The following is a 144,179-nucleotide window of genomic DNA, read 5'->3' on the forward strand; positions in this document are numbered from 1 at the left end:
AAGAAGTTAGACAGCCACAGGGAGTCAAATAACCCTATTAAAAATGGGGTTCAGAGCTAAACAAAGAATTCACAGCTGATGAACATGGAATGGCAGAGAAACACCTAAAGAAATGTTCAACATCTTTAGTCATAAGGGAAATAAAAATCAAAGCAACCCTGAGATTTCACCTCACACCAGTGAGAATGGCTAAGATCAAAATCTCAGGGGACAGCAATTGCTGGCAAGGATGTGGAGAAAGAAGAACACTCCTCCATTGTTGGTGGGATTGCAGACTTGTACAACCCTTCTGGAAATCAGTCTGGAGGTTCCTCAGAAAATTGGACATTGAACTACCTGAGGATCCAGCTATACCTCTCTTGGGGATATACTCAAAAGATGCCCAAACATATAAAAAGACACGTGTTCTACTATTTTCATAGCAGCCTTATTTATACTTTCCAGAAGATCGAAAGAACCCAGATGCCCTTTAACAGAGGAATGGATACAGAAAATGTGGTACATCTACACAATGGAATATTACACAGCTATCAAAAACAATGCCTTCATGAAATTCATAGGCAAATTGATCGAACTGCAAAATATCCTGAGTGACGTAACCCAATCACAGAAAAACACACATGGTATGCACTCATTGATAAGTGTCTATTAACCCAAATGCATGAAATATCCTAGATGCACAGAACACGTGATACTCAAGACGGATGATCAAAATGCGAATGCTTCACTCCTTCTTTAAAAGTGGAACCAGAATACACTTGGCATGGAATAGGAAGGCAAAGATCAAATGAGTGGCAGAAGGAACACCCATTCAGAGCCTGCCCCACATGGGGCCTATACATATACAGTCACCCAATTAGAAAAGATCGATGAAGCAAAGAAATTCAGACTGACAGTTACCACATGTAAATCTCTCCTGAGAGTCACAGTCAGAATACAGCAAATACATAGGTGAATGCCAGCAGCAAACCAATGATCTGAGAAAGGGAACTGCGTTGTAAGAATCAAAAAAAGGACTGGATGACCTTAAAGGGGCTCGAGACCCCATATGAACAACAATACCAACCAACCAGAGCTTCCAGGGAGTAAGCCACTACCCAAAGACTATACATGGACTGACCCTGGACTGTGACCTCATAGGCATCTATGAATATCCTAGTAAGAGCACCAGTGGAAGGGGAAGCCCTTTGTCCTTCTAAGACTGAATCCCCAGTGAACGTGATTGTTGGGGGGCTGGAGGTAATGGGGGGAGGATGGGAAGGGGATCACCCATATAGAATTGGTTATACAATGGACACCTTTACATACTACATCGCCCTAAAGTTAGAAACTACTTCTTGCTTCATTAGTGTATACATGCTGTAAATGTAGAAGGTCAGGCACTGGGCATGCAGAGAAAAGATCTAGGAACATGGGGTGAAATAGATTCTTCTGGACAATCATTTTATTCCCAATTCCATTCCTCTGACATACAATTCAATTTCCTAGGTTTTCTATGTTTTCCACAAGCCAATATTTTTTCTACAGACCTTAATTGAATGAATTTCACATTACATTTTCTTATTTTACATTCCTTGATAGGGGACTTTATAAATATATTCCTGAATGTGTACTCAAAACTTCTGTTTTCCAATTCCAATTTTTTAAATGATTTTTTCAACAAAGGGGACTCAGCTATAGAGTATAATAATTTAAATATTATGTACCTACTTCAAAGAATAAACTCCCTAAACCTTATTTTATCCAAAAATTACCAGAAATCAGTAATGCAAAAAACACCATGGAGTATAGAATGCAGTTCTCTAGTCCCATTAGATATCAGTTCTCACATATCTACCTTCCTGTGTTCCCAGTCCCAGACTTGAGGGTTATGGATGTTCTACCATGATTATTTCTACAGGCCAAACAATATTCAGAAGGATCGGCTGTGAGAGGAATGGCTTTAGGTCCACTAAAACCTCAATACCAATATGTTTATATGAAAAGGAGGGAGTCTATTGGTCATATTCATTTGTGGATTATAAAATCTTGACCTAGTTGTGCAGAATCCATTTTAAAATTGCACCTAACCAGCTGTACGAGCCAACAAATGTATGTTTACTAGCCACGAAAACTAGATAATGTTGATAAAGCTAAGCAATGCATTCTGCAAGGAAGCTGATATAGATCTTCCCTGAGAGACACAGGAAGAACCTGTCAAGCAGAGAAGTGAATGCAAGTGGCAAACCAGTGAACTGAAAACAGACCTCTTGTTGGTATATTTTGAGAAAGAATTAAAGGAGCTGAAGTGGTTTTCAACCCCATAAGAACAACAATGCCAATGAACCAGAGCTTTCTGGGTCTAAACCAATATTCAAAGTCTAAATGGACAGACCTATGGCTCCAACTGGATATGTAGCAAAGGATGGCTTTTTTGTGCATCAACAGGAGAAGCCCTTCATCCTCCCTGGGTTTGACTCCCAGTTCAAGGGAATGTCAAGAAGCAGTAAGGGACATTGTAGAAATGGGGAGAGGGACAGTTTAGGGATCTTATGGGCCGGAAATTGGGGAGGAAATAACATTTGAATTGTAAATATAGAATTATCCAATTGAAAAAAGGAATAAAATTTGCTAAAAAAATAAAAGAAATTAAAGTAAAGAAATCTGCCACCTAATCACACCTACTGATTCAGAAATCTAAAAGGTCACTGTCAAGGAATGGAACTCAGATTATTACTAGTGAAAAGACTGAGATGATGAAGTTTCAACTAGAAACAATTCTATCTCCCAGATATCAATGTCAGACACAAACTGCAAAATAAGACCAATTTTTCCCTAAGTTTCAAACCACAGATGAAAATCACCACGTGATTCAGGTAGTCTCTTTACTCTCCTTAAAACAAACTTAAGCACCTTCTATTGTTGTTGTAAAAATTAATAAAAATAAAAAATAAAAAATAAAAATGAAACAGTAAATGTTTTTCTCTGGTTGGTTTACCCTGCTTGGGTTCCACACCTCAGTGCCCCAGATATCTGCTGGATATCTTGGCAGAAACACAGCCCAGCCACACACTTTCTTACAGTGAGACTCTTACATATAAAAACACACCACACAATAATCTTATTTCCAATTGGTAAGATATAATTGCCCACTTAAACATACAAAGCCCGGTACCATCTATCCCTTGCACCTTATATTTACCAAGTCTCCAGCTTCTCCCACAACGACTCCTTGCTTCTCCTCTCTCTCTCTCTTTCTTTACTCACTCTCCCAAATATATCAACCCTTTCATGCTTTAGTTTCTCTTTCTCTTACAAAGACTCCTAGCTTCTCCCCTCTCTCCATCTCCTGTCAATTCTAACTCTTCTCAGTTCCCCATCCTGTCCCTAAACCGTTCCCTTCTCCTCCTAGCTTCCTTCTCCTCCCCTATCTCCATCTCCTGTCTCTTCTAACACTTCTCAGTTCCCCATCCTATCTCTAAACCATTCCCTTCTCCTCCTTGCTTCCTTCTCCTCCCTTCACACTCCCAACTGTTCCATCCTCTCCCCCTCCTGCTCAGGTTCCACTGGCTCAACTGTCAGCAACTGTTCTCTCTAACCCTATTCTCTGAATCTAATCCCCCTCTTGCTCCTGACATTTCCCTCTGTCCAAATCTCACGCTCTTGCCTTTATTTAACAAATTCAGAGAAAATTTCAAGGCAAACCACAACATTCTATCAATTCTAAAATCAATATGCAACTTAAAACTCAGGGCTTTAGCCCAAAATATATCCATCACTTAAGCTCTCTACCCGGAGCCACAGATTTTTCTTTAACCTTAATAACTTCTACAATATATGTCTGCATTCACTCTGCCTGCTGTTACAGACATTTATCACAACTCTCAACTTGGTGGTAGTGACTAATTTTTCCTTATCTAAGTTCTGAAGCTTTTATGAAAATCCCCCCTGTTTCAGGAAATGTCCCTACACTCTTCTTTCTAAAACCAAATTTTATCACTTTTTAATAATACCTTTAATAATGAAGTACCTTGTGTAGCTAGGATTTAATCCCAAAATTCACTTGGAGCCCACCTTAAAAAGAATATGAGTATCCTGAAAAACTTTCTAAACAACTTTCTTTAAAAAGCAGCTTTAATCTCTTAACTCTCTGAGCTGCCCTTACTTATCACAGAGCAGCGGACCTACAGCCTGTCAGTACAGGCTGCTTCGCTTTTTCATTATTTGAATTCCTGGCCTTAAGTTATCACATGCCTTAACATAGAGCCTGTGTCCTCTTACTTAGAAAATAAAACTTTTCAGTAAACTCTAAGGAATGCTATTGGATTCTTGATCATCACCTTGGTTCATGATCTGTTGTAAAAAGAGAAAAGAAAAAAGTAATGTTGCCTTTTACACCGCTAGCACTGGCACCATATTGTCCCATGATATCTGGTAGATATCTTTGGGAAAACACATCCCCACTCCTTGGCTGCCCAGTGTCTCTTGCTGCCACACACTTTCCTATCCTCAAACCCTCATGTAAAAGAACACACAACACAATAATTTTGACCCAATTAATAAGATATAATTGCCCACTTAAACAAACAAAGCACTTTACCATCTATCCCTTAGGAACATTAATACCAACCTGTAAATACAGAGAGCAGAATCTTGACTTCACCTTCAATGGCTTCTCACCCTCTCCTCTTCCTGTCTCTCCCTTTTCCTCTAGTCTCCTCCTCTCCTTTCAAACATCTCTCCCGCCCATCCATCCTTCTCCTCCAATGACAGGATTCCTTCTATCCTGTTCCTGCCCCTCACATGTACTTTACAAATTCAATGGGAGGTGGTTCTTGTGAAGTCACCTGAGTTCTGAGTACAAGACTAGGCAACTATCCTTGGGCCAGTGGATTTAGCATCAAAATACAGATAACTTCAGGGCAAACCACAACAAGTAGCTTTGATATCCTAGTGAAATCTTTCAAGCCGTTAAAAATTGCAAATGTGAACATGTACTAATTTTCTTCTCCTGCTTGATGGTGAAAAAAGTGGTACCCAACACTGTATGAGACCTAGTATTACATAATACACGTAGAGAAAACAAATTACTCCCAAGGCCAACGTAACTTCATAAGTAAGCAATTTGTTATAAAGTAACAAAGAACATACAAAGTACTTTTTTCAGTTGGTTTCCCTTCACTGTAGGCAGCAATTTGAATTTCTAGAGCAATGGTTAAGTATTGTATTATTTATCATTAAAAGTACCCTCATAAGAATCTTTAAAAAAAAAAAAGAAATCTAAACATCTGTATAAAAACGTCATATCTGCTTTAAATGATCAGAATATACGTCTGTGGTTGGAAATCCTTATTAAATCTTATCAGGAAGCTGAGGGTAAAACTGGGTCAGAAATCAGTCATCAACAGTCCAGCTTCTGTGACAGTCACACCATTACCTGTGCCACCATTGTTTTTGATCCCAGCCTTTCCGAACTTCAAATTGTTCCATATATATATATATATATATATATATATATATATATATATATATATATATATTTTACATCAGAGACAGTAGTGAAAACATCTTAGCCCGCTTCACGAACAATTTTATTTTCCCAAAAGCTTTTTAAGGGTTGTGGTCGTCTCTGACCATTGTACATTTCTTCAGGCAATGATGAAAGCACTGATCTGCCCCAGAGGCAATCCCTAAAAGACCTTGACCACTGTTATTGCCAATACCAATGGTGCTGCCTTGTGAGTGGTGGGAATCTCCATGAGGATTTTCATGCACTTCTTAGATTAAGAGAGATATGAGTGGTATAACCGAGCAACTCTCTGCATGAAGTCCTCGTTGGGTTCATGACTCACCAATGCCCAATGAGACTGTGCTGAAGAGTGGGCCATAACCCAGGAGTTCTAAATCTCTATGCCATTTCTCCTTCTCAGGCCTTGGCCATACTCCATGTAAGAACCAAATTTGAACCATTCTTTTACCATGGATAGAATTTCAAATACTCTACTGATAGTGGGCATCCTTACATTGTCCTTGACTTTAATGGAATTGCTTTATGTTTCTCTCCATTTAGGTTGATGTTGGGTAACGACTTGCAGCTCATTGCTTCTATTATGTTTCTGCATAGGACTGGTATCCCTGCTCGCTCTTATCCTTTTAACATGAAAAGGGTTTCGAATATTTTTGCAAGCCTTTTCAGCATCTAATCAGATTATCATGTGATTTTTTTCTTTTATTTTCATTAGGTAGTGCATTATATTGATGGATTTTCAGAAATTGAACCATCCCTGCCTCCCACTAGAAATTAATAATTGCACAGCATAACCTACAGAAGTGTTCTCATATTCACACACATACTCTAACAGCTCCTCCAAAAAACAAAAACTAAACATGTTAACAAAAAAAGCCATGCACCCTACAGAACATATCTAATACTCACATACACACTCAAACATCCCAATCGAAAAAACAAAAACCAAAAAAATATGCAATCAAAAAAAAAATAACCATGCTTCGACAACATCAAAATAGAATGAACTAAATATCACTTATCATTAATGCCTTTAAGCATTAATGGCCTCTACTCAATAGTAAAAGAACACAGGCTATCACAATGGATTTAAAAACAGGATCTATCCTTCTGTTGCACTCAAGAAACACAATCCAGCAACTGAGATAGACACAACCTCATACAAAGGTGTTTGAAAAGCTTTTCCAAGCAAATAGACACAAGAAACAAGACGGCGTAGATATTCTAACATCCAGCAAATCAGACTTTCAACCAAAAGTAATCAATAGAGTTGGGGAAGGACAATTCATATGCATCAGAAGAAAAATCCACCAAAATGCAATCTCGATTCTAGATGACTATATGCCAAAGACAAAGGCAGCAATATTGCTGAAGCTTAAATATCAAATTGAACCTCACAAATGAGTAGTAGGGAATATCAATGTCCTACTCTTACCAAGGGCAGGCCATTGAGACAGAAATTAAAAAAAAATGATGTAACTAACACGGGGTTCAATTAAGTTGACCTCACTGATATCTACATAATAATTCACCTGAATACAAAAGTAAACACTCTCCTTTCAGTACCTCATGGAACCTTATCCTAAACTGACCATGTTCTCACACTCTAAAAAAGCCACAAGGGATACAGAAAGACTGTGCTAACCATTGTATTTTCTCAGATGACAATGGATTAAAACTGGACTTCAACAATAAGAAAAAGTGTATAAACTCATTGAAATTCAATAACTCGCAACTGAAGAACCATCAGTTCAGAGAAGACATAAAAAAAAGCATTCCTAGAATTCAAAGAAAATGAAGGCACAGCTTCTCCAAACTTAAGGGAAATAAGGAAAGCATTGCTAAGAGGAACATGCATATGCAGCACAACGCGCTTTCATAAAGAAACCAGAGAGAACCAACACTAGCAACTTCCCAGCACACCCTAAGTCTCTAAAATAAAAAGAAGCAAATACATATTAAAGGAGGAGACAGCAAGAAATAATCAGACTCGGGGTGAAAGTGGTACATCAGAAACAAAGAATACAAAGATCAACAAAAAAAAAAAAATAGCTGGTTCCTTGGGAACATCAACAAGACAGACAAACCCTAAGACAGATAATGTACTAGGAGGAGAAATAGCATCCAAATCAGAAATGATCAGGGAGCCACATCCATGGACACTGATGAAAGTCACAAAATCCTTACGTCTCACTTCAGAAACCTGGTGGTTACACAATTTGAAGCTCTGAATGAAATGGATGATTTTGTAGATGGATAACACTGACCACATGTAAACTGAGGTAAGATAAACTATGTAAATAGCTCTACAACACCTAAAGAGACAAAAGAGTAATTAAAAGTTTCCCCACTGAAAGAGCCACAAGGCCAGATTGTTTGAGCACAGAGTCCTACCAGATTTTCAAAGAATTCTCAACATACTCCAAAAAACAGAAACAGGAGGAAAATTGCCAAACTTATTCCTTGACAGCACAGTCACCCTGACACCTAAATCACAAAAGGACTTAACACAGCAAGAATTTCAGACGAACTTCCCTTAAGAACATAGGTGGAAAAAATACTAGGTAAAATTATAGAAAACAAAATCCATGGTCACATGAATATTCCATCCAGTGCCATCTAGTAGGCTTCCTCCTGTAGCTGCAGGAGTGGTTCAGTCTATGAAAATCGATCAAAGTGATTCACCATATAAGCAAACTGAAGTGTAAAAAATTCTGCCCTCAGCATTTCACATTAACTTGTGAGCTACACATGGAGTTAAACTTTGTTTAAGTTGCATATAAACCAATATATATATATATATATATATATATATATATATATATATATATACACCTAGCTATACTACTCCTGGCCTTATAACTGAAAAGACCTCTGCCATACCTCAAGGACATGTGCTCCATAAGTTTCCTTACTGCTTTCTTCATAATAAGAAGGAAATAGAAATAACCCAGATGCCCCTCAACCAAAGAATGGCTACAGAAAATGTGGTTCATTTATAGTATGGAATACTATGCAGCTATGAAAATAAGTACATTGTGAGGATGTAGTCAAGTAGATGGAATGAGAAAGTATTGTTCTGAATGAGGTAATTGAGACACAAAATAACATGTACATATTCACTTAAAAGAAGGTATTAGCCATAAAGTACAGAATTCACAAGCTACGATCTACGGAACCAAAGAAGCTAAACAAGAAGAAAGGCCTAAGAAAATGCTTAAATTTCAGTCAGAAAGATGAATAAAATAATGAGAATAGGCAGATGGAAGGAAAGGATTGGGTGGTGAGAGGATGGGAAGGGAAATGGGGTTTGAGAATCATTTCTTGGGAGAGACGGGCAAGAGGGACAGAGGGCCAAGAGAATAAACTGAAATCAGTGACTGTCCAGGGTGGGTGATATCTGTATTATTTGCCTGCAATCTGGGATGTGTGAGGCTACCCCAGCATCCATGAGGGTGACTTTAGCTGAGATTCGTAGCAGTGGGGATACGGGTACTGAAATGGTCACTTTCCATAGCCACAGAGGACCCAAGGTGGAAGGATAATAACCCAAACACACTCCCAAAATTTTGACCCAGAATTTGTCCTCTCTATAAGAAACACAAGTACAGAGATGGAAGAGGAAATGAGGGAATGGCGACAAGGTAAGTGGCCGGATGTGAGACTTATCCTATGGGCAAACGGCAAACCCTGACATTATTACTGGTCCTTTCTTATGTTTGCAGACAGGAGGGTAGCATTATTGTCCTCTGCAAGACTCAACAGAGCAGCCGACTGACACACGTGCACAGACATACGGCCAAATATTGAATGGAGCTCAGTGAGTCTCACTGAAGGGCTGAGGGAAGTGTAGACAGAGACAGAGGAGCACAATGGTCCTCACGTGGGGTCACTAAACCAGTCACTTGTCTGTGGATCCTGTTCTCCTACCCGGGCTGCGTTTTCAGGACCTGGTGGGAGACGATGAATGTAGTTGAGTAGAGACTTGATGTGCCAGGGGAGAGGGTGAACCCAGAGGGGTCCTCCACTCTCTCAGATAAGAAGGGGAGAGGATAGAAGGAGGGAGTATAAATGGTAGGAGCCTGGAGGAGTGTGGTTCCAAGGCAGCATTCAGAATGCTACCTGGTGAATAGATGCAACCATTCTAGCAAGGGACTCAGGCATGACATCACTGGGAAGGGGGCGGGACATCATGGGTGTGGGACATGACATCATGGTGGTGGGGCATGACATCACGATTATCCATCAGAAGTAATTATCTGGCTAAACATTCATCACGAGTGTCAGCTCCACAGGCTCACTGAAGATCCTAAACCATAGTTGTTAGTGAAGTTATATATAGAAAAACCCAGTCAATATCTTATCTTGTGTCCTTTCACCTGTACCAAATCGTTTGATCTCTTTGTTTGACTCTTGATAACTGTTTTGGAACCTCTTGGAATGTGTTCTGAGTAGGATTAAGTCTGTTTACTCTCTCAGAACAGTTAAATGGTGACACCTGGGAGACTGGCAGAGTTGTCACTGGAATTTTGACTAATAGAAAGAGACTTATAGCAGTCCCACTATAAAAGAGCTTAATAACCATTGATATAATTTTAAGATTTATTGTAGGATCGTTATTAAGACTAAAGAATTCATCTACTTGTCTGTATACTAACACTACGGGACAGTACAACTTCATAGGCCTGCAGAGATGTGCTCCAAAGGTGCTATAACTCAATTATTGTTATATATGTCTAATAATAACAACAGGAATAGCATTTTAATAGCAGGAAACTTTCCCAAAATGAATCCATTACAGCCTTGCTTAATAAGGGTGTACCAGTTGTGGATTATAAAGTAATCCGATGCTGTTCATCTGAGGATGATCACCTGCCAGTTATTAGCTTGTCCAGTCATGGCTCCTGACACTTTCTTCTCAGTCCCACATAGTACCTTCTCCAAAACTGACAATATGATCCATCACAAAACAGGCCTCAACAAATACAAGAAGACTGAATTAATCCCTTGCATCCTATGAGATCACTAAACACTAAGAATGGTCTTCAATAACAACAAGAACAACCAAAGACCCACATATACATGGTAGCTCAGGAATGATTTACTCGAGGAGAACTTGTTCAAGAAAGAAATAAAGAAAAAATTAAAGACACTTTTGAATTTAATGAAAATGAAGCCATAACTTGGGAACACAAAAAAGAAATGCTAAGAGGAAAACTCATAGCTCTGAGAGCCTCCACAAAGAAACAATTGCTATGATCCACTAGCAGTTTGACAGAACACCTGAAATCTCAGAACCAATACAAATCCAAATACACCAAGAGGACTAAACAGCAGGAAATAATCAAACTCCAGACTGAAATCAACCAAGTAGAAACAAAAGGAATTATATAAAGAATCAACAAAACCAGGAGCTGGTTCTTTGAAAAATCCAGAAATAGGCAAATCCTTAGTATTCAAATTAAAAATAACAAAATCAGAATTGAAATAGAGATATAACCATAGAAAATGAGAAAACTCGAAAAATTATCAGATCCTACTATAAAAGCCTATGCTTAAAAAAACGGGAAAGTAAGGAATAAATGGATAATTTTCTATTCAGATACAAGTTACCAAAGTTGAATCAGGATCAGATAAACCATCTAAATACTCCCATAACTCATAAAGTAGTAGAAGCAGTCATTAAGTATCTCCCAACCAAAGATCCTAGGACTGGAAAGGTTTAGTACAGAATTCTCTCAGACCTTCACAGAATACCTAATACCAATATTCTCCAAACTATTCAACAAACTAGAAATAGAAGAAACACTACACAATTCTTTCTCTGATGCCATAGTTATGCTTATAACTAAAGCAAACAAAGACCCATCAAAAAAAGAGAATTTCAGACCAATTTATTCATGAATATCCCTGCAAATATTCTCAGTAAATTTCTTTCAAACCAAATCCAAGAACACATCAAAACAATCATCCATCATGATCAAGTAGGCTGCATCCTGGAGATACTGGGATTGTTTAATATACAGAACCTGATCACTAATCAAACTAATCCCACTATAAAAACAAATTCAAAGAAAAGAAAACAATTAATTATCTCATTAGATGCTGAGAAAGCATTTTACAGTTAAAAGTCTTGGAAATATCTTAAATTCAAGGACCATACTGAAGCACAGTAAAAGCAATATACAGCAAACCAGTAGCCAGCATCAAACTAAATGGAGAGAAATTTAATGCAATCCCACTAAAATCAGGAACTAGACAAGGACACCCACTCTTTCCCTACCTTTTCAATATAGTATTCGAAGTCCTAGCCAGAGTAATTAGACAACAAATGTAGGTAAACAGACTAATATTGCAAATGAAGTATTCAAAATGTCACTATGTGCAGATGATGTGGTAGTATATTTAATTGGCCCCAAAATTTCCACCAGTGAATTTATAAGCCTAATAAACAACTTTAGCAAAGTGGCAGGGTAAAAAATTGATTCAAACAAATCAGTACTCTACTCAAAAAAGAAATAGACTGAGAAAGAAATTACAGAAATGACACACTTGACAATAGTCAAAAAGCATATGAAATACTTCAGTGTGACTCTAACCAAGCAAGTGAAAGATATATATGACAAGAACACATGTCTCTGAAGAATTAAATTGAAGGTCTCAGAAATTAGAAAGATCTCCCATGCTTGTGTATTGACAGGACAAATGTTGTGAAAATGTCCATTTTGCCAAAAGCAATTTACAGATTCAATTCAATCCCCATCAATATTACAAGTGAATTCTTCACAGACATAAAAATGACAGTTTTCCAATTTACTTGGAATAAAATAAATCCCAGGATAGAGAAAACTATTTTCAAAAATAAAAGCATTTTGGGGAAATCACCATCCCTGAGCTCATGTTGTGTTACAGAGCAATGGTGATGAAAAACTCTATTGTATTGGTATTGAGACAGGCAGGTAAATAAATGGAATGGAATTGAAGATGCAGAAATGAACCCACACAGCTATGGCCACTTGGAAATTGATAAAAGATCTAAAACCATTCAGTGGAAAAAACGATAGCATTTTTTAAAAAATTGTGCTGTTTCACCTGAAGGGCAGAATGTAGAAGAATGCAAATTAATCCATTCTTATCTCCTTGTACAAAGTTTAAGTAAATGTGGATTAAAGTCCTCCACATAAAGATCACCAGTGGAACAGGAAGCACTTGGTCCTGGTAAGACTGAAACCCCAGTGAATGTGATTGTTGGGGGAGGGTGTCAATGGAGGGAGGGTGGGGATGGGAACACCCAAAGGGGAGGGGGAGGGCTTAGTGGGATGTTTGCCTGGAAAACTGGAAAGGGAATAACACTGGTAATGTAAATAAGAAATACTCAAGTTAAAAAAATATTTAAAAATAAGACCTCTGAATAAAACCAGATACACTGAAACTAACTGATGAAAAAGCAGGGAAAAGCCTTGAACACTTTAGAATTGGGGAAAATTTCCTGAATACAACACCAAAGTCTTTTGTTCTAAGATCAAAAATTAAAAAATGAAACTTCATAAAATTTCAAAGTTTCTGTAAGGCAAAGGACACTGTCATTACTTCCATACAGCAACTAACATCTTGGGAAAAGATATTTAAAAATCCTATATCCGATGGAGCACTAATCTACAATATATACAAAAAATTCAATAAGCTATCCTTCAGAGAACCAAATAACACTATTTAATAGTGGACTACAGTTCTAAACACAAAAATTCTCAACTGATGAATATTGAATGGCTGAGAAGCACCTAAAGATATTTTCAACATCCTTTGTCCTTGGGGAAAAGCAAATCAAAACAATCCTGAGATTCTACCTCATACCACTCAGAATGGCTAAGATAAAAAAGTCAGGTGACAAAAGAGGCTGGCAAGGATGTGGAGAGAAAGGAACACTCTGTCACTGTTGAAATTGCAAGCTCTTTAAACCACTCTGGAAACCGGCTGGAGGTTCCTCAGAAAATTGAACGTAGTATTTACTACTTGAGGACCCAGCTGTACCATTCGATGGCATATATCCAAAACTTGCTCCAACCTACAACAAGTTCACATACACCACTATGTTTATAACAGCCTTATTTATAAAGGACCGAAGCTGGAAAGAGCCCACATGTCCCTCAAAAGAGAAACAGATAAGGTGGTACATTTACACAATGGTGTGGTACTGAGGTATTAAATAGAATGACTTCAGGCAATTCATAGGCAAATGGATGAAACTAGAAAATATCATCCTGAGTGAAGTAACCCTAACACAAATAAAGGCACATGGCATTCACTCACTGGTAAGGGGGTAATCTCTCGAATTTCTCAGATACTAAGGATGTGACAGGTTCCCTGGACCTAACATTGATGACATTAGCCAACATACACAACAACAGTGATATTGAACCTGAAGACACCACCTGCAGTAGATAGACACGGTCCACAGTGCAAGAATGGGACAAATCACCCATCTCTTATTAAATCACAGTTATCCCTGTCTAGTGGAAATGCAGGGCAAAAATGCAGCAGAGGCTGAAGGAAAGGCCATCCAGAGATCTGCAGACACCAAACTGGACACTGTTGCTGATCTTGAGATCTGCTTGCAAACTGGAGTCTGATATGCCTAACCTCTGAGAGGCTCTGCCAGCACAGCCAACCATTGAACTGAGCCTAGATATCCCAATGGAAGAAGTAGGGGAAGGCCTGAAGGAGCTGAAGGGGATTGTAATTAGAGGTCGAATAACGATATCAATTAAGCAGACACCTCAGAGCTCCCATGGCCCTAACAACCAACCATAGAATGTATATGGTCTGGTACCCTACATATGTAGCTGAGGACTGCCTCATCTCACATCAGTGGAAGGGGAAGCACTTGGCCTTTAGATGCTTGATGTCCCAGAGAAGAGTGATTCTAGAGGGGTGAGGCAAGAATGAGTGGGAGATTTGGGGAGGCACCCTCTTAGAGACAAAGTAGAGGAGTATACTGTGGGGTGGTTTATTAACAGGGACTGGAAAGTGGTTAATATTTGCAATGAAAACAAAAACAATGATTAATAATACTAATAATAAAGGAGTGGCATTTTCCATACATTATTTTACTGCACAGGTTAGCTTGGAACATTTATTGTTGCCTAGATGCATATTTCTTCCTACAGTTTCTGATTTCTTGTTTTCTGAGGAGTGTAGCCTTAGGTCTTTCTCTTCATTCAAAGAAGGCATAACACTTAACTCCTTTCTCCAAGCAAGGGTGATTGTAGATGTGTCTGTAAAAGGCAGGAGCCATTTCTACAATCTATTTGGGGGTCACCAAAAGAATTAATTACAAGCAAAATTTGTAACACGAACAGTATGTGTTCAATAAACTTACTAGTATTGAATGCATCCCAGGATTTCTAGCCAGGCAACTGTGTACGATAACAAGAGACATTTAGAATTTCAATATATCTGACTAGAGAAAATACATTCCATTGAGTAGCATACTCAATATTTCAAAAATATCATCATGGAAATAATATTAAGAGCTTTAGGACAAGAAAAAATAATGAACACCAAGTCACAAGCATCACAGAAACACCTGGAAGTCACATGGAATTCTAATATCAATCACATGCATACTATGCTCTATTCATATCCTATCACATGTTCATTCCCTAACACAGTCCACCAGTGATTTTCTAGTCCCTGCAGTCTCTGAGGAGCAAGGGTCTGGATCAGCTTTTCACATTCGGTTTTGAGGCTCCAAGACACATGACTGCACCACTGATGGCCTCCAGTTTACAGGGAACTACCCTGTTTTAAGAGTCGCTTGACTGCACAGTGTCTTAAGCACTCCTTGCCCTTTCCGTTCATGTTGATCCTTCCAGAATCCCTTGTCTTGGCCCCTGACAGTGTGCACAAGAGCAGATAGCACTCTGGATTCAAAGGAGGAGAGTCGACAGGGATCCTCCCCATTCAGGAAGCTTGGATGATCGACGGCTACTACAAGCAGAATTGACAAGTGAGGCAGCTCCTGACTGGGCCGTGAAGACCTCGCGACTGCCTCGTGCAGACCTCGCGACTTCCCGGTGCAGACCTCACGACCCCCCGTGCAGACCTCGCGACTGCACCATGCAGTCCTCGCTACTGCCCCGTGCTAACTCGAGGACAGGCCCTCTCGAGCTTTGGTTGTTTCCTGAGATCAATGGTCACTCGAGATTTCCCTGCTTTGCCTTCCGGACTTGTCCAAAGTTCTCGGGAGAGAGAGCAATACTCAAATGATACAGCTCAACTGATGTTCCTTACCACTGGGAAGTACATTCACTGCCACTTCACGAGTAGTAGCCCATTTGCCATTTCTTGTTCAATTTCCTAACGACTAAAAGGCCAGATGTGTGGAGAGAGGCCAGTGAGCTTCATCCCGGACTTTACCCTCTGACCATGCATCGCCGATTTCCCAGCCTCCTCGGCCGTTGAAAGCCTTTAGAGTCCCCCAAGATGATTATAACACCGGACTCCAATGGGGGAAGCACTTTAAGGGTTCCCAGTGTTCGCCACCTGAGACCGCCTTCAGTGTCCCCCAACCGGATTATAACTTCCTACACCAGTGTGGGAAGCAATTGAACAGCAGAGACCCGAGCGACTTTGTACCTCCCGGACTACTTAGACGCACTCGGTACAAGTTCAGATGCACAAAACCCTATGAAGACCAGAGATTCAAAAAAACCTGATATTCGTGCTACAGAAAAGCTACGGAAACTCGAAGATCATATGAAGGCTTCAGTCAGTAAGGGGGTCCTAGACCACAGACCGGAACTGACAGAGAAGAAGAAATGGACAGTTCCACTTCCTCTGAGGGTTCCTGAGGGCATGAGTAATTCACTGACCAAGGATAGCAGATCACTGAGTAACCCACTGACCAGGGATACCAGAACATGTGCTTACATCCTGCTACCAGAAATAGTGGCCGCATCTTTAGTGCTCATTCTTGGGAAGATGAAAAAAAAAAGTGGGTTATTTCTACTGGGTTTGAAGAAAATATGGACTTTGACGAGTTGGTAGCCAGAGTGCCTGCAACATCTACAAAACACAGTACTGGAGAGAACACTGAAAGATTCAAAGTAGATCACACTGTGCCTGGGCCACCTTCTGCTGACTCTTCTTTTTTTTTTTTTTTTTTTTTTTTTATTAACTTGAGTATTTCTTATATACATTTCGAGTGTTATTCCCTTTCCCGGTTTCCGGGCAAACATCCCCCTCCCCCGTCCCCTTCCTTATGGGTGTTCCCCTCCCAACCCTCCCACCATTGCCGCCCTCCCCCCATAGACTAGTTCACTGTGGGTTCAGTCTTAGCAGGACCCAGGGCTTCCCCTTCCACTGGTGCTCTTACTAGTGTATTCATTGCTACCTATGGGGTCAGAGTCCAGGGTCAGTCCATGTATAGTCTTTAGGTAGTGGCTTAGTCCCTGGAGGCTCTGGTTGCTTGGCATTGTTGTACTTTTGGGGTCTCGAGCCCCTTCAAGCTCTTCCAGTTCTTTCTGTGATTCCTTCAATAGGGGACCTATTCTCAGTTCAGTGGTTTGCTGCTGGCATTCTCTAGGACCCCGCACGGTCTGTGTTTACCGGAAACTGACTCTTCTACTGACAAACTTGGACAGGTAATTTCCCCACACTTTCCAGGTTCCCAACATCCTTCCCTATCTAGACATGGAGAACTTGATCTCCCATTTTACCCCAAGATATTCCTACCCACCCAAGACTTTGCGGAAATAACCAAATGTTTCCAATGTTCTATAGGGTTATTCCACATTTGCCCAAGTGTCCAAAATTCTTCCCACAGATACTGAACGGAAAATGATACATTCTCCTCTTCCAGAAGGAGTGTTTTTTTTTTCTTCAATCTTTATTAACTTGAGAATTTCTTATTGACATTTCAAATGTTATTTTCTTTCCAGGTTTCCATGTTAACATTTTCCTAGCCCCTCCCACTCCCCTTCTACAGGGGTGTTACTGTCCCATTCTCCCCCACATTACTGCCCTTCTCCCAAAAATGCCATTCACTGGGGGTTCAGTCTTGGGAGGACCAAGGACTCCCCTTCCACTGGTGCCCCTACTAGGCATTCAGTGATTCCTATGATTTTGGAGACCAGGGTCAGTTCATGTAAAGTCTTTGAGTAGTAGCTTATTCTCTGGAAGCTCTGGTTGGTGGGCATGTTATTTCACATGGGGTCTCAAGCCCCTTCAGTTCTTTTAGGCCTTTCTCTGATTCCTTCAACGGGGATCCGTTTCTCAGTTCAGTGGTTTGCTGCTGGCATTTGCCTAAGTATTTACCATTATCTGGCTTTGTGTCTCAGGAGAGATCTACATCCAGTTCCTGTCAGCCTGCCTCTCTTTGCTGCTTCATCCATTTATTTAGTTTGGTGGCTGTATATGTATGGGCCCCAATGACTGTTCCTTCATTCTCTTCTCTAAACATTGACACCCTGTGCCCTACTATGGGTATTCTTGTTCCCCTATTAAAGAAGGAGTGAAGCATCCACATTACAGTCATCCTTCTTGAAATTCCTGTGGTCTGTGCATCTTGGGAAATTAGAGCATTTGGGTTAATATCCGCTTATCATTGACTACATACCATGAGTGTTTTTTCTGTGATTGGGTTACCTCACTCAGGGTGATATTTTCTAGTTCCATCCACTTGCCTATGAATTATATGATGTCATTTTTTGAGAGTTGAGTAGTATTCCTTTGTGTAGATTTATCACATTTTCTGTATCCATTCCTCTCTTGAAGGGCATCTGGGTAATTTCCATCTTCTTCTGTGAATATAGTGGAGCATGAGTCTTTGTTGTATGTTGGAGAATGTTTTGGGTATATGCTCAGGGGAGATATACTTGGGTACATAGATAGTGCAATGCCCAGTTTTCTAAAGAAGCTCACAGAATGATTTTTACCAGTCTGCAATCCCACCAAAAATGGAGGAGTGCTCTTTTTTTTCTCTATATCCTTGCCAGAATCTGCTGTCACCTGAGATTTTTTTTTTGTAGCCATTCAGACTGGTGTGACGTGGAATGTCAGGGTTGTTTTGATTTGCATTTTCTTTATGATTAAACATGTTGAAAATTACTTTTTTCTCCATATTTATTAATTTGGTTATTTTGTTTTTTAACATTTCAATTGTTACTCCCTTTCCCAGTTTCTGGACCAACATCCCCGTATCCCATACACATCCCCTTCTATATACGTGCTAGCTCCCCTTCCTCCCTCATTAGTGCCTCCCAAAACAATCCCATTTAATGGTGAATTCAGTCTTGGCAGGACCAAGGTCTTCCCCTTCCACTCGTGCTCTTCCTAGGATATTCATTGCTACCTATGAAGTTCGAGCCCAGGGTCAGTCCATGTAGAGTTTTTGGGTAGTGGCTTAGTCTATGGAAGCTCTGCTTGGTTGACATTGTTGTTCAGATGGGGTCTCGAGCCCCTTCAAGCTCAACTGATTCCTGATTCCTTCAACAAGTGTCCCGTTTTCAGTTCAGTGGTTTGTTGCTGACATTTGACTGTTTATTTTCTGTATTCTGGCTGTGTCTCTCAAGAGAGATCTACATCTGGATCCTGTCAGCCTTCACTTTTTTGTATCATCTCTTATCTCCTTAGGTTTCTGTATATGTATGGGCCACATGTGTGGGAGACTGTGAATGGGTGTTCCTTCTGTCTCTGTTGTAAACTTTACCTCCCCATCCTCTCCCAAGTGTATTATTGTTCCCCATTTAAAGAAGGAGCAAAGCATCACATTTTGGTCAACCTTCTTAAGTTTCACATGTTCTGTGCATCTAGGGTAATTGGTCTAATACCCACTTATCAATAAGTGCATACCATGTGTGATTTTCTGTGATTGGGTTACTCACTCAGGATGATATTTTCCACTTCCATCCATTTGAATTTCATAAAGTCATTGTTTTTGATAGCTGAGTAATATTACATTGTGTAGATGTACCACATTTTCTGTATCCATTCCTCTGTTGAAGGCATCTGTGTTCTTTCCAGTTCCTGGCTATTATAAATCAGGCTTCTATGAACATAGTGGAGCATGTGTCTTTGTTACATGTTGGGGCATATTTTGGGAATATGCCCAAGAGAGGTATAGCTGGTTCCTCAGGTAGTTAAATGTCCAATTTTCTGAGGAAGCTCTGCACTGATTTCCAGAGTGGTTGTACCAGTCTGCAATCCCACCAACAATGGAGGCCTGTTCCTCTTTCTCCACATCCTTGCCAGCATCTTTTATCATCTGAGTTTACATCTTAGACATTCTGACTGGTGTGCGGTGGAATCACAGTGTTGTTTTGATTTGCATTTGCCTTAAGACTAAAAATGTTGAACATTTCTTTAGGTGTTTCTCTGCCATTTGATATTCTTCAGCTGTGAATTCTTTGTTTTGCTCTGAACCCCATATTTCAATAGGGTTATTTGTCCCCCTTTAGTCTAACTTCATGATTTAGAGTTTGACAATCATTATCCTAAGGATCCTTTGCTACAATTTTTTACTGAGCATCCAGTGATCTTTCCTCAGGTCACTGCCTCAGAGCATTAGATATTTATACAGATGGCTCCAAAACAGGTGTAGGTGCCTACATGTTTGATTCTCAAGAAACAGTATTGATTCAGTACAGTCCAGGAACACCCCAAATCACAGAATATAAAATGGTATTGGAAGTTTTTAAAATATTTCATGATTCTTTTAATTTAATTTCTAATTCTGCTTATGTAGTTTACGCTCACTTGAAATTTCAGGGCCAATTACTTCGACTAATACTGTATGTCAAATTATTTTCGAATTACAAAAATTGATTTGGGTCAGAAAAAATAAGTTTTTCATACAACATATCCGAGCTCATACTAATTCGCCTGGTCCTGTGGACAATAATAACGACTTGGTGGATGCTAGTACTCGTAGAGAATTTATTTTTCATGCAGCTCCAGTTGATCTTACTAGAGAATTGCATCAAAAGATTCATGTTCCTGCCTTTACAAAAGTTTAACATCTCTAGGGCTACAGTTCGTGATGTGGTGTTAGTTGCCAGAATTGTGTTCAATTTCACCACGCTTGTCATGTGGGGATTCACCCTTGTTGTCTGATCCCCCTAAAACTTTGGCAGATGGATGTCACACACATATTTCAATATGGAAATTTAAAATATGCTCATTTTTCTGTTGATACTTGTTCTGGTATTATACATGCTACTCTGGTGACTGGTGAAAAGGCTAGTAATGCCATTAGTCATTGCTTAGACACATGGGTGGCCTGGGAAAGCCTGATAGTGTTAAGACAGACAACGGGTCTGCCTACACAGCAAAGTCCTTTAAGGAATTTTGCCAGACAATGCAGGTTTGTCATACTACAGGATTACCATATACTCCCTAGTGGCAAGGAATTGTGGAAAGAGCACATTGTACCTTAAAAGAGCTTATAAAAAGCAAAAAGGGGGATTTGCCAGGGGCCAAACACCAAAAGAAGAACATTCATTAGCTCTTTTTACTCTAAATTTCTTAATTTTGTCCATGCATGGCTGCTCTGACACGGATTGCCATGCTGCTACTACACCTATGAGTAATGCAGAAGAAAAGTGGAAGGAAGTATTAACTGGTGAATGGTATGGGCCAGATCTTGTGATTTCGAGGTCTAGGGGAGCTGTTTGTCTTTTTCCGCAGAACTAAGAAAATCCAATTTGTACCTGAGCACTTGACTCAAAAATTGCCTTCTGCTCTCCTGAAGATGAGACTACGAACCCTACTATAGCTGGGAATGGTATTTCAGGTTGATTCACTAATCTTGTGGGCTACTGCCAGATCCTGGCCAGTACGCATGCCAGTTCATAGCAATTCATCTGTTTTGCCAAACTTTTCCTCTGCCTCCTGTTTGTGTGATGCTCCCTGTATTTTGCCAAATGGAGAAATGCCCCAATGCTATGCAGCCATTAACTTTTCTCTGTCGCAACCTTATGTTTTATTTAAAGAACTCTTCCCTGCCTTGCATTTGGTTGCGTAGAGCCACATTTCAATATTCAATATAATATAAGCTCTAATGTGAGCAATATACCCATTTGGTATCTGGCCTCCTATTAGTTAATCAAAGGATAGATTTAGTTCAAGGACAAATTGAAGCACCTTACCATATTACGCAGCTGTCCTGCTTTTCTTCCCATAGAGGCTTATGCATTACTCCTTTGCAAGTTAACTTTTCTCACCATTCTCAACAGAGCAAAGAAATCTTGAATTATCTGAAAGGGAACTATTCCATGAAAGCAGAGCAACTATCAAGACAATTGCTGATGTAGATTGCTGACTTAACAGCACTAGGTTGGACCCTATCACAGTTGAAGACTTTACGTCATGGATTGCCAATGCTTTCTCCCTTTATTATGGAGTGGGCTGGTATGTTTGCCTGGGGAGATATTTTCCTCCTTGGATGCAGAGCATGTCTCTAGCTTATTGGCCATTTAAAAAGATAACATGTCAGACAAAAAGCGGTTGTTTACCAGGCTATGATCGTCTTTGAAAATGGTGCTTCTCCCAACATAGGGATGGCCTCTTTATAAGATTAAGTGTTCACCCTAGATCATTTTTGTCATTGTCATGTGGAATCATTGTATCCAGAGATGGGTAAATATCCTCGAGTTCGGTCCAACCTGAGACAGGAGGCCCAGTGGTTGTATGTGAACCCAATGATGGGTAAGTCTGAGTCATCATCAGGAATGATCTAAGACAGGAGCAATGAAAAGAATGATGTTACACCCAGATCTAGACCATTCATATTATTAAACAAAAAAGGGGGAGAAGTGGGGAGCAGCATGGTAAAACAAAGATGGCGCAGACATCCTGTCCCGTGTGGTAGTAAATGACTTATCGAGGATGCATAGGCTTGTCCACTTGCCAGGGCGGCCTTATGATAATGAGGTAATCCAGAGCCCTGCTGTGGTGAACAAAGGTATTTGCATACAGCTCATGCATGGAATTTGCACCTGGCATCAGTTGGATGGGACAGGAATGTGCTAATGAGGGATTCATGCTCTGCCAATCCATGAAGGACAAGTAGCAGAGTAATAGTGGGGTGATCCATGATCCACCAATCCCTGAAGGACAATTAGCATAACCACAGTCTCTTCTCTACATAAGGCGAGCGCTTTTGCCGCTTGAGTTCCCCTTATCAGTAAAGAGGTGATCCCGCAATAAAGGCTGTTAAGAAGAATCCCACTGTGTTGCGTATTCCTTGCCAGCCGAGGTGGAAGTGACACTTCAGAATAAAAGTCTTAGAAAGATCAGGAATTGAAGGCCCATTTCTAAACATAGTGAAAGAAATATACTGTAAACCTCTAGATAACATAAAACTAAATGGGGAGTAACTTGAAGCAGTCTCACTAAAATCAGGGACTAGATAAGGCTGCACCACTTTCTGCCTACTTATTCAAAACAGGACTCCATGTCATAGACAGAGAAACCAGACAACAAAAGGAGGTCAAAAGGATACAATTGGAAGGTTAGATATCAAAATATCACTATATGCAGATGATATGATTGTATACTTAAGTGACACCAAAAGTTCCACCAGAGAACTACTTAATCTGATAAATAACTTCAGCAAAGTGTCAGGGCATAAAATTAACTCAAACATACCAGGAGCCTTCCTATCCTAAATGGATAAACAAGCTGAGAATGAAAATAATGAAATCATACACTTCACAATAGTCCCAAATAATGTAAAATATCTTGTTGTGAGATTTACCAAGCAGGTGAATAATCTGTATAACAAGAAATTCATGTCTCTGAAGAGAGAAATTGAAGAAGAACTCAAAAGATACAATGAGCTTCCATGCCCATGAATTGACAGAATTGATATAGTAAAGATGACCATTTTGCCAAAAGCAATCTACACAATCAATGCAATCCCCGTCAAAATTACAATTCAATTCTTTAATAGAGAGAGAAAGAGCAATTTTTAAAATCATTTGGAATAAGAAAAACCCATGATAGCTAAAACTATCCTCAACAATAAAAGAACTTCTGCGGGAACCACCACCCCTGAACTCCAGCAGTATTACAGAGCAATAGTGATAAAAACTCCATGGTGTTTGTAGAGAAACAGACAGACAGAGAGTGAAAAAGAATTGAAGACCCAGAAATGAACCCACAAACCTTTCACTTGATCTTTGTCAATGGAGATAAATCCATCCAAAGGAAGAAACATAACATTTTCCGAAAAGAGGGCTGGTTGAACTGGAAGTCAGCATGAAGATGAGTGCAAATTATACCATTTTAAGAACATGTACAAAGCTTAAGTACGAGTGAATCAAGGACCTTCACATCAAACCAGATACACTCAAACTAATATGTAGGGAGCGGCTAAAGATGGCTCCGACATCCGGTGATCATTAGTGATAAACAACTACAAGGTGCATGTGTTGACATTTCTCCAGCAGTTATCAGACTGGAGTGATATTCATGTTAATAAGGTACTTCATACTCCACCAATCCCCAGAGAACAAATTTACAACCACAGCCTGTCTTGTATTTAAGTCAGGTGCCTTTGTTCCCCAGGGTCCACCATATCAAGAATGAGGTGTTCCTGCAAAAAAGGCTGTTGAGAAGAATCCAATGGTGTTGTGTCTTCCTTACTGGACGACGTGGGCGCTACAACTTGTACGGGGACCCAAGAAAATTCTCTTTTCTCAAGAGGATTCTGAACTTTTCAGCCTCAGGTCTGTGACGTGAGGAAGTTTCTGGATGGGACGATAAAGCTCCTGAATAAGGGATGATAAAGCTCCCAGAAAAGGGACGATAAGTATCCCGGATAGTGTCGATCAAGTTGTGGTGTATTAGGGACTATAAAATTTCCCTAATGGGAAAATAAGTTTCTCTGGAGTAAGCAGAGACGATGAAAGCCTTGTTTTACAGGCAAAAAGGTGAGTGAAACGTGGCGATGTTTTTTTTTTTCCCCAAATGATCTTCTGTGGGTTGTACTAACACTTTTGCCTTTTACCCTTTTTGTGTGGTGGTGTTGCTACTGTTTGAATTGCCACCATCCAGGCCATGAATACATGTGCTGGGTAGAGACCACTAATGATGAGCTACAAACTGGTGTGTAAGTAAACACTCCAGCTTGCCCTGCTCGTAAATCAATAGTAAATAAGATCGTAGATCATGGGAAACTCACACTCCACCCCCTCCTGTCAGCTATTCAGGAGCTTGTTGGTCAGCGTAAGCTTAAAATCAAAAGGAAAAGAGACAAGGAAACTTGAGGAAGAAATCACTCTTAAATAAAATTTCCCCAGATAAGGCCTCTGGCTAAGGAGTAAGTGTAGTAGAAGGAAATTTAATTTTATGGGCCCTGCTCTAGTAGTGGTGTGTTGGTTGATTCCCAATGTTAATTTTTGAAACATAGTGTTTTATCTGTGCTTTTGTTCCCAGCCCACACAGTAGGGGGGAGCAAAACTAGCTGCGGAGCTGCTACAGTGAACATGGAAACTTCTCAGTCTCACCCAATTTTCCTGGCTCTTCAAGAGCTGTTTGAAAGAAATAGACAGGATAAAAAGAAGCACTATAGAGAGATTTCTTAGTGATTTCGAAGCCATTACTCCTTGGCTAACTCTCTGGGAATCTCATGGTGGACAGCTGAGATAAGCTGGGAAAAGATTTAAATTTTGCTTGGGAGCAAGGAACTATAAAGACAGAGGATGGGCCGGTTTGGCACTTAATGAATACCTGCCTAGAAGATCAGAAATGCTGTTAACAGGCTATAGAAAAGGGACAGGCTGTGTTAGAAATGTTACAGAAAGAACGATCTGAAAAGGCTGAGCATAAGGCGGGGGAAGACTCTAAGTAAAACAAGAACTAGAAAGGAATTTATCCATAACTCAAAGAACAAGGTCAGAAGAAAAAATTCCACTTGCTCCCAATTGAACACCTGACCTTCAACATTTGCTCACAGAAAGAGAGTGCTCATTAAGACAACTTCCTTAAGAGAGTCTGCCTTATCTGCTGGCTTTATTCCAAGAGAGGAGTCAGTCTCCAGCATTAAGTTACTTTTCCCCTTGATCTCCAGCATTAAGTTACTTTTCCCCTTCATCATCATTAACATGGAGAGTGCCTTTGATCCTGTCCCCTCAGCAGCCAGTTTCTGCCCCTATGGTAAAAATGCCCCAGATTTGGGGACAGGGGGTGCCTAAAGTAGTTTCAAAAATGTCTACAGCAGAGTATGAGTAACTTTGTCTTTCTAGACAGAACAGGCTTTGCTCTAAGATGATAAGAGGTGAAAGTCTTGGCATAGGCTCTTCACCTTACTCCAATAAGGGGTTGTACCAAGGTCAAGATTAATGTTTTCTTTTCCATGGGCCTTTAGCCCTCTGAGACAGTTTGATAAAGGGCCACTGTTGAGGTCCTGAAAGTCCCAGGTGAACTGGTTACAATTCTTTTGTCAGTCTTTTGATGAAAAAATCATGTAAAAACATTAAATGACTTTCAAAAGTTACTAGGAAGAATAAATTGAATTTGACCCTATATTAAAATGCCTAAAGTAGATTTACAACCACTCTATGAGATCCTGAAAGGAAATTCTCAGGTTACATCACCCTGTGCTGTAACCAAGGAAGCAAAATTATCCTTGAGAAAAGTAGAAGAAAGACTGGAAAAAGCAATGCTAAGAAGGTAAAAGGAAAAGGAGGTTCTCTTTTTGTGTATACTGAGAACTTTTCGTCAGCCTACAGGAGTGCTATGGCAAAAAGGACAACTACTGTGGATTTATCCCCATATTTCTCCGAATAAAACCCTTGAATATTTTTCCTCTGCTGTCGAACAGCTTGCTATGTTAGGTGTTAAATCTTGTATTCAGCATTTTGTTATTTTGTCCAAGAAAATTATACCATATACTACCACTCAGGTGGAAACATTGTGTGCCCTGATAGATGACTGGGCCATATTATGCTGTAGTTTTGATGGAGAGTTTGAAAATCATTATGCTAAGGATCGTTTGTTACAATTTTTTACTGAACATCCTGTGATCTTTCCTAAATTCGCTGCCTCAGAGCCTTTGTCTGGAGCGTTAGATATTTATAGAGATAGCTCCAAAACAGGTGTAGGTGCCTATATGGTTTATTCTCAAGAACCAGTATTAATTCAGTACAGTCCAGGCACCCCCCAAATTGCAGTATGTAAAATTGTGTTGGAAGTTTTTAAAAGATTTCATGATTCTTTGAATATAATTTTTGATTCTGCTTAAGTAGTTAATGCTCTGCGCTCACTTGAAATTGCAGGGCCAATTATGTCGACTAGTACTGTGGGTCAAATTCTTTTAGTATTACAAAAATTGTTTTGGGCCAGAAAAAATAAGGTTTTCATACAACATATCCGAGCTCATACTAAATTGCCTGGTCCCATGGCCAATAATAACATCCTGATGGATGCTAGTACTCGTAGAGAGTTTATTTTTCATGCTGCTCTGGTTGATCTCGCTAGAGAATTTCATCAAAAGTTTCATGTTCCTGTTTTCACTCTTCAACAAAAATTTAAAATCTCTAGAGCTGCAGCTCGTGATGTTGTATAAAGGTGAGAATTGTGTTCAGTTTCACCTCCTTCCTCATGTGTGAATTAACCCTTGTGGTCTGATCCCGCGAAAATTTTGACAGATGGATGTCACATACATATCTCAATTTGGAAATTTAAAATATGCTCATGTTTCTGTTGATACCTGTTCCCGTATTATACATGCCCCTCTGATGACTGGTGAAAAGGCTCGTAATGCCATTAGTCATTGCTTACAGACATGGGCAGCCTGGGGAAAGCCTGATAGTCTCAATACAGACAACGGTCCTGCCTACACTGTAAACTCCTTTCACACATTTTGCCAGACAGTGCAGGTCAGTCATAGTACTAGATTGCCATACAATCCCCAAGGTCAAAGAATTGTGAAAAGAATAGATCGTACCTTAAAAGAGCTCTTTCAAAAACAAAAAGGGGAAATTGCCAATGGCAGAACATCAAGAGAACAGTTGTCTTTAGCTCTTTTTACTCTAAATTTCTTAATTTTAGATGTGCATGGCCGCTCTGCTGCGGATCGCCATGCTGCTACTAAACCTATGGCTAATGCAGACTTAAAGTGGAAGGATGTTTTAACTGGTGAATGGTGTGGCCCAGACTCGTAATTTTGAGATCTAGGGGCGCTGTTTGTGTTTTTCCACAGAATCAAGACAATCCAATATGGGTGCCTGAATATTTGACTTGCAAACTGCCTCCTGCTATTCGTGAAGATGAGACTACGAACCCTACCATTACTGGTGGAAATGGTAATCCAGGTTGATTCACTCACTCTGTGTGCCATTGCCAGATACTGGCCAGTACTTATCCCAATTCACAGCAATTCTACTGTTTTCCAACTTTTTCTGTACATCCTGTTTGCATGATGTTCCTTGTATAGCGCCAAATGTAGAATTGCCCCAACGGTATACTGCCACTAATAATTCTTTGTTACATACATTATGTTTCACTCTTAAAAATTCCTCCCAGCATTTTATATGGTTGTGAAGGACCACATTGGCCAATTGGTTAGATCCTATGAACAATAGTGCTGTGGGCACTGGAACCATCCTGGCTGCTTTGAGTCAAATTGCCCAAGTAGCTTCTTCAGGCAGTGAAAACACATCAATCAATAATTCTGCTAAGTTGAACATTACAACTTTGATTAGGATACATAATTGTAGTTTTTCATGTATTACTCTTAACAGGTTAACTTTTCTCAGTATTCTAACAGAACAAAGAAATCCCAAATTATCTAAAAGGAAACTGGTCCATGAAAGCAGAGCAATTATCAAGACAATTGCTGATACAGATTCCTGTCCTTAACAATACTAGAATGGAACCCATCACGTTTAGAGATTTCACATCATGGATTACCAATGCTCTCTTTTTTTTAAAGAATGGGCTAGCATTTTTGCCTGGGGAGCCATTGTCCTCTTGGGATGTGGAGTATGTCTATGGCTCTTTTGCAGTTTACAACGAGAACATGACAGACACAAAGCGATTGTTTACCAGGCTATGGTTGCCATTGAAATTGGTGCGTCTCCCAATATATGGCAGGCCTCTTTAAAAAATTAAGAGTTTGCCCTAGACTATATTTTGTCACTGTCATGTGAAGTCATTATATCCAGAGACGGACACCATTCCTCAGGTTCAGACCAACCTAAGACAGGGGCTTGGTGTCGATAGGGTTACACAAGGACAAGTAAGGCCGAGTCCTGGAGAAGAACGACCTAAGACAGAAACAATGACATATACTGATGTGACACCAAGATCTAGACAGTCATTTTAGAAAACAAAAAAGAGGGAGATGTAGGGAGTGGCTAAAGATGGCTCCGACATCTTGTGGTTGTTAGTGATAAACACCTACAATGTGCATGTATAGACATTTCTCCAGCAGTTATCAGACTGGAGTGATATTCACGCTAATAAGGTATTTCATACTCCACCAATCCCCAGAGGACAAATTTACAACCACAGCCTTTCTTGTATTTAGGGGGAGTGCCTTTTTTCCCTCGGGTCCCCCCTCATCAAGAATGAGGTTTTCCTGAAATAAAGGCTGTTGAGAAGAATCCAACGGTGATGTGTCTTCCTTGCTGGTCGAGGTGGGCACTACACTAATAGAAGAAAAGATGGGGAAGAGTCTTCAACACATGGGCACTGGAGAAAGTTTCCTCAAAAAAAACAAAAAAACATGACTTATGCTCTAAGATCAAGAATTGACAAATAGGACCTCATAAAATAGCAAAGTACTGTAAGGCAAAATACATTGTCATTTAGACAAAACTGCAACCAACAGTTTGGGAAAACATTTTTACCAATCCTATATCTGATAGTGGGTAATATCCAAAATATACAAAGATCTTAAGAAGTTAGACTTTAGAAAGCAAAAACAGAATTAAAAATGGGGTACAGTGAGTTACAAAACATTCTCAGATGCAGGTTATCAAATGGCCAAAAAACACTTAAATAAATGTTCAACATCCTTAGTAATCAGGGAAATTCAAATCAAAACAAATCTGAGCGTCTACCTCACACCAATGAGAATGGCTAAGATATAAATCTCAGGTGACAGAAGATGCTGGTGAGGATGTGGAGAATGAGGAACACTCCTCCATTGTTGGTGAGATTTCAGATTTGTACAACCCTTCGGAAAATCACACTGAAGTTTCCTCAGAATATTGGACATTCCATGAATGAGGACGCAGCTACAAATATCCTGAGCATATACCCAAAATATTGTCCAACATACAACCGAGAAATATATTTGTCTGTATTCATAGCAGCCATATTTAAAATAGTTAGAAGCTGGAAAGAACTCAGATGCCCTTCAACAGAAGAATGGATACAGAAATGTGGTACATCTACAAAATGGAATATTACTCAGCTGTAAAAACAATGACTTCATGAAATTCTAGTCATATAAAAGGAACTAGAAAATATCATCCTGAGTGAGGTTACTCAATCACAGAAAAACACACTTGATATGCATTCATTGATAAACAGATATTAGCCAAAAAGCTTGAAATACCCATCATGCCATACACAGACCACATGAAGCTGAAGAAGGATGACCAAAATGCAGATGCTTCACTCCTTCTTTAAAAGGGGAACCAAAATACCCGTGACAGGGGATAAGGAGGCAAAGTTCATAACAGTGACTGAAGGACCTGCCATTCAGAGCCTGACTCACATGTAGCCCATATATGTACAGACACCAAAACTAGTTAAGATGGATGAAGTTAAGAAGTGCAGGCTGACAATGACTGGATATTGATCCCTCCTGAGAGACACAGCCAGAATATGTCAAATACAAAGGAAAATGGAAACAGCAAACCACTGAACCAAGAACCAGAACCCGGTTGGAGGAATTAGAGAAAGGATTGAAAGAGCTGAAGTGATTCGCAACCCCATAATAATAACATTGCCAACCAACCAGAGATACCAGGACCAAACCACAAGAGAAAGACTATACATAGACAGACCCATGGCTCCAACTACATATGTAGCAAAGGATGGCCTTGCTGGGAAAAATGTAATGAGAAACTCTTGTTTCTACCAAGGTAGGACCCCCAGTGTTGGGGAAAATGGGGAAGTGTGGGGAGGCCATGGGTGGGAATGTGAACTCCCTTACAGAAGAGTAGGGGGAAGGGTTAAGGGGCTTATGGACTGAAAACATGGACAGGGAATAACATTTGAAATGTAAACATGAAATCTCCAACAATGAGAGAGAGAGAGAGAGAGAGAGAGAGAGAGAGAGAGAGAGAGAGAGAGGGAGGGAGGAAGAAGAGGAAGAAGAAGAAGAAGAAGAAGAAGAAGAAGAAGAAGAAGAAGAAGAAGAAGAAGAAGAAGAAGAAGAAGAAGAAGAAGAAGAATTTGAAACAGAAATAGAACTAAAGTTCCATTCTTCTCCATTCCCTCTCTTCGTCAGCTGTTGTTTAGGCAGTAGTTTTAGTGAGATGATATAAGTGTAATTTCTGGTGTTACATTGAGACACCATCTCATAGAAAACTTTAGTCTCTTACAATCTTCATGCTCCCTCTTCGGTAATGTTCCTCAGCCTTGAATCATGTGACATTTTGTAGATAGAGTCATTGAGACTGGGCTTGAAATTACTATCCTGCATTTTTTATGGCTGGGATTTTTACTGTGATGTTTGTTCCAGAGACTGTAATTAATTCTGTATATAAGGACACATGGCTTTGATTGTTGTTAGGTATGATACTGGCTTAAGTAAGTAAGGGGCTGTACATTCACCTTTGCACCCACAGCTTCAATAGTCTTATATACATGGCTACATTTCTACTACAAACGATTTTCATTGAACAGGACTTAAACCAAGTTAGAGAGCTGTTGGCTATCACCAAGCTATTTACGCCATTGCACTGCCCTTATGGTTATACTGCATGTTTATCATTGTGTTTTACAGGCATAATGTGAACAATCATTTGAAACGGACAAGACTGATGATTGTAATAACAGGTTATACTAGAAATTTGACCTGTGCCTGGCACATCTTCCAGTATAAGAATATTGATTTTCTGATAGGTAGGGGGATGTAAAAGTTAAATTTTGTTTAACAAAAAAGAGGAAATTAAAATTTTCCTCCTATAGCATGTTTAATTAACTGAAGCAAAATAAAATCTATTTACTTGATGTTGGGGAAATATCATTTAAAATATAATTCTAACTCTTTTTTTTTAATCTATTAGCCATTTCTGAGTTTTTTGCCTTTCTTTGTAGACTGTCACATTTTAAAAACAATTGTCAAAGTTTCCACTACTTGGTTAGATTCTAAGAATGAGAATTGGCACATCTCCCTGGAGTAGGTCAGGCATTGCTCTCCTTTTGGGTATTTAGGCTTTCTTTGTGGGAGAGTCATGGGGATTGTAGTGTCAGAAGAGGCTCAACTCTTCTTTTGAGAATTTTTTTTAACTTGAGTATTTCTTATATACATTTCGAGTGTTATTCCCTTTCCCAATTTCTGGGCAAACATTCCCCTCCCGCCTCTCCTTCCTTATGGGTGTTCCCCTCTCAACCATCCCCCCATTGCCGCCCTCCCAACAACAGTCTAGTTCACTGGGGGTTCAGTCTTAGCAGGACCCACGGCTTCCCCTTCAACTGGTGCTCTCACTAGGATATTCATTGCTACCTATGAGGTCAGAGTCCAGTGTCAGTCCATGTATAGTCTTTAGGTAGTGGCTTTGTCCCTGGAAGCTCTAGTTGCTTGGCATTGTTGTACATATGGGGTCTCAAGCCCTTTCAAGCTCTTCCAGTTCTTTCTCTGATTCCTTCAACGGGTGTCCTATTCTCAGTTCAGTGGTTTGCTGCTGGCATTCGCCTCTGTATTTGCTGAATTCTGGCTGTGTCTCTCAGGAGCGATCTACATCCGGCTCCTGTCAGTCTGCACTTCTTTGCTTCATCCATCTTGTCTAATTGGGTGGCTGTATATGTATGGGCCACATGAGAAGCAGGCTCTGAATGGGTGTACCTTCAGTCTCTGTTTTAATCTTTGCCTCTCTCTTCCCTACCAAGGGTATTCTTTTTCCCCTTTTAAAGAAGGAGTGAAGCATTCACATTTTGACCATCCGTCTTGAGTTTTGTTTGTTCTAGGGATCTAGGGTAATTCAAGCATTTGGGCTAATAGCAACTTATCAATGAGTGCATACCATGTATATCTTTCTGTGATTGGGTTAGCTCACTCAGGATATTTTCCAATTCCAACCATTTTCCTAAGAAATTTCATAAAGTCGTTGTTTTTGATAGCTGAGTAATATTCCATTGTGTAGATGTACCACATTTTCTGTATCCATTCCTCTGTTGAAGGGCATCTGGGCTCTTTCCAGCTTCTGGCTATTATAAATAAGGCTGCGATGAACATAATAGAGCATGTGTCTTTTTATATGTTGGGGCATCTTTTGGTTATATGCCCAAGAGAGGTATAGATGGATCCTTAGGCAGTTCAATGTCCAATTTTCTGAGGAACCTCCAGACTGATTTCCAGAATGGTTGTACCAGTCTGCAATTCCACCAACAATGGAGGAGTGTTCCTCTTTCTCCACATCCTCGCCAGCATCTGCTGTCACCTGAGTTTTGAACTTGGTCATTCTCACTGGTGTGAGGTGAAATCTCAGGGTTGTTTTCATTTGCATTTCCCTTATGACTAAAGATGTTGAACATTTCTTTAGGTGTTTCTCAGCCATTCGGCATTCCTCAGTAGTTAATTGTTTGTTTAGCTCTGAACCCCATTTTTTAATAGGGTTATTTGTCTCCCTGCAGTCTAACTTCATGAGTTCTTTGTATATTTTGGATATATCTGTTGGATATAATTTGGCCATTATCTGTTGTAGGATTGGTAAAGATCTTTTCCCAAACTGTTGGTTGCCATTTTGGCCTAACAACAGTGTCCTTTGCCTTACAGAAGCTTTGCAGTTTTATGAGATCCCATTTGTCGATTCTTGATCTTAGAGCATAAGCCATTGGTGTTATGTTCAGGAAATTTTTTCCAGTGCCCATGTGTTCCAGATGCTTCCCTAGTTTTCTTCTACTAGTTTGAGTGTGTCTGGTTTGATGTGGAGGTCCTTGATCCACTTGGACTTAATCTTTGTACAGGGTGATAAGCATGGATCGATCTGCATTCTTCTATATGTGGATCTCCAGTTGAACGAGCACCATTTGCTGAAAATGCTATCTTTTTTTCCATTGGATGGTTTTGGCTCATTTGTCAAAAATCAAGTGACCATAGGTGTGTGGGTTCATTTCTGGGTCTTCAATTATATTCCATTGGTCTATCTGAATATCTCTGTACCAATACCATGCAGTTTTTAATCACTATTGCTTTGTAATACTGCTTGATATCAGGGATAGTGATTCCCCCTGAAGTCCTTTTATTGTTGAGGATAGCTTTAGCTATCCTGGGTTTTTTGTTATTCCAGATGAATTTTCAAATTGTTCTGTCTAACTCTTTGAAGAATTGGATTGGTATTTTGATGGGGATTGCAATGAATCTGTAGATCGCTTTTGGTAAAATGGCCATTTTGACTATATTAATCCTGCCAATCCATGAGCATGGGAGATCTTTCCATCTTCTGAGGATTTCTTCAATTTCTTTCCTCAGTGTCTTGAAGTTCTTATTGTACAGATCTTTTACTTGCTTGGTTAAAGTCACACCGAGGTACTTTATATTATTTGGGTCTATTATGAAGTGTGTTGTTTCCCTAATTTCTTTCTCGGCTTGTTTCTCTTTTGTGCAGAGGAAGGCTACTGATTTACTTGAGTTAATTTTATACCCAGCCACTTTGCTGAAGTTGTATATCAGCTTTAGTAGTTGTCTGGTGGAACTTTTGTGATCACTTAAATATACTATCATATCATCTGCAAATAGTGATATTTTGACTTCTTCTTTTTGTATCGGAATCCCCTTGACCTCCTTTTGTTGTCTGAACGCTCTGGCTAGAATTTCAAGAACTATATTGAATAAGTAGGGAGAGAGTGGGCAGCCTTGTCTAGTCCCTGATTTTAGTGGGATTGCTTCAAGTTTCTCTCCATTTAGTTTAATATTAGCAACTGGTTTGCTGTATATGGCTTTTACTATGTTTAGGTATGGGCTTTGAATTCCTATTCTTTCTAGGACTTTTATCATGAAGGGGTGTTGAATTTTATCAAATGCTTTCTCAGCATGTAATGAAATGATCATGTTGTTTTGTTCTTTCAGTTTGTTTATATAATTGATCACATTGATGGTTTTTCGTATATTAAACCATCCCTGCAAACCTGGGATGAAGCCTACTTGATCATGGTGGACGATTGTTTTGATGTGCTCTCGGATTCGGTTTGCCAGATATTTATTGAGTTTTTTAGCGTTGATATTCATAAGGGAAATTGGTCTGAAGTTCTCTCTTTGTTGGGTCTTTGTGTGGTTTAGGTATAAGAGTAATTGTGGCTTCGTAGAAGGAATTCGGTAGGGCTCCATCTGTTTCAATTTTGTGGAACAGTTTGGATAATATTGGTATGAGGTCTTCTATGAAGGTTTGATAGAATACTGCACTAAACCCGTCTGGACCTGGGCTCTTTTTGGTTGGGAGACCTTTAATGACTGCTTCTATTTCCTTAGGAGTTATGGGGTTGTTTAACTGGTTTATCTGTTCCTGATTTAACTTCATTACCTGGATTCTGTCTAGGAAATGTCCATTTCCTGTAGATTTTCAAGTTTTGTTGAATATAGGCTTTTATAGTAAGATCTGATGATTTTTTGAATTTCCTCTGAATCTGTTGTTATGTCTTGCTTTTAATTTCTGATTTTGTTAATTTGGACGCACTCTCTGTGTCCTCTCATTAGTCTGGTTAAGGGTTTATCTATCTTGTTGATTTTCTCAAGGAACCAACTTTTGGTTCTGTTGATTCTTTCTATGGTCCTTTTTGTTTCTACTTGGTTGATTAAAGCTCTGAGTTTGATTATTTCCTGCCTTCTACTCCTCCTGGGTGTATTTGCTTCTTTTTGTTCTAGAACTTTTAGGTGTGCTGTCAAGCTGCTGACATATGCTCTTTCCTGTTTCTTTCTGCAGTAACTCAGCGCTATGAGTTTTCCTCTTAGCACAGCTTTCATTGTGTCCCATAAGTTGGGGAATGTTGTACCTTCATTTTCATTAAATTCTAAAGAGTCTTTAATTTCTTTCTTTATTTCTTCCTTGACCAGGTTATCATTGAGTAGAGCATTGTTAAATTTCCACGTATATGTGGGCATTCTTCCCTTATTGTTATTGAATAACATTGGCCGTGTTGGTCCGATAGCACGCATGGGATAATTTCTATCTTTCTGTACCTGTTGAGGCCCGTTTTTTGACCAATTATATGGTCAATTTTAGAGAAAGTACCATGAGGAGCAGAGAAGAAGGTATATCCTTTTCCTTTAGGATAGAATGTTCTATAAATATATGTTAAGTCTATTTGGCTCATGACTTCTCTTAGTCTGTCTACGTCTCTGTTTAATTTCTGTTTCCATGATCTGTCCATTGATGAGAGTGGGGTGTTGAAATCTCCTCTATTATTGTGTGAGATGCAATGTGTGTTTCGAGCTTTAGTAAGATTTATTTTACATATGTATTGCCCTTATATTTGGGGCATAGATATATAAGATTGAGGGTTCATTTGGTGGTTTTTCCTTTGATGAATATGAAGTGTCCTTCCTTATCTTTTTTGATGACTTTTAGTTGAAAATTGATTTTATCTGATATTAGAAAGGCTACTCCAGCTTGCTTCTTCCGACCATTTGCTTGGAAAGTTGTTTTTCAGCCTTTCACTCTGAGGTAGTGTCTGTCTTTCTCTCTGAGGTGTGTTTCCTGTAGGCAGCAGAATGCAGGGTCCTCGTTGTGTATCCAGTTTGTTAATCTATGTCTTTTTATTGGGAAGTTGAGGCCATTGATGTTGAGAGATATTAAGGAATAGTGATTATTGCTTCCTGTTATATTCATATTTGATGTGAGGTTATGTTTGTGTGCTTTCATTCTCTTTGTTTTGTTGCCAAGACGATTAGTTTCTTGCTTCTTCTAGAGTATACCTTGCCTCCTTATGTTGGGTTTTACCATTTATTTTCCTTTGTAGTGCTGGATTTGTAGAATGATATTGTGTAAATTGGTTTTGTCATGGAATATCTTGGTTTCTCTATCTATGTTAATTGATAGTTTTGCAGGATACAGTAACCTGGGCTGGCATTTGTGTTCTCTTAGGGTCTGTATGACATCAGTCCAGGATCGTCTGGCCTTCATGGTTTCTGGCGAAAAGTCTGGTGTGATTCTAATAGGTCTGCCTTTATATGTTACTTCAGCTTTTTCTCTTACTGCTTTTAATATTCTTTTTTTTTGCTTTTGGTGTTTTGACTATTATGTGAAGGGAGGTGTTCCTTTTCTGGTCCAATCTATTTGGAGTTCTGTAGGCTTCTTGTATGCCTTTGGGTATCTCTTTTTTTAGCTTATGGAAGTTTTCTTCTATGATTTTGTTGAAGATATTTACTGGTCCTTTGAACTGGGAGTCTTCACTCTCTTCTATACCTATTATCCTTATGTTTCATCTTCACATTGAGTCCTGGATTTCCTGTATGTTTTGAACCAGTAGCTTTTTCCGCTTTACGTTATCTTTGACAGTTGAGTCAATGATTTCTATGGAATCTTCTGCTCTTGAGATTCTCTCTTCCATCTTTTGTATTCTGTTGGTGAAGCTTGTATCTACAGCTCCTTGTCTCTTCTTTTTGTTTTCTATATCCAGGGTTGTTTCCATGTGTTCTTTCTTGATTGCTTCTATTTCCATTTTTTAATTCCTTCAACTGTTTGATTGCGTTTTCCTGGAATTCTTTCAGGGATTTTTGTGTCTCCTCTCTATGGGCTTCTACTTGTTCTCTAAAGGAGTTCTTCATGTCTTTCTTGAAGTCCTCCAACATCATGATCAAATATGATTTTGAAACTAGATCTTGCTTTTCTGGTGTGTTTGGATATTCCATATTTGTTTTGATGGGAGAATTGGGCTCCGATGTTGCCATGTAGTCTTGGTTTCTGTTGCTTGGGTTCCTGCGCTTGCCTCTCGGCATCAGATTATCTCTAGTGTTACTTTGTTCTGCTATTTCTGACAGTGGCTAGACTGCCCTACAAGCCTGTGTGTCAGGAGTGCTGTAGACCTGTTTCCCTGTTTTCTTTCAGCCTGTTATGGGGACAGAGTGTTCTGCTTTCGGGCGTGTAGTTTTTCCTCTCTACAGGTCTTTAGCTGTTCCAGTGGGCCTGTGTCTTGAGTTCACCAGGCAGGTCTCTTGCAGTAGAGAAGTTGGTTTTACCTGTGGTCCCGAGGCTCAAGTTTGCTCTCGGTGTGCTGCCCACAAGCTTTCTAGGGCGACAGCAACCAGGAAGATCTGTGCCGCCGTTTCTGGGAGCTTCAGTGCACCAGGGTTCCAGATGGCATTTGGTGTTTTCCTCTGGCGTCTGAGATGTGTGTGCAAAGTGCAGTCTCTTCTGGTTTCCCAGGCTTGTCTGCCTCTCTGAAGGTTTAACTCTCCCTCCCACAGGACTTGGGTGCAGAGAACTGTTTATCTGGTCTGTTTCCTTCTAACTCCTTTTAAATGATTAAAAGTCACAGATAGTTGGTAGCTGTCATACTGTGTAATGATTGTGACGATGATATATTCTCTGTTTTATGCAAATGCATAGTAATAATGAAAAAAATTATGTACCAAGTTTCATGCTTTAGGTATCTAATTGCATGTATTCAATTGTATCTAAGATAATATCATATTAGCTAGGTATCAAATGCATAATAATTATGATTAAATTATTAATTATATATTAAAATAAGCATACTAGAGTTACCAAGTGGAAATGGAAAATAAAATAAATTATAATAAACAAAATATATTTATTAAAATCCAAATGATGAAAACATTGTATATATACAAGCACCCTGGAGGTATATGTCACCTTAAAGTTTTATAGTGTGTTCTAGTGAGGTTGCAGAGCAGATAAATTTTCATGCCATGAAAAACCAAGAATCTAAATTTGATACCCACACATATGTTTTGAAGATTTCCATATTTACTACATGACCTGAGCACATAAAAGCTTAAACAGAATATTAGTAATGAGACTAATAAGAACAATAATAAGAAAAAGAAAAAAAAACCCTATGAATATTTTAAAACAATAATATATTGTATTGGCCTTAAAAAAGGAAATTCAACACATTTTCTTAGTAGATTAACTCTTCAAAGAAAAACTAAAAGGCTTTTACTTCATTCTATATGAAAGCAAAAACACATGAGATGGATTGTGTAAAGGAAGAGAGAACTGAAAACTGTAAAATTAATATAGTCATTGCAGAGGAAAGAAAAAGATACTGAACCAAAGTTCTATAAGTAAAAATTTGAAAGATTTACTGCATAATATTGACATATTTAATCTAAAACATCTTAAAAGATAAAGGAAAGAAAACTGGAAAAAATGCCTGAATGTAGTCTCAGCACCGAGAAGGAGGCAAGATGTCTCAAATACAAAGATACACTGAAATACATGAGAAAATGATAAATAGGTTGATTTTATTATGGAATAAGTATTGTAGTATTGGCTTAGTGGTTAAGAGCACTTACTACTCTTTAGAGCAAACTCGTTAAGTTTACAACACCCATGAAGACACTTGCAACCAGCTGTAAAAGCATCTCCAGGGGATCTGATAACTGATCTCCCCAAGTGCCTGTGTTCATGTGCACAAATCTATACATAGACATTCACACATAACAGATCATTAAAATAAAAGAAAAGATTCATAAATATATTTTCTGCACAAATAATAAATAGTAAGCATACGACATATGAAAGCATAATTGATGCAAAGTAGTAAGAATGGAAAAAATCGCAAATAGTATGAAGAGTAAATTAAGGATTAATGCTTACACAGTTCAGTAAGCGAAAACGCTAAACTTCACAATTGAATTGCAATGTAGATGATAAAAAGAAACTAGCATTTGAATTTATGAGTGAAACTATTTTAAAAATTATTTTATTTATTTACATTCCTGCATTGTGCTATGTCCTTCCCACAGTTCCTCATCCCATTCCACCTCTTCCTCCCCTGACTCGAGGAGGATTCTCCCCAGATCCTGCCAGGCACCATAATCCCTGTGGCCTCAAGTTTCTCAAGGATTACGCCAGACCAAGCAGTCCTCTGCTATACATGTGTCACGGCCTCCGATCACCTTAGGTGCCCTGCCTGTTTGGTGGATCAGTGTCTGGGAGATCTCAGCGATTCAGATTAGTTGTGACTGCTTGTCTTCCTATAGAGGATATCCTTCTCTTCAACATGTTCAACCCTTCCACTAATTAAAGAACTGACAGAAGTTAGAGATTGATACCTTTTTAAAATATGTGTACCATTTAATTTTGAATGGTATAGTATGGTTTCTCATATAAAATTGATGGCAATATATATTTATTAGAGTCTTCTGAAATGGAAATTTTGCAGTATTTATACAAGTATTACATTACTTAACAGTCTTGACATCATTCCAACAATGTGTTTTGTAATTTATACAAAATATAATGTAAATAATCACCATTGAGTAGAGGGCCTGAGTCAGTGTACACTCTGTAGCGAACTTTAGTTAATGAAAATGAAAATGATCTGAATGGCACAATTAGATTATTATTTAAACAAATGAGTATTCTACCATTTATTAAATGCATGATATTCCATGAAGAAATTCCCCATGCACATGTATTCAAGATATATTGTTAATTGAAAAACAAATGACAGAATAATGCATTATTTAATGAAACTTCAAAAACAGAATATTTACATATATTCTATAATTTTGTCAATATTGAGTAAACCTGATAAAAGAGCAGGGGATGCAGGAGACAGAACACTGGTAGTTCTAGGGTAATTTGAGCTACACAATGAGACACAATTTTTAAAACAAATAGAGCAGATTTGAAAGAATATCTCCCAAATTTTCTTTGTGGTTACATTTAGAAGTTTTAAGAAAGGAAGTTATTCTTTGACAATTCCATACATGCACAAAACATGAATGTAAGCCCTCTACACTCTCAACCTCATCCTCCCCAACCAACATAATCTCTTTGGACTAAATCCTGATAGCGCGTGAATATCTTTATATTTTCCTTCATGAACCCCTGGATATAACTTGAGCCTTTTTGGTGAACAAGGACATGAAGCTAAACATTTAACCCCTAGTAAGACACCAGTGGCTACATCATCTTTTATTTTCCAGCACTGCCCTTAGTAACTTTGAATAGGAGGGTCAACATAATTTAGGGTCTGTTCAGATAGATGTAATTATTGCGAATTCCTGAGTGTCACAACTGAATATTGCTCAGAAGACAACACCTCACAGAACTCGTTACCTGTTAATTAGCCCTTTAAAGAAGCCAAGCCCTGAACATCACCTTATCTCTCAACCAGAAATGAAAGCATACTTTTCTCCAAGGGACTCTCACTGGGTACACAATTCAATTTTAAGGGTAGACTGCATAAAAAGCACTAAGGGAACTCAAAATTATCTTTGGAGAATCGTTGTCTCATAATCCACCAGGACATTTCCTTCACAATTTCTTTTACCTCTTTTTAATTTGTTTAATTATCTATTAATTGCTACTCTGTATGATTTTGTATATATTGTTTCCTGGTTTTATGTTTCCTTAGAATTATCCAGTATGTGAATGGAAGTCTGGGTCCCTGTGTCTGTACCTGATTCTTGTGCCTTTTATTGGCTCTTTGCTATCTGCTTCTTTTGTTCTACTCCAGTTCATTAACCTTTACCCTAATTTTGTCCCTTAGATGATTTTTTGTTATCTACTGAGAGTCAGAAGGAATGTAGATACAGGTGACAGGAGAGGTATAGAAGAAGGGGGAGAAATAGAGGTTAGAGGAACAGTAAAAAATATATTGCATAAAAAAGTCTATTTTAAAGAAAAGAATTTTAAAAACATACTTTATATGGCCTGTCTGCTCCCTTTTCTCAAAGCCCTAACTAGTTTCATATCAAAAGTTTTAGTCACTTTCCAACTCACAGAAAGTGATTTGTTTACAGCCAATCTGGAACTGCAACTATATGAGTGAAGCTTCTGCACGCTTAAAGTAATGCAGTCTTTAAATTCTTTCAAAGACATCAATCCATTGGGGTATAGTGGGTATTTCACATGATGGATGTTACACATTTTCAATGGGAAGATATACATTTTTGATACTTCAGTTTTCATGAAACTCTTCAAGTTCAAATTAAAAGTTGTATGGGATATAGGTATGTTCCTTCGAAATTTTCACAATTTACCAAATAAAACTAAAATACCATTAATAAATCAGAATATATTGTATCCTAAGCCCATATCAATATGGCAATTAAGAAATAGAAGTAGATGTGAATTATTGGATAAAAGCTGTTTCTGGAGAGGCACTATTTTATTTCTGGCACAATTTCACTTCGTTGGTACATGGGTTAAATCAAACTTCTGTTAATGAAGGTCTTGCTGTAGAAGACCATTCTTTTACTAAGGGACTCTCAAAACCAGTTGTAAAGAGCGCTAGCATTTCAATAAATCATCTGAAGCAATTTTGGCAATGTCTTTATAACACTAAAATGACTGCACAGGAGTTAGTCTTCATCAATATCTCTGCTTCAAAGGGAATACTCCTCATTTCATTGTGTAATAAAATTTCAAATTCAGTTTCATGTAAATTAGATGATGATGGTGATGATGTCATTGTTGTTGTTGTTGTTGGTGGTGATGAAAATGATGAAGAAGAATTCAAAAAAAGAACTTTTGGGACAGAAAACAAAGCCCATACTATTTTCAGTGTTTTTCCTATCTTTAGTGTATATAAGATCGACAGTGAAAAATAATCTATAGTAAGTGCTATGTTGGGAAGGAAGAGGGTTAAGCTCATCAATAGCCGACAAACCAACAGAAGAGGAAGCACATTTTGTCATGAGAAATTTATAACTATTCTACAAAAAATCATTATCATAACCATAGAAATGAATCAATTTAATTTTGTGAGGGAGCAAATTGACTTTCAGAGTTTAACCAATATACATAAAGTTATCATGGACAGAGTGCAATCCATAGCTGTCAGGACAAAAGCCCATGGATTTTAGATCTTGGTCTCCTAGGATTTTTAAAATGAATGACATAATGAAGGCAATGTGCAACCCTGAATGTCTTGCCATATAAGTCACAAAGACACCATACTACATGTTGTGTATCAGGATAGACTTTTTTTCTTCACATGTATTCAGAGTTTCAAAGATTAAAATGGTTGAGGTTAAGAAGAGGGCATTTTTCAGGTTGCATTGACCTCTCCAGTGTGCAGTTTGGTTTTGGTGGATCATTACAGTGTTTAATTTTATTTTATTTGAACAGGTGATAGAATTTATCTGTACAGATTAATGACCCTCAGTTTGATATTTCCATAATGCAGACACCATGCACTGAACTAATGTAACATTGACTTTCCTGCAACTTACCAAAAGTGAGGATACTTTTAGGGGAAAAAAGTGACTTGAGAGGTTACAACAAGTCTTAATAGATTTTCAGAATTTTTTATTTTGGAATTTTTACTTATTCTTCATACATATATACAATGTACCTTGATCACACCTATCCTGAACTTGGTTCTACTCTTTCCAGAACATTCTCATTCCAGTTTCATGTTCTTTATATTTTTTTCTTTTCTTTGTAATCCATTGCTTTACTGAGTACTGCGTGCTGGGATGTTGCCTAATCTTGTCTTAATCATGTGCTGGACTTGTGAATACTAGGGTAGATGCAGTGAGTCCATAGGTCCAATAACTGTGTCATGTCCAGAGGTCACGATTGCATCCTCCCAATCCTCACATTCTTTCTTCTCATTTTCTGCAATGTTTCCCCAGCCGTATGATCAGCTTTCATCTTCTCACAGTCTTAGCAATTATACCAGATACACATATCAGCAGTAATTGTTGCACAGTACACATACACATTTCTCTGACCACAGCTCATGAAAGCTGCAATCTATGGACAAAAACAATAAGAATTGGAAGACAGTTTGACAACATGGTCATTTAGCAAAACAGGAGTAGTAGGATCCTCTCTACAACCATTTGAGACATGGGAAACTTTGACCATGTTTACAACATGAGATCTGACTTCCCTTCTATAGAAGAGGATTCAAAGTCAAACAAACTGTAGTTGTCTACTTTCATAAGATTAAGGCATTTGTCCTCACAGTTCTATTCTTTTCAATTGGGACAATGATATCTAGCTTCATCAATATCCATTCCAATTATGTAATTTTTCTCTTTATCTGTTTACATAAAGTTCTAGTGTCTATATATGTCATTTATCCAATTTTGTAACATGGATATTGTGAACAGTGAGAAGATAAACTCATTTAATAAAGGTATCATAGAAATATATAGGTAGATACTTTCAGGTACATATTCTTTCAGTGGTACTATTGAATCACAAGTGATTTCAGTTTTTAGTTTCTATATCGATTTCTATGGTAGCTATATTAAAATTTAGTCTGAGCATCTGTATTCTAGGGTACATTTTTCCAGCAACACAGTATAAACATTGTCATTTGTATTTATACTTAACCAATGATTTGTGGGTTTAGTATTTTTCCTGTACATTTTGATAATTTTTGTGCTATTATTTTAAGCATTTGTTCTAGTATGTAATATATTTTTGAAGAATAAGTTATTGGGTCTTATTCAATGGATATGATCCCTATGTCAGATAAAGAGTTGGAAAACACCTTCTTTAATGATAAGGTAAATCACATGGTCATTGCACTGAATCTTCTGCTGAGTTTCAAGTGCTGTTCATGCATATATATATATATATATATATATATATATATATATATATATATATATACTAGAAATATCTATGGGAAGTTGAAGGAAAGGAAAACGTAAGACCAAAAATATGTTATATGTTATATATATATATATATATATATATATATATATATATATATATATATATATATATGGAATCTTCTGTTCCTGTATTTGTTCATGATAAAAAGGAATGTTATTAAATGGGAAATAACTTTTCTGTTCACTACTCTAGCTCAATCTTCAATTTTCAGTTATATTTCGTTTGCCTACTATCCTCGTTTGTGGTACATCTATGCCTGCCTTCTGAAGAAAATTGCAGTGCTAGACCCTTATTTATGACCTCTTGTGGTAAGGAAAGAGAAGCTAAACAGCTATCCTAATAGAAGTCCACAAATAGAGATTGGATTTAAACACAGTATTTATCTACAGTGAGACTATAATCTAGGAGATTACTGAAAAAGATGTAGCAAATTTAGTAATTATTTTTTTTAATTTCCATACCAAACGCTGCCCCTCCCTTGTCACTTCCTCACAGAGTCTCTGTCCCACTCCTCTTCTCTCCTAAGATGATGACACACCTAGTTATGGCCCCAACTCTGAAACATCAAATCTCTTCAGAATTAGGCACATCCTCTCCAACTGCAGTTAGACAACGGAACCCTGTCTGGGAACAGATTCCTCGGTCAGGCTACAACTTTCAGGACTTCCCCCACTCAAGTTTTTGCGGAAGCCACATGAAGATTGATCTACATGTCTGCCACATATGCACCAGGGGCCTAGCTACACCCTGTGCATCATCTTTGGTTAGGGCTCAGGCTCTAAGAGTACCCCGGGGACTAAGTTAGTTGACACTGTTGTTCTTCCTGTGCAGTTTCTATTGCCTTTTGGGCCACCAAACTGTCCTCAAGCTCCATCCACTCTTTGGCTGTAGGTGTCTGTATGTGCCTGAGTCTGCTGCTGGGTGGGGTCTCTCAGTACAACATGCGCCTATCTGCGAGTGTAATAGAACAACATTAATAATGCCATGAATTGTTGCTTGACTATGGGATGGATCTCAATTTCACTGGCAAGTCACTCAGTCGCTGATTTTCTTTTAGACTTGACGAATTTTACGTTGAATGCTTTGTGGGTGTACTGGTGTCTTTAACCCTCCACTGGTGGTACTTCCTTGCCACAGGAGTTGACCTCTTCATGTTCCATATCACCAATGTAAGTCACAGCCTGGGAAACCCCCATTGATTCGTGGGTACCTACCCTATCCCAGGACTCTTTCTCACCCTGGATATTTCCCCTACGTCCTCATCACCATAAGTTCAAGATTTCCTTTCCTTCTCATGACTATCTGGCCTTATCTCCTGTCCCTTCCCACACATAATCCATTCTCTTCTCCCTTCCTTCTCCCAACCAGTTCCTTCCCTCAATCTCCCTCCAAGACTATTTTATTCCCCATTCTAAGTGAGAGTCAAGTACCTGCATTTAAGCCTTTCTTCTTGTTTATCCTCTTTGCATCTATGAGGTTTGTGGAGGGTATCCTGAAGTTTATGATAATATGAACTTATAATTGAGCAATTTCAAAAACCCTGCAGAAACATATTTTTATAGTATTATATCAACATTGAAAATTATATTTCAGTATGAGTGAATGTCAAGAGGGGCAAAAATTAAGCAAAAAGCAACTTAAAATATAAATCAAATCACATTTTTTCCAGCTGATATTCTTATAATAATAATACTCTTCTACCATAAATAATTATTACCTCACAGGCGATTTTGTAAATGATACCACAATTGGAAGGTAAGTGATGTTTTTAACAAATAATTATGCAGAGTATGACTAAGATCAAATAAGATAAATATATTATTTTGATATCACTTGCTGGCATTTTACCTCAAACATGATGTATTTTGCATAAAAAATTAAGGTCTTATCCCAGCTCCAAAAAAAGAAAAAAAATTAAGGTATCAGTATTCAATTTTAGTATTTATTTTAACCTAACCTATAAAGTGACAGGTTGCCTTATGTCATGTTTGCAGACATTGAACTTCATCCTCCCTCCCTCAGTTCTTTTTCCACACCGCTTCTATGCCTCTCTCACTTATACTATACTGTCTGCATCATTCTTACTTCTACATTCATATCCCACATGCTCGATATATTCCAAACCACACTGTTTTAACCCCACTTTCTAATCTCATGTGACCCATTCCTGTTTAATAAACTCAAACAACCCACAGCTTCACCTAAATGCAATTACATTAAAATTAAATTGCACATCTAAGACCCTAATACCAAGTTGCTGAATGATCTAGTCACATAGCAAGCTCTCTGAAGGAACTGAAAATAACAAATATTTGCTTTCATTACAGGAATAAAGCAAAGGCCAGCTCACTGCACAATCACTTGATATCATGAAACAATTCTGCCAACACTAAAAAGGGAAATCTCATAAAGAGCCCGGTACCCGAGTCCACAGTTTCTTACCTTCTGTTTCATTGTGCACACTCTGGCCACAATTTCATTACAACCAGGTTGAAACCAAAGGTATTCTCTGCACCAAGGATCCATTTCTATTATATTGTCATATTCAGCCATGTTCAGTTAAATTTAAGCACCGACCACACCAAAGGCCGGGTTTATAAAGTATCAAACAGAAACCTGAGAAGAAATGCTACAAAAATACATTCATAACTAGTAAATAAACAAAAGGTCTTTTACTAGTTTAAACACTGCATCTATCCCTTTACATTGTCTTGAATGTTTCTGGGTATATTCACAAGCCAAGAAAAATGTGTTTAAGTCAAGAAACAACTTGTAAGATTTACTTTTCTCTGTCTATTATATAGACTATAAAGACTAAATTTAGATATCAATGCTTAATAGAAAGCAATCTTACCTGTTGTGTCCTTTCACCTGTTTCTCCAATGTTTCTTTTTTATAATTGAAAAAAATATAGTTAACCCTGTTATTTAATATTTTCCCCGGTCCACTTCAATTTCTACTTCAATTCTGAGTGATAAGTCTAACTGGGATCTGATTACATATATTGGCCACATACGTATTTTTCTTAAAAATCCTGAGGCAATGTTTTATATGCCTGAAAGTATTCTTTTGCGAGAGCATTATTCTGGAAATTTAGTTCATCACTTTACATGGTTTTCTCTGAATGAATTTATTATTTGCTAATTTGTTTTAAATTTTTAGGAGTATTGTGTGTGTGTGTGTTCCTGTGTGTGTGTACATACACACATACATGTATATGTATGCTTGCTAATTCAACTTTAATATGAGCATAGAAATTGCTTGAGTCATATTGATAATTTATGGAGATAGTGTATTTTAGTATATGCTGTACATAAACTTGAAAATACATTATGTATATTTCTTCAAATGCAATGTTTAAATGTGTATATTCGATCTAACCTACTAATTGCAGTTTTAGTATTTTCCAACATTAATTTTATCTTATTAGGTGTCTAGAAAGAAATACATGGAATCATGAATCATCTCTTAACTCCAACTGTAAGTAGACTCAGTGATATATCTTTTTTTTTGTTGTTTTTTTTTTTTCAGGGCTGGGGACCGAACCCAGGGCCTTGAACTTCCTTGGCAAGCGCTCTACCACTGTGCTAAATCCCCAACCCCATGATATATCTTGCTTTTATACATGATTGCTCACATTTGGTTCATTAAGTATATGTTTAATTTGCTCTATGTATATTATAAGTTTGTGCCACATTGTTTATATGTATTCGTTGATAATTTACTTCTGTCAACAAAAAATAAAAATAAATGATTTATATACATTATTTTCAAAATCTAAGATCATTCAGTTTCTTCCATAATCAAATACCATAATGTATAAATATCAGAAACATTTCTTGTTTGTGGCTATTAACAAAAATTATTTGATGTACCATTACTACAAACATATTTGACATTATCCATTGAAGTTTTTTCAAGGAGTTGTCTAACTTTTAATAAAGGGAAGTATAGTAAAATTGTTAGTATCTTTCATTCTCAAATGATATCAGTATTTTTTCAATCTATATTCCTTTAAATTGAAAAATAGATTTTTGTTTATATAACTCATAACAAAAAGGGACATGTTGGCTATAGACAGCAAAAGAGACCAAAGGAAGTTAATGCCAAACTCTAACATTTGTGCCAATATCAGAAATGGGAAATGATTTTTTACTGTATGATTAATTTAATGACAGAAAATGTCATTTTTATTTAATAATTTTCCTATTTTATGTATTTACATTTCAAATGTTATCTCTTTTCCTCCCTCTCCCATAACCCCCACCAGATACATGGCATCGCTGGGGATGTTCCCATTCCCACCAATCCACTTCAACTTCAATGCCCCGGCATTACCCTACATTGGGAAACAAGTCTTCACAGGATTAAGGGCTTTTCCTTTCAACGATGTTAGACAGTGCAATCCTCTGCCACATATGTGGCTGCACTCATGGGTCCCTCAATCTTTACTCACTAGTGGGTGGTTTGATCCCTCAAATTTCTAGTGGGGTCTGGTTGGTTGATATTATTGTTCTTCCTGGGGTTTTGCAAACCCCTTCAGCTCTCTAACAACTCCATTGAACCCCCTTGTTCAGTCCAATGTTTAGCTACAATCATCCTCACCAGTGTCAGTAGGGTTCAGTCAGAGTCTCTCAGGAGACATCCTTATCTGAGTCCTGTCAACAAGGGCATGTTTGCATCAGCAATAGTGACTGGTTTGTGTGACTGCATATGGGACAGATCCCAACAAGAGGCAGTCTCTGGTTTACCCTTTCTTCAGTCCCTGGTTAACTCCTTATCCTTGTATTTCCTACCATGAATATTTTTCCCCTTCTAAGAAGGAATGTAACATCTGCATTTTGGTCCTCTTTCTGCTTGGGCTTCATATGACCTGAGAATTCTTCCTTGTGTATTCCACACTTTTGGGCTGATACACACTTCTAATAAATGTTTACCATTTGCGTTCTTTTGTGACTGGGTTACCTCACACAGAATGATAATTTCTACTTCCATCTTCAGAATTTTATACAAACTTTGTTTTTGATAACTTAGAAGAGCACAGGTGTGTAAATGTACCACATTTCCTTTATCCATTACTATGTGGAGAGACATCTGGTTTCTTTTCAGCTTCTGGCTATTATAAAAAAGAAAGTGCTCTCAACCTGTAGCATCACGTGTCCTTCTTATATGTTGGAGATCTTTTGGGTATATATCCAAGAAGTGGGTTTGTGGTATCCTCAGGTAGTCCTATATCCAACTTTGTGAGAAAACTCCAGACTGATTTCCAGAGTGGTTGTACAAGCTTGCAATCTGACCAAACATGGAGGAGAGTTTGTCTTTCTCCACCTCCTTGCCAGCATCTGTTGTCATCTCATTTTTTTACTTTAGCCATTCTAACTGGAGTGCGTGTAACCTTAGAATTTTGTGATTTGCATTATCCTGATGGCTAAGGATGTTGATATTCCTCAGTAGAGAATTCTGTGTTTAGCGCTATACAGCATTTTTGAAAGGACTATTTGAGTCTTTGTATAGATTGATTTTAGCCCTCTATCAGATGGAAGATTGGTAAAGATCTTTTTGTAATTTGTTGATTGTACCTTTTTCCAAATGCCACAGCCCTAGCCCTACAAGAGCTTTATGAAGTCCCATTTGTAGATTCTTGATCTTGGAGTAAAAGCCATTGGTGTTCTGTACAGGAAACTTACCCACTTTTTCTTCTATTTGTTTAAGATTATATGTCATTTTTTGTGGAGATACTTGATCCACTTCGACTTCTGCTTTGCACAGGGTGATAAGAATTGATAGATTTCCATTCTTCTACATGGTAACCTCCAGTCGAATGAGAAACATTTGTTGAAAATGTTATCTTTCCATTGGATGGTTTTGGTTTATTGTCAAATATCAAGTGTCTATAGTCCATTGATCTACCTCACTGTCTCTGTACCGTTCAGATCAATTTTTATTAATATTCATATTAATATTTCAAATTGGTCTTTCTAACTCTGTGAAGAATTGAGTTGGAATTTTGATGGTGATTGCCTAGAATCTGTTGACTGCTTTTGGCAAGATGGCCATTTTTACAATATTAACCCTACACATGCATGAGCATGGAAATTATTCCATCTTATGAGACCTTCGTCAATGTATTTTTTTCTTCAGAGACTTGAAGTTCCTGTCATACAGAATTTCACTTGCTTGTTTAGAGTAAACCTGAGGTATTTTTTCTTATTTGTGACTATTGGGAAGGCTGTTATTTCCTTAAGTTCCCCTCAAACTGTTTATCCTTGAAGTAGAATGCTATAGATTTGTTTGAGTTAAGTTCACATCCAGCCACTTTGCTGAAGTTGTTTATCAGCTGAAGGAGTTTTCTGGTGGAAATTTTGGGGTCACTAAAATATACAATCACATCATCTAAAAATCGTGATATTTTAGCTTCTGGCTTTCTAAATTTTTCCGTTTTGCCCCGTGTTTTTTTTTTTTTTCTATTTTCTGTGAATAAGACTTCCAGTACCATACTGAAGGAGTAAGTAAAGATTAGGCAACCTTTTCCAGTCCGTGATTTTTGTGGTATTGCTTCAAATTTCTCTCCAGTAAGTTTGATGCTGGCTACTTTTTTTTTTTAATACTTACTATGTTTTCGTATGGCCGTTGAATTCCTGATATTTTCCAAGACTTATAACATGAAGAAATATTTATTTTTTAAATTTTTATCAGCATCTAATAAGATGTTCATTTGCCATCCCCCGGAGGTTTGTTTACATAATTGATTCTTCTATATGCTGACCTCCAGTTGAACCATAATTTCGTGAAAATTCTGTCTTTTTTTCCATTTCGTGGTTTTAGCACCTTTGTCGAAGACAAAGTGACTGTAGGTGTGTGCATTCATTTCTGGATCTTCAGGCTAGGATATCTGGTGAAATTTTCAATTACCATGGATGGAGAAACCAAGACATTCCATGGCAAAGTGAAATGTACACAATATCTTTCCACAAATCCAACCCTACAAATGATAGTAGATGGAAACTTCCAACCCAAGGAGGGAAACTACACCGTAGCAAAAAGTAGCGAAATAATCTTTCAACAAACCCAAAAGATGGTAGCCACACAATAGTAGTTCCCTTTCTAACAACAAAAATAATAGAAAGCAATAGTCCATTTAATTTAATATCTCTTAACATCAATGAACACAATTCCTCAAATAAAAAGACATAAACTAGGAGACTGAATACGTAAAGAGGATCCAAGATTTTGCTGCATACAGGAAATACACCTTAGTGACAAAGAAAGAGTATCTCAGGGTAAAAGCCTGGAGAAAAATTCTAAGCAAATGTCCCCAAGAAACAAGTTGGAGTAGCCTTTCTAATATCGAGTAAAATTGACTTTCAACACAAAGTTATCAAAAATGATAAGGAAGGTAACCATACTTGTCAAAGAAAAATAATGCTAAGATGAACTTTCAATTCTGAACAACTATGTTTCAAATGCAAGGACACCTAAATTCATAAATGAAACATAACTATAGGTCAAAGCAAATATTGCACCACACACAATAAATTGTAGGAGACTTCAACCCCGCACTCTCATCAACGGACAATTTATGGAAACTGAAAGTAAACATATACGGTTAAAATAACAGAATTTATTTTAATAACTTGAAAAATCCAAATGTATTTAACAGAGATTTAGGTAACATTTCATCCTAAAACAAAAGAATATACCTTTTCCTCTTCACCTCATTGTAACTTCTCCAAATTTGACCATAAACTCATTCACATAACAGGCCTCAAAAAATACCAGAATATCGAAGTAATCCTATGCATCCTATCAGATCACCATTGGCTAGGGTTGCTCTTCTATATTTTATTATTTTTGTATTTGTTTAAATTATCAATGATTTATTTGTGAGTTATTTTTGAAACATCACCTTTCTTGAAAATATGTCACTATGCAATAAACCTTGGGTAAACCTAGTGGTAGTCCTTCCATTTTTGCCTCTACAGCAGAAACAGTGAGTGCTCCATTCCAATCTTGGTTTATATAATACATTTTGAGTTAACTCTTTGTGCATACATTGCATTTAATGTTTTCCTCTTTGCATGAATATATATTTGTATTATCTAACCTTACGAATTTGTAGTTTTATAATGAAATTTTTAATTTCATAATTTCTGGCTATAAATTTTGATCTCATTTTGTTTATATTTTTCTCCATTTTAAATGCATTTTCTTTGTGGATACTTTTCCCTCTTTATGTATTTTCGTGCCTTTATGGGATTTTATTTTTGTTTATCAATGGAAAAATGGAATTTATTCACAGCAGCACTTATATATGAAGGAGAACACAAGAGTTAATTAGCTATTTCTATAGGATGGATTACTTATTAAAAATAAGAATCGCTGGGGTTAGGGATTTAGCTCAGTGGTAGAGTGCTTGCCTACCATGCGCAAGGCCCTGGATTCGGTCCCCAGCTCCGAAAAAAAAAAAAGAAAAAAAATTTCTGACACAAAGAACAGTGATGTATTTCAAACTACCCTTCCCCAATTATCCCAGCATTCAATAATGCGCGGTAGTGTGCTGTGCTCTGTGGCTGTGGGAAATAATTTATGGAAGAATAAAACCACATAACACAGAAAATTTAAAGAATCCCATTTCCCCCTACACACAGATATATAATGGGATTATAGGGTTGTCAATTATTGAAGAGATAGTACAGAATTATGTTGCTGCCAGAAAGTGATGGCAAGGAAGGATTTCAAACCATAGTCAACTACATAATTGCGGACATTTGTTCCCAAAATTGTGGGTTGTTCCCCAGGACAATAATAGCTGGACTGAATCCACCTTTTATCTATACAAAATGGGGAAGCATGGCCCTAATGGGAATAATGAAGACAAAAAAAATCACAAAAGCATAAACTAATAGAAGCAAACCATTACCGCAAACTACCACAAACAATTTTATGTTCTAACCAGAAAAGGCATCAAAACTAAAGTCACATTTGTGCACCCTACGTGAAGACAAAAGTGAGTGGGGCATGGTCTTTTTCCCTTTTTTGTTTTTCAAGTACTTTACAGAAACAGGAATCTCATACTGCTTTTTCCATGATTTATTAAAGGTTTTAAGCCCTCATGTATTAAAGTACCATCTGAAAGTATTGATAGCTGCTGCCTAGGTTTTTTTCAAGTTCACAAACTTCTTGGAATAATGTTCCAAAATGTAACTAGGCCCAACCCTGAGCTGTAGAACTATGACAAGACAATAATAACAGATATTTTCAAGGCACAAGCACTATAGTACTATACAATTGAGAACAGTAATCCAAATTAATTCAAATAGCTCAAGAGAGAAGGAAGATACATCTAAAAAAGGGTTAGAAAAGTGGTGAAGAATCAACTCCTTCCTCGTGTATGCCAGCATTCATGGTTCTGCAGTAAGTCCTACGAGGCAGTATCCAAGTAGCAATGAGAGGAAAGAACTCAGGACAAGACAGGGAGATAAACTAGCATGGTGGGAAATGTTAGTGAAAAACTTAGATATGAAAATGTCTTGTAAAATTAAAAAGGGATTTTTTCTTTATTTTCTCATTCCAATCAAAACAGACATCCCTGAATGATTCTCCTCTAAGGCTTCCATAAAAGAGGTAAAACAAAAGCCAACATAAATATTAAACGATTGAAAATGAAACAAAAGAAAAAAAAAAACTTCTGTATGTTTCAGAGCAGGATCACAGGAAAATGAGCTGAATCTGGTCAAGAAGAAACCTAGAGTGGCAAGCAGGAACTAGAATTAAGAGCTGCAAGAAATAGGGAGGGGAGCAGTGACAGGAACATGGCCACGCCTGAGAGATAAGGCTGGGCCCTTTACAGGGGCACAGAATGAGGTAAGAAAATATTTCAAATAAAGCAGCATCTTTCCTTTCTGCTCACCTCAAGTAGCCCATCCTCGAAAAACCCCCATTTAGGGAATACTACAGAAGAGTTGTGGTATGTATGTCACTCACTTCCCATTTCCTTTTAACCCTGTCTCCGAAGTCAGGAAATATGAGCATTTTGTATTTCCAAGAAGAAAAAAACCTCCCCAGGTATAAGGACGTCCTGAGGACCATGTGACAAACTGAAATATGTGAGGGCAGAGAAGGTGGAGACGTCTCATTCCACAGAGCAGAAATGTGACTGCCCAAGTTAAAGGGATAAGGAAACCATATCAGGTAAACCAGGTCTCATAACATTAAACTTATTTATATTATTATTAACTATTCTTAGTTCAAATCCCTTTTCAGCTCAATCCTCATTTTGAATGAAGCTGATTTATCCTGCAATGTGTCTGTACCTTTTTCTCTTCCTAGGATTGGCTTTCATCATGGGAATAATAGATGATTGTGGCAGCATACGTGTTGGTTTTATTCCTATATATCACTTCCTTTACGTACTATATGTGTAGTAACATTTAATGACTTTCATTTGGAGGTATAAATGATTGAGTTAATATATATATGGTTTAAACCTCTATTGACAGTATTTAGAAAATATCAGGTATCCATTCTCTGTAAATAATTGCTTCTCTCATATGATAAGGAAACAATAAAATTTTGTTCTAGACAAAATAATCTCTATAATTTTAATATCTAATGATACAGAAGAACATTAAGATAATGTGGAATATTTAATCAGCTGAACTGCATATCATTTATTTAAGAATAATGAGGATCATTGATATGTTTCTAAATCTAATATAAGAACAAAAACCAAAGCATTAAATAAATAGTGGCAGAAGATCAGGGTCAATTTGTTAAATGTAGCTTACCTTCAGATCCACTGTTTTCTTTTATTTAGTAAAAATTTAAATACTCTTCTTCAGTATTTTTCATCCTGTCATTGACTCTATTTTCAAAGCACTTTCCGATAACTATCATGATTGTTAAATTTAAAACCAAGAATTTTGCATGTGTCAATCACTTTCTGCATTTCCTTATTTGCGGTTTATTCTGTTCCCAATGGCCATGTTCGGTAGAACTCATGAAGAATTTCTGGCTCTTTTAATGAAAATTTTCTGAAAGCATATATTATTCATAGTTGTAAAATGCTGTGCGTATGTTTAATAGTACTGGATATTATAGTTAAAATCATCTGGATTCAGAATTTCTGCATAACACACTAAAATACTAAATATAAAAACTAGAGGGGTTGGTGATTTAGCTCAGTAGTACAGCGCTTGCCTAAAAAGTGCAAGGCCCTGGGTTCGGTCCCCAGCTCCAAAAAAAAAAAAAAAAAAAAAAGAAAAAAAAAAAGAAAAAAGAAAAGAACCAAAAAAAAAAAAAAACTAGAAGAACTAGAATTTATTACATATTTTTTTTCTCTTCTAGGGTTTGTAAATTTACAAAAACTAAGCAAATGACTTCTTTCTGTGAAATTCACATTCATGAGCTATTAAATACTAATCAAACAGCCGTGTCAACCCCCATAAACTTGGATTAAATTCTAATTGCAATCCAAAATGTTTGTAGTAAGTAAATGGGCAAATAACTTGCTGAATATACTAAATAAGCATGTAGTATAATCATAGGTTTGCTCTTTATTAAATAAGAACTCCCAGATATAACTTGGTAAATACAGATAATGAATTAAGTTTTTTCTTATATAACAGCTAATAATGCTCTGAGTAATGGCTTAAATCACAAAACCATGAACAGTAAGTAGAAATGTCTAGTGAGTTACAGGTTCTTTCAAGCATCTTGAAGTAAATCGATCTAAAATAAATTCCTTTAAAATTCTTCTAAACCCACTTATCATGAAATATTTCAAATCAGAGTTAATAATCCCAACACCTTTTCATTTGCTCAGAAAAAAGACATTAGCTTTATTTGATTCCTGCCCTCCCCACCCTCATTCTTCTACCAAAAACATCAATTTCCAACATAGCTCTCTGATATGAATCTTTTTCATTATCACTGACACTACTTCCAGATAGACTTCAAAAACAGCCTTCAAATCATTCTCTGTATCATTTCATAATACATAAGTAACCAGAGTCCCTTCCTATATACATAGTGAGTTAAACAAACTTATTTAAAACTATTCAATTATTTCTAAGATATTTTCCATAAATAAAAATTTATATCTCTTATATTGTTTCTGTAAGCCCATATGCTTTATTTGCCTAAGCTTCAGATTTATTTCGTCCTCTCTTCCATCACTTAATCTATACAACCTTCTTTCACATTTACTTTTTGTATATGTCAAGCTCTTTTTCCTTATATTGACCTTATATTTATTGTAATATTGCCCGAAATATAGTTCAATTATTTTTCATCTTATTTAACTTAACTGTTACTTTCTTAGGACAGTCTCAATGAACTTATTTCTAAAATAGATTCTTGAATTATGTGCATACAATCACCTGCAACACACTGATTTATGCATTCACTTCTTTCTTTTTTCTTATATCTTTATGCAATTTTTATAAAAGAAAGCTCATAATACTTTTTATTCATTCATAATCTATACCACTATTATGGATCCCGGTACATTAATGGAGACTTATTATTTATTACATGATTCAGAAAGTTGTAAAAATAAACTTTATGCTTTTCTTCGTTTTAATGAATATGCATTCCATGCGTTGGTTAAACCATCATGAAGTAATTAAGTGAGTTGATAAATATATTAAAATTCAATTACCTAGATGACATTGTCTAAACATTTTATTTTTCAACGATAGTCTATTTCATATTCAACAGCAATGCTTTGTTGACTGAGCAATTATCTCAGTTAGGAATACATTTGACATGTAAGAATATGATACCTTATTTTAATTCATAGCGCCCATGTAAAAATGTCAGGCGCCACTCATGTGTTGTCCAGTCTCTGAAGATACAAAGGGATGATCATTCCTAGGGGCTCACTGGTCACAGAGTCAAATTTCATTTGTGAGCTGTTCCAGTGAAAGATTAAAAATCAAGAGGACCCAAAACTATGTTTCCAGAGCTGAACCTGTACCTCACCTCTCTGTGCCCAGACACCACCAGGAAATGGCGGGATTTCCAGGAGTACTGACACACTCAAGATCACATTAGAGACTACCACTTCTCAGAGTCCTCAGAACCCAGGAATAGAGGGGCAGTCTGCTACAGGATACTTTTGATTTCTATCTATTCCTTGTAGCTGAACCTGTTCCACAGCTTTGGTACACAAGATGCTTCAGGAAAGACCTAATCTCCATGGAGTGCTGACACACAGGCTTACAGGAGGATCAATCCATTGTCTGAGACAGTAAAACCAGCTAACCCCAGAGATAACGAGATGGCAAGAGGGAAGTATAATAGCCTAAGCAACATAAACCAAGGATACATGACATAATCAGAACTCAGTTCTCACACCAACGCAAGGCTAGGATACCCTCAACAGAACAGAAAAGAAAAAGAAATGTTTGTACTTCAAATCACTTAACATGATGATGTTAAAGGATTTTAAGAAAGACATAAATAACTCCATCAAAGAAATACAGGACAACAGATGTAAAGAGATAGAAGCCCTTGTAGAGGAAACACAAAACTCCCTTAAAGAATTACAGGAGACCATAATCAAACAGGTGGAGGAATTGAACAACCCATCAGGAAAAAAAATATTTAAACAGCAACAACAACAACAACAAAAACACACAAAAAGTGTCACTCTGGATATGGAAAACCTGGGAAAGAAATTAGGATTCAAGAATGCAAGCATCAAACAACAGAACATAAAAGATGAAAAGATTATCAGAGACAGAAGGTACCATAGAAGACATTGACACTACTGTCAAAAAATGCAAAACACAAAAACTCCTAACCTAAAACATCCCAGAAATCTCAGACAAAATGAGTCGATAAAACCTAAGGATTATAGGTATAGAAGAGAATGAAGACTCCCACTTTGAAGGGCCAGTAAATATCTTCAACAAAATTATACTACAAATGTTCCCTAACCTAAAGAAAGAGACAATATATGAGAAGTAAATAGTACTCCAAAAAATTAGACCAGAAAAGAATTTTCTCCCATCATATAATAGTCAAAGTATAAAGTCCACAAATCAAAGAAAAAATATTAAAAGCAGTAAGGCAAAAAGGTCGACTAACATAAAAAGGCAAACCTATCAGAATTCCACCAGACTTTATAAAAGACACAGATCCTGGGCATATATCACACAGATTCTAAAAGAACAAAAATGTCAACACATGCTACAATAAAAACTCTTAACAACATAGATGGAGATATCAAGATATGCCACACAATAGCAAATTTAGAAAATATATTTCCACAAATCCAGTCCTTCAAAAGATAATATATCTAATGTTCCAGAACAAGGAGGGAAACGACACCCCCACACAAAGCCAGAAAATAATCTACTTTGAAAAAACACTAAAGAGTTAAAGGAGATAGCCACAGAAACATAATTTGATATCTAACAAAAAAATTAACAGAAAAAAGCAAATATTGGTCCCAAATAAAACAAAACACCAAAGGACTCAATTCTACATAAAGAGTGTGTGTGTGTGTGTGTGTGTGTGTGTGTGTGTGTGTGTGTATGCATATATATATATATATATATATATATATATATATATATATATATATATATATATATATCCCAGCATTTTGCTGCTTAAACAACACAATCCAATGACAAAGACAAATATATGTTCAGAATGAAAGGTGGGAAAAAAATTTTCCAGCCAATGTTCCCAAGAAAGAACCTGGCGTAACCACTCTAATATCAAATGAAAGAGACTTTCAAGGAAAAGTTATGAAAAATGGTAATGAAGGACATTTCATACTCATCAAATGAAAAATATACCAAGAAAAAATCAATACTGAATAATTATGCTACAAAATGAAGGGCATACTCATTCATCAATTAAACTTTACTAAGCTCAAAGCATACATAATTCCATATACAATACCACACTGTCATAAATGCACAGATCATGGAAAGAGAAACTAAGCAAGGACACAGAGAAACTAACAAGGTATGAACCAAATATTTTTAACAAATACCAATACTACCTTTCATCCTAAAACAAATAATACACCTCCTTGCCATGGGCCAGCCCTAAGATTGATCTTCTTTCTCCTGTTCGTTCTTCTTGAAGAAGCTGAGGATGAAGGGTGTTAGCTGAGGGTAAGACTTTGTCTTACGAGATATGTGGTAAGATTTTGTCTAACAAGATATTTTGGGTTGCTGTATAATAATAAGTTTACTTATCTAAGTTTAAGTTACTAAGTTTCTGTACCTGATTTACTTATCTATGTCCAAGTCACTATGCTGTGCTAGTGTAACTGGTCTGCCTTCTGAGACCAGAAACTGCAGTCTCTGGCACTTACCACCTCATTCTGAAACAGCAGGAGATAAAGTAGAAGATTACTTGCTGGAGCCTTTTCCATTTTGTCCTTATGCTTTTTGCTTGACAGGCTAGGGAGAAGCTTGGAGCCATCAACATCTATTAAACCATGAGAAGTGCATAGCAATTACAGAATTAAAAACTTTTACATAGACAAATATGCATAAACATATAATTTCACACCTGGATTCAATAAATGTGCATTGATACATTTCCACTGAAATTCAGCTGGGCCCAAATTTCATGCAATCTCACAATTACATTATTTTTTTCTTTTTTATTAACTTGAGTATTTCTTATATACATTTCGAGTGTTATTCCCTTTCCCGGTTTCCGGGCAAACAACCACCTCCCCCCTCCTCTTCCTTATGGGTGTTCCACACCCAAACCTCCCCTCATTGCCACCCTCCTCCCCACAGTCTAGTTCACTGGGGGTTCAGTCTTAGCAGGACCCAGGGCTTCCCCTTCCACTGGTGCTCTTACTAGGATATTCATTGCTACCTATGAGGTCAGAGTCCAGGGTCAGTCCATGTATAGTCTTTAGTTAGTGGCTTAGTCCCTGGAAGCTCTGGTTGCTTGGCATTGTTGTACATATGGGGTCTTGAGCCCCTTCAAGCTCTTCCAATTCTTTCTCTGATTCCTTCAACGGGGGTTCTATTCTCAGTTCAGTGGTATACTGCTGGCATTCGCCTCTGTATTTGCTGTATTCTGGCTGTGTCTCTCGGGAGAGATCTACATCCGGCTCCTGTCGGTCTGCACTTCTTTGCTTCATCCATCTTGTCTAATTGGGTGGCTGTATATGTATGGGCCACATGTGGGGCAGGCTCTGAATGGGTATTCCTTCAGTCTCTGTTTTAATCTTTGCCTCTCCCTTCCCTCCAAATGGTATTCTTTTTCCTCATTTAAAGAAGGAGTGAAGCATTCACATTTTGATCATCAGTCTTGAGCTTCGTTTGTTCTAGGGATCTAGGATAATTCAAGCATTTGGGCTAATAGCCACTTATCAATGAGTGCATACCATGTATGTCTTTCTGTGATTGGGCAGGATGATATTTTCCAGTTCCAACCATTTGCCTACGAATTTCATAAACTCGTTGTTTTTGATAGCTGAGTAATATTCCATTGTGTAGATGTACCACATTTTCTGTATCCATTCCTCTGTTGAAGGGCATCTGGGTTCTTTCCATTTTCTGGCTATTATAAATAAGGCTGCGATGAACATAGTGGAGCACGTGTCTCTTTTATATGTTGAGGCATCTTTTGGGTATATGCCCAAGAGAGGTATAGCTGGATCCTCAGGCAGTTCAATGTCCAATTTTCTGAGGAACCTCCAGACTGATTTCCAGAATGGTTTTACCAGTCTGCAATCCCACCAACAATGGAGGAGTGTTCCTCTTTCTCCACAACCTCGCCAGCATCTGCTGTCACCTGAGTTTTTGATCTTAGCCATTCTCACTGGTGTGAGGTGAAATCTCAGGGTTGTTTTGATTTGCATTTCCCTTATGACTAAAGATGTTGAACATTTCTTTAGGTGTTTCTCAGCCATTCGGCATTCCTCAGCTGTGAATTCTTTGTTTAGCTCTGAACCCCATTTTTTAATAGGGTTATTTGTCTCCCTGTGGTCTAACTTCTTGAGTTCTTTGTATATTTTGGATATAAGGCCTCTATCTGTTGTAGGATTGGTAAAGATCTTTTCCCAATCTGTTGGTTGCCGTTTTGTCCTAACCAAAGTGTCCTTTCCCTTACAGAAGCTTTGCAGTTTTATGAGCTCCCATTTGCCGATTCTTGATCTTAGAGCGTAAGCCATTGGTGTTTTCTTCAGGAAATTTTTTCCAGTGCCCATGTGTTCAAGATGCTTCCCTAGTTTTTCTTCTATTAGTTTGAGTGTGTCTGGTTTGATGTGGAGGTCATTGATCCACTTGGACTTAAGCTTTGTACAGGGTGATAAGCATGGATCCATCTGCATTCTTCTACATGTTGACCTCCAGTTGAACCAGCACCATTTGCTGAAAATGCTATCATTTTTCCATTGGATGGTTTTGGCTCCTTTGTCAAAAATCAAGTGACCATAGGTGTGTGGATTCATTTCTGGGTCCTCAATTCTATTCCATTGGTCTGGCTGTCTGTATCTGTACCAATACCATGCAGTTTTTATCACTATTGCTCTGTAATACTGCTTGAGTTCAGGGATAGTGATTCCCCCTAAAGTCCTTTTATTGTTGAGGATAGCTTTAGCTATCCTGGGTTTTTTGTTATTCCAGATGAATTTGCAAATTATTCTGTCTAACTCTTTGAAGAATTTGATTGGTATTTTGATGGGGATTGCATTGAATCTGTAGATTGCTTTTGGTAAAATGGCCATTTTTACTAAATTAATCCTGCCAATCCATGAGCATGGGAGATCTTTCCATCTTCTGAGGTCTTCTTCAATTTCTTTCTTCAGTGTCTTGAAGTTCTTATTGTACAGATCTTTTACTTGCTTGGTTAAAGTCACACCGAGGTACTTTATATTATTTGGGTCTATTATGAAGTGTGTTGTTTCCCTAATTTCTTTCTCGGCTTGTTTCTCTTTTGTGCAGAGGAAGGCAACTGATTTATTTGAGTTAATTTTATACCCAGCCACTTTGCTGAAGTTGTTTATCAGCTTTAGTAGTTCTCCGGTGGAACTTTTGGGATCACTTAAATAAACTATCATATCATCTGCAGATAGTGATATTTTGACTTCTTCTTTTCTGATCTGTATCCCGTTGACCTCCTTTTGTTGTCTGATTGCTCTGGCTAGAACTTCAAGAACTATATTGAATAAGTAGGGAGAGATGGGGCAGCCTTGTCTAGTCCCTGATTTTAGTGGGATTGCTTCAAGTTTCTCTCCATTTAGTTTAATATTAGCAACTGGTTGGCTGTTTATGGCTTTTACTATGTTTAGGTATGGGCCTTGAATTCCTATTCTTTCCAGTACTTTTATCATGAAGTGGTGTTGAATTTTGTCAAATGCTTTCTCAGCATCTAATGAAATGATCATGTGGTTTTGTTCTTTCAATTTGTTTATATAATGGATCACGTTGATGGTTATCTGTATATTAAACCATCCCTGCATGCCTGGGATGAAGCCTACTTGATCATGGTGGATGATTGTTTTGATGTGCTCTTGGATTCGGTTTGCCAGAATTTTATTGAGTATTTTAGCATCGATATTCATAAGGGAAAATGTTCTGAAGTTCTCTTTCTTTGTTGGGTCTTTGTGTGGTTTCGGTATAAGAGTAATTGTGGCTTCACAGAAGGAATTCGGGAGTGATCCATCTGTTTCAATTTTGTGGATTAGTTTGGATAATATTGGTATGAGGTCTTCTATGAAGGTTTGATAGAATTCTGCACTAAAATCGTCTGGACCTGGACACTTTTTGGTTGGGAGACCTTTAATGACTGCTTCTATTTCCTTAGGAGTTATGGGGTTGTTTAACTGGTTTATCTGTTCCTGATTTAACTTCGGTACCTGGTATTTGTCTAGGAAATTGTCCATTTCCTGTAGATTTTCTAGTTTTGTTGAATATAGGCTTTTATAGTAAAATATGATGATATTTTTTTTTAATTTTTCTCTGAATCTGTAGGTATGTCTCCCTTTTTATTTCTAATTGTGTTAATTTGGACACACTCTATGGGTCCTCTCGTTAGTCTGGCTAAGGGTTTATCTATCTTGTTGATTTTCTCAAAGAACCACCTTTTGGTTCTGTTGATTCTTTCTATGGTCTTTTTTGTTTCTACTTGGTTGATTTCAGCTGTGAGTTTGATTATTTCCTGCCTTCTACTCCTCCTGGGTGTATTTGCTTCTTTTTGCTATAGAGCTTTTAGGTGCGCTGTCAAGCTGCTGACATATGCTCTTTCCTGTTTCTTTCTGCAGGCTCACAGCGCTATGAGTTTTCCTCTTAGCATAGCTTTCATTGTGTCCCAAAAGTTTGGGTATGTTGCACCTTCATTTTCATTAAATTCCAAAAAGTTTTTAATTTCTTTCTATATTTCTTCCTTGGCTACGTTATCATTGAGTAGAGCATTGTTCAATTTCCACGTATATGTGGGCATTCTTCCCTTATTGTTATTGAAGACCAGTTTTAGGCTGTGGTGGTCTGATAGCACGCATGGGATTATTTCTATCTTTCTGTACCAGTTGAGGCCCGTTTTTTGACCAACTATATGGTCAATTTTGGAGAAAGTACAATGAGGAGCTGAGAAGAAGGTATATCCTTTTGCTTTAGAATAGAATGTTCTATAAATATCCGTTAAGTCCATTAGGCTCATGACTTCTCTTAGTCTGTCTACATCTCTGTTTAATTTCTGTTTCCAAAATCTTTCCATTGATGAGAATGGGGTGTTGAAATCTCCCACTATTACTGTGTGAGGTGCAATGTGTGTTTTGAGCTTTAGTAAGGTTTCTTTTACGTATGTAGGTGCCCTTGTATTTGGGGCATAGATATTTAGGATTGAGAGTTCATCTGTTGGATTTTTCCTTTGATGAATATGAAGTGTCCTTCCTTATCTTTTTTGATGACTTTTTATTGAAAATTGATTTTATTTGATATTAGAATGGCTACTCCAGCTTGCTTCTTCTGACCATTTGCTTGGAAAGTTGTTTTCCAGCCTTTCACTCTGAGGTAGTGTCTGTCTTTGTCTCTGAGGTGTGTTTCCTGTAGGCAGCAGAATGCAGGGTCCTAGTTGCATATCCAGTTTGTTAATCAATGTCTTTTTATTGGGGAGTTGAGGCCATTGATGTTGAGAGATATTAAGGAATAGTGATTATTGCTTCCTCTTATATTCATATTTGGATGTGAGGTTATGTTTTTGTGCTTTTCTTCTCTTTGTTTTGTTGCCAAGACGATTAGTTTCTTGCTTCTTCTAGTGTACAGCTTGCCTCCTTATGTTGGGCTTTTCCCTTTATTATCCTTTGTAGTGCTGGATATGTAGAAAGATATTGTGTAAATTTGGTTTTGTCATGGAATATCTTGGTTTCTCCATCTATGTTAATTGAGAGTTTTGCAGGATACAGTAACCTGGGCTGGCACTTGTGTTCTCTTAGGGTCTGTATGACATCTGTCCAGGATCTTCTGGCTTTCATAGTTTCTGGCGAAAAGTCTGGTGTGATTCGGATACGTCTGCCTTTATATGTTACTTGACCTTTTTCCCTTACTGCTTTTAATATTCTTTCTTTATTTTGTGTGTTTGGTGTTTTGACTATTTTGTGACGGGAGGAGTTTCTTTTCTGGTCCAATCTATTTGGAGTCCTTAGGCTTCTTGTATGCCTTTGGGTATATCTTTTTTAAGTTAGGGAAGTTTTCTTCTATGATTTTGTTAAAGATATTAACTGGTCCTTTTAGCTGTGAGTCTTCACTCTCTTCTATACCTATTATCCTTAGGTTTGATCTTCTCATTGAGTCCTGGATTTCCTGTATGTTTTGGACCAGTAGCTTTTTCTGCTTTACATTAACTTTGACAGTTGAGTCAATGATTTCTAGGGAATCTTCTGCTCCTGAGATTCTCTCTTCCATCTCTTGTATTCTGTTGGTGAAGCTTGTATCTACAGCTGCTTGTCTCCTCTTTTGTTTTTCTATATCCAGGGTTGTTTCTATGTGTTCTTTCTTGATTTCTTCTATTTCCATTTGTAATTCCTTCAACTGTTTAATTGTGTTTTCCTGGAATTCTTTCAGGGATTTTTGTGTCTCCTCTCTAAGGGTTTCTACTTGTTTATTTATGTTTTCCTGGAATTCTTTCAGACATTTTTGTGATTCCTCTCTGTACGCTTCTACTTGCTCTCTAAGGGAGTTCTTCACGTCTTTCTTGAAGTCCTCCAGCATCATTATCAAATATGATTTTGAAACTAGTTCTTGCTTTTCTGGTGTGTTTGGATATTCCATTTTTAGTTTGGTGGGAGAATTGGGCTCCGATGATGCCATGTAGTCTTGGTTTCTGTTGCTTGGGTTCCTGCGCTTGCCTCTCGCCATCAGATTATCTCTAGTGTTACTTTGTTCTGCTATTTCTGACAGTGGCTAGACTGTCCTATAAGCCTGTGCATCAGGAGTGCTGTAGACCTGTTTTCCTGTTTCCTTTCAGCTAGTTATGGGGACAGAGTGTTCTGCTTTCGGGCGTGTAGTTTTTCCTCTCTACACGTCTTCAGCTGTTCTTGTTGGCCTGTTTCTTGAGTTCACCAGCAGGTGACTTGCAGGGGAAAAGTTGGTCCTACATGAGGTTCCGAGGCTCAAGTGTGCTTGTGGGGTACGGCCTAAGTCCTCTCTGCGGCGGCAGCAACCGAGAAGATCTGCGCCGCTCTTTCTGGGAGCCTCCGTGCACCAGGGTTACTGATGGCGTTTGGTGTTTTCCTCTGGCATCTGGATGTGCGCAGAGTGCAGTCTCTTCTGGTTTCCCAGGCGTGTCTGCCTCTCTGTAGGTTTAGCTCTCCCTCCCACAGGATTTGGGTGCAGAGAACTGAAACTTCCTTTTCATAAGTAGTTTCTGTATTTGTATAGGTAGCTCTCTAGCTAGAGAGTAAGGCCTTTCCTCTGCCAGTTAAATATCCAGAAAATCACCTCAAGAACCAGAATGTTATATTTACATTTAAATTTGTGCAATAAAAATTATTCGCAGGAAATCTTGAGGCTGCAGGACAGGTTCACACATCGGCCCACCCCAGCCCACATCCCTGATGCAAGGAGAAATTGAACAGTGCTTCTGGACACTGGGATATAGGAACAGTCAGCTACCTGTACCCACGGTTCTGGTCTGTACCGAGGACTGCACTGAATGGCAAAACAGTTCCCTGTATCCAAATCCCATAGGGGTGAGAGTTGGACCCTCAAGAGTGTGGATTTCCTGAAAAGTCAGAGGAGAATACCCACCTTCCCACCGTACAGTCCCAAGAGTGTTTCCCACAGTCCAACTTTGGCCATGGAGGGCAAGGTCATACAGAAACAACCAGGGTCATGATCATTTGATTCCTGCCTGCAGCTAGAGCTGGACGAATGTCTCCAGGAGTGCCTACACCCATGAGAACAGAACACCTGTTCACAGGAAAGTCTAAAAGAAAACAGGAAAAAAGTTCTACAACAGTGCTGACACAGAGGACTACAGCAGGGTCAAGTCACTCTCAGAAGCAGCATGACAAGCAAATACCAGAGACAACCCAATGAAGAGGGTCAAGCATAGAAACCTAAGAAACAAAAACCAATACTACGTGGCATCAGCAGAGCCCAGTTTTCCCACCAAAGAAAATACTGGATATTTAAACACACCAGAAAAGCAAGATTTAGATTTAAAATCACAGTCATTGATAATGATGGAGGACTTTGAGAGAAACCTAAAGAATTCCCTTAGAAAAATGCAGGAAAACACAAGTGAACAAGTAGAAGCCCTTCGAGAGGAAACACAAACATCCATGAAAGAATTACAGGAAACATGACCAAACAAGTAGACGACTTGAAAATAGAAATAGAAATAATAAAGAAAGCAAAAAGTTGACAAAGAAGGAGAGAGAAAAACCAAGGAAGTGACAAGGAGCTGTAGATACAAGAATCACCAACAGAAGGCAAGAGATAGAAGAGAGAATCTCAGGGACAGGAGATTCCATAGAAATCATCGACACAACTGATGAAGATAATGGAAAACAAAAAGTTCCTGGCCCAAAACATACAGGAAATCCAGGACAAAATGAAAAGTTCAAACCTGAGGCTAATAGGTATAGAAGAAGAGATGACTCCCAACTTAAAGGGCCAGTAAATATCTTCAACAACATTAAAAAAGAAAACTTCCCTATCCTAAAAAATTGATGCCCATGAACAAACAAGAAGCCCACAGAACTCCAAATAGATTGGAGCAGAAGAGAAATTCCCCCCATCACATAATAGTCAAAACACCAAATGTGCAAGACAAAGAAAGAATATAAAAAGCAGTAAGGGAAAAAGTCCAAGTGATATATATATATATATATATATATATATATATATATATATATATATATATATATATTCAGATCTATAAGAATTACACCAGACTTCTCACCAGAGACTATGAAACTGAGAATACCCTGGACAGATGTCAAATAGACCCTAAGAGAGCACAATTCCCAGACCTGGTTACTTCCAGTAAAACTTTCAAGTAATAGAGACAAAGAAACCAAGATATTCCATGAAAAAACCAAATTTATGAAATCACTTTCAGCAAATCCAGGCCTACAAAAGATAATAAATGGAAAACACCAACACAAGGAGAGAAAATACATCATACCGAAAACAAGAATATATTTTCCTTGCAATGAAATGAAAAGAGGTAATCAAACATAATTCTACCTCTAACTAGAAAAATAAATAACTCTCAACATCAATGAACTGAATTCCCCAATGAAAAGTCACCGACTCACAGAAGGGATACATAAAGAGTATCGAGCATTTTGCTGTAGGCAGTAAACACACCTCAGAGACAAAGACGAATACTACCTAAGAGTACATGGCTGGAAAACAAATTTCCAAGAAAATTGCCTGAAGAAGCAAGCTGAAGTTGGATTATAATGTCAAATAAAATTGAACTTCAAACAAAAGTCTTTAAAAAGGTAAGGATGGACATGGCTTTCTAAGGAGGATAAGAAGGATGATGACTTCATAGTCATCAAAGGAAAAATCCACCAAGATGAACTCTCAATCATATATATCTATACTCCAAATGAAAGGGCACCTGCATTCATAAAAGAAACCTTACTAAATTACAAAGCATACATTGCACTTCACATGATACATAATAGTAGGAGATTTCAACACCCCACCCTCATCACTGGAGAGATCATGGAAATAGGTATTTGAAAGAGATGTAGAGAAACTAAATGAATTTATGAACCAGATTTGTTTAACAGATATTTATAGAACATTCCATCCTAAAAATAAAATGATATACATTATTTTCAGAACCTCCTGGAACCTTCTCCAAAATTAACCATACAATCAGTCGCTAAAAAGGCCTCAACATATCCAGGAAGATAGAAATAATCCCATGCATTATATCAGACCACCACACACAAAGACTGGTCTTCAATACTAATAATAATGACAGAAAGCTCACGTATACATGGAAGTTGAACAATGCTCTACTTTATGACAACGTGGTGAAGGAAGAAATAAAGAAAGAAATTAAAGACACCTTATAACTTAATGAAAATGAAGGTACAACATTCCTCAACATATGTGACACAATGAAAGCAGTACTAAGAGAATAACTTATAGGTCTGAATGCTTGGGAGAAGAAACAGGAGAGAGCATATATCAGCAGCGTGACAGCACACGTAAAATCTCTAGAAGAAAAAGAAATAAGTGAACCCAAGAGGTGTAGAAGGTAGGAAATAATCAAACTCAGAGCTGAAATGAACCAAGTAGAAACAAAAAGGAGTTTACAAAGAATCAACAACAACAGAAGCTGTTTCTTTGAGAAAAACAACAAGATATATAAACCCTTAGCAGACTAACCAGAGCTCACAGAGACAGTATCCAAATTAAGAAAATCAGGAATGAAAAGGGATACATAACAACAGAATCTGAAGAAATTCCAAAAATCAGGAGATTCCAATATAAAAGTCTATATACAAGAAAACTGGAAAATATGGAGGAAATGGACAATTTTCTAGACAGATACCAGGTAGCCACGTTAAATCGGGGTCAAATAAACTATCTCAACACTCCAAAAATCCTAAAGAAATAGAAGCAGTTATTAAAGGTCTCCCAAACAAAGCCCTGTTCCGCATGAGTTCAGGGCAGAATTTTATTAAACCTTCATAGAAGACTTCATACAAGTACTGTGCAAACTAGTACACAAAACTAGCTGAAACGGAGTACTACCAATTTGCTTCTATGAAGCCAAAATTACTCTTTTATCTACACTTCACAAAGACCCAACAAAGAAAGAGAACTTCAGACCAAGTTCCTTTATGAATATTGACTCAAAAATACTCAATAAAATTCTTGCAAACCGAATCTAAAAAACAATCATCCATCATGATCAGGGATGCAGGGATGTTTTAATATACAAAAAACCATCAATGTTATCCAACGTGTAAACAAACTCAAAGATAAGGACACATGGTCTTTTCATTAGATGCTGAGAAAGCATTTGACAAAATTCAACGGAGTAGGGAGCAGCGCGAAAAACAAAGATGGCAATGACATCCAGTCCTGCCTTGTAGTAAATGACTTAACGCACATGCGCAGGCTTGTCCCCTTGCCAGGGTGGCTGTAGAATAATGAGGTGATCTGGCACCCCCCTGTGGCTAATAACAGTACTGCGCTTACACAGGTTTTGCACCAGTTGTCAGTTCGACGGGATGGTAATAAGCTAATGAGGGATTCATGCTCCGCCAATCCCTGAAGGACAAGTAGCAAGGGTGATAGTGGGGTGATTGGTGCTCCACCAATCTCTGAAGGACAATTTGCATAGCCACAGCCTGTTGTGTTTATAAAGCCAGCACTCTTGCTGCTCGAGGTCCCCATATCACCAAAGAGGTGGTCCTGCAATAAAGGCTGTTGTGAGAATCCGACTGTGTTGCGTATTCCTTGCGGTCTGATGTGGCCGTGGCAACTGGTGGCCCATGCGGACACCTGCGGACATTCTTGTGGATTCAGAACTCTTTAGTTTCAGGATGGCAACATTGGTAAATTCCCGGATAAGAGATGATACGTTTCTCTGGAAAAAAAAAAAGAAAATAAAGCCTTGGTATAGAGGTCGAAAACTTTGTGAAGACGAAAGTCTTGGTATAGAGGCAGAAATGTTTGTGGACTGTGGCAGCTGTAAGTAATTTATCCGCAGCTGTAAGTAATCTATCCGCAGGTGTTGCAGAAGCTTTAGATGTTCAGGGTAATATTAATAGTCAGTTGAAAACGGGAATTTTGCTGCTGTTTCAAAGGGTTGATTTGCTCCAGGAACAAGTGGATATTGTGATGGGTGTGATTCTGAGTTTTAAGGTTATATTATTACTCTGGGAAAGAGGAAAAGATTCAAGGTTTTCTGGTTTCAGACTAAGGAACACAGTATTATGGGAGAAAGATTTTTTCTTTGTGTTTTTAAAAGGTGTGATTAGGCTCTGGAAACCTCACAGAGTCATACTGATCAGATTTGATAGAGGTCGAACGCCTGAAAAATTTATTCAGGAGAATAAAACAAAAAGATATCTCGATTCTAAACTTTTGTCTTCAGAATTGTACAGAGTGTGCCTACTTGGATTCCTGGTCTCTAGAACTTTCAGCTGGGACCAGTCAGGACACATCAGCTACAGCAATCATTTCATTTTTTCTACCTCCTACCCCAGGACATCTCAACCACCATGTACAGCTTGATGGAGTTAATGTAATTGGGTTGTGAGTGGAAAAATTCCTATTGGAATCTGGGTCCCTTTGGTGGAACACCATCTAGTTCTTTTCCTCTGTGTCTATTGTCTGTCCTTGGTGCACCAAGCTGTCCATGTATGTCAATTTATATCTGGGTTTTGCTTCTTGTTGCTTGAATGTTTTGTGTTTCATGTTTAAAAGAAAAGGTTAATATTTTAAATGCTGGTTGATTCACCCATTGATGTAGCTTTAACTCCTTTCAAGGAAGGAACCAATAAATAAAATTTCAATTGGCTTTTGGAGCCTGCATCAGTAGCTAGAAGCCTAAGTCAGCTGGGAAAGCTCCCCAGGGGCTGGCTAAATGTTTATACTAGTCGATCCTAAAGAAACCAGGAGCTTCACAGCTTCTAAGGTAATAAAACTGATGGCTGTTTCTCTTAGAAAATCTTTGTGATTATTAGACGCAACAGGTGACAAGGTGTTTCTCTTAAAATTACTGCTAGAAAAAGTAAAAATGGTGACTGATTTAAATATTAAAGGTATGTGTAGCCACTTCAATTTTGTTTCTGTTTGGTTTTAAATGTATAAATATTCTCTACAAGCCTTGGGTATGGACTATTGACTTTTAAGTTTTTGGATGTGTTAAAAAAATGTAACATTGTTAACAGAAAGTTGACATCAAACTGGTAAATTTGGAAGGAGTCATCATAGACAACACGTGGCATGAGGCAATCTAGGGAAACAGGTCTAAATTGGGATGATATTTTTATGGAAATCTTATCCTAGAAACCAGGCTTCTAAAAGATTTTAAGGCAAAGTCTCTTTGTTGCAGTATTGGAGACCACACCATCATGCGTTCATATGTAGGAATTGGCAGTCAAACCTTGTAGTATGAAGGATATACTCGGTGTTTTGGAGACTGGATTTGGGGATGATGAGACTGATCTCGAGGAAGAGGCTGCTCAGTGTAAGGGGGAGAGATATGATCCAGACTGGCTGCATGCTACTGCCACATGGCAACGAGGCAGACAATTAGGCAAGAAATCGCTTATACCAAAAGCACCTCCATATAACCCTCAATATAATTTTGGATTTATCCCCATATTTCTCCTAATACGACCCTTTAATATTACGCTTCTGCTGTTGCACAGCTTGCTATGTTAGGCGTTAAATCTTGTATTCAGCATTTTGGTATTTTACCCAAGAGAATTATTATAGCATTTACAACTGCTCAGATAGAAACAATGTTTGCCTTGATAGAAGATTGGGCCATATTATTCTGTAGTTTTGAAGGAAAGAGAGTTTGAAAATATCATTATCCTAACGATCCTTGGCTATAATTTTTTTTTTTTTTGAGTTTGGGACCGAACTCAGGGCCTTGCACTTGCTAGGCAAGAGCTCTACCGCTGAGCTAAATCCCCAACCCCACTACAAATTTTTCATTGAACATCCAGTGATTTTTCCAAAGGTCACTGCATCATAGCCTTTGTCTGGAGTGCTAAATATATATACAGATTGCTCCAAAACAGGTGATTTCGAGATCTAGGGAAGCTGTTTTTTCTTTCCACAGAATCAAGGAAATCCAATTTGGGTATCTGAATACTTGATTCAAAGATTGCCTTCTTCTCTTCCTGAAGATGAAACTATGAGCCCTACTATAACTGGGAATGGTAACCCAGGTTGTTTTACTCACCTTGTGGGACTATTGCCAGATCCTGGACAGTACACATGCCAGTTCATAGCAATTCAATTGTTTTGCCAACCTTTTTCTCTACCTCCTGTTTGCGTGATGTTCCCTGTATAGTGCCAAATGGAGAAATGCCACAACGGTATGCTGCCACTAACTTCTCTGTGTCGCATACCTTATGTTTTACTGTTAAGAACATAGTACCCTGCCCTGTGTATGGTGTGTAGAGCCACATTTCAACATTCAATATAATATAAGCTCTAATGTGAGCAATGTACCCATTTGGCATCTGGCCTCCTATTAGCTATTCAAAGGATAGATTTAGTTCAAGAACAAATTGAAGCACTGTGTCATATGACACAGCTGTCTTGTGTTTCCTCCCTTAGAGGTTTATGCATTACTCCTTTGCAAGCTAACTTTTCTCAGCCTTCTCAACAGAGCAAAGCAATCTTGAATTATATGAAAGGGAACTATTCCATGAAAGCAGAGCAACTATCAAGACAATTGCTGATGTAGATTGCTGCCTTAACAGCGCTAGGTTGGACCCTATCACAGATGAAGATTTTACCTCATGGATTATCAATGCTTTCTCCCTTTTTTAAGCGTGGACTGGCATGTTTGCCTGGGGAGCTATTTTCCTCCTTCGATGGGGAGTATGTCTCTGGCTTATTGGCCATTTAAAAAGACAACATTCAAGAAACAAAGCGGTTGTTTCCCAGGCTATGTTCGTCTTTGAAAATGGTGCTTCTCCCAACATAGGGCTGGCCTCTTTAAAAGATTAAGAGTTCGCCCTAGATTATTTTTGTCACTGTCCATCCTTGTATCCAGCGATGGTCAACATTCCTCGAGTTCGGACCAACCTAAGACACGAGGTCCGGTGGTGGTATGGTTACACAACGATGAGTATGGCTGAGTGATCATCAGGAGAGACCTAAGACAGGAGCAATAAAAAGATTGGCGTGACATCCAGATCTAGACCAGTCACTTTATTAAACAAAAAAGGGGGAGAAGTGGTGAGCAGCATGGTAAAAGAAAGATGGTGCCGAAATCCAGTCCCATGTGGTAGTAAAGACTTATCGCAGATGCACAAGCTTGTCCTCTTGCCAGTGCAGCCTTAGGATAATGAGGTGATCCGGAGCCCTCCTGTGGTGAACATTGGTACTGCGTACTGCACATGCGCGGAATTTGAACCTGGCATCAGTTGTATGGGACAGTTATGTGGTAATGAGGGACTCATGCTCCACCAATCCATGAAGGAAAATTAGCAGGAGTGATAGTGGGGTGATTCGTGCTGCACCAATCCCTGAAGGACAATTAGCATAGGCACAGCCTGTTGTGTATATAAGGCGAGAGCTTTTGCTGCTCGAGGTCCCTGTATCAGCAAAGAGATGGTCCTGCAATAAAGTCTGTTGAGAAGAATCTGACCATGTTGTGTATTCCTTGCCGGCCGAGGTTAATGTTATACTTCAGTATAAAAGTCTTAGAAAGATCAGGAATTGAAGACCCATTTCTAAACATAGTGAAAGAAACATACAGCAAACCTCTAGATAACAAACTAAATGGAGAGTAACTTGAAGCAATCTCACTAAAATCAGGGACTAGACAAGGCTGCCCAACTCTCTCCCTACTAATTCAAAACAGGATCCCATATCATAGCCAGAGAAACCAGACAACAAAAGGAGGTCAAAGGGATACAAATTGGAAGGGAAGATATCAAAATATCACTATTTGCAGATGATATGATAGCATAATTAAGTGACCCCAAAAGTTCCACCAGAGAAGTGCTTAACCTGATAAATAACTTCAGCAAAGTGTCAGGGTATAAAATTAACTCATGCATACCAGTAGCCTTTCTCTCCTCAATGGATATACAGGTTGAGATAGAAAATAATGACATTACAAACTTCACAATAGTCCCAAATTGAAGTGCCCGTCTCTACCAGCAAGGAAGAGGCGACACCCTTGGATTCTTCTTTAACAGCCTTTATTGCAGGAACAACTCATTGTTGATTCCGAGGACCCCGGAGAACAAAGGCACTTGCCTTAAGTACAATACAGACAGTGACTCTAAACTTGTCCTCTGGGGATTGGTGGCGTGGACATATCTTATTAACATGCTTATCATCTTTGGCCTTGTAAAATGCCAGAAGAAAGCTAAAGACATGGCTTAATGGTTGTATACCACAAATGACCACTAGATGTCAGTGCCATCTTTAGTTGCTTCCAACATCTCCCTCTTTTATGTTTTATTTAAAAATGAATCCATTAGGTGGAGGTAGTGGTCTGGGAGAGATCAGACATGCCTATCAGAGTGCCCAGCTCAGCCATGGCAAACCACTTTTGCAGTTAGGACTTCACCCCAATGGCTAGAGATGACTTATGTACAGCACACTGTTCTGGGCTATACGTGTGTGTTAAATTTTAGGGGAGAAACTGGGCAGAGGGGCATTAGACCAGCGCAAATGTTCAAATGGGGTGTGGCCACATCTGTCTATGACTGGTCTAGATCCCGGTGTCATGTAAATATATGTCATTGCTCCTGTCTTAGGTCGTTCCTCTACAAAACTAAGCCTTACCCTTTACTGGAATTACCCTATCACCACCGGGCTCCTGTCTTAGGTTGGTCCGAGCCCAAGGAATGTTGCCTGTTTCTGGATACAATGACTTCACATGACAGAGACAAAATACGATCTAGGGCGAACTCTTAATTTTTCAAATAGGCCAGCCATACACTGGGAGAAGCACCGTTTTCAATGGAAGCCATACCCTAGGAAAACAATCACTTTGTGTCTGGCATGCTCTCATGGTAAACGGCAATAAATCCATAGACATGCTCCTCATCCCAAGAGGACAATGGCTCCCGAGGGAAACATGCCAGCCCAATCTTTGAAAAAGGAGAAAGCATTGGTAATTCACGAGGTGAAATCCCCAAACGTGATGGGTTCCATTCTAGTGTTGTTAAGGACATCAATCTGCATCAGCAATTGTCTCGATAATTGTTCCACTTTCATGGACCAGTTTCCTTTAAGATAATTTGTGATTTCTTTGCTCTGTTGAGAATACTGAGAAAGGTTAGCTTGCAAAGGAGTAATACTTAATCCTCTAAGGGAGGAAACAAAGGACAGCTGTGTCATATGATATAATGCCTCAATTTGTTCTTGAATCAAATCCATCCATTGGTTAGCTAATAGAAAGCCAGATGCCAAGTGGGCATTAAATTCTTCTTGTATCTCCAATGCCACTGCAGTTCTTTCCACAGTCTGATTGATAGTCTCAGCAGTCTGTACCTTATTAGTCATAGCAATCGCAGCTGTTGTTGCTGTAGTGGCTGATAGCACAATGACTGACATTATAGCTGCCATAATACCAAAATTTCTTTAGGTTCTTAGTAAATAAAGTATGGGAAAATTATCTGGATTTGTTTCTAGAGGGATAGGCACAAAAGAAGGAATATTGACCATGACTGTGGTATCATTGGTGCCATCCCAGCATTCAGCTAAATAACAGACTACATTAGAGTTATACAATTTAAAGCATTATCGTTTATATTAAAGCTTATCAGAAAAAAGAAAGGTGGTCTCACACATACTGAAGCACCAATGGTAGTATCATTCGCTAAAAGGCCATTAATCTTTACATTTACTAAACTTGTTTTGTTACTGGTCTAGTGGCTGAAATAGTATACAATGCAAAATCTTCACCTAATAATCAAGCAAAAGGAATTAAAGATGTGTATGCTCCCTGCTCATTTGATAATACCCATTGATATCAGGGCCAAAAATTATGCTTGCCAGGTTTATGTCTTTCTCAATCGTACTGAACATTGCCAAGAGGAGGGGAAAATTCAAATCCCGGTAGGAACTGTTTTGATCTATGGAATGAACTCTGACATGGGGTAAATTTAGGTGGAAAGGCTTGATAAGGGGGGCAAGTAGGTAGGACTCTACAACAGGTAGTCATCCAGTGTGTGAATACTTTGCCCCGGGGGTGATGGAAAACTACAATTATGCATCATAATCAAGGTTGTAATGTTCAACTTAGCAGAATTAATGATTGACGTGTCTCCACTGCTGAAGAGGCTCCTTGTATAATTTGACTCAAAACAGCCAGGATGGGTCCAGTGCCCATAGCACTGTCACTCACAGGATCTAACCAATAAGCCAATATTGTCCTTCATAGCCATATATAAGGCTGGGAGGAAATTTTAAGAGTTAAATGTATGTAACAAAGAAAGATTAGTGGCAGTATACTGTTGGGGCAATTCTCCATTAGGCACTATACAAGGAACATCATGCAAACAGGATGTGGAGAAAAATGTTGGCAACACAGTAGAATTGCTATGAACTGGCATAAGTACTGGCCAGGATCTGGCAATAGCCCACAGCATGAGTGAATCAACCTGGATTATCATTCCCAGTAGTAATAGTAGGGTTCATAGTCTCATGTTCATATAGAGCAGGAGGCAGTTTGCCAGTCAAACGTTCAGGCACCCAGATTGGATTATCTTGATTCTGTGGAAAAACACAAACAGCTCCCCTAGATCTTGAAATTACGGGATCTGGGCCACACCATTCACCAGTGAAGACATCCTTCCACTTTATTCTGCATAAGTCATAGGATTAGTAGCAGCATGGCGATCTGCAGCAGAGAGGCCATGCACATCCAAAATTAAAAAAAAAATAGAGTAAAAATAGCTAAAGACAACTGTTCTATTGGTGTTCTACCATAGGCATTTCCCCCTTTTTGTTTTTGTAAGAGCTCTTTTAAAGTACGATGTGCTCTTTCCACAATTCCTTGACGTTAGGGATCGTATGGCAATCCTGTAGTATGTTTGACCTGCATTGTTTGGCAAAATGCCTGAAAAGACTTTGCAGTGTAGGCAGGTCCATTGTCTGTCTTGAGACTATCTGGCTTTCCCCAGGCCGCCCATGCCTCTAAGCAATGACTAATGACATTACGAGCCTTTTAACCAGTAATCAGGGTGGCATGTATAATGCTGGAACAGGTATCAACAGAAACATGAACATATTTTAAATTTCCAAATTGAGATATGTGTGTGACATCCATCTGTCAAAGTTTTAGTGGAATCAGACCACGAGGGTTAATCCCCACCTGAGGAGGGTGCTGAAACTCAACACAATTCTGACAACGTAACACCACATCAGGAGCTGTAGCTCTAGAGATTTTAAATTTTTGTTGAAGAGTAAAAGCAGGAACATGAAACTTTTGATGAAATTCTCTAACGAGAGCAGCTGGAGCTGTATGAAAAATAAATTCTCTATGAGTACTAGCATCCACCAGGGCGTTATTACTGGCATGGGACCAGACAAAATAGTATGAGCTCGAATATGTTGTATGAAAAACTTATTTTTTCTGGCCCAAATCAATTTTTGTAATTATAAAAGAATTGACTCCGCAATTTTAAGTGAGCGCACAGCGTTAACTACATAAGCAGAATCAGAAATTAAATTAAAAGAATCATGAAATCTTTTAAAAACTTCCAATAGAATTTTACATTCTGTGATTTGGGGGGTGCCTGGCTTCTTGGACAAGAGTTCTATGAAAATATTATCTTAATTTAGACGTGTTTCTCTAGTTTGGCTCATGTTACATATTTTCTAGAATGACTCTATCCAAATTACCAGTTTTATGTCAATTTTTGTTACAGATGTTTTAGGTTTTTTTTTTTTTTTTTTTTTTTTTCGGAGATAGGGACCGAACCCAGGGCCTTGCGCTTCCTAGCTAAGCGCTCTACCACTGAGCTAAATCCCCAGCCCATGTTTTAGTTTTTTAACCATATCTAATAACTTAAAGGCCAATAATCTATGACCAAGACATGTAGAGGATATTTATACATTCAAAACCAGTCAGAAGCAAAATTGAAGTGGTTACACATGTCTTTATTATATAGACCAAGCACCATATTTTTCCTTTTCTAGTTGTGATTTTGAAAGAAGCACCTTGTCACTTGCTAAATCTAATGACAAGTCAGGGATTTTTCTAAGAGAAACAGCCATCAGCTCCCATACCAAGAAGCTGAGGAGCTGCTGGCGCTTTTAAGATCAGCTCTCCAGATGCTCCATTCCCCCCCCCCCCCCCCTCGGCAGCTTCTCGAGCTGACCAAGGTTCCTTGCTGGAGGTATAGGGCTCAAAAGGCTGATTGAAACTGTTTTTTATTCATTTGTTCTCAATTTAGAAATGTGTTAAAACCAAATCAAGGTGTGAACAACCGGCAGATAAAGTTTTTACCATTTTTTTTCTTTTGATCATTAAACATAAAACATTTAAACAATGAGAAACAAAAACCACAGACATAAACTGACAGTCATGGACAGCTTTATGTACCAAGGACAGACAATAGACAAAAACGGAAAAAAACTAGATGGTGTCCAACTGAAGGGACCCAGATATCCTGCCTATGGAACCCAGAACCAGAAACAAGCATTTTCTCCAATAGGAACCAGCAGAGAGGCAGGACGTCTTCGGCCTTTCTTCTGTCTCCAGGAGAGCTCTGAAAGTTTTTCTCTTTCTCCAAAGCATCTGTGGAGAGTCTGGGAGGACTGTTTTTCCCAAACCTATTCTCTCTCATATCTAGGGTGTAAACTATCTCTAGTCAGCGTCCAAAGACTGAAATATAACTGTAAATGAACCCATACACAAAAACACTTTACCATTACCTTGTCTCTTTTTTATTATAAGTTTTACTCATGCTAGCCCAAATCATCGAGGCCTTTTCCAGCCCATCTTCCCCCAATACGTCCCTGTTTTATGGCTCCAGGAGATAAGGGGATGCCAAAAGGTTTTATGGCCCCTGGTTCTTGGAAAAGAGCTACTAATTCAGGAGAAGGGTTGGATCTTCAGGTCCTCCTTATTTTTATCTCGTCTTGTCAGAGTAAAAGTTGGTCAGAGTTGATGAAACATATGCATTTGAAACACATCTGGTTAGGCTTGGGCCAACCGGTTTCCAGGAATGCTCTCTGTTTTAACTTTCACCTTTGGCTGTTGGCAGTTTTGCAGTCCTCAGGGCTTCTCTGCCCCCTAACCTGGGACAGTTGGACCATAGGGGCAGGAACTGGCTGCTGTGGGGATAGGATAAAAGGCACTCTTCATGTTAATGATGACTAAGGAGAAAAGTAACTTAATGCTGGAGACTGACTCCTCTCTTGGAATAAGGCCAGCAGACAAGGTAGGCTCCCTTAAATAGCTTCTCTTAATGAGCACTCTCTTTCTGTGAGCAAAAGTTGAAGGTCAGGCCTTCAACTGGCAGAACTCAAAACTTTCTCTCCTTCTGACATACTCTCTTGTTGCTCGTTAAGGATTTTCTGACCTGTCATGACAGCTTCTTCACATTGTTTATCTTCTAAGCAGGTACGAACCATACGCCAAAGCGGATTTGTCCCTGGTTTAAGCTTGCCCTATGTAGTTTCCTTATCCAGATCTTTTCCTAACTTGTTCCACACTCTGAAATTGAGCAACCCTGAAACTATAAACCACAGAGCACAACGGTTACATTCACCAAAAAAACTCAACAGGAATTTCTTTTCAATTTTAAGCTAATGCTGACTAAGAAGCTCCTGAAGAGCTGACAACAGCGGGGTGGAGTGAGAGTTTCCCATGATTTTATGACCTTATTTACGACCAATTTATGAGCAGGGCGAGCTGGCCTGTTTATTTACACACGATCTTGTGGCTCATCATTAGTGGGCTCTTCCCAGCAAATGCATTCATGCCCTGGACGGTGGCAATTCAGACAGTAGCAACACCACAACACAAAAAGAGTATAAGGCAAGAGTGTTAGTCCAACCAACAAAGGATCAAATAGGAAAGGCAACATTGCTGTGTTCCACAAACCCCTTTGCCTCTAAACCAAGGCTTTCATCATCTCTGCTTACTCCAGAGAACCTTATTGTCCTATAAGGGAAATTTTATAATCCCTTATTCAGGAGCCTTATCGTTCCGATTCTGAGAGCCTTATCATCCCAACTCCGGCAACTAATTTAACCTTATGGGAACTTACCAACATCCACAGTCCTGAGACTGAAAAAGTTCTGAATCCAAACGAGAAAAGATAATTTTCTCGGGTCCCAGTAAGGGCCACTAGTTGAAGCGCCCACCTCGACCAGCAAGGAAGACAGGACACCTTTGGATTCTTCTTTAACAATCTTTATTGCAGGAACACCTCATTGTTGATTCCGGGGACCCTGGGGAACAAAGGAAGTTCAAAACAGACAGTGGATATAAGCTTGCCCTCTGGGGATTAGTGGAGTGGAGATATCTTATTAACATGCTTATCAACTGTGGCCTAGTAAAACGCCAGAAGAAAGCTAAAGACACGACTTGATGGTTGTATACCACAAATGACCAATAGATGTCAGGGCCATCTTTAGTTGCTCCCAACATCAGGGTATAAAATTAACTCAAACATACCGGTAGCCTTCCTCTCCTCAATGGATAAACAGACTGAGAAAGAAAACAATGAAATTACACACTTCACAATACTACCAAATAATATAAAATATCTTGGTGTAAGTTTAACCAAGAAAGTGAATGATCTGCATGATAAGAAGTTCATGTATCTGAAGAAAGAAATTGAGGAAGATCTCAGAAGATAGAAAGAATTTCCATGCTCATGGATTGACAGGATTAATATAGTAAAGATGACTATTTTGCCAAAAGCAATCTACACATTCAATGCAATCTCCATCAAAATTCCTACTCACTTCTTTAATAGACATAGAAAGAGCAATTTGCAAATTCATTTGGAATAAGAAAAAGCCAGGATAGCTAAAAGTATCCTCAACAATAAAAGAACTTCTAGGGGAATCAATATACCTGAACTCAAGCAGATTTACAGAGCAATAGTGATGAAAACTGCATGGTATTGGTACAGAGACAGATGGATAGACCAGTGGAATAGAACTGAAGAACCCAGAAATGAACCCACACACCTGTCATTTGATATTTGGCAAAGGAGATAGAAACCATCCAAAGGAAGAAACATAGCATTTTCCAAAAATAATGTTGGTTCAACTGGAAGTCAGCATGTAGGAAAATGCAAATTATCTCTTTTTTATGACCATGTACAAAGCTTAAGTCAAAGTGAAACAAGGACCTACACATCAAACCAGATACACTCAAACTAATAGAAGAAAAGTTGGGGAAGAGTCTTGAACACATGTGCAGTGGAAAAAATTTCCTAAACAAATCCCCAATGACTTATGCCCTAAGATCAAGAATTGATAAATAGGACCCCATAAAACAGCGAAGCTTTTGTAAGGCAAAAGACATAGTCATTTGGACAAAACTGCAACTGTCAGATTGGGAAAAATTTTAACCAATCCTAAATCTGATAGTGGGTAATATCCAAAATACACAATAAACTTAAGAAGTTAGACTCTAGAAAGCAAAAATACCCTATTAAAATGGGGTACAGTGAGTTGCAAAACATTCTCAGCTGAAGGTTATCAAAAGGCCAAAAAACAACTAAATAAATGTTCAATATTCTTAGTCATCAGGAAATTAAAATTAAAACAAATCTGAGATTTCACCTCCCAACATTCAGAATGGCTAATATATAAATCTCAGGTAACAGCAGATGCTGGTGAGGATGTGGAGAAACAAGAACACTCCTCAATTTTTGCTTTGATTGGAGACTAGTACAACCCTTCTGAAGGTTCCTCAGAAAATTGAACATTCCATGACCTGAGGACCCAGCTATAACTCTCTTGGGCATATCCCCAAATGACACATACAACAGTCAACATACAACAGTGAAATATATTCAACTATGTTCATAGCAGCCTTATTAAAAATAGTCAGAAGCTGGAAAGAACCCAGATGCCCTTCAACAGAGTAATGAATACAGAAATGTGGTACATCTTCACAATATTACTCAGATATCAAACAATGACTTCATGAAATTCATAGGCAAATGTTATGAACTAGAAATTATCATGCTAAGTGAGGTTACTCAATCACAGAAAAACACACTTGGTATGCTTTCATTGATAAATAGATATTATTCGAAAAGCTTGAATTACCCATCATGCAATACACAGACCACATGAAACTCAAGAAGGATGAACAAAATGTAGAAGCTTCACTCCTTCTTTAAAAAGGGAGCCAAAATGCCCATGGGATGGGATAAGAGGAAAAGTTTATAACTGGAAAGACCTGCTGTTCAGAGCCTGGCCCACATGTAGCCCATACATATACAGCACCAAAACAAGATAAGATGGATGAAGCTAAGAAGTGCAGGCTGACAATGACTGGATATTGATCCTTACTTAGAGACATAGCCAGAACATATCAAAAACTGAGGCAAATGCCATCAGCAAACCACTGAACCAAGAATCAGACCCCAGTTGGAGGAATTAGAGAAAGGATTGAAAGTGCTGATGGGATTAGCAACCCCATAATAATATCAATGCCAACAAACCAGAGCTTCCAGGAACCAAACCACAACAGAAGGAATATACTTGGTCTGACCCATGGTTCCAACTGCATGTGGCAAAGGATGGTCTTGCTGAGAAACAATGGAATGAGAAACAATTTTTCTTCTGACAAGGTTGGACCCCAGTGTAGGGGAATGTGCGGAGGTGTGGGGAGGCTGTGGGTGGAGATGTGAATTCCCTTATAGAAGGGTAGGGGGAAGGGTTAAGGGGCTTGTGGACTGGAAACCTGGAAAGGGAAATAACATTCGAAATGTAAACAGGAAATATCCAACAATGATATATATATATATATATATATATATATATATATATATATATATATATAGAGAGAGAGAGAGAGAGAGAGAGAGGTGGAGGAGGAGGAGGAGGAAGAGGAAGAAGAAGGAGGATGAAGGGGAGGAGGAGGTGGAGGAAAAGGAAGAGGAAGAAGAAGGATGAAGGGGAGGAGGAGGTGGAGGAGGGGGAGGAGGAGGAGGAGGAAGAGGAAGAAGAAGGAGGAGGGGGGGAGGAGGAGGTGGAGGAGGGGGGGAGGAGGAGGTGGAGGAGGGGGAGGAGGAGGAGGAGGAGGAGGAGGAATTGAAACAGAAAGAAAACTAAACTTCCATTCTTCCCCATTCCCTCTCTTCCTCAGCTGTTGTTTAGGCAGTCATGTTAGTGAGATGCTATAAGTGTAATTTCTGGTGTTACTTTGAGACACCATCTCATAGTAAACTTTAGTCTCTTACAATCTTCTTGCCCCGTCTTCTGTAATGTTCCTCAACCTTGAATAAAGTGACATTTTGTAGATAGAGCCATTGAGACTGGGCTTGAAATTTCTATCCTGCATTTTGAATGGCTGAGATTTTAACTGTGATCTTTGTTTCAGAGACTGTAATTAATACTGTATATAAGGACACATGGCTATGATTGTTGTTAGGTATGATACTGGTGTAAGTGGTAAGGGGCTGTATATTCTTCCCCATAACCACAGCTTCAATAGACTTATATATGTGGCTAAATTACCAGTACCATCCATATTCATTGAACAGGACTTAAGCAAAATTAGAGAGCTGTTGGCTATCACCAAGCTATTTATACCACTGCACTGCACTTTGGTTATGCTACCATGTTGATCATTCTTTTTTACAGGCATGATGTGAACAGTCACTTGAAACTGACAAGAATGATGATTGTAATTACATGTTGTACTAGAAATTCGACCTGTGCGTGGTACATCTTTCTCTATAAGAATAGTGACTTTCTGATGGGCTGGAGAGTGAAAAATTTAAATTTAGTCTTAACCAAACAAAAGGAAATTAAACTTTTTCCTGCTATAGCGTGTTTAATTAATTGAGGCAAAATAAATCTATTTATTTGATTTTGGGGAAATATAATTTAATAATATAATCCTAACTCCTGTTAAGTGAATAAATGTCAAATGTAGTTGGTAGCTGTCATAGTGTGTAAAATTGGCATCAGGATTGTAGCAATGAAATATTCTCTGCTTTATGCAAATGCATAGGAATAATGAACAAAATTATGTACCAAGCTTCATGCTTTAGGTAACTAATTGCATTTATTCAATTGTATCTACGGTTATTTCATATTAACTAGGTCTAATGTACACAATAGTTATGATAAAATTATTAATTAAATATTAAAATATTTGGGTTATCAAGTATACATGCAAAATAAAATATATAAGAATAACCAAATTATTTGTGAAAAGAAAATGATGAAAATATTGTCTACATAAAAGCAGCCTGGAGCTATATGTCATCTTAAATTTTTATAGTGTGTTCTAGTGAGGTGTCCAAGCAGATAAAATTTCATGCCTTGAAAAACCAAGAAAGGGTTGGGGATTTAGCTCAGTGGTAGAGCGCTTGCCTAGCAAACGCAAGGCCCTGGGTTGGATACCCACCTCCGAAATAAGGAAAAAGAAAAGCAAAAAAAAAAAAAAAAAAAAAAGAAAAACTAAGAACCTAAATTTGATACCTACACTTATATGTTTGAATACTTCAATATCCACTACAACACATGCACACATAAAAGGTTACACAGAATATTAATAATGAGACTAATCAGAACTATAATAAGAAAGGAAAAAAAAAAAACAAAAGTCTAAGAACATTTTAAAGAAATAATGTATTGTATTGGCCTTAAATAGGAAATTCAACACATTTTCTTAGTACATTAGTTACTCAAAGAAAAACTAAAAAGCTTTTACTTCATTCTATATGAAAGCAAAAACACATGAGATGGATTGTGTAAAGAAAGAGAGACCTGGAAACTGTAAAATTAATATAGTTAATTGCAGAGGAAAGAAACCGATATTTACCCTAGGTTCTATAAGTAATAATTTGAAAGAATTACTGCATAATATTAACATATTTAATCCAATGCATCTTACTATGATAAAGGAAAGAAAATTGGAAAAAATAATGCCTGAATGTAGTCTCAGCACCTAGAAGGTGGCAAGATGTCTCAAATTCAAAGATACCTTGAAATCCATGAGAAAATGATAGGTTGATTTTATTATGAAATAAGTATTGTAGTATTAGCTTAATAGTTAAGAGCACTTACTACTATTTAGAGCAAACACGTTCAGTTTCCAAGACCTATGAAGCCACTTGCAACCAGCTGTAAAAGCAGCTACAGGGGATCTGACATCTCCTGGTCTCCCCAAGTGCCTGTGTTCATGTGCACAAATCTATACATAGACGTTCACACATAACAGATCATTAAAATAAAAAATCATGAATGTATTTTCTGCACATATTATGAATACTAAGCATACTACATATCCAAACACAATTGATGTAAAGTAATAAGAATAGAGAAAATTGCAAATAGTATGAAGAGTAAATTAAGGATTAATGCTTACACCGTTCACTAAGCAAAAACACTAAATTTCACGATTGTATTGCAATGTATATGTTAAAAAGAAACTAGCATTTGAATTTATGAGTGAAACTATTTTAAAAATTAATTTATTTATTTACATTCCTGCCATTGTGCCTTTTCCCTCCCACAGTTCCTCATCCCATTCCACGTCTTCCTCCCTGACTCAAAGAGGATGCTCCCCATACCTTGCCAGGCACCATAAACCCTGGGGCCTCAAGTCTCTCAAGGATTAGGCCAGACCAGGCAGTCCTCTGCTATACATGTGTCAGGGCCTCAGATCACCTTTTTTGTCCTGCCTGATTGGTGGCTCAGAGTCTGGGAGATCTTAGCATTCCAGAGTAGTTGTGACTGCTTGTCTTCCTATAGAGGTTGGCCTCCTCTTCAACTTCTTCAATCCTTCCCCTAATTAAAGAACTGACAGAAGTCAGAGACTGATACCTTTTTAAAATATGTCTACCATTTAATTTTGAATGGTATAGTATGAGTTATCATATAAAATTGTTAGCAATATATATTATTAGAGTCTTCTGAGATGGAAATTTGGCAGTATTTATACAAGTATTACATTACTTAACAGCCTTGACATCATTCCAACAATGTGTTTTGTAATTTACACAAAATATAATGTTAATAATCACTATTGAGTACAGTGCCTGAGTCAGTGTCCATGCTGATTTTCTGTAGCAAACTTTATTTAATTAAAATGAAAATAAACTGAACGGCACAACTAGATTATTATTTAAAGAAATGAGTATACTACCATTTATGAAATGCAATATATTCCATGATGAAATTCAGCATGCACATGTATTAAAGATATATTGTTAACTGAAAAACAAATGACAGAATAATGCATTATGTAATCAAACTTCAACAACAGAAGATTTACACATATTCTATAATTTTGGCAATGTTGAGTAAACCTGCTACAAGTGTAGGGGATGAAGGAGGATGAAAACTAGCAGTTCTGCGGTAATTTGAGCTACACAATGAGACCCAATTTTTAAAACAAATAGAGCAGAATTGAAAGAATATCTCCCAAATATTCTTGGTGGTTACATTTAGAAGTTTCAAGAAAGCAATTTATTCTTTGATAATTCCATACATGCATAACACATATGTATGGAAGCCCTCTACACTCTAAACCTCATCCTCCCCAACCAACATAACCTCTTTGGACTAAACCCTGATATCGCGTGGATATCTTTATATTTTGCTTCATGACCCCCTGGGTATAACCTGAGCCTTTTTGGTGAACAAGGGCATGATGCTAAACATTTAAACACTAGTAAGACACCAGTGGCTACATCATCTTTTATTGTCCAGCACTGTCCTTAGTTACTGTGAATATGCAGGGTCAATATAATTTAGGGCCTGTTCAGATAGATGTAACTATTGCGACTTCCTGAGTCTCAAAACTGAATAATGCTCAGAAGACAACACCTCTCAGATCTCGTTACCTATTAATTAGCCCATGAAAGAAGCCAAGCCCTGAACATCACCTTATCTCTAAACTGGAAGTTATCTCCAATGGGTATTCATTTGAAAATAAAAACTTACTTTTCTCCAAGGGACTCTCACTGGGTACACAATTCAATTTTAAGGGTAGACTGCATAAAAAGCACTAAGGGTACTCAAAATTATCTTTGGAGAATCGTCTCATAATCCGTTAGGACATTTTCTTCACAATTTCTTTTCCTTTTTTAATTTGTTTAATCATCTATTAATGGTTACTCTGTATGATTTTGTATACATTGTTTCCTGGTTTTATGTTTCCTAAGAGTTCTCTAGTATGTTAATGGAAGTCTGGGTCCCTGTGTCTGTACCTGATTCTTTTGCCTTTTATTGGCTCTTTGCTATCTGCTTGTTTTGTTCTACTCCAGTTCATTAACATTTACTTTAATTTTGACCCTTGGATGATTTTTAGTTTTCTACTGAGAGTCAGAAAGAATGTAGATACAGGTGACAGGAGAGGTATAGAAGAAGGGGAGAAATAGAGGGAAGAGGAACCGTAATAAAATATATTGCATAAAAAAGTCTAATTTAAAGAAAAGAATTTTAAAAACATACTTTCTATGGCCTGTCCTTTCCCTTTTCTCAAAGTCCTAACTAGTTTCATAACAAAAGTTTTAATCACTTTCCAACTCTCAGAAAGTGATTTGTTTACAGCCAATCTGGAACTGCAACTATGTGGGTTAAGTTTCTGCACGCTTAAAGTAATGCAGTAGGAGAGTCTTTAAATGCTTTCAGAGACATCAATCATTGAGGTACACTGGGTATTTCACATGATGCATGTTACAAATTTTCAATGGGAAGATATACATTTTTGATACTTCAGTTTTCATGAAACACTTCAAGATCAAATTAAAAGTTGTATGGGATATAATCATGGAATAGGTATGTTCCTTTGAAATTTTAACAATTAACCAAATAATACTAAAATACCATTAATAAATCAGAATATATTGTATCCTTTCAGTATAAAGACCATGCTGCAGATAGACGTGTTTCTGGTTTTTTTTTTTTTTTGTTTTGTTTTTTTTTTTTGGGGGGGGGGGAGTTGGGAACCGAACCCAGAGCCTTGTGCTTGCTAGGCAAGCACTCTACCACTGAGCTAAATCCCCAACCCAATATATTGTATCCTAAGCCCATGTCAACATGGCAATTAAGAAATAGAAGTAGATGTGTATCATTGGATAAAAGCTGTTTCTGGAGAGGCATTATTTTATTTCTGGGACAATTTCACTTCGTTGGTACGTGGGATAAATCAAAGTCTGTTAATGAAGGTCTTGCTGTAAAAGACCATTCTTTCAGTAAGGGACTCTCAAAACCTGTTGTAAAAAGCGCTAACATTTCACTCAATCATCTGAAGCAATTTTGGCAATGTCTTTATAACACTAAAATGACTGCACAGGAGTTAGTGTTCATCAATATCTCTGCTTCAAGCAGAATACTCATTTCATTGTTGGCATAACAAAATTTCAAAATCAGTTTCATGTAAATTAGATGATGATGGTGGTGGTGGTGGTGGTGGTGATGAAGATGATGAAGAAGAAGTCAAAAAAGAACTTTTGGGACAGAAAACAAAGTCTATCCTATTTTCAGTGTTTTTCCTATCTTTAGTGTATATAAGATCGACAGTGAAAAATAATCTATAGTAAGTTCTATGTTGAGAAGGAAGAGGTTTAAGCTCATCAATAGTCGACAAACCATCAGAAGAGAAAGCAAGTTTTGTCATGAGGAATTTATAATTATTCTACAAGTAATCATTATCATAACCATAGCAATGAATCAGTTCAATTTTGTAAGGCAGCAAACTGACTTTCATTGTTTAACTAATATACATAAAGTTATCATGGACAGAGTGCAATCCATGGCTGTCAGTACCAAAGCCCATGGATTTTAGATCTTGGTGTCCTAGGATATTTAAAATGAATGACATAATGAAGGCAATTTACAACCCTGAATGTCTTGCCATATAAGTCACAAAGACGCCATCCTACATGTTGTGTATCAGGTTAGACCTTTTTTATTCACATGTATTCAGAGTTTCAAAGATTAAAATGGTTGAGGTTAAGAAGAGGACATTTTTCAAGCTGTATTTACCTCTCTAGTGTGCAGTTTGGTTTTGGTGGATCATTAAACAGTGTTTAATTTTATTTTATTTGTACAGGTTATAAAATTGAACTGTACAGATTAATGACCCTCAGTTGGATATTTCCATAATGAAAACACCATGCACTGAACTAGTGTAACTACCTTTTTCATTGACTTTCCTACAACTAAGCAAAAGTTAGGATACTCTATTCTATTTTTAGGGGTAAAAAGTGACTTGCAGAGGATACAAAAAATCTTAATAGATTTTCAGAATTTTTTTATTTTAGAATTTTTATTTTATTTTATTTATTCTTCATACATATATACAATGTCCCTTGATCACACCTATCCTTAGCTTGGTTCTACTCTTTCCAAATACATTCTCTTTCCAGTTTCATGTTCTTTATATTTTCCATTAATCTTTTCTTTCTAATCCATTGGTTCACTGAGTACTGCCTACTGACATGTTCCCTAATCTTGTTGTCTTAATCATGTGCAGGACTTGTGCATACAAGTGTAGATGCACTGAGGCCATAGGTCCAATTACTGTGTCATGTCCAGATTGCTTTCTCTCTCTCCTCCCGTTCTTCCATCTCTTTTTCTTCAATGTTTCCCCAGCCTTATGCTCAGCATTCTTCTTCTAACGGTCTTAGCACTTGTACCCGTATCTGCAGTAATTGCTGCACAGTACACCTATACATTTGTCTGACCACAGCTCATGTAAGCTGTAATCTATGGACAGAAACAGTAAGAATTGGAAGGCAGTTTGACAACATGGCTATTTAGCAAAACAGGAATAGTAGGATCTTCTCTCTGGCCATCGGAGCAATGGGAAAATTTGACCGTGTTTATACTATGACATCTGACTTTCCTTCTATAGAAGAGGCTTAAAATCAAACAAATAGTAGTCTCCTATTTTCATAAGATTTAGATATTTGTCTTCATAATTCTGTTTTTTCAATCGGGACAATGATAACTAGCTTTATCAATATACATGCCAATGTTGAAATTTTGCTCTTTTCATGCTTAAGTAAAGATCTAGTGTCAGTATATGTTATTCATCCCATTTTGTAACATGGATATTGTGAAAACTTAGAAGATAATTCATTTAATGAAGGTATCACAGGAATATACACATAGATTCCTTCAGGTACATATTTCATCAGTGGTACTATTGAATCACAAGTGATTTCAGGTTTTAATTTTTATATTGATTTCTATAATAGCTATATTAAAATTTAGTCCAAGAAACTGTATACTAAGTTTCTTTTTTCCAGCGACACAGTATAAGTATTGTCATTTGTGTTTAAACTTCACCAATGATTTGTGTGTTTAGTATTTTTCATGTACTTTTTGATAATTATTGTGAAATTATTTTAACCATTTATTCAAATATGTAACATATTTCTGGAGAATAAGACATATTGGGTCTTATGTTATGGATATGATCGCTATGTCCGATAAAGATTTGGAAAAAAACATTCTTTTATCATGAGGTAAATTGCACCATCATTGCACTGATTCTTCTGCTAAGTAGTTTCAAGTGCTGTTCTCATATATATATATATATATATATATATATATATATATATATATATATATATTAGGAATATCTATGGGAAATTGAAGGAGAGGAAAATGTATGACCAAAACTATGTTATATGTTAAATATATGGAATCCTCTGTTCCTGTATTTGTTCATGACAAAAAGCATGTTATTAAACGGGAATTTACTTTTATGTTCCCTAATATAGATCAATCCTCAACACTCAATCATATTTCAATTGCCTGCTGTCCTAGTGTATGATACATCTATGCCTGATTTCTGAAGAAAATTGCATTCCCAACCACTTATTTATGAACTATCCAAATAGAAGTCCACCAGTAGAGATTGGATTTAAGAGCACAGTAATAATTTAGAGTGAGACTTTAATCTAGGAGATTACTGTAAAAGAAATAGCAAATTTAGTAATTATGTTTCTTAATTTACATGCCTAACTTTGCCCTCTCTATTGCCCCTTCCTCCCAGAGTCTCTGAAACAATCATCTTCTCTCCTAAGATGATGACATGCCTAGGTTGCTCAAACTCTGAAATATCAAGTCTCTTCAGGATTAGGCACATCCTCTCCAACTGCAGTCAGATAAGCTAACTTTGTTTGGGAACAGATTCCTCAGTCAGGCTACAACTTGACTACAACAGGACATCCCCCACTCAAGTTTTTGTGGAACCCACATGAAGATTGATCTACATGTCAGCTCCATATGCAGTAGGGCTTAGGTCCAGCCTGTGCATGATTTTCGGTTGGGGTCTCAGTCTCTAAGAGCTCTCAGTGGTCTAGGTTCATTGACACTGTTGTCTGCCTGGTGCTTTCCCATGGGATGGGTCCCTATTTGCACTGGCAATTCACTCAGTCCCTGATTTTCTTTTAGACTTGACAAAATGTCTGTAGAAAGTTTTGTGAGTGTACTTGTTTCTTTATCCCTCCATGGTGGTCCTTCCTGACTAAAGGAGTTGGCCTATTCATGTTCCATATCACCAATGTAAGTGACATCTTAGGTCACCCCATTGATTCATTGGTACGTTCCTTATCCTAGGTCTCTTTCTCTTCCTGGAGATTTCCCCTAACTCCTCATCTCCATAAGTTCAAGATTTCCATTACTTCTCTTGCCTATATCGCCATATCTTCTGTCCCTTCCCACACGTAATCCAATCTCCACTCCCTTCCTTCTCCCATCCATTTCCTTCCCTCATTCTGCCTCCAAGACTATTTTATTCCCCATTCTAAGTGAGAGTCAAGCATCTGCACTTGGGCCTTTCTTCTTGTTTATCTTCTTTGGATCTATGAGCTTTGTGGAGCGTATCCTATAGTTTATGGATAATATTAACTTGTAATTGAGCAATTTCAACAACCCTGAAGAATTATATTTTTATAGTAGTATTCGACATTGAAATTTATAGTTCAGTATGAGTGAATGTCAGGAAGGGCAAAAATTAAGCAAAAGGCAACTTAAAACATAGATCAAATCACAAATTTTACCTGTTGATACTCTTATAATAATACTCTACTACCATAAGTAATTATTATCTTACAGGTGATTTTTTAAATGATACCAAAATTTGGCAGGCAAGTGATGTTTCTACCAAATAATTATGGATAGTATGACTAAGATTAAATAAGTTAAATATATTGTTTTCATTTTCATATCACTTTCTGGCATTTTTCCTCAAACATGATGTATATTACATTAAATATTAAGGTATTAATTTTAAATTTTAATATTTATTTTAACCTAACCTATAAAGTAACTGGTTGCCTTATGTCATGTTTGTAAACATTCAACTTCATCCTTCTTTCCTCAGTACTTTTTCCCCACCACCACTATGTCCCTAAAACTTGCATAAATATTCCCCACTGTCTGTGTTATTCTTACTTCTACATTCAAAACCCAAATGTTCAATAACTGCCAACCTATACTGTTTAAAACACTACTTTCTAATTCATGAGACACATTCCAGTTTAATGAACTCAAGCCACTCACAGCTTCACATAAATACAAGTATATGAAAATGAGATTCTATTATCTACATGAGAAAGAACACATCGTATTTCCCTTTCTGAATCTTTGTTACCTTACTCGGAATATTTTCTAGTTTCATCTATTTTCCTGAAAACATCATAGTTTCATTTTCCAAGGGGTGAATGAAATACCATTGTGTATATTGTGTTAGTCTTTCCTTTCTACCTATCAATGAACATTCCTTACTATTCTCAATAAAAAAGCAATAGATTTCCTTAGGAATAATGATGAGAAAGCTCAGATACAGAAGTCAAGATTTATTACTTACAAACCAAGAAAAATTTTTTCAAAGATAAAATAATAACATATTTGTGTTTATAGTAATTAGAGATGTGTATTTTCATAAATGTTATTGTATTCATAATACTGTATACTAATTAATAATGGAAAATATTTAATAATTTAGAGAATGTTTGTAAAATTGACAATCACTAAGTGATATTTCCACTAAAAATTAATCTTTTTATTATATATATATATATATATATATATATATATATATATATATAATTTACTTTCAAAATAAAGCTCATGAAGAAGTTACTGGAATAAAATTCAGTAACACAACCAAAGACCTGTTATATGAATGAACAGCAGTTTAGGTGTTATTGAATACCTCTCCAGTTAAATTAAGAGACTTAGAAGGAGTTAGCATTTTAATAGAAATTCACATGTCAAACAAGATACAATAAAATCCTGAAACTCTAGCCAGATGGTTACTATGCATTCCTATCTGCAAAGGTTTCTTCACACACATGGTACATGAAGAGTATGTATATATGAGAAATATATAATCATATTATCATTGTAACTTTCTTCATAAACCCAAGCAGACATGAAACTATTTTGTGGCTTAAAAAGTATGTACAAAGTACGGCTTTTGATAATAACACTAATATTTCAAAACTATCATGTAAACATGCTAAGACCTTAATACAAAGGACAGAGGTTTCAGAGCAACCATAATTTTTTTTTTTATTAACTTGAGTATTTCTTATTTACATTTCAAGTGTCATTCCCTTTCCCGCTTTATGGGAAAACACCCCCCTAATCCCTCCCGCTCCCCTTTGTTATGGGTGTTCCCCTCCCCATCCTCCCCCCATTGCCACCCTCCCCCCAAAAATCTAGTTCCCTGGGGGGTTCAGTCTTAGCAGGACCCAGGGCTTCCCCTTCCAATGGTGCTCTTACTACGATATTCATTGCTACCTCAGAGGTCAGAAACCAGGGTCTCTTAAGATGAAAAAAAATTTTTTTCTAGGTACACAGATATGCATAATGAAGTCCCCAGCTAACCAATACCAGAGGGGTAAAATTTATTGTCCTATATATTCCATAGAATACTCTCTCCCAGTCCGTTGTCCCTTAGCAGACTTTTTTCCTTATCTTTCTGTTTCTTATCTTCTCAGAGGAGGTTGTATTTCTCACAAAATTTGTTCAAATCATCAGATCTGGACTTCAATAAAAAGAAGCTGTATACTTTAGAGGAAAACCAATTAAAGGTTCTCATTTTTTATTGTGCAACATTTTAGATTAGATTTTGTATGCTTAATATACATCTATACCTTAGTCATTACCTTTCAAGATTGACCTGAAATCCACCATTCTAAATTAACAATGTGAAATCCCTTTAGCTAATCACAGAAAAACTTTCAAACTCTATTTACATAGGTTTATTTAATAAAATTTCAGCTTGTAGTTTAAGGAGAATAGTGATGGAAAACATCTTTTCATACATTTTAAGTGCCTTCACATTATTTTAAAGCTAAAATATTGCATTAGACTCAAGATAAAATTATTAACATCTTACTAAAATAAAATGAGATTTTTTTCTTTGTATACTACAGAAGTTGTAACTGAACTTTTTTCGAGACAGTGTTTCTTTTATATCCCTGGCAGTACTAGAACCCTATCTTTCCGTTTCTCTGTAGACCAAGCTGGCCTTGAACTTAGAGTTCTACTGCCTTCCTCTTCTTACCCAGTGCTAAGATAAAAGGCCTGTGCCAGCACACCCAGTGCTTTCTTCATCTTTAACAAGGTCTTATTTGATTATATTCCAAATCATATGAAGTCACTTCCCTAGAAATATCTAGAAGAAATCCAATACCAACATCATATTTTGCACACCTAAATCCCTCATCCCGAGTTCCTGATTGATCTAGTAACCTAGCAAGCTCTCTGAGGGAACTGAAAACAACAAGTATTTGCTTTCATTACAGGAATAAAGAAAAGGCCGTCTCACTGCACAATCTCATGATATCATGGAAGAATTCTTCCAACATTACAAAGTGAAATCTCATAAGGAGCCCTGTATCTGAAGCCACAGTTCCTTATCTTGTGTTTGGTTTTGTACACTCTGACCGCCATTTCATTATAACCAGGTTGAACCCAAAGGTATTCTCTGCCCCAAGGATCCATTTCTATCATATTGTCATATTCAGCCATATTCAGTTAAATTTAACCATCGACCACACCAAAGTGAGGATTTATAAAATACCCAACAGAAACCTGGGAAGAAATGCTACAAAAATAAATTCATGCCTAACAAATAAACAAAATATCTCTTACTTGTAACACAGCGTCTATCCATTTTCATTGTTTTGATTGGTTCTGGATATATTCACAAGCCAAGAAAATTGTATTTAAGCCAGGAAATAACTTGTGAGATTTAGTTCTCTCTGTTTATTATATAGACTATGAATACTAAACTTAGATATCAGTTCTTAATAGAAAGCAATTTTACATGTTGTGTCATTTCACTGTTTCTCAGACTTTTTTGTATAATTGAAAAAGTAGAGCTAAAGCCTGTTATTTAATATTTTTCTCAATACATTTCAGTTTCTACTCTAATCCTGAATGCTAAGTCCAACTTGGATCTGATTAAGTTTATTGGCCCCATACTTATTTTTCTTAAAATCATGAGGCAATAATTTTATATGCTAGAAAGTATACTTTTGGGAGGACAATTTACTGTAAATTTAGTTCATCCCTTTTCATTAATTTTGTCTGAATGACTTTATTATTTACTAAACTGTTTTAAATTTTTAGAAGTATTGTGTGGTTTTGTGTGTTTGTGTGTGTGAGTGTGCCTGTGTGTGGATAAATACCTACATATGTATATTTGATAATTCAAATATAATATGAAAAGAGAAAGTTGCTTGAGTGTTATTGATAATTTATGGACACAGTGAATTTTTGTTTATGCTGTATATATAACCTTGAAAGTATGTACTGTATAATTTTTCAAAAGCAATGTTTAAATATGTATACTACATGAAGCATACTAATTGCAGTTTTAGCTATTTCCACACTAATTTTATCTCTTTAGATGTCTAGAAAGAAATACACGGAAGCATGAATCATCTCTTAACTCCAAATGTAGGTAGACTCAATGATATATCTTGCTTTTGCACATGATTGCTCACCTTTAGTTCATAAATTATATATTTAATTTGCTCTATTTATGTTACAAAGGTGTGGCACATTGCTTTTGTAATGTGTGGCACATTGTATATATGTATTCGTTGATAACTATCTTCTGTCAACAAACATTAAGAACAAATAATTTTTAAACATTATTACAAAATCTAAGATCATTCAGTTTCTTTCATAATCAAATAATAAAATGCATAAATATCAGAAGCATTTCCTTATTTTGACTATTAACAGAAGTATTTAATGTACCATTCCTATAAACATATTTTGATATTATCCATTAAAATATCTTCAAGGAGTAGTTTAAATATTAATGAAGGTAAGTATAATCAAATTGTTAGTATATTTGAATCACAAATGATGTCAGTATTTTACATAGCCAAATATGCATAAACATGTAATTTTAAAACTGGATTCCATAAACGTGAATTTATATATTTCCATTCAAAATCACCTGGGCCTAACTTACACGCATTCTCACAATTACACTCTTACACACACAAACATGCATACATTCTTGTAATTACATACTTACACAGATATTCTTACTTACATAAGCATAGGGAGCAAATGACCAAGCACCAGTGCAGAAAGATGAGCTCCAATCTTTATTACATAAAGAAAAAAATCACTTCGACCCTTTTAATGCTAAGTGAATTAAACCCAAGTGTGTAAGAGAAAAGCCTTGTTCCTTTTGATAAGAGTAAGCCTGCATTGCTATTAAGAAATGACCTGTTCTGTCCCATGGTAAGGAGAAACCAGACTGCACCTTCCGCTCTTTCCAGCTTCTTCTGTTTTCCTCATCTCCTCTGCATTCTGCAGATTGCCCTCTTATGTTACTTATAGTATCTACATTATACCTTTCTACATTTCTTCTCAGCCCAGATATTTTTGGCTCTGTTCTACTAAGCTCCGTTCTCCTTAGCTCAAAGCTGACTTTTCAGCTCGGCCCCTCTCAAGCTCAGTCCATCTGTCTCTGTCCTTCCAGTTCAGTCCTTCTCTCTCAGTCCTTTTTTGTGTTTATTTCTTTCTCCTCAGCATTTAAACATATTTCAGAATACATGATCACATGTTACAAAGTTCATCTCTAGTTCATATGAAAGATCAAAGCATAAATTGAAATACAATTTACAACCGAGAATTTTTACATGAATATTTATCAGGAGTAATTATCTGGCTAAACATTCATCACCAGTGTCAGCTCTATAGGTTCACTGAAGGTCTAAAACCATAGTTGATAGAGAAGTTATTTACAGATAAACCCAGTCAATATCTTATCATCTGTCCTTGCACCTGTAACAAATCATTTCTTCTCTTTTTATGACTCTTGATAACTGTTTTACAACCTTGTTAATGGGTTCTGAATAGGATAAAGTCTGTTTACTATCTCAGAAGAATTAACTGGTGACACCTGGTAGACTGGCAGAGTTCTCACTGCAATTTTGACTATAAAAAGAGACTTCTAGCAGTCCCACTATAAAAGAGCTTAATAACCATTGATATAATATTAGAAATTATTGTAGGATCATTATTAAGTGTAAAGAATTGATCTATTTGTCTGTATAGCATCACTACAGGACAGTACAACTTCGTAGCTCTGAAGAGATCTCCTCCAAGTGGGTGTGCTCTTACTCAATGATTGTTATATATTTCTAATAATAACAACAGGAATAGCATTTCAATAGCAGGAAAATTTCCCAAAATGTATCCCTTACAGCCTTGCTTAATAAGGGCAAACAAGTTGTGGACTATAAAATAATCCAAGGCTGTCCATCTGAGGATGACCACCTGCTAGTTATTAGCTTGTCCTCTTATGGCTCCTGACACTTTCCTCTCAGTCCCACATGGTACCTTCTCCAAAACTGACAATAACATCCATCACGAAACATGCCTCAACAGATACAAGAAGATTGAATTAATTCCATGCATCCTACAAGATCATTACAGACTGAAAATTGTCTACAATAACAACAAGAACAACCAAAGACCGACTTATACATGGTAGCTGAGGAATGATTTACTCGAGGAGAAGTTATTCAAATAGAAATAAAGAAAAAAAATTAAAGACATTCTTGAATTTAATGAAAATGAAGGCCTAACTTGAGAATACAAAAAAGCAATGCTAAGAGAAAAACTGATAGCTCTGAGACCCTCAACAAAGAAACAGGAGCTATGATACACTAGCAGTTTGACAGAACACTTGAAATCTCAGAACTAATAAAATACAAATACACCAAGAGGACTAGACAATAGGAAATATTCAAACTCCGGACTGAAATCAACCAAGTAGAAACAAAAGGAATTATATAAAGAATCAAGAAAACCAGGAGCTGGTTCTTTAAAAAAATCCAGAAGACAGGTAAATCCTTATTATTCAAATTAAAAATAACAAAATCATAAGTGAAATAGAGATATAACCATAGAAAATGAGAAAACTCAAAAAATTATCAGATCCTACTATAAAAGCCTATACTTAACAGAACTGGAAAGTAAGGATTAAATGGATAATTTTCTAGACAGATACAAGGTACCAAAGTTGAATCACGATCAGATAAACCATCTAAATACTCCCATAACTCGTAAAGTAGTAGAAGCAGTCGTTAATTGTCTCCCAACAGAAAGATCCCTGGACCAGGAAGGTTTAGTACAGAATTCTCTCAGACATTCATAAAATACCTAATACCAATATTCTCCAAACTATTCCACAAATTAGAAATAGAAGGAACACTACACAATTCCTTCTCTGACGCCACAGTTATGCTTATAAGTAAAGCAAACAAAGACCCAACAAAGAAAGAGAATTTCAGATCATTTTTTTCATGAATTTCCCTGCAAAAATTCTGAGTAAATTTCTTGCATGCAAATTCCAAGAACACATCAAAACAATGATACATCATGATCAAGTATGCTTCATCCCAAGAATACAGGGATGGATTAATATACAGAACCTAATAACCAATCAGTCTAATCCACTACAAAAACAAATCAATGAAAAAAAACAAGCAATCATCTCATTAAATGCTGAGAAAACATTTTATAGAACCTAACCCTTCATGGTAAAACTCTTGGAAATATCAGAAATTCAAGTACCGTACTGAAGAACAGTAAAAGCAATATACAGGAAACCAGTAGCTAACATCAAACTAAATGGAGAGAAACTTAACACAATCCCACTAAAATCAGGAACTAGACAAGGACACACACTCTCTCCCTACCTTTTCAATATAGTATTTGAAGTCCTAGCCAGAGTAATTAGACAACAAATGGAGGTAAAGAGATACATATTGCAAAGGAAGTATTCAAAATGTCACTATATGCATGCAGATTATGTGGTAGTATATTTATGTGACCCCACAAATTCCACAAGTGAACTTCTAAGCCTGATAAACAACTTTGGCAGAGTGACAGAATATAATATTGATTCAAACAAATAAGTAACTTTCCTCTACTCAAAAGAGAAAAAGGCTGAGATAGAAATTACGGAAATGACACCCTTGACAATAATAAAGAAGCTTATAAAATAACTCAGATTCACTCTAACCAAGCAAGTGAAAGATATATATGACAAGAAAACAAGTCTATGAAGAAAGAAATTGAAGATCTCAGAAATTAGAAAGAACTCCCATGTTCGTGTATTGGCAGGATTAATATTGTAAAAATGGCCATTTTACCAAAAGCAACCTATAGATTGAATGGATTCCCCATCAATATTCCAAATCAATTCTTCACAAACATAAAAGTGAAAGTTTTCAAATTTATTTGCAATAAAATAAATCACAGGATAGAGAAAATTATTCTGAAAAAAAAATCATTTTGGAGAAATCACCATCCCTGAGCTCAAGTTGTATTACAGAGCAATTGTGATGAAAAATTGTATTGTATTGGTATTGAGACAGGCAGGTAGATCAATGGAATAGAATTGAAGATGCAGAAAAGAACCCACACAACTTCATTATTGAAAAAGGATCTAAAATCATTCAGTGGATAAAAATTGTGCTGTTTCAACTGAAGGACAGAATGCAGGAGAATGCAAATCAATACATTCCTATCTCCTTGTACACAGCTCAAGTAAAAGTGGATTAAAGACCTCCAAATAAAACCAGAGAAACTGAAACTAATTAAAGAAAAAGCAGGGAAAACCTTGAACACATTGGTACTGGGGAAAATTTCCTGAATAGAACACCAATTACTTTTGCTCTAAGATCAAGAATCGACAAATAGAACTTCATAAAATTTCAAAGTTAGTGTAAAGCAAAGACCACTGTATTTAGTTTCATACAGCAACATACAGATTGGAAAAAGATTTTACCAATCCTACATCTGATAGAGAGCCAATATCCAATATTTACAAAAAACTCAAGGAGAAGATTTACTCCAGAGAATCAAATAACACTATTTAATAGTGGGCTACAGTTCTAAACAAAAATTCTCAACTGATGAATATTGAACAGCTGAGAAGCACCTAAACTAATATTCAACATCCTTAGTCGTTGGGGAAAAGCAATTTAAAACAATCCTTAGATTCTACCTCATACCAGTCAGAATGGCTAAGATAAAAAATCAGTTGACAACAGACTCTGGCAATGGTGTGGAGAGAAAGGAACACTCTGTCACTGTTGATAGTGCAAGCTCTTAAAACCACTCTGGAAACCAGGCTGGAGGTTCTGCAGAGAATTGAACATAGTATTTACTACCTGAGGACCCAGCTGTACCATTCGATGGCACATACCCAAAACTTGCTCCCACCTACAACAAGGACACGTGCTCCACTATGGTCATAGCAGTCTTATTTATAAAAGAGAGAAGCTGGAAAGAACCCAGATGTCCCTCAAAATAGAAACAGATTCATATAATGTGGTACATTTACACAATGGTTTGATACTCAGCTGTTAAATAGAATGACTTCATGAAATTCATAGGCAAAAGGATGAAATCAGAAAATATCATCCTGAGTGAAGTAACCCAATCACAAATAAAGGCACATAGCATGTACTCACTAGTAAGGGGGTACTCTCTAGAATGTCCCAGGTACTAGGGATGCGACAGGTTCCCCGGACCCAACAGTGATGACATTAGCCAACATACACAACAGTGATATTGAACCTGAAAAACCACCTGCAGTAGATAGACATAGCCCCCAGTGCAAGGAATGGACCAGTCACCCAGCTCTTATTAAAGCAGAGTTATCCCTGTCTAATGAAAAGGCAGGGGCAAAAATGGAGCAGAGGCTGGAGGAAAGGCCTTCCAGAGATCTGCAGACAACAAACCGGACACTGTTGCTGTTGCTGAGATGTGCTTGCAAACAGGAGTCTGATATGCCTGTTCTCTGAGAGGCTTTGCCAGGAAAGCCAACCATTGAACTGAACCTAGAGATCCCAATGGACGATGTAGGGGAAGGGATTTAGAATCTGAAGGGGATTGTAATTAGAGGTAGAACAATGATTTCAATTAACCAGACCCCTCAGAGTACCCCTGGCCCTAACCACCAACTATAGAATATACATTGTCTGGTACCCTACATATGTAGCAGAGAACAGCCTCAACTCACATCAGTTGAAAGGGAAGCACTTGGTCCTTTAGATGCTTGATGTCCTAGAGAAGAGCAATTCAGAGAACAGTGATTCTAGATGGGTGAGGCAAGAATGATTGGGAGAGTTGGGGAGGCACCCTCTTAGAAACAAGGAGGAGGAGTATGTGGTGGATGGAGTTTATTAACAGGATCTGGAAACGGGTTAATATTTGAAATGAAAACAAATACAATGGTTAATAATAATAATAATATATATATATTATATTATTATTATTATTATTATTAAGAGTGGTATTTTCCATACATTATTTTACTGCTCAGGTTAGCTTGGAACACTTAGTGTTCCCTAGATGCATATTTCTTCCTACAGTTCCTGATTGCTTGTTTCTCTGAGGAGTGTAGCCTTAGATCTTTCTCTTCATTCAAAGAAGGCATGACACTTAACTCCTTTCTCCAAGCAAGGGTGATTGTAGATATGTCTGTAAAAGGCGGGAGGCATTTGCACAATCTAATTGGGGATCACCAAAAGAATTATTTAAAAGAAAAGTTTGTAATGCAAACAGTTGTATTCAATCAGCTTACCAGTATTGAAAGCATCCCAGGATTTCTAGCCAGGCAACTGCGTAAGATATCAAGAGGCATTTAGAATTTCAATACATGTGACTAGAAAAAATACATTCCATTGTGTAGCATACTCAATATTTCAAAACTATCATATTGGAAAGAATATTAAGAGCTTTAGGACAAGAAAAAATAGTGATACATCTAGGCAGAAGCATCACAGTAACACCTGGAAGTCACATGGAATTCTAATATCAATCCCATGCATTCTATGCTCTATTCACATCCTCACACGTTCATTCCGTAACACAGTCAACCAGTGATTTTCTAGTCCCTGCAGTCTCTGAGGAGCAAGGGTCTGGATCAGCCTTTCCCATTTGCTTATGATGTTCCAAGACACATCACTGCACCACTGATGGCCTCCAGTTAGAGCGATTTATCCTGTTGTAATATTCGCTTGACCGCACAATGTCCTAAGCACCCCTTTCCCTTTCCATTCATGTTGCTCCTTCCAGAATCCCTTATCTCGGCCCCTGACAGAGAGCAGATAGCACTCTGGACTCAAAGGAAGAGAGTCGATAGGGTTCCTCCTCAATCAGAAAGCTTGGATGATCGCGCCGCTACTACAAATACTGACAAGTGAGGCAGCTCCTGACTAGTCCGTGCAGACCTCGCGACTGCAACGTGCAGACCTCGCTATTGCCCCACGCAGACCTCGTGACTGCCCCAGCAGACCTTGTCACTACCCCGTGCAGACATCGAGACTGCCCCTTGGAGACCTCGCAACTGCCCCATGCAGACCTTGCGACTTCCCCGTGGAGACTTCGCAAGTGCCCGGTGAAGACCTCGCAACTGGTCCGTGCAGACCTCGCTACTGCCCCGTGCTAACTCGAGGACAGCCCCTATCCAACTTTGTTTCCTGAGATCAAGGTTCACTCGAGATTCCCCTGCTTTTCTTTCTGGACTTGTCCACAGTTCTCGGGAGAGAGACCCATACTCAAAGGATACAGCTCAACTGATGTTCACCAAGACTCACCTCTGGGCAAGTACATTCACTGCCCCTTACGTGGTAGTAGCCCATTCACGATTTCTTGTTCAATTTTCTTAACGACTAAACAGCCAGATGTGTGGAGAGAGGCCAGCGAGCCTCATCCGGGACTTTACCCTCTGATCATGCACTGCCGATTTCCCAGCCTCCACAGCCTGGAAGCCCCTTCAGTGTCCCCCCAAGCAGATTATAACACCGGACTCCAATGTGGGAAGCACTTCTAGGGTTCCCAGCCTCCGCCACCTGAGACTGCCTTCAGTGTCCCCGAACCAGATTACAACATCATTCCTCAATGGGGGAAGCACTTGAATAGCAGAGACCCGAGCAAGTTTGCACCTCCAGGACTACTTACATGGACTCGGCACAAGTTCAGGTGCCCAAAACCCTATGAAGACCAGAGATTCAAAAAACCTGATGCTCGTGTTACAGAAAACCTACAGAAACTCAAAGATCATATAAAGGCTTCAGTCAGTAAGAGGGCCCTAGACCCCAAGAGGTAACTGACTGAGAACAAGAAATGGACAGTTCCACTTCCTCTGAGGGTTCCTTGGGGCATGAGTAATCCACTGACCAAGGATAGCAGATCACTGAGTAACACACTGACCAGGGATACCAGAAGATCTGCTTTACATCCTGCTACTAGAAAAAAGAGTGGCCTCATCTTTAGTGCCCATTCTTGGGAAGATGAAAAAAAAAAGCGGGTTATGTCTACTGGGTTTGAAAAAATCTGGACTTTGACGAGTTGGTAGCCAGAGTGCCTGCAACATCTACAAACCACAGTGCTGGAGAGAACAGTGAAAGTTTCAGAGAAAACCACACTGTACCTGGGCCACCTTCTGCTGACTCTTCTACTGACAAACTGGGCCAGGTAATATTCACACACATTCCAGGTTCCCAACATCATTCCCTATCTAGACATGGAGAACTTGGATCTCCCATTTTTCCCCAAGATGTTCCTATCCACCCAGGACTTTCCAGAAATAACCAAATGTTTCCAATATTCAATAGGGTTTTTCGACATTTGTCCAGGTGTCCAAAATTCTTCCCATTGATCCTTAACGGAAAATCATATGTTCTCCTCTTCCAGAAGGAGTGTTTTTTTTTCTTCTATTTTCATTAACTTGCAAATTTATTATTTACATTTCAAATGTTATTCCCTTTCTAGGTTATAGGTTTACATTTTCCTAGCTCTTCCCACTCAGCTTCTATAGGGGTGTTCCTAACCCGATCCACCCCCATATTACTTTCCTTCACTGGGGTTTTAGTCTTGGGAGGACCAAAGTCTTCCCCTTCCACTGGTGCCACTACTAGGCATTCAGTGATACCAATGATTTTGGAGTCCCGGGTTAGTTCATGTATAGTCTTTGGGTAGTAGCATGTAACCACTAATGAAGACAAGACAATTCTCTAGATTTAGAGAGATGGAGTATGTAAAGGTTTCCACTGTGTCACAAGAGACTCTCCTGGAAAAGGCACTCTTGAAACTGGTCAATATAAGGAAAGCTGTTCAGCAGGTAGGACATGGAGGTTCTCAGTGACATCATCATCATTAGGTCCTTCCCGAAAAATATCTTGTAACCTGGAGAGCCCTAGCTCCTCTGTGAGGTCAGAAGTGTTGTTGTGACACCACCTGCTTCTCAGATATTCCTTCAGTACATCTAGGGTTTGTAACTGGCCTTTAATTCAGAGTAAACAGCCATTTTTTAGGGAGAGCAAAGAGGATGAAAGGATCCAAGAAGAGGAGAAGGAAGCTGCCCTTCTGTCATGGTATAAAAAAGGAAGAAATACATGGTCCACTGGAGAGCTCAGTGAATCCTGGGTAGGTGTTTAGTGTGTTCCCTGAACAGACAGCATTGATCTGACCCTTCCACATATGGGAATCAAGAGCTGTGAGCCTCTCAGAAGCATCTGGACTTCCCTGTTCTTATGGTTCCTGGAAGTCAGAGAGTTTATATCATTAATTTCTTTATTCCCAAAGCCAAGGGTTGGGAAATGCACAGTTGATTTCCTGAGAGCTCATGGACTTTACTCTTTTTGAAAAGAAGAAAAAGGTCCTAAGGAAAAAGGGAGAGACAGGAATTGTGTCCCTAGCTCAGAGAAAACTCCTCCATGGTTTGGATACCTATATTGCAGTTTGTGTCTGACACTGATATCTGGGAGAGAGAAGTGCTTCTAGTTGAGATTTCATCATCTGTCTTTCACTAGTATTACTCTGATTACCATTCCCTTACAGTAACCCTTTAGATTTCAATAGGTGAGATTAGGTAGCAGTTTCTTTTACTTCTTCCATTTTTTTTTATTTTTTGGCAAAATTCATTGCTTATTTAATTGGATATTTCTATATTTACATTTAAAATGTTATTTTCTTTCCCAGTTTCAGGTCAATATGAGCCCTAACTGACCCCTCTCCCCTTCTTCTATAACCTCCCATACTGCACCTTGACATTCCCTTGAACTGGGAGTCAAACCTGGAAAGACCAAGGGCTTCTCCTTCTATTGGTGCCCAACAGGGTCATCCTCTGTTACATATGCAGTTGGAGCCATAATTCTGTCCATGCACAAAATATTGGGTTAGTACCAGAAATCTCTGGTTCTTTGGCATTGTTTTTCTTATGTAGTTGAAAGCCCCTTCAGTTCTGTTTGGAGCGACACTCTTGATGCCCTCCACTGTTGATGATATTATTATGGTTAGAATTTACTATCACTATTTTCATGGAAAATCCCCACCAAGCTGCAAAATAGTAATACACATTTGGTGGTAAAGAAAAAATAATACTATTTTAAAGTTGTCCTGCTGACTAATAATATGACAAACCTGTGACATTTCTGATACTTTGTGAACATCACCTTATTACCTGACCACACCAGTATTGTATGTTGGTCCTGGGTAAATGTTCCTTACTTTTCCCTGCCCTCTGTTACCCCTGTTATGGTATAAATTCAGCCTTGGAGGAAAATAAAATTGCTGCCCTGGTCAGACTCCTGTCTTAACGTCATTATTTGTCCCAAGAACCCTTGTCCCAATTCTATTCCAGGCACCCTCTGATCTCTCACTTACAAAAGGCACCCAAGTTGCGGCTCTTTGAAGGTGTCCTGGAGGAGAAAGTCTTTCCCTATTAATAGGCTGGTCTGTCTTCTTTGTTTGTGGAAGACTTTGCTCCTTCTTGGACCTTTGGTTCCCACTCCTAACCCCCTCCCAGAGCTATTGCTGAGTGATGGGACAAGCATTCTACTCTCATCTTTTGTGACAGGACACAGAGAATAGGGCTATGGGGTCTTAAAGCACTTTGGTGCATCACAGGGACTGTGCTCCCTCCAGACCACAATTGGTTAAGAGATCAGAGGTAAGCTTGAGCAAATCTGTGTTTTGTGTTCTGTGTTACTTTCTGTTTTGTCTCGGTGTCATGTTTCGCCTTTGTTTCATGCTGACTTGTGTTGTATGCCCCGCTGTCTGAAGGGTTTGAGTCCCAACTGGAGAAGTTTTAGAGTCCACTTGGTGGTCGCTATTGGTCCTGTAAGGGGCTTATGGCTGTGACAGGTCGACTTGCTTGTTGTCACAGGCCATAGGCCCTAGAGGATGCTCTAGGAGGAGAAAGGAATATAGAGGACACTCTAGAGTCACATTGGGAGGTGGGATCAGATGTTCTGCCTCATCCCAGAAACAGCTAAGGTTAAGCTGCATTTTGGGCCAGGTATTGAAGGTAATGGGCATCTGTGGAATTCACTTATAGAATGCTTTTTCTTGGTCTTGTTTGTCTAGTTTTTTTCTTTGGTATTGTCGAGTGTCTTTTTTGCTGTTGTTTCATTTTTGGACTTGGACTGATGATAGTGTTTGAAATCATGGAACTGTTTGCTTTCTTTCTCAAGAAGTTTTACTTGGTCTACTTGGTGCTTAACTTGGAAATAATTTGCTTGAGAGAAATTGTTTTCTGCCAGGGAACCTGCCTTATCTGCTGGCCCCATTGCAAGTGAGGAGTTGGTCTTCAGCATTAAGTCACCTTCCTTGTTAGTCATCATTGACATAGACAGTGCCTCTGATCCTATTCCTGCAGCAGTCAGTTCTTTCCCCTGTGGTCAAAATGCCCCAGGTTGGGAATCAGGGTAGTCCCGAAAATAGTTTCAGAAAGAGTCTGCAGCAGACTGCGAGGAACTTCTTTGTGCCAGACAGAAAAGGCTTTACTCTAGGATGACAAGAGGAGAAAGTCTTATCACCGGCTCTTCAGCTTACTCCAACTGGAGGATGTGGCCACGGTCAGGATCAATGTTTTCTTTTTCATGGCCCTCTAACTCAGTGAGACGGCTTGGTGAACGGCTACCACTGCAGTCCTTGGAGGGCTATACTTCTATTAAAGATCAGTACTCCAATGTTAGTAATCTATTTATTGGTTGTAAGAGTCCGGAAACCCAACACAATTGTGACCAATGCCTCAGGAATGGTAGCCGAAAGCGTCCTTAAAACCAATTGCCTGTAACTATAGTTTACTCTATGATATCTGAGGCTTCAATCGGATAACACCCCCTGGGCAAGCCCCCCTTCAATTCTCAAATGCTATTTTCTCCTGGTCTTTTGGCGCAAGGTCATCTAGCATGTATGACAGCCTGGAAGAAACTTCCCCCTTAAAGTAGACGAACCATACAATTATTTTATCAGCCACTTGGCATCTAGCACTCAGTTCTTAACCATCTCTCTATCCTTTTGTTATTAATTCTTACTGGAAGCCTAGTGTCCTTCAGAGGCTGGGTCTCTTGATAGGCAGAGCCACTGAGCTGACTCTAAGGAGCTGAGCTGAGCTCAGGACAATCAAAGTCCAGAGAGACAGCCGGTAACAAACCAGCTGCCACTCTGCTCTCATTTTGTTTCACAGGCACAAAGCTTGTGCCTGATTATGGGCTGGCCTTTTTGCCCCAAGAAAGCTGGCCCATTTAGCTATATGACTGAATGCTATTTGTCACCTATCTGGTTGTTCCACGTGCTCTCACCATGTTACCCCCTAGCATTCTTGCCTGGCACCTCACCGCTGTTCTTAAGAATTTTATCACCCAAGGCACTCTGTAATTTGACTTAAAATATATCCCATCCTGCTAATATGGATGTCCCAGATTCACATTCTGAAGGTACTAATTTTAAAACAAGGGATGGTACATTCCCTTAAATATTAAATTGATATACTTGGGGTCTTAGAACGTTTCAATCAGAGGTTGATACAGAGATTATAATTACTTTAAAATTGTTAAAAGATACAGTGCATTCTTACTGACCTGCTTTTGGGCAAAAAGATCCAAAGAAGGAGCCCAGCGAGGCACTTAACATGGCGTAAGGTACACGCGACTTCATCTACAGCCTGCATTCCACTCAAAGGACCTGCTTCCTCAAAGAACTGCATCGCTTCAAGAAGAATGAGAAACCTAACACCCACTCCAGGACAGCTAAATTATGTATTCTTCAAAAATGCAATACCATTCATAGGATTTGACTTTTTGGATAATGCAATTATGATTGTTGCAGGAACCCAAATTGTATTGTCTATTTGATTTATTTTGAGACTTTAAAAAATGTCAATCATCATGCTATTTTTCCTTCTATGTATCAACACATTATTTATTTTTCAGTTAATGATGCTGTACATTAATTATTTGGGGTTTGCTTATTCCTTATTGGACATGCATGGGATACCTATTTATCTCCTTGTCTTTTGCTTATATATTTTGGCCCTTGAACATTTAATCATTTATCATCCTTGTTAAGTAACAGGGAGATAATATAACAACAAAACCTATTCACTTATATTATCATAGGCTAACTATTGACGATGCTTTGATGAGGGTCAAGTTCACCTACAAATCTCCATCCCAGTCCAGGGAAGGACATTTTTGTTCCTCAGTCAAATGAGGCCATCATTCTTTTTTGCCTACTGTCCTGATGCCTTTGCTGAAAAACCAAAAAATTCTCACCCCTGCGTGCAGAGCTGGACAGTCATTGATGGATAGAGAATGATATATTCATGAATAAATGGCCTAAGACAGGAGGGCCGACATTAGCTGCTGCCTTATCCCATGATGGGCCCTGGCTACAAGATTCTCTTGGCCATGTGACAAATAACACCCCAAGTTAGACAGACGCAGTTTCCAAGGGGTGCATTCCAGTACATGCATGGGCACTGGTCACTTTTACATTTGAATATATGTAAATTGGAGATGTTGGTTGCAATTCCCTTGAAGCCCTCCATTGTAGATGTTATTATTATGATTAGTGTTAAGTATGACTGGGTTCATGGAAAATCCCCAGTCAGCTGCAGAAGACTAATACAAATCTGGTGGTCAAGAAGATAAAAATATGGTAATGTTGTCCTGCTGATTAATAATATGACAAACCTGTAAACTCTGTACCATCCTTTCAACATCAATCCGTGACCAAACAAATCATGTGTTTTGCCCTGCGTAAATGTTTCTTAGTTCCACCTCCCTCTGTTAACCCTCTTATGGTATAAATTCAGCCTTGGAGAAAAATAAAATTGACGCCTTTTTCAGACTCTTGTCTTGGCATCCTTCTTTGGTCCTTTGTCCCACATTCTCTTCCAGGTACCCTCAGAACCCTCACTTACACAGCATTTGTAATCCCTTCTCAAAATCTACCAACAACATATCAGTTGTCAGTAAACTAGTTTGCCACTAGCATTCACTTCTGTATTTGATATGCTCTAGCTGTCTCTCTTAGGAAGGAGCTATATCCGGTACCTGGCAGAATGCACTTCATAGCTTCATCACTCATATCCAGTTTTGAATATATATATATTCAAATATATATATATTTGGTGTCTCCTACAGCAATGAGGTTAGGTAGAATTTTAGCATGGATTGTGCGCAACTAGCTAAAGAATGTAGAATCCACAAATGACAATGGCAAATAATCTCACTCCTGTTCTTAGGAACCTATTGAGGTTGATGTTTAACTGGACCTCAAGCCATTCCTCTCACTGCCCATCCTCCTAAGTATGATGTATGGCCTGAAGATATAATCATGGTGGGAACACAGGTAGGTAGATATGAAAGAACTGATACTTAATTGGAAATAGAACCACATTCAATAGTCAATGTTTTCCTTTGTTTTATTGATATCTGCTATTTTTTGGATAAAATAAGCATTTGGGAGTTTATCATTCGAAGTAGGTAGACAATATTTACATTGTTATATTCATTCTATTGCTAGACCCACATTGTTGCCAAAATCAATGAAAAAAATGGAATTGGAAAACAGATTATTTGATAACACATTCTGGAATATATATATATATATATATATATATATATATATATATATATATATTCCAGAATATATACACACACACACATATATATATATATATATATATATTCCAGAATATATATACGTATATAATATATATATATTCATATATATATATATGTATATATATATATATATATATATATATATATATATATATATATAAATTCCCCAATCAAGGAATGTTCAAATAGAAAATGAAATACAATATACACTCAATTAAAGGTCTGTAGGGTAAATACAGGTTTTTGGGAAACAAAGAAAACCTAGGAAACTGAACTGTATATCACAGGAATGGACCTGGTAATAGAATTATGATCCAGAAGAATCTCCTCCATCCTATGTTCCTAGATGTTTTCTACTCATGCCAAGCCCCTGAATAACTTTCTCCATTCAGACCATGTAAACACTAATACAGGAAAGAGAAGTATCTAGACTTGGAGAGATGAAATTTGTAGTACGTACAGGTTTCCACTGTGTCATAGGAGACACACCTGCAAATCACATTCTTGAATCTATTCAATGTACCTCTCCAATATTCCTTCAGTACATATAGGGTTTACTAATTGGCTGCTAATTCAGTGTAAAGGGCCATTTAGGAGGGAGGACAAAGAGGATGAAGAAATCAGAGGTGTGGAAAAGAAAGCTGGCCTTCTGTCTTGGTAAAAAAAAAAAGGAAGATATGCATGGATTATGGGAAATCTCAGTCCTTGGTAGGAGTTGAGTATATTCACTTGAGACACAGACATGACCTTAGCCCTCCACATACGGGATTCAGGTGCTGGAGCCTCTCAGAAGCATCCTGACTTCCCTGCTTCTAATGTTCCTGGAAGTCAGAGAGTTTATATCATTAATATCTTTATCCAAAAGGCCAGGTGTTGTGAAGGACACTGTTCTTTTCCTTAGAACTCATCGTTTTTATTCTTTCTGCCCAGAAGAAAATGGTCCTAAGGAAGAAGTAAAAAACATGTATTGTATCCTCAGCTCAGAGGAAATTACTCAATTATTTGGATACTTATAGAGCAGTATGTTCTGATACTGGTATTTGAGAGAGAGAATTGCTCCAAATTTGGACTTCATCACCTCAGACTTTCCACTAGTATTATTCTGACTATAATTCCCTGATAGGGACCATTTGGATTACTGAGCCAATAGGTCTGATTAGCTGCTAATTTTCTTTTCTTTTCTTTCTTTAATTTTTTTTTATTTTTTTAGCAAATTTTATAGCATTTTTAAATGGGTATTTCTATATTTACATTTCAAATGTTATTTTCTTTCCCACTTTCTTGTCCATAAGATTCCTAACTGGTCTTCTTACCCTTCTTTTATAACGCCTTTACTGAGCCTTGACATTCCCTTGAACTAGCAATAAAAACTAGGGAGAACCAAGGGCTTATCCTATCACTGATGCCCAAAATCACCATACTCTGCCACATATGCAGTTGGAGCCATAAGTCTGTCTATAAACAGTCTTTGAATATTGGTTTAGTACCAGAAAGCTCAGGTTAGTTGAACTTGTTTTTCTTATTTGGTTGAAAGTCCATTCAGTTCTTGAAATCCTTTCTCAACATCTACAAACAAGGGGTCTTTTTTCAGTTATCTGGTTTGCCACTAGCAATCACTTCTGTATTTGACATGCTCTGGCTGTCTCTCTAATGAAAGATCTATAACTGTTTATTGGCAGAATGCACATTTTAGCTTCATCAATCTTATCCAGTTTTGGTGCCTGATTTTATATATATATATATATATATATATATATATATATATATATATAAAATGGCTCCTACAACTATGAATTTTAGTGGAATATTTACATGGATTCTGTGCAATTAGGTCAAGAATATAGGATCCACAAATGACAATGCCAAATAGATTCCTTCCTGTTCTTATGAACCTGCTGAAGTTGAGGTTTCACTGGACCTCAAGCAATACATTTTGCTGCACATCCCCCTGAAACTGACGTTTGGACTGAAAAACTCTCATGTCTTGCCCTGGGAATACAGGAAGATAGATATTAGAGAAAAGATATGTAATAGAACTATAGAACTGCATTCTATAGTCATTGTTGTCTTTGCTTAACTGATGTCTGTTAATCTTTGGATATTATAATTATTTGGGAGTTGATCATTTGAAGTAGTACACAATATTTCCACTGTTATATTCACGCTATAGCTGGGTCAAGTTTGTTTACCAAATTTATTGCAAAAAATGGAATTCGAAAAATGAAATTTTTGAGTACTCATGCAGGAATATATAGAATGTCCCCTGTCAATGAATGTACAATCAAAAAATGTAACAAAATATCCAGTAAATTAAAGGTCTGTAGGGAAAATATTGGCACATGGGAAACTGAGAAAACCTAGGGATTTGAATTGTATTTCACAGGATTGGACGTGGGAATGAAATTAATCTCCAGAAGAATCTCCTTCACTCCTTGTTCCTAGATATTTTCTACCCATGCTAAGCCCTTGCCTAACTTTCTCCATTCAGAGCATGTGACCACTAATGAAGCAGAGAAATCTCTAGCTTTAGAGAGATGTAGCATGTGAAGTTTTACCCTGTGTCAAAGGGGACACTACTGGAAAGGGCACACTTGAAACTGGTCAATGTAAGGAAAGCTGTTTAGCAGGTAGGCCATGGCAGTTCTCAGTGACATCATCATTAGGCCCTCCATGAAAAATCCCTTGTATCCTGGAGAGCCCTAGCTTCTTCTGTGACGTAACAAGTGTTGCTTCGTCAGCAATTGTCTCTCAGATATTCCTTCCATATATCTATGGTTTACTAATTGGCCTCTAATTCAGAGTAAAGAGCCATTTGGGAGGGTGAACAAACAGGATTAAGAGATCAGAGATGGGGAGAAGGAAGCTGGTCTTTTGTCTTGGTATAAAAGAAAAAAGAAACATGTGGTTCTTGGGAAAACACCCTGGGAAGATGGCTTTAGTTTTTTTGATCTCTGGTTTAACTGTGATCTTGGAGAAGTTGCTGAACATTCTAAAGACCTTTGGGCAGATGGTAAAGTTTCTAGATACCCCTTTTTTATTTCATTGGTCCTGGGGATTGTACGGCTGATGGTAAATGTTTCCCAGGAAGACTGCTAAGCCAGATTGATTTTTGGATGCTTTAGAAGACATGGAATATTTCTGATATACTTGGGCTGATGGCACAAGGTCTAAAAGATATTTTTCGATGTGGACTTTCCCTCAGACCTTTGAAAATATAAAAAAAGCTTTTGTAATTTTGAAGTCTAATTTGCACAATGACAAATCACTTTGAGCATGGACAACACTTTCTGGAGCCCTAGAGCAGTGTGAAGAAATTCCCTGAAACCCTGGGCAGACGGTGAACCTGCATTTTGGTAGAAAAGTGAGTTTCTTCAGCACCTTGGGACAATATGGAATGTCCAGTATGCCCTTGTAAGGATTGGCAACTTTCCAAAATTCCTTCGTCATTTTTGGAAAATTCCAAGGGCCTATGGACAGATGGAGAATGTGTGGGACTCACCTGAGGAGTAGTTGTATCTTTTGGTGTCTCTTTGTTTCCAGAAGATGACACAATATCCCAATTCACAACTGTCTTCCTCAGAGGAGAAAGTTCTCAAGACTCCATCCGAAGGATCAAATCTTAACCCTGTGTTTCTAGAGACTGGATGCTTATGGTCCACTATGGTAGAGGGAGAATGCAATCTATTTCTTCCCAGAGTGCACATGTGATATAAATCTACTTGGGTAGACAGGGATAGTTGTAAAGCATGCTGTTCAGGTGCAGTAGATCCTCAGACATCCTTCTCAGATGAGGAAGGTCTTAATGTATCATGTATATGTGTAGAAATCCTGACTGTGACATCAGAATGGTGGTTAGGTATTAGAGCTACCTCTGAAGATGTGACTTCTTCTAGAGCATCATGGACATATGTGAAAGATCTGGGAGCCTCATGAGCAGATAAGGATGTTTCTACACATCGTTGTGTAATTGTGGAAGTTCCAAGAAAATTTTCTTCTGCGGGAGAAATGGAATCAGACTTTCATATAGAAGTGTCAGGTTCCCTAGCCTGCTTGATAGGCAAAACGGCTTCGAAGGCACCTTCAGGAGATAAGGTAAAATCCAGAGCCTTAGAAGTATTTTGCAGATGTTCTGGGTCTGCTTGTGGGTATAAAGAAGGACTGGATACCTTTGGGAATATTTGGAAGAGTCTGTAGCGTCTTTTGTGTTTGTGGATGTTGGCTGAGCTTGAGGAGATTAAGAAGTTCGTATAGACACCTGTGAAGTTAGCAGAGGTCATATCCATTCTTTTGCACAAATGCAATCCAAGCAATCCCTTTCCTCAGCTGTTGAGGATGGTACAGACACTGGTATTTCGTTATCATGTTCCCCCACTCCTGGTTCATATATGGTTGAATCCATAACCTTCTCTACAGATGGAATATGTCCTAGAACATCTTTTGTACATGTGTCACATCGGCAAGCCATTTCTACATATGTGGCTGTGGGTAGAACTCCTTTTGTAGATGTTTCTTCTCTCACAGTCTCTTTAAGAGATAGAGTACTACTCAGAGAATTCTGCTAAGTTTTGGGAAATGCTAGCATCTCTGCTGTATATGTGGAAAAATTTGGAGCCTCTCCTTACAGGACAGAATGACCTAGAGTCCCTTGAGGAGGTAGGGGATGTTGTATCTTCTCTGCACTTTGTATAAATATGGAGTCTGCATGGCTCATTGACTGTGTGTTGTGATAAACTTGGTTCTTTTGGGCCTGATGACAAGTCAGGAGGGACCTTTTCGGTGGTAGAGGATATTTGAATAATTCTCTGTTGTATAGTGACATTGTAAGTACTGGGGGAGATGGTGAGGGTGCTAGATCATATTTTTTATATGCTGAAGGCCCAAGAGTTCCTTTGGTGGACTTAGAATTTTCTACCACATCTTGCTTGTGTATGGAACACTGAAGAGCCCCTTCTGAAATTGTCAATGGTCCTTGATCTAATGTTGTACATGCAGAAAGTTTTGTCTCTGCTTGGGCTGGTATGTGCGTTTTGAGTTTCAGTTTGGGATTTGTGACTGCATTTTGTCACTCTGGACCATAAGTGATGATTTAATCTCATTTTTAATAGTGGAGGGCTTTTAAGTTCCTCTTGGTTTAATAGGGAAGTTCTGAAACCCCCTTTTTCAGCAGAATCAGGTTTAAAATTCGCTTTACCCTAAGCAGATTGCATTAGGCACTTTGATGTAGATTGGGGACATCTTTGACTGTCTTTCAGATTGGACATAGCTCTCTGCCCTGCTTTGGCAGCTATCAATGGTATTAAAGTCTCCGGTGGAGAGGGGGCATGTATTAATCCATTTGTGGAATATGAATAATCACTGAGATTACCTTTAAGAGAAGTAGTTTTGCAGCCCTCTTTTTCTGATGGGGCCTGTTGTACCTCCCCTTGACCAGAGGGTTCTTGTCCATCACACTTTGGAGGAGAATTGGAATGATTAGAGACCTACAGGATAGGGAATGAACATTTGAAACTCCTCTGGAATCTCTGTGTGACAGAGAGCTGATCACCCAGAAGAGTGGGCAATACTGGGACCTCAGGGAAGGAGAGACTGCCACTTCTGTCCACCTGTGCCGACATCCCTAGCCCAAGAGGAAACTGCACAGTGCCTCTGGATACATGAATATAGTAGGAGTCAAGGTACAGGAGGAGCCCTGCAGTTCAAACTGCATCTTTATCTGGTTTAGTCCAAATGCATCCTACACCCAAATCTCATGGGATTGGAAGACTTAGAGCATCAGAGGGGTGGAAACCCCTGAAAACCACCTAGCTCCAACTGGGCCTCCTGTGCATAGGGACCTAGGAGCAGTAGGGGTAGGACATTTCTGCTTGTGGCTCTCATAGAGAGCTGAAAGTCAGCTGTGGAATGACTTCTGGCCTGAGACCAGTGGTAAATCCAACTTTTCTGCTCTAAGTGACCTGACTGGTGGACTCAGAACAAGCAAAGGCAGAACTCTTCTGGGACCAGGCACTTCCAGTTTCTAGCTTTCTCCTGAAACTCGTCATCCCGGCCCAGAGCTCCCTGCTCCTAGACGCTGTGGGAGAGAGAGCTGATTATCCAGTATTGTGCACAATACTGAGCCTACAAGGAAAAGAGGCTCCCATGTCTTCCCACTGTTACCCACCTCTCTGGCCCCAGACAAAAGAGCATAGTGCTACTGGACCCAGGAATATAGAGGAGTAAAACTGTAGGAGCACCATGTCCCAGACTGTGCCTGGATCTGAAATGAACTGGATGAATAGCTCACTGCACACAAATCCAGAGGGTGGGGGAACTATACTTTCAGAGGAGCGGACACTCCTGGGAAACCAGAGGATACTATTCTATCCCCAAATTCCTGTCTCAAGAGGGAAACACCTTGTGCCTTCTGTGCCCCCACCCGCACAGAAGGACCTAGGAGAAGTATGTGAATTTCCTTCTGGTTCCTGCCCACAGGGAGAGCTGAAAGCCAGTGGACAGGAGAAACTACTCGGCTGAGAGCAGAATACTCTGTTCCCATAACTGGCTAAAAGAAATCAGGAAAACAGGTTTACAGCCGTCCTGACACACGAGCATACAGGACTGTCAAGCCACTGTCATAAAGAGCAAGACAAGCTAACTCTAGAGACAACCTGATGGCTAGAGGCAAGAACAGGAACTCAAACAACAGTAATCTAGACTACTTAGGCTCATTCAGAGCCCAAATCTCCCACAAAAGCAAACACTGGATATCCAAACACACCAGAGAAGCAAGATCTAGATTTAAGTTCACATTTTATCATAACCATGGGGGATGTTAAGAAGTTCATAAACAACTTCCGTAAGAAAATACAGGACAGTAAAAAAAATACAGAAGTAAACAGGTAGAATCCCATAAAGAGGGAACAAAAAGGTACCTTAAGAACTACTGGGAAAACAACAAAACAGGAGAAGGAAATGAACAAAACCGTCCCGGAATTAAAAATGGATATAGAAACAATAAAGAAACACAGAAGAAGACAACCCTGAAGATGGAAAACCTAGGACAGAGACCAGGAGTCACAGATGTTAGAATCACCAACAGTATAAAAGAGATAGCACACATAATCTAATGAGCAGAAGATTCCATAGAAAACATTGACACAACTGTCAAAGATAATGTAAAACCGAAAAAAACTCCTAGCCCAAAACATACAGGAAATCCAGGACACAATGAGAAGATAAAACCTAAAGATAACAGGATGGAAGAGAGTGAAGACTGCCAACATCAAGGGACAGTAATATCTTCAACAAAATTATAAAAGAAAACTTCCATCATCTAAAGGAAGAGATGTCCATAAACGTACACAAAGCCTACCGAACTCGAACTCCAAATAGACTGGAATGGAAAAGGAAATAATCCAATCACATAAAAGTCAAAACACCAAATTCACAAAAGAAATATAAATATTAAAAGCAGTAAAGGGAAAGGTTAAATAACATATAAAGGCAAAGCTGTCAGAATTCCACCAGAATTCTCACCAGAGACTATGAAACCCAGAAGATCTTGGACAGATGTCATACAAACACTAAGAGAACATAAAGGCCAGCCCAGGTTGCTGTATCTAGCAAAACTCTCAATTAACATAGCTGGAGAAACCAAGATATTCCATGACAAAACCAAATTTACACAATATATTTTTACATATCGAGTAAGACAAAGGAAACTAACTGGCAAACCCCAATACAAGGAGTCAGGTAAAATCATAGATAAAGCAAGAAATTAATCTTTTCACAACAAAACAAAGAGAAGCACACAAACGTAAACTAACCTTCAATATGAAAATAAGAGAAAGTTACCATCACTAATCCTTAATATCTCTCAACTTCAATGGACACAATTTTCCACTAAAAATACACAGATTGACAAACTTGATATGTAATGAGGACCCAGCGTTTTGAACTACAGGAAACACACTTCAGAGACAAAGACAGACACTACCTTAGAGTAAAAGGCTGGATAAATACTTTCCAAGCAAATTGTCTGAAGAAGCAAGCTGGAGTAGCGATTCTAATATCATATAAAATCTACTTTCAACCAAAAGTCATTAAAAATCATAAGGAAGGACACTTCATATTCATCAAAGGAAAAATCCACAAAGATGAACTCTAAATCATAAATATCTATGCTCCAAATACAAAGGCACCTACATACATAAGAGAAACCTTACTAAAGCTCAAAGATCATATGGCACCGCAAATAATAATAGCAGGAGATTTCAACGCCCTACTCTCATCATTAGACCGATCAGGGAAACAGAAATTAAACAGAGACATAGACAGATTAACAGAAGTTATAAACCAAATGGACTTAACAGATATTTTAGAACATTCTATCATAAAACAAAAGGATATAACTTCTCACCACTTCATGGCACTTTCTCTAAAATTGATCATATAATCAATCAAAAACCAGGCCTAAAAGAATATGGAAAGATAATAATAATCCAATGAATCCTACCAGACTCCATGGGCTAAAACTGTTCTTCAATAACAATTAGGAAAGAACACCCACATATACATGGAAGTTGAACAATGCTCTACTCCATGATAACTTGGTCAAGGAAGAAATGAAGAAAGAAATTAAAGACTTCTTAGAATTTCATGAAAATTAAGGTACAATATACCCAAACTTTTGGGACTAATATAAGCTATACTAAAAGGAAAGCTCATATCTCTGAGTGCCTGCATATAGAAACAGGGGAGAGCATACAGCAGCAGCTTGACAGCACACCTAAAACTCTAGAACAAAAAGAAGCAAATATTCACAGGTGTAGTAGAAGGCAGGAAATAATCAAACTCAGAGCTGAAATCAACCAAGTAGAAAAAAAGGGGACTATACAAAGAATGAAGAGAACCAAATGCTGGTTCTTTGAGAAAATCAACAGGATACATTAACCCATAGCCAGACTAACCAGAGGGCACACAGAGTGTTTCCAAAATAACAAAATCATAAACGGAAAGGGAGAAATAACAGCAGAATCAGAGCAAATTATAAAATTTATCGGGGGTTGAGAATTTAGCTCATGGTAGAGCACTTCTGTAGCAAGCACAAGGACCTGGGTTCGGTCCCCAGCTCTGAAAAAATAATTTAAAAAAAAGTTATCAGATTGTCCTACAAATGCCCATATTCAAGAAAACTTGAAAATATGGAGAAAAAGGACAATTTTCTAGACAAATGCCAGGTACCAAAGCTAAATCAGGAACAGAAAAACCGTTTAAACAACCAATAACTGTTAAGAAATACAAGCAATCATTAAAAGCCTCCCAACATAAAAGGAGTCCAAGATCAGATGGGTTTAGTTCAGAAATCTATCCAATATTCATAGAACATTTCATACCAATACTGTCCAAACTATACAACAAATTTGAAACAGGTGGAGCACTACCGAATTCCTTTTATGAAGCCACAATTACTCTTATACATAAACCACACAAAGACCCAACAAAAAAGAAAACTTCAGAGCAATTTCCGTTATGAATATTGGTGCAAAAATACTCGATAAAGTCTTGCAAACTGAGTCCAAGAACACATCAAAAAATCATCCATCCTGATCATGTAGGTTTTATCCCAGGCATGCAGGGATGGTTTTGTATATAGAAACCATCAACATAATCCACTATATAATCACACTCAAAGATAAAAACCCAATGATCCTTTCATTACATGCTGAGAAAACATTTGAAAAAATTTAAAACTACTTCATGATAAAAGTCCTGGAAATTATAGGAACATAAGGACCGTTCCTAATCATATACAGCAAACCAGTAGCTAACATTAAATTAAATGGAGAGAAACATGAAGCAATCCCACTAAAATCAGGGACATGACAAGGCTGTCCACTCTCTCACAATTTATACAATGTAATTCACGATGTCTTAGCCAGAGGAAGCAAACAACAAAAGGAAGTCAAAGGTATATAGACTGGCAAGGAAGAAATAAAAATAGCACTGTTTGTAGATGATATGATAGTATACTTAGTGACCTCAAAAGTTTCACAAGATAATTCCTGAGCCTGATAAACAATTTTAGCAAAGTGGCTGGGTATAAAAGTAACTCTACACAACAGCTAAACTAGCAGAGCAAGAAACTAGGCATATGACAACCTTCACAATAGCCCCAAATAATATAAATATCTCAAGGTGACTTTATCCAAGCAAGTAAAAGATATGAGCATATGAGCAGAACCACAAGTCTCTGCAGAAAGTGAAGGAGATTTCAGAAGATGGAAAGATCTCCCATGCTCATGAACTGGCAGGAATAATATAGTAAAAATGGCCATTATACCAAAAGCAACCTACAAATTAATTCCAATCCCCATCAAAATTCCAATCCAATTCTTCGTAGAGTTAGACAGTACAATTCATTATTTCATCTGGAATAACAAAAAACACAGAATAGCTAAAACTATCATCAACAATAAAAGGACTTCCTTGGGAATCACTATCCCTGAACTCTAGTATTACAGAGCAACAGTGATAAAAACTGTATGGCATTGAGACAGAGCCAGGCAAATCAACCAGTAGAATAGAATTGAAGACCCAGAACTTAAACCATACTCCCATGGTCACTTAATTTTTGAGAAAGAGCCAAAACCATCCAATGGAAAAAAAGATAGCATTTTCAGCAAGTGGTGCTGGTTCAACTGGAGGTCAGTATGTAGAAGAAGGCAAATTGGCCCACTCTTACTGCCCTGTAAAAAGCTAAAGTCCAACTGGATCAAGGACCTCCACTTCAAACCAGATAAACTCAAACTAACAGAAGAAAAAGTGGGGAAGCATCTGGAACACATGGGCACTTTAGAAAATTTCCTGAACAAAACACCAAAGGCTCATGTTCTAAGATCAAGAATCAACAAATGCCATCTCATAAAACCGCAAAGCTTCTGTAAGGCAGAGGACACTGTTCTTAGGACAAAATGGCAACCAACAGATAGAAAAAAGATCTTTACCAATCCTACAACAGATAGAAGGGTAATATCCAAAATATGCAAAGAAAACAAGAAGTTAGACTGCAGGAGACAAATAACCCTATTGAAAAATGGGGTTCAGAGCAAAACAAAGAATTCACAGCTGAAGAATATCGAATGTCAGTGAAACACCTAAAGAAATATTCAACATCTTTACACACAAGGGAAATGCAAATCAAAACAACACTGAGATTTCACCTCAAACCAGTTAGAATGGCTATGATCAAAAACTCAGGTGACAAAGATGCTGGCGAGGAAGTGGAGAAAGAGGAACACTCCTCCATTGTTGGTGGGATTGCAGACTGGTCCAACCATTCTGGAAATCAGTCTGGATGTTCCTCAGAAAATTGGACATTGAACTACCTAAGAACCCAGCTATACCTCTCTCGGGCATATACCCAAAAGATGTCCCTTCATATAAAAGAGACACGTGCTCCACTATTTTCATAGCAGCCTTATTTATAATAGCCAGAAGCTAAGAACCAAGATGCCTTCAACAGAGAAATGGATACAGAAAATGTGGTACATCTACACAATGGAATATTACTCAGCTGTCAAAAACAATGTCTTTATGAAATTCATAGGCAAATGAATGGAACTGGAAATATCATCCTGAGTGAGGTAATCCAATCACAGATTCACATACATGGTATGCACTCATTGATAAGTGCTATTGGCTCAAATTCTCGAATTACCCTAGATGCACAGAACCAAAATGTGAATGCTTCACTCCTTCTTTAAAAGGGGATCAAGAATACCCTTGTCAGGGAATAGGGAAGCAAATTGTAGAACAGAGGCAGAAGGAACACCCACTCAGAGCCTGCCCCACATGGGGCCCATACATATACAGCCAGTAAACTAGGTAAAAAGGATGAATCAATGAAATGCAGGCTGATAGGAACCAATGTAGATCTCTCCTGAGAGACACAGCCAGAATACAGCAAATACTTAGGCAAATGTCAGCAGCAATCCACTGTACTGAGAATGCGACCCCTGCTAAAGGAATCAGAGCAAGGCCTGAAAGAGTTAATGGGCTTGAGACCTCATCTGAACAAAAATGCCAACCAAACCTAGGTTCAACCGACTAAGCCACTACCCAAGCCTATACATGAACTGACCTGAACTCCAAATTCACAGGTATCAATGAATGCCTATTAGGGGCACCAGTGGAAGGGGAAGTCTTTGGTTCTCCCAAGAATGAACCCCCAGTGAATGGCATTTTTGGGAGAAGGGCAGTAATGTGTGGGTGGATCGGGAGAGGAAAACCCCTATAGAAGGGGAGAGGGAGGGGCTAGGAAAATGTTAATGGGGAAACTTGGAAGGGGAATAACATTTGAAATGGAAATAAGAAATACTCAATTTAATAAAGATGGAAGAAAAAAAGATACTCCCTCTGGAAGAGGAGAATGTATGATTTTCCTTTCAGGATCTGTGGGAGGAATTTTGGACACCTGGGCAAATGTGGAATAACCCTATAGAACATTGGAACCATTTGGTTATTTCCGGAAAGTCCTGGGTGAGTAGGAACATCTTGGGGAAAAATGGGAGATCCAAATTCTCCATGTCTAGATAGGGAAGGATGTTGGCAACCTGGAATGTGTGGGGAAAGTACCTGTCCCATTTGTCAGTATAAGAGTCAGCAAAAAGTGGCCCAGGCACAGTGTGATATTCTTTGAGTCTTTCACTATTCTTTCCAGTATTGTGTTTTGTAGATGTTACAGGCACTCTGGCTACCAACTCGTCCTAGTCCACATGTTCCTCAATCCCAGTAGACATAACCCGCTTTTCTTTTCTTTACTTTTTTTTTTTTCATCTTCCCAAGAACCAAGAATGGGAACTTAGATGAGGCCACTCTTTTTCGGGTAGCAGGATGTAAAGCAGATCTTCTGATATCCCTAGTCAGTGGGTTTCTCAGTGATCTGCTATCCTTGGTCAGTGTATTACTCATGCCCTCAGAAACCCTCAGAGTAAGTGGAACTGTCCATTTCTTCTTCTCTGTCAGTTCCCTTCTGGAGTCTAGGTCCCTCTTATTGACTGAAGCCTTTATATGATCTTTGAGTTTCTGCAGGTTTTCTGTAACATGAGCATCAGGTTTTTTGAATCTCTGATCTTCATAGGGTTTTGGGCATCTGAACTTGTCCCGAGCCCTTCTAAGTAGTCCGGGAGGTGCAAAGTCGCTCGGGTCTCTGGTGTTCAATTGCTTCCCCCACTGTGGTAGGAAGTTATAATCCACTTGGGGGACACCGAAGGTCTTCCAGGCTGTGGAGGCTGGGAACCCTTAAAATGCTTCCCCCATTGGAGTCCGGTGTTATAATCATCTTGGGGGACACTGAATGGGCTTTCAGGCTGTGGAGGCTGGGAATCCTTCAACTGATTCCACTGTTGCACTCAGGTGTTGTTGTCATCTTGGGGGACACTGAAGGGTCCAGGCCGTGGAGGCTGAGAAATCGTTGGTGCATGGTCAGAGGGTGAAGTCCGGGATGAGGGTCGCTGGTCTCTCTCCTCACATCTGGTCGTTTAGTCTTTAAGGAAATTGAACAAGAAATGTCGAATGGGCTACTACCATGTGAAGGGGCAGTGAATGTACTTGCCAGTGGTGAGTCATGGTAAGCATCAGTTGAGCTGTATCCTTTGAGTATGTCTCTCTATCTTCCGAGAACTGTGGACAAGTCCGGAAGGCAAAGCAGGGAAATCTCGAGTGACCATTGATCTCCTGAAACAGCCAAAGCTCTAGAGGAGCTGTCCTCGAGTTTGCACAGGGAAGTAGCGAGGTCTGCAAGGGGCAGTCGCGAGGTCTGCACCAGGCAGTCAGGAGCTGCTTCACTTGTCATTTCTGCTTGTAGTAGCTGGGCGATCATCCAAGCTTTCTGAATGAGGAGGAACCCTGTCGAATCTCTTCCTTTGTGTCCAGAGTGCTATCTGCTATTGTGCCCACTGTCAGGGGCCAAGACAAGGGATTCGGGAAGGAGCAACATGAATGGAAAGGGCAAGGGGTGCTTAGGACACTGTGCGGTCAAGCGACACTTACAACACGGTAGATCCCTCTAACCAGAGGCCATCTGTGGTGCAGTGATGTGTCTTGGAGCCTCATAACCGAATGGGAAAGGTTGATCCAGACCCTTGATCCTCAGAGACTGCAGGGACTAGAAAATCACTGGTGGATTTTTTTAGGGAATGAACATGTGATAGGATTTGTATAGAGCATTGAATGCATGGGATTGATATTAGAATTCCATTTGAGTTCCAGATATTACTGTGATGCTTCTGCCTTGATGTATCACTATTTTTTCTTGTCCCAAAGCTCTTAATATTCTTTCCGTGATGATATTTTTGAAATATTGAGTATGCTACACAATGGAAAGTATTTTCTCTAATCACATATATTGAAATTCTAAATATGTCTTGATATCGTATGCAGTTGCCTTTATTATTACTATTATTAACAATTGTATTTCTTTGCATTTCAAATATTGCCCCCTTTCCGGTCCACCTCTATAATCCCCACCACCACATACTCTTCCTCTTTGTCTCTAAGAGCGTGCGTCCCCAACACCCCCAGTCGTTCTTACCTCACCCCTCTAGATTCGCTCTTCTCTGGGACATCAAGCTACTAAGGACCAACTGCTTCCCCTTCCACTGATGTGAGATGAGGCAATTCTCTGCTACATTTGTAGGGTACCAGAACATGTATATTCAATGGTTGGTGGTTAGGTCCATGGGTTCCCTGAGGGGTCTGGTTAATTAATATCGTTGTTCTATCTCTAATAACAATCCCCTTCAGCCCCTTCAGCCCTCCCCCTACATCTTCCATTGGGATCTCTAGGTTCAGTTCAATGGTTAGCTGTGAATATCTGCATCTGTCTCAGTCAGGTGTTGGCAAAGCCTCTCAGAGGACAGGCATATCAGACTCCTGTTTGCAAGCACATATCAGCAGCAGCAACAGTGTCCAGGTTGGTGTCTGCAGATCTCTGGATGGCCTTTCTTTCAGCCTCTGCCCCACTTTCCCCTCTGCATTTCCATTAGACAGGGATAACTCTGAATATATTTGAGATGGGTGAGTGGTCCCATCCTTACACTGGGGGCCATGTCTATCTACTGGAGGTGGTGTCTTCAGGTTAATTTCAGTGTTATTGTTGATGTTGGCCAATGTCATCAGTATTGGGTCCAGGGAACCTGTCGCATTCCTAGTATCTGGTTTATCCTAGAGGTTACCCCCATCCTCAACTGTTCCTTCTCTCTATACTAATTTTCCTGGTCCTCTGTTTTTTTTCCCTGTTTCTTCCAACATCTTATCCTGATCTCCTATTTTTCTATTTCACTCCCCTCTCCCACACAGGGTGATTCCTCCATCTGACTCCCATGAAAATTTTCTTCCCCCTTCTAATTGTTAATGAAGCAATCCCCCTTTGTCCTTTCTTGTTAAGCTTCAGAGTGCATATGAGTTTATGGTGGATATTATGAGCTCTTGGGCTAATATTCACTTACTAGTGAGGGCATGCTATGTGCATTTATTTGTGTTTTTGTTATGTCACTCAGGATTATATTTTCTAGTTTCATCCATTTCCGTATGAATTTCATGAAGTCATTCTTTTTAATAGCTGCATACCACACCATTGTGTAAATGTACCACATTATATCAATCTGTTCCTCTTTTGAGGGACATCTCGGTTCTTTCCAGCTTCTGTCTGTTATAAATAAGGCTGCTCTGAACATAGTGGAGCATGTGTCCTTGTTGTAGGTTGGAGCAAGTTTTGGGTATATGCCATCCAATGGTACAGCTGGATCCTCAGGTAGTAAATACTATGTTCAATTTTCTGAAGAAGCTCCAGCCTGGATTCCAGGGTGATTTTAAGAGCTTGTAATTTCCACAGTGAAAGAGTGTTCCTTTCTCTCCACATCCTTGACAGAGACTGTTGTCACCTGACTTTTTTGACTTAGCCATTCTGACTGGTATGAGGTAGAATTTCAGGATTGTTTTGATTTGCATTTCCCCAATGAGTAAGGATGTTGAACATTTTTAGGTGCTTCTCATCCATTCAATATTCATCAGTTGAGAATTTTTGTTTAGAACTGTAGCCCAGTATTAAATAGGGTTATTTGATTCTCCGGAGGATAGCTTATTGAGTTTTTTTGTATATATTGGATATTAGCACTCCATCGGATATAGGATTGGTAAAGATCTTTTCCCAATCTGTTAGTTGCTGTATGGAAGTAATAACAGTGTTCTTTGTCTTAGAGAAACTTTGAAATTTTATGAAGTTTCATTTTTCAATTTTTGATCTTAGAACAAAAGCCTTTGGTGTTCTATTGAGGAAATTTTCCCCAGTACCAATCTGTTTGAGGCTTTCCCCTGCTTTTCATCAATTAGTTTCAGTGTATCTGGTTTTATTTGGAGTTCTTTAACCCAGTTTTACTTGAGCTTTGTACAAGGAGATATGAATGGATTGATTTGCATTCTTCTACCTTCTGCCCTTCAGTTGAAACAGCACAATTTTTAAAAAATGCTATCTTTTTTTTCCACTGTATGGTTTTAGATCCTTTGTTAATTATCAAGTGGCCATAGATGTGTGGGTTCATTTCTGGGTCTTACATTCTATTCCATTGTTATACCTGACTGTCTCAATATCAATACAATACAGTTTTTCCTCACCATTGCTCTGTAACACAACTTGAGCTCAGGGATAGCGATTTCCCCAAATGATTTTATTTTTAAGAATAGTTTTCTCTATCCTGGGATTTTTTTTATTACATATAAATTTGCAAACTGCCATTTTTATGTCTGTGAAGAAATCAGTTGTAATGTTGATGGAGATTGCATTGAATCTGTAGGTTGCTTTTGGCAAGATGGACATTTTTACAATATTAAACCTGCCAATACATGAACATGGGAGATCTTTCTAATTTCTGAGATCTTCTTCAATTTATTTTTTTCAGACAGTTGTGTTCTTGTCATGTATATCTTTCATTTGCTTGGTTAGAGTCACACAGAGGTATTTTATAAGCTTTTTCACTATTGTCAAGGGTGTCATTTCTGTAATTTCTTTCTCAGCCTATTTCTCTTTTGAGCAGAGGCAGGATACTGATTTGTTTGAATCAATTTTAAACTCTTCCACTCTGCTATAGCTGTTTATCTGCTTAGAAATTCACTGGTGGAAATTGTCGGGTCACAACATATGCATATAGTGACATTTTGAAAATTTCCTTTGCAATATGTATCCCTTTACATCCATTTGTTTTCTGTTTACTCTGGCTAGGGCTTTGAATACTATATTGAAAAGGTAGGGAGAGAGTGGTTATCATTGTCTAGTTCCTGATTGTAGTGGGATTGCATTAAGTTTTTCTCCATTTATTTTGATATTGGCCTCTGGTTTGCTGTATATTGCTTTTATTGAGTTCAGTATGGTCCTTGAATTTCTGATCTTTCCAAGACTTGTAACATGAAGGGCTACGTTCTGTAAAATGCTTTCTCAGCATCTAATGAAATGATTGCTTGTTTTGTTTTCTTTGAATTTGTTTTTATAGTGGGATTAGTTTGATTAGTGATCAGGTTCTGTATATTGAACCATCCCTGTATCTCTGGGATGAAGCCTACTTGATCATGATGGATCATTGTTTTCATGTGTTCTTGGATTTGACTTGCAAGAAATTTACTGAGAATTTTTGCAGGGATATTCATGAATAAATTGGTCTGAAATTCTCTTTCTTTTTTGGGTCTTTGTTTGCTTTAGTTGTAAGCATAATTGTGGCATCAGAGAAGGAATTGTGTAGTGTTCCTTCTATTTCAAGTTTGTGGAATAGTTTGGAGAATATTGGTATTAGATATTCTATGAAGGTCTGAGAGAATTCTGTACTAATCCTTTCTCGTCCTGGGATCTTTTGGTTGGGAGACATTTAATGACTGCTTCTACTACTTTACAAGTTATGGGAGAATTTAGGTGGTTTATCTGATTCTGATTCAACTTTGGTACCTTATATCTCTCTAGAAATTTATCCATTGAATCCTTACTTTCACACTTGTTAAGTATAGGCTTTTATAGAAAGATCTGATAATTTTTTGAGTTTCCTCACTTTCTTTGGTTATATCTCTATTTCATTTCTGATTTTGTTATTTTTAATTTGAATATAAGGGATTTAACTATTTCTGGATTTTTCGAAGAGCCAGCTCCTGGTTTTGTTGATTCTTTATATAATTCCTTTCATTTCTACTTGGTTGATTTCAGTCCTGAGTTTGATTATTTCCTGCTGTCTAGTCTTTGGATTTTTATTGGTTCTGAGATTTCAGGTGTTCTATCAAACTGCTAGTGTATCATAGCTTCTGTTTGTTTGTGGAGGCTCTCAGAGCTATGAGTTTTCCTCTTGCATTGCTTTTTTGTGTTCCCAAGTTATGCCTTCATTTTCATTAAAATCTGAAATGTCTTTAATTTTTTTTTCTTTATTTCTTCCTTGAACAAGTTCTCATCGAGTAAATCATTCTTCAGCTACTATGTATATGTGGGACTATGGTTGTTTTTGTTGTTATTGAATACCATTCTTAGTCTGTAGTGATCTCATAGGATGCATGGGATTAATTCAAACTTCTTGTATCTCTTGAGGCCTGTTTTATGATGGATCAGATTGTCAGTTTTTGAGAAGGTACCATGTAAGACTGAGAAGAAAGTGTCAGGACCCATAACAGGACAGGCTAATAACTAGCAGGTGATAATCCTGAGATACACAGCTTCGGATTATTTTATAATCTACAACTCGTTCTCCCTTATTAAGCAAAGTTGTAAGGGATTCATTTTGGGAAAGTTTACGCTATTAAATGCTATTCCTGTTGTTATTATTAGACATATATAACAATCATTGAGTAATAGCACACCCCTTTGGAGCAGATCTCTGCAGTCATACGAAGTTTTACTGTCCTGTAATGATACTATACAGGCAAATAGATGAATTCTTTAGTCTTAATAATGATTCTACAATAATTCCTAAAATTATATCAATGGTTATTAATCTCTATTATAGTGGGACTGCTATAAGTCTCTTTATTTTTTTTTCTTTTTCTTTTTTTCAGAGCTGGGACTGAACCCAGGGCCTTTCGCTCGCTAGGCAAGTGCTCTACCACTTAGCTAAACCCCGAACCCGTATAAGTCCCTTTCTAATAGTCAAAATTGCAGTGACAATTCTGCCGGTGTCCCTGGTGTCAACAGTTAATTTTTCTGAGATAGTAAACAGACTTTCTCCTACTAAGAACACATTCCATGATGTTGCAATACAGTTATCAAGAGTCATAAAAAGAAAACAAACGATTTGTTGCAGGTGCAAGGACAGTTAATATAAGATATTAACTGGGTTTATCTATATATAACATCACTAACAACTATGGTTTTGGATCTTCAGTGAGCCTGTGGAGCTGACACAGGTGATGAATGTTTCGCCAGATAATTACTCTTGATGGATATTGATGTAAAAATTCTCGGTTGTAAATTATGTTTCAATTTATGCTTGATCTTTCATATGAACTTGTGATAAACATTGTAATACGGGATCATATATTCTTAAAGATGTTTAAGTTCTGAGGAGAAAGAGAAGTCACACAGAAGGACTGAGAGAGAAGGACTGAACTGGAAGGACAGAGACAGGTGGACTGACCTGGAGATGGACAGAGCTGAAAAGTCAGCTTTGAGTTAAGGAGAACTGAGCTTAGTAGAACTGAGCCAAAAATATCTGGGCTGAGAAGAAATGTAGAGAGGAATAATGTAGATACTATAAGTAACATAAGAGGGCAATCTGCAGAATGCAGAGGAGAAGAGGAAAAGAGAAGAAGCTGGAAAGAACAGAAGGTGCAGGCAGGTTTCTCCTTACCATGGGACAGAACAGGTCATTTCTTAATAGCAATGCAGGCTTACTCTTATGAAAAGGAACAAGGCTTTTCTCTTACACACTTGGGTTTAATTCACTTAGCATTAAAAGGGTCGAAGTGATTTTTTTCTTCATGTAATAAAGATTGGACCTCATCATTCTGCACTGGTGCTTGGTCTCTTGCTCCCTATGCATATGATAGTAAGAATGTCTGTTTAAATATGTAATTACAAGAATGAATGCATATGTGTGTGTGTGAGAGTATAATTGTGAGAATGCGTGTAAGTTGGACCCAGCTGATTTTGAGTGGAAATATATAAATGCACGTTTATGGAATTCAGGTGTAAAATTACATGTTTATGCATATTTGGCTATGTAAAATACTGATAGTCAAAATCAGGAAATTCTTTCTATATTTATGCATTTTGGTATTTGAATATGGAAGAAACTGAATGATCTTAGATTTTGTAATAATGTTTATAAATCATTTATTCTTAATGTTTGTTGAAAGAAGGAAGTTATCAACGAATACATATATACAATGTGCCACACATTACAAAAGCAATGTGCCACACCTTTGTAACATAAATAGAGCAAATTAAATATATAATTTATGAACTAAAGGTGAGCAATCATGTACAAAAGCAAAATATATCATAGAGTCTACCTACATTTGGAGTTAAGAGATGATTCATGCTTCTGTGTATTTCTTTCTAGACATCTAAAGAGATAAAATTAGTGTGGAAAAGGCTAAAACTGCAATTAGTGTGCTTCATGTAGTATACATATTTAAACAATGCTTTTGAAAAATATACAGTACATATTTTCAAGGTTACATATACAGCATATACAAAAATTCAGTGTCCATAAATTATCAATAACACTCAAGCTACTTTCTCTGGTCTTATTATATTTGAATGTCAAAGATATACATGTATGTATGTATGTATACTCAAACAGGCATACTCACAGACAAACAAACAAACACACACAATACTTCTAAAAATTTAAAACAAATTTGTAAATAATAGTCTTTCAGACAAAACTAATGAAAAAGGATGAACTAAATTTCTAGTGTAATGTACTCTCAAAAGTGTACTTTCTAGCATATAAAACTTTACCTTATAATTTTTAAAAAAATCGTACGGGGCCAATATATGTAATCAGATCCCATTTGGACTTATTACTCAGAGTTAAAGTAGAAATTGAAATGAAGTGGGAAAAATATTAAATAACAAGATTTAGCTATACACTTTCAATTATACAAAAAAATCTGAGAAACAGTGAAATGACACAACATGTAAAATTGCTTTCTATTAAGCATTGATATCTAAGTTTAGTCTTCATAGTCTATATAAAAGAGAGAACTAAATCTCAAAAGTTTTTTTCCGGGCTTAAATGCAATTTTCTTGGCTTGTGAATATACCCAGAACCAATCAATACATTGAAAATGGATAGATGTTTTGTTACAACAAATAAAACACATTTTGATTATTTATTCAGTATAAATTTATTTTTGTAGCATTTCTTCCTATGTTTCTGTTGGATATTATATAAATCCTCACTTTGGTGTGGTCAGTGCTTAAATTTAACTGAACATGACTGAATATGTCAATATAGTAGAAATGAATTCTTGGGGCAGAGAATACCTTTGGGTTAAACCTGGTTATGATGAAATGGTGGTGACAATGAGCACAACTAAATAGAAGAAAAGAAACTTTGGCTTCAGGTACAGGAGTCATTATAAGATTTCACTTTGTAGTGTTGGAAGAATTGTTCCGTGATATCATGAGATTGTGCAGTGAACAGGCCTTTTCTTTATTCCTGTAATGTAAGCAAAAATTTGTGTCTTTCAGTTCCTTCAGAGAGCTTGCTACGTGTGTAGATCAATCAGCAACTTGGGACGAGGGATTTAGGTGTGCAAAATATATTTTTGATACTGAATTTCTTCTAGGTACTTTAGGGAGCTAACTTCATAAGATTTGGAATATAATCAGACAAGAGCTTGTTAAAGATGTAGAAAAGCACGGAGTGTGGTGGCACAGGCCTTTAATCTTAGCACTGGGTAGCAGAAGCAGGCCGAACTCTAAGTTCAAGGCCAGCTTGGTCTACAGAGAGAGAGAGAGAGAAAGAGAGAGAGAGAGAGAGAGAGAGAGAGAGAGAGAGAGAGAGAGAGAGAGAGAATAGGTGAAAGAGATAGTGAGTTCTGGTACTGCCAGGGATATAAAAGAAACAGTGTCACAAAAATGTTCAAGAATAAGTTCTGTATTATACAGAGAAAATTCTCATTTTATTTTAGTAAGATGTTAACAATTCTTTCTTGATTCTAATGAAATCTCTTAGCTATAAAATAATGTGAAGGCAACGAAAATGTAAGAAAAGATGTTTTACATCACTATTCCCCTTAAACTATAAGTTGAATTTTTACTAAATAATCCTATGTAAATACACTTTGAAGGCTTTTCTGTGATTAGCTAAAGGGCTTTTACATTGTGAAGGCAACGAAAATGTAAGAAAAGATGTTTTACATCACTATTCCCCTTAAACTATAAGTTGAATTTTTACTAAATAATCCTATGTAAATACACTTTGAAGGCTTTTCTGTGATTAGCTAAAGGGCATTTACATTGTGAATTAAGAATGATGGATTTCATGCCAATCTTGAATTGTCATCACTAAGGTGTAGAAGCATATTAAGCATACAAAATCATACATAAATTTTTGCACAATAAAGAATGAGAACCTTTAATTGGTTTTCCTCTAATGTCAACACCTTCTTATTGTTGGAGTGAAGATTGGATGATTTGAACTAGTTTTATGAGAAATACCACCTGCTTTCAGAAGATAAGTAACAGAGAAAGATGAGGAAAACATATGCTAAGGAACAATGAACTGGGATAGAGTATTCTATGTAATACATAGAACAATAAATTTGACCCATCTGTTACTGGTAAGGTGGGGACTTCATTACGCATATCTATGTACTTAAAAATGTTTTCTTTTCCTTCTTAAGTTTGTACGGTTGCTATGAAAACTATGGGTTTTGTGTTAAGATCTTTGCATATTTAATGATAGTTTTGAAATATTAGTGTTATAATCAAAAGCCGTGCTTTGTACATACTTTTTAAGCAACAAAAAAGAGAAGTGTCTGCTTGGGTTTTATGAAGAAAGTTACTATGTTAAACATGAATTAATTTTTTTGACATATACATTATCTTCATGTACCATGCTTGTTGATGAAACCTTAGCACATAGGAATGAATAGTAACCATCTTAGTATAGTTTCAGGATTTTATTGTATCTTGTTTGCCATGTGCCTTTCTATTAAAATGCTATCACTTTTCTAAGTCTCTTAATTTAACTGGAGAGGTTTGCAATATCTCCTAGTCTGTTGGTTATTCATATAATTCGTCTTTGGTGTTGTTATTGAATTTTATGACTAACTTCTTAATATTCTTTATTTTGAAGGTAATATATATATATATATATATATATATATATATATATATATATATACATATATATATATGTAAAATAGTTTATAAAAAGATTACAGTTTTAGTGGAAATATAACTTAGTGATGAACAATTTTATAAGTATTCTCTAAATTATTGAATATTCTACATTTTATTAGTATAAAAATATTATAAATACCACATCCTTTATTAACTTTAACACACACTGCTCCAGTTAATATAAACACAAATATGTTCGTCATATTTATCTTTGAAATTTTCTTAGTTTCTTAGTTTCTTAGTTTCTTGACTTTTCTATCTGAGCTTTCTCATCGTTTTTCAAAAATAAATCTATTGCTCTTTTATTGAGAATCATAATGAATATTCATTGATACATAGATATATAAGAATGTGACAATATACACAATGGTACTTCATTCTCCCTAGGAAAACTAAACCGAGTAAGGTAACAAAGACTTAGAAAGGCAAATACCATGTGTTCTTTTTCAAAGAGATCAAAGAATCTCCTTTTAATATACTTGTATTTATGTGAAGCTGTGGGTGGTTTGAGTTCATTTAACTGGTATACATCACAGAGACTAGAGAGTAGGGTTTTAAACAGTGTGGTATGGAAGATATTGAGCATGTGGGATATGAATCTAGAAGTAAGAATAATGAAGAGAGACTAGTATAAGTGGTGAGGGACATAGGGCAGGCGAAAACAAAGAACTGAGGAAGCGAGGATGAGGGTGTTTGTCTACAAACATAACATATGGCAACCTGTTACTTTATAGGTTAGGTTATAATAAATATTAAAATTTAAAACTAATACCATAATGTTCAATGCTATAAACATCATGTTTGAGGAAAAATGCCAGGAAGTGATATCAGAATGAAAACAATATATTTATCTTATTTGATCTTAGTCATATTATCCATAATTACTTGTTAAAAACATCATTTGTCTGCCAAATTTATGGTACCACTTAAAAATTGCCTGTGATATAATAATTCCTTATGATAGTAGAGAATTTTTATTATTAGGTCAATTTTTAAAATCTGTGATTTGATCTTGTTTTAAGTTTCTTTTTACCTAAATTTGGTCCTCATGACATTCACTCATACTAAATTATAATTTTCAATTTTAACATACTACTCTAAAATATGATCAAGAGGGTTGTTGAAATTGCTCAATTATAAGTAATATTATCCATAAACTACAGGACATCCTCCACAAAGCTTAAAGGTACAAAGAAGATAAACAAGAAGAATGGCCAAAGTGCATAAGATTGACTCTCACTTAGAATGGGGAATAAAATAGTCTAGGAGGCCGATTGAGGAAAGGAACTAGATGAGAGGTGGAAGGAAGAGGAGAATGGATCCTGTGTGTGCAGGGAAGGAGATAGGACCCGATAGTCATGAGAAAGAAAGGAAATCTTGAACTTTAAGAGATGAGGAGGTGGGAGAAACTTCTAGGAAGAGAAAGAGACCTGGTATAATGGAGGTACCCACGAATCAATGGGGTGACCTAACCTGTGAACTACATTGGTGATATGAAACATTAGGAGGCCAACTCCCATTGCCTGGAAAGATGAAATATAGAATATGGAGGGATAAAGACACAAATACACCCACAAAACCTTCTTCGCAAAATTTTTCAAGCCTAAAAGAAAATCTGAACCGCATTCTAGGGTCCATATTGTCCTTTGCTTTACTGATGGCTGGTAATTTTTGCTTGAATTAAGGATTTGAGAGATTATCATTTGAAGTAGGTGTACAATATTTATACTGTTATATTCATGCTTTAGCTGGGCCAACTTTGTTGCCAATATCATTGCAAAAATTAAAATTGGAAAACAGAATATTTGAGTACACATTCAGTAATATATATAAAGTCTCCTTTCAAAGAATGTACAATAAGAAAATGTAATACAATATTCATTCACCTAAATGTCTGGAAGGAAAATATTGGACTTTGGGAAACAGAGAAAACCTAGGAACTTGAACTGTATGTCACAGGAATGGAACTGGGAGAGGAATTATTATCCAGAATAATCTCCTCCACCCCATGTTCCTAGATCTTTATATCCATGCCAAGCCCCTGACCAACATTCTCTATTCCGAACATGTACGTACGAATGAAGCAAGGAGAAGTCTCCAGCATTAGAGATAAATAGTATTTAAAGGTTTCCAGTGTGTCACAAGAGACACTCTTGGAAAGGGAACCCTCAAATCTGGTCAATGTAAAGAAAGCTGTTCAATAGTTAGATCATGGCAGTTCTCAGTGACATCATCATTAGGTCCTCCCTGAAATATCTCTTGTATCCTGAAGAGTTCTAGCTTTTCTGTGATGTCACAAGTGTCATGGTGACAGCAACTGCCTCTTGGATATTCTTTGAGGACCTCTAGGGTTAACTCATTGACCTCCTATTCTGGCTAAACAGCCATTTGTTAGGGAGATAAAAGAGAAGGAAGCTGGCCTTCTGTCTTTGTATAAAAAAAGGAAGAAATAAATGGTCCATGGGAAAGCTCAGTGTGTCTTGGGTAGGCTTTGAGTGTTGTATCTGAAGAGATAGCCTTGACCTGAGCCTTACACACATGGGAATACAGAGCTGGGATTCTCTCATTATCATCTGGACTTCCCTGCTTGATATGGTTTCTGGAATTCAGAGAGTTTATATAATCATTTTCTTCATTCCAAAAGTCAGTTGTTGGGAAGGGCACAGTTGTTCTAGTGAGAGCTCATGGCTTTCACTCTTTTTGCCCTGAAGAAAAAGGTCCGAAGAAACAAAGGATAGGCAAGTATTGTCTCCTCAGCTCAGTGTAAACGCCTCCATGCTTTGGATACCTATAGTGCAGTTTGTGTCTGACACTGATATTTGGGAGAGAAGAGCTTCTAGTTGAGACTTCATCATCTCAGTCTTTCCACTAGTATTACTCTGATTACCATTTCCTGATAGTTCCCCTTTAGATTTCTGAGTCAATATGTGTAATTAGCTGACAGATGTCTTTTCTTTAATTTATTTCATTTTTTTTTAATTTTTAGCAAATTTTATTGCTTTTTTTATTTGGATATTTCTATATTTGAATTTCAAATTTGATTTTCTTTCCCAGTTTCATGTCCATAAGACCCGTAACTAGTCACCCTAACATTCTTCTATAAGCTACCTTAGTGAACCTTGATATTACCTTGAACTGAGAGTTAAACCTAGGTTGGACCAGGAACTTCTCCTTCCATTGGTTCCCAACAAGGCCATCCACTGCTACATATGCAGTTGGACACATAGGTCTGTCCAAGTACAGTCTTTGAATATTGGTTTAGTACCAGAAAGCTCTGGTTCACTGGCATTGTTGTTCTTATGGAATTGAAATCCCCTTAAGCTCTTGTATTTCTTTCTCAAAAACTACCAACAAGAGATCCATTTTTGGTTCACTGGTTTGCCAGTAGCATTCTCTTCTGTATTTGACTTGCTCAAGCCGTGTCTCTCAGGAAAGATGTACATCTGGTTCCAACTATACATTTGGTGGCTCCTACAGCTATGAGGTTAGGTGGAATTTTCACATGGATTATGTACACCTAGGTCAAGAATGTAGAATCCACAAATGGCAATTCCAAACACCTCCCTCTTGTTCTTATGAACCTATTGAAGTTGAAGTTTCCCTGGACATCAAGCCATTCATCTCCCTGCACATCCTCCTGATTTTTATGTTTGTCCTGAAGTAACAACCATGGTAAAACCTCGAAAACCTTCACGTCTGGCCCTAGAGGAAAAGGAAGTTTGATATTAAAGAACTGATGTCTAATGAGACTACTGAAACATATTCTATATTTCATGTTTTCCTTAGCTTTTCTGATGTCTCGAAATTTTTGGATAAACTAAGGATTTGGAAGTTCATCATTGGAAGTAGGTACATAATATTTACATTTTTATATTCAACCTTAGGTGGGACCCTTGGGTTGCCAAAATCATTGCAAAAAAACATGAAATTGGAAAACAGAATTTTTCACTTCACATTCAGGAATATATAAAGTCACCTATCAAGGAATGTACAATGAGAAACTGTAATGAAATATGAATTCAATTAAAGGATTGTAGGGAAAATGCTGGCCTTTGGGAAACAGAGATAACCTAGCATATTGAACTGTATGTCACAATAATGGACCTGGTAATAAAATTATTATCCAGAGGAATCTCTTCCACTCCATGTTCCGAGATCTTTTCTACCCATGTAAAGCTCCTGATTATCTTTTCCTTTCAGAGCATGTAACCACTAAGGAAATAAAGAGAAGTTTCTAGCTTTAAAGACATGTAGTATGAAAAGGTTTCCATTGTTTCACAGGAGACAAACCTTGCAAGGGCACCCTCGAATCTGGTCATTGAAAGGAAAACACTTTAGCAGGTAGGCCATGGCAATTCTCAGTGACATCACCATTAGGCCTATCTAAAAAAATCTGTTGTATCCTGGAGATCCCTAGTTTCTTCTGTGATGAAACAAGTGTTGTCCTGACAGAAGTTGCCTCTCCAGTAGTCCTTCAGTACCTCTAGGGTTTACTATTTGGCCTCTAATTCAGCATAAACAGCCTTTGGGAAGGAGAAAAAAGAGGATGAAGTGATCAAAGATGGGAAGAAGGAAGCTGGCCTTCTGCTTTGTTATAAAAAAAAGAAATATGTGGTCCATGGGAAATCTCAGTCATTTCTGGGTAGTGGTTGAGAAGGTTTGCTGAAAAGATAGTATTGATTGGAGCCTTCCAAATATGGTAATCAGGAGATGGGAGCCTCTCAGATGCATCTGGACTTCTCTGCTAGTCATGGTTCCTGGAAGTCGGAGAATTTATATCATTCATGTCTTTTTTCCAAAGCCAAGTGTTGGGAAGGGCACAGTTTTCTTTAAAGCTGATGGTTTTGGTCCTAAGGAAGAAGGGAAAGACAAGTATTGTGTCCTCAGCTCAGAGTAAATTACTCCGTGCTTTGGATTCCTAGAGTGCAGATTGTGTCTGACACTGATATCTGGGAGAGAAAATTGCTTCTATTTGAGATTTCACCATCTTCGTCTTTGAACTAGTATTACTCTGACTACCATTCCCTGACAGTGACCCTTTAGATTTCTGAGTCAAAGGGTGTAATTAATTGGCAGTTTTCTTTTCTTTTATTTCTTTCATTTTTTTCTTTTTTAGCAAAATATATAGCTTTTTTAAATTTGATATTTCTATATTTACATTACAAATGTTATTCCTTTTCCAATTTCCTGTCTCTAAGATCCCTAACCAGTCCACCTCCCATTCTACTATAATCCCCTTACTACCCCTTTGCATTCCCATGAACTGTGAATCAAATATAGGGAGGACCAAGAGCTTCTACTTCTGTTGGTTCCCAAGAAGGCCATCTGGTACTAAATATGCAGTGGGAGCCATAGGTATGTCCATGTACATTCGTTGAATATTGGTCTAGTACTAGAAAGCTCTGGTTCATTGACATTGCTTTTCTTATGGGTTTGCAAACCCCTTTACCTCTTGTAATCCTTTCTCAAAAGTTATCAACAAGAGTTCCATTTACAAGTAACTGGTTTGCCACAAGCATTCACTTATGTAATTGACATATTCTAGCTGTGTTTCTCAGGAAATGTCTATATCCTCTTCCTGGCAGAATGCACTTCTTAACTTCAACAATCTTATCTTATTTTGGTGGCAGATCTATCTATCTATCTATCTATCTATCTATCTATCTATCTATCTATCTATCTATCTATCATATATATATTGGCTCCTATGTGAGGTTAGATGGAATTTACCATTGATTCTGCGCATCTAGAACAAGAATGTAGAATCTACAGATGCAAAGGTCCCTCCTGTCCTTATGAACTTATTGAAATTGAGGTTTCAGTTGAACTCAAAACATTTCTTTCCCTGCCCATCCACCTAAGTCTTATGTTTGGCCTGAAAAAAGAATCATTGTAAAATATCCAAAAACCTCAAGTGTGGCCATGGGAACACAAGAAGGAAGATATTGCAGAAATGATATCAAATGGGAATAGAGAAACGAATTGTATAGTACATGTTGTCTTTGATTTACTGATGTATGATAATTTTTGGATAAAATAAGAATTTGGAGTTTATCATTTGAAGTAGGTACAAAATATTTACACTGTTCTATGCACTCTATACTTCGGCCCTCTTTTTTGCCAAAATCATTACAAAAATGCAATTGTAAGAGAGAATTTTTGAGTACACTTTCAGGAATGAATACAAAGTGCCCTATCTAGGAATGAAGAATTAGAAAATGAAATACAATATTCACTCAATTAAAGGTCTGTATGGAAAATAATGGCCTTTGGGAAACAGAGAAAAACTAGGAAATTGAACTGTATGTCACAGGAATGGACCAGGGAGCAAAATTATTTTCAAGAAGAATCTCCTCCTCTCCATCTTCCTAGATCTTTTCTACCCATGCCAAGTCCCGATTAATTTTGTACATTCAGACCATGTAAACACTAATGCAGCAAAGAGAAGTCTCTAGCGTTAGAGAGATGGAGTACAAAAGGTTTCCACTGTGTCATAGGAGACTCTCCTAGAAAGGGCACCGTCAAATCTGGTCAATGTAAGGAAATCTGTTTAGCAGGTAGTCCATGGCAGTTCTCAGTGACATCATCCTTAGTACCCCCGTAATATATCTCTTGTATCCTTGAGAGCCCTATTTTCTTCTGTGTTGTCACAAGTGTTGTCCTGACAGCAACTGCCTCTCAGATATTCATTCCATATATCTATGGTTTACTAATTGGCCTATAATTCAGTGTAAAGAGCCATTTGGGAGGGAGGACAAATAGGATGAAGATATCAGAGATGGGGAGAAGAAAGCTGACCTTCTGTCTTGGTACAAAAAAGGTCCTTGGGAAAGCTCTCTGAGTCCTTAGTAGGTGTTGAGTTGTTTCATGAAGAGATTGTCTTGATCTGAGCCGTCTACAAATGGGAATTAGGAGCTGGGGTCCTCTCAGAAGCATCTGGACTTCCTGCTCTTACAGTTCCTGGAAATCAGAGAGTTTATATCATTAATTTCTTTATCCCAAAACCCAAGTTTGGGAAGGTCACAGTTGTTTTCCTGACAGCTCATGGCTTTTATTCTTTTTGCCCAGAAGAAAAATGTCCTAAGGAAGAAGTGAAAGACAAGTACTATGCCCTCATCTCAGGGTAAACTCCTCCACGCTTTGGATTCCTATAGTTCAGTTTGTGTCTGACACTGATATCTGGGAGAGAGAAGTGCTTCTATTCGATTCTTAATCATATCAGTCTTTTCACCATTATTATTCTGATTACCATTCCCTGACAGTTACTCATTATATTTCTGAATTAATAGGTGAGAATGGCTAGCAGTTTCTTTTTTCATTTCTTCCATTTTTTAGTAAATTTTTGCTTATTTTATTGGCTATTTCTATATTTACATTTCAAATGCTATTTTCTTTCCAAACTTCCTCTCCATAAGGTCGTAACTGGACCGACTCCCCTTCTTTTACAACCCTCCTTACTGCACCTTGACATTTCCTTGAAATGGGAACCAAACCTGAGAAGGACCAAGGGCTTCTACATCCATTGGTGCCCAAGGAATCCATCCTCTGCCACATATGCTGTTGGAGCCATAGGACTTTCCATGGACAGATTTTGAATATTGGTTTAGTGTCAGAAAGCTCTGGTTTGTTGGAATTGTTGTTTTTATGGGGTTGAAAGTCCCTTCAGCTCTTGTAATCCTTTCTAAATATCTACCAAGAAGAGACATGCTTTCTGTTCACCAGTTTACCACTAACATTCACTTCTGTATTTAACATGCTCTAACTATGACTCTCTGGAAAGATCTTTCTCCAGTTCTTGGCAGCATGCACCTCTTAGCTTCATCAATCTTATGTAATTTTGGTGTCTCCTACACCTATGAGGTTTGGTGGAATTTTAACATGGATTATGCACAACTGGGTCAAGAATGTAGAATCCACAAATGACAATGCCAAATAGATGCCATTCTCTACTTATGAAACTATTGAAGTTAAGTTTTCCCTGGACCTCAAGACATTCCTCTCACTGTCCATCCTCCTGAACCTTATGTTTGGCCTGAACAAAGAATCAGGTTAAAAAACCCTCAACCCTCATGTCAGAACCTTGGAAATAAGGAAGGGAGATATTAGAGAACTGATTATCTTTTGGGACTACAGAACCACATTCTAGAGTTGATATTGTCCTTTGCTTTACTGATGTCTGTGATTATTGGATAAAATAAGGATTTGGGAGTTTATCATTTGAAGTAGGTACACAATATTTACACTGTTATATTCACTTTATCATTGGGCCAAAATCATTGCAAAAAATGGAATTTTAAAACAGAATTTTTGAGTAAACATTCAGGAATATTTATAAAGTTCCCTATCAAGGAATGTACAGTAAGAAATTGAAACACAATATTCATTCAATTAAAGGTCTGTAGGGAGAATACTGGCCTTTGGGAAACAGAGAAAACCTACAAAATTTTTATGTATTTCACAGGAATGAACCTGGGAAAAAATTATTATCTAGAAGAATCTCCTGTACTCCATTTTCTTAAATCGTTTATACACATGCCAAGCCCATGGCTAACTTTCCCCATTCAAAGCATGTAACCACTAATGAAGAAAAGAGATTTCAACAGTTTTAGAATGATGGACTATGTAAAGGTTTCCACTGTGTCACAGGAGACATACCTGGAAAGGGCACTCAAAATCTGGTCAATGTAGGGAAATCTGTTTCACAGGTAGGACATGGCAGTTCACAGTGACATCATGATTTGGCCCTACTGCAAGTATCTCTTGTAACCTGGACTCCCTAGCTGCTTCTGTGACATCACAAGTGTTGTTGTGGCTGCAACTGCCTCTCTGATATTCTTGCAGTACCTCTAGGGTTTAATAATTGACCTCTAATTCACGGTAAACAGCCATATGGGAGGGAGAACAAAGAGGATAAAGATTTCAGTGATGTGGAGAAGGAAGCTGGCCTTCTAACTTTGTATAAAAAAAGGAAGATGTACATCATCCTTGGGATAGCTCAGAGTCCTTAGTAGGGATTGAGTGGGATCTCTGAAGAGTTAGGCTTGATGTGAATCTTCCACATATGGGAATCAGGAGCTGGGAGCCTTTCAGAAGCATCTGGACTTACCTGTTCATATCATTCCTGGAAGTCAAAGAGTTTATATCATTATTTTTTTTTTATTCCAAAGCCAAGTGATGGGCAGGGCACAGTTGTTTTGCTGAGATCTCATAGCCTTATTCTTTTTGTCATGAAGAAAATGGTCCTAAGGAAGAATGGAAAGACAAGTATTGAGTCCTCGCCTCAGAGTAATTTCCACCATGCTCTGGATGCCTATAGTGCAGTTTTTGTCTGATACTGATATCTGGGAGAGAGAAGTGTTTCTAGTTGAGTCTTCATCATCTCAGTCTTTCCATTAGTATTACTCTGACTATCATTCCATGAAAATGATTTTTACATTTCTGAGTCAATATCTGTGAATACTTCGCAGTGTTCTTTTCTTAAATTTCTTTATTTCTTTTTATTTTTTTAGCAAATTTTATTCCTGTTTTAATTGGGTATTTCTATATTTACATTTGAAATGTTATTTCCTTTCCCTA

General features: G+C 37.8%; 1 long non-coding RNA gene across 1 annotated transcript in view; it reads left to right on the plus strand.

Moving 5' to 3' along the window:
* LOC120099700 (uncharacterized) overlaps positions 1-9,348 on the plus strand; it is a 25,154-nt gene extending 15,806 nt beyond the window's left edge. Inside the window, exon 3 of the long non-coding RNA XR_010062307.1 lies at positions 9,232-9,348. This is a non-coding gene — a long non-coding RNA (uncharacterized LOC120099700). The remainder of the gene's footprint in view (positions 1-9,231) is intronic.
* The last annotated feature ends 134,831 nt before the right edge of the window (positions 9,349-144,179 follow it).

Source organism: Rattus norvegicus, assembly GCF_036323735.1.
Source record: "Rattus norvegicus strain BN/NHsdMcwi chromosome Y unlocalized genomic scaffold, GRCr8 chrY_unlocalized_29, whole genome shotgun sequence".
NCBI lineage: Eukaryota > Metazoa > Chordata > Mammalia > Rodentia > Muridae > Rattus > Rattus norvegicus.